This window comes from Canis lupus, chromosome 30, assembly GCF_048164855.1.
Source record: "Canis lupus baileyi chromosome 30, mCanLup2.hap1, whole genome shotgun sequence".
NCBI lineage: Eukaryota > Metazoa > Chordata > Mammalia > Carnivora > Canidae > Canis > Canis lupus.
The window spans coordinates 35539227-35683405 of NC_132867.1; the positions used below are offsets into that span (position 1 = coordinate 35539227).

General features: G+C 43.2%; 1 protein-coding gene, 2 long non-coding RNA genes and 2 other non-coding genes across 7 annotated transcripts; 1 reads left to right on the top strand and 4 right to left on the bottom strand.

Moving 5' to 3' along the window:
• The first annotated feature begins 567 nt into the window (after window positions 1-567).
• On the top strand, window positions 568-14151 carry LOC140621657 (uncharacterized). The gene is made up of 3 exons (XR_012021415.1): window positions 568-1071; window positions 3071-3265; window positions 11659-14151. It is a non-coding gene; the product is annotated as an uncharacterized lncRNA (long non-coding RNA).
• LOC140621655 (uncharacterized) lies at window positions 5857-17678 on the bottom strand. Its single transcript, XR_012021413.1, has 2 exons — window positions 15567-17678; window positions 5857-6720 (listed from the first exon to the last, which is right to left on the bottom strand). It is a non-coding gene; the product is annotated as an uncharacterized lncRNA (long non-coding RNA).
• A 334-nt stretch (window positions 17679-18012) lies between these two features.
• VPS26C (VPS26 endosomal protein sorting factor C) lies at window positions 18013-62905 on the bottom strand. 3 transcript variants are annotated; one of them, XM_072806943.1, is made up of 8 exons: window positions 62747-62905; window positions 37706-37849; window positions 36140-36289; window positions 28803-28883; window positions 25722-25796; window positions 21322-21472; window positions 20906-21058; window positions 18013-19224 (listed from the first exon to the last, which is right to left on the bottom strand). In XM_072806943.1, exons 1-8 carry the CDS (start codon window positions 62801-62803, stop codon window positions 19142-19144), a joined length of 894 nt encoding a protein of 297 aa, XP_072663044.1. In that variant the 5' UTR covers window positions 62804-62905; the 3' UTR covers window positions 18013-19141. The 3 variants fall into 3 exon arrangements, with proteins under 3 accessions (XP_072663044.1, XP_072663045.1, XP_072663046.1); XM_072806944.1 differs by lacking the exon at window positions 62747-62905 and adding an exon at window positions 58022-58045; XM_072806945.1 differs by lacking the exons at window positions 18013-19224; window positions 20906-21058 and adding exons at window positions 21626-21790; window positions 24735-24853 and having other exon boundaries at window positions 21338-21472.
• A 23578-nt stretch (window positions 62906-86483) lies between these two features.
• On the bottom strand, window positions 86484-86673 carry LOC140621849 (U2 spliceosomal RNA). The gene has a single exon (XR_012021575.1). It is a non-coding gene; the product is annotated as a U2 spliceosomal RNA (small nuclear RNA).
• A 3178-nt stretch (window positions 86674-89851) lies between these two features.
• Window positions 89852-89959, bottom strand: LOC140621876 (U6 spliceosomal RNA). Its single transcript, XR_012021595.1, has one exon. It is a non-coding gene; the product is annotated as a U6 spliceosomal RNA (small nuclear RNA).
• Window positions 89960-144179: the final 54220 nt, after the last annotated feature.

Below are 144179 nucleotides of genomic sequence, written 5' to 3' on the forward strand. Positions count from 1 at the left end.
CCTAAAAATAGTCCCCTTAACCCTGAGGAAGCAAATAGAGGAGAAATGGACTATGTTTGTTTCTAAGGCTTTCACATATGTTAGATTGGCTGTGGGGTGCCCCATGGTCCTTGCTGACAAATCTTTATCTGTCCATGCAGTGGAAGTAGCAAGAGGTGGCTAGACCATCTGCCACTAAATGGCTCTGGTTAGCACACCCCCCAAAATGACAGCATACAAACACAGGAACTTTAAAGTGAAAAAAAAAAATCCACTAGCACCTAAACACTGGGGCTTCTGACTACATAATATGAGAATATTATTGCTCCCCCCCTCTCTTTTACTGCTAGGCTTCCTCACATCATGGAAATCACTAGGGTAGAGTGGGAAAAATCTGGATCTTCGAGTGGAGCAAATGTGAAATTTAATGCCTGGCCAATGACTTCTATTTAGTGAGCCTCATTCTGTGCCTGACATTGGGCTGAGTATGTTATACAGCTGATCCCAGGACCACACGAGGTGGGGGACGTGTCTGAAATAGAACTCTTTCCCAGCAGACTTATTCACAGGGTATCTGTGCAGGTGTCTAGTTGATGTCCTCAATCAGAGTTCACATGGCCCAAGAGAGCCTCCGTGACTTCCGCCCCTTTGTGGGGTGAGACCCTAGTCCTCACTTAGTGGTTATCAGCTGTGACGACTCATGTAAGCATCCTATAACCAGGATCCCCAGTACAACTGAATCAGACTCTTTATGGGCGAGATCCATGTTATAGACTGAATTGTGTGTCTCCCCCAAATTCACATGTTGAAGCCTTAACCCCTAACATGACTTTATTTGGAAATAGAACCTTTCAGCCGACCAAGCCACAGATGTAACTAAGGTTAAAGGAGGTCATAAGGGTGGAGCCCTTATCCAAAACTGTTGTGTCCTTATGAGAAAAGGAGAGACCCCTGGGATACACATGGAGAGAAAAGACCATGTGAGGACAGAGTGAGAAGGTGGCTGTTTGCAAGCTGAGCAGAGAGGCCTCAGGAGAAATGAAGCCTGCCGACACCGTCATCAAGGACCTGGGACCTCCAGATTCCAGAACGGTGAGAAAATAAATCTCTGTTGTTTAAGCCAGCCAGCCTGTGGTATTTTGTTATGGCAGCCTGAGCAAGTGAGTATAGTCCAGCATCAGCATTTTCCTTTTTCAAAATAACTTTGGCTATTCTAGCTCTTTTGCATTTCCAAGTACAATTTAGACGCAGGTTATCATTTTATACATAAGGCCCTCCTGGGGGTTTTGCGATTGCCCTGAATCTACAGATCAATTTTTGAAGAACAAATACGTTAACAGCATTGATGATTCCAACTTGTAAACATGATATATCTCTCCATTTATTTAGATCTTTTACATTTTCTCTCATTAATGTTTTATAGTTTTCACTCTGGTCTTTCGTATTTTTCATTAAATACATTCCTAACTATGCTGCACATTTTGATACCCCTGGAAATGCAATTTAAAAAAAAGATTTTATTTATTTATTTGACAGAGAGAGAAAACACAAGCAGGGGGAGTGGCAGGCAGAGGGAGAGGGAGAAGCAGGCTCCCTGCTGAGCAGAGATTCCTACGCCTAGGCTGGGTTCAATCCCAGGATCCTGAGATCATGACCTGAGCTGAAGGCAGATGCTTCACCGACCGAGCCACAGATGTGCCTCTGGAAATGCCATTTCTAAACTTCATTTTCCAGGAGATTTTTGCTGGCGCACAGAAACATAATTTCTGTATATTGACCTTGTGTTCTGTCCCCTTGATTAATGATCTTATTAATTCTCATAGTATTTTTTTTTACTCCTTAGATCTTTCGTGTAGACAATTATGGCTGCAAATAGAGGCATTTTCACTCTTTCTCTTCCAATCTTATGCTTTGTATTGTTTTTTACTTAAACTGCATTGGCCAGGACCTCCAGTATAAAACATTATTTGTTCCAAGTTTCAGGAGGAAAAAATTTAGTTTTTCATCATTAAGTATGATGTTAGCTATGGATTTTCCATAGATGCCCTTTATCCAGTTAAGGAAATTTCCTCCATATTCTTAGTTTGTTGAGAGTTTTGTTGGTGGTGGTGGTGGTGGTGTTGAGAGTTTTAAAAATCGTTAATAGATGTAGAATTTTTGTCCATTTTTTTAGTGATCACATGATTTCTCTTCTACTGTTAATGTGGTGAATCACATCTGATAAACCCTGTTAATTCATGCTGTATTTCTATATTGCTGCATTATACTGGATAATACCCTGAAGATTTTTACCTCTATGTTTATGAGGTCGTATCAGTTTGCAAATCTGTACTTGGAATGTCTCCTTCAGGATGTGGTGTCAAGGCTGACCTCATGAAATGAACAGCAGAGTGTTCTGGTTTCTGCAAGAGTTTGTGTAATTTGGGTACTATTTCTCTGTTAGATGTTGAATAATTTGGAATTTTCTCTGTGGAAAAGGTTTTTTTTTTTTTTCTTAGATTTTATTTATTCATGAGAGACACACAGAGAGAGGCAGAAACATAGGCAGTGGGAGAAGCAGGCTCCTTGCGGGGAACCTGATGTGGGACTCGATCCCAGGACCCCGGGGTCACGACTTGAGCCGTGCTCAACCACTGAGCCATCCAGGTGCCCAGATTATTGGTTTTAAATGTACCATCTTTTCTATTATATGCATATAGAATTATGAATTTCCCTCCAAAGAGTGCTTTACCTGCATCTTATAAATTGTGATGTGTTGTTTCCCTTTTCATTCAGCTCAAAGTATCTTCTAAATTCCCCAATGATGCTTTGATCCATGAACTATGCCGTAGTGTGTTTAGATTCCACTACTTGGTGCTCGCTTCGGCAGCACATATACTAAAATTAGATTCCACTACTTGAAGTTTTTCTAAATATCTTACTTCAACATAATCTAATTATATTGAATTATTGTGATCTAACACAACTCTGTTGTGATCTGAAAACATAACTGTATATTATTTGAATCCTTTAAAATAGTTTGAGATTTGTTTCATTGGCACAGTTTATGAATTACCTCGGTGAACATACTAAGTATACTTAAATGTACTAGGTGCCTTGAGTCTGTGTGACCAGCAAGCGATTTGAAATATTATCCAGATGGAATTTAGAAGCAAACTTGGGGTGTCCATGGAGTTCGGGGCTGCTGAGGCATAGAGTATGCGGCCAAAGCTGTGTGAGGAGCCTGGAGAGAGTAGCTGGGAACTTCATCCTGTAGGGAGAGTGGTCCACGCCCTGTGGCCCCAAGGTAAGTATTTTGGAGATATGTGCGGTTGTCACCACGACTAGAAGTCAGGTAGGGAGGGCCTGGAATGCGAGATATTGTGCTGTGAGCCAGATAATCCCACAGAGTGAGGATTGGCCCCTCTCCCAGTAAGATTTTTCAAAGATCCACCAAACCCAGTCTACACAAAACTGCTGCTGTCCAATATTACAAGTCACATATTATATTTTAAATGTTCTAATAGCTATGTTTAAAAAAGTAAAAAGAAACAAGTAAAATTAATGTTGGCACTAATCTTATTGTATATTTTTTAAAATTTTACATTTATCCAAAATATTATTTTAACATATAGTCAATATAAACATTAACATGGAGATATATTACATTATTATTTATTATTTTATTTTTAAAAAGATTTTATTTATTTATTTATTTATGAGAGACACAGAGACATAGGCAAAGGGAGAAGCAGGCTCCCTGCAGGGAGCCAGATGTGGGACTCGATCCCACAACCCTAGGATCACACCCTGAGCCAAAGGCAGATGCTCGGGCAGCCCGGGTGGCTCAGCGGGATAGCGCCACTTCGGCGCAGGATGCAATCCTGGAGTCCTGGGATCGAGTCCCACATCAGGCTCCCTGCATGGAGCCTGCTTCTCCCTCTGCCTGTGTCTCTGCCTCTCTCTCTCTCTCTGTGTCTCTCATGAATAAATAAATGAAATCTTAAAAAAAAAAAAACCCAAAAAAACAAAACAAGGGCAGAGCTCAACCACTGAGCCACCCAGGCGTCCCTGAAGAAAGAGAATCTTAAGTAGGCTCCATGCCCAGTGCAGAGTCTGATGTGGGGTTTGATCACATGACGCTGAGCTTATGACCTGAGCTTAAATCAAGAGTTAGATGCTTAATTGAGCCACCCAAGTACCCCCCTTTTTTTAAAAAAAATTATTCCAAGTCTACTAGTCTACAATATCCAGAGTAATCACATTTCAAATGCCCCGTAGTCACATAGCGAGTGGCTTGTGGTCACTGAGTTGGACAGTACAGATTGAGACCCTAACTTTGTGTACGACACCAAGCATTGGTGTTTTAGTTCTTATTTTTAAATTTTTTTTTCAGAAAGTATTGGTGTTTTAATGTACTTTTGAATTTTAATGTACTTGAATTTGCTAGGAATGCAATTACTGTGCAAATAGAGGTTTGAGGTTTGACTGTATTTTTCTTTTCTCAGAATTTTTTCAAGAGTTGTTTACCATTTTGGAAAGTGATATCCTCCAACGGCACCGTTCTGTGGTTAAGTCCCCAGAACAGCACATTTGTAGCTGTCACGTTCATGGTGATTCTGGGCGTACGGGCACTGAGTACTTCAGTATTATCTAGGTGTCTTTTTTTTTTTTTTTTAATAAATCTTTTTTTTTAATTTTTATTTATTTATGATAGTCACACAGAGAGAGAGAGAGAGAGGGAGAGGCAGAGACATAGGCAGAGGGAGAAGCAGGCTCCATGAACCGGGAGCCCGATGTGGGACTCGATCCCGGGTCTCCAGGATCGCACCCTGGGCCACAGGCAGGCGCTAAGCCACTGCCCCACCCAGGGATCCCTCTAGGTGTCTTCTTTATCTGCACCTAAGCAACTACTTGTTGAAATATGTATTATTTTTGGGGGATCCCTGGGTGGCGCAGCGGTTTAGCGCCTGCCTTTGGCCCAGGGCGCGATCCTGGAGACCCGGGATCGAATCCCACGTCGGGCTCCCGGTGCATGGAGCCTGCTTCTCCCTCTGCCTATGTCTCTGCCTCTCTCTCTTTCTCTGTGACTATCATTAAAAAAAAAAAGAAATATGTATTATTTTACAATATATCACTTTTATTTCTTCTTTATATTAGATCTGAGCATTATATTGGTTTTTAAAAAAATTATGTGTATAGTAGCATATATGTATATATTTCTTATCAGGTTACCATAGGAGCTATTTAAACATATTTGACTAATATTAAACTACTGCTAATCATGAAAATATTGGCTGTAAATACGAATATAAAAAAATGCTAGTTATAAAAAGGAATGTTAGGTCCCTGTAGCAGAGAAGGGGTCCCGATGTAGGCTTTAAATCTCTCTCCATCTAGAAGCAGAACACAAACTAAAACTGGTATGAATTATAGGGATAGATAAAAAAGCACTGATAATTTGCTTTATTCATTTTTTTATATGAAACATGCACCAAAGTTCTCTGATTATAGAAAACTCGATGATGCCTTCAGATTATTTTATAAAGTAAAGCTCTCCCCCAAAATATTATCTCCTGTGATGTAAAATGACCTTTTAAAAGCCAGTTTTTCATATTATATGTTTACTTTAAAATATCAGGACCTCCTTTCATCCTCTCATCTTGGAATCTATTTCCTGGTCTTAATTTAATTACATCCACCACATCTGATGAGTTTCCTCTGTTGAGAACTTCCCTCTAGAGCTCTTAACATTGGGCAGAGCTGTCAGCGGTTCCTCTGAAGACCCAGGAAATTCTACGACAAAACAGTCTCTCGTTAGGCGCTGCATAGGAAAGTACATTTTACGCTTTCACTTTTTTCTCAATGGCAGTAAACATAAAATACACCGCATGTGCGTATGTGTGTAGTAACTAGCAAGACAAAATGATTTATTTTTAGGATTACAACAAATTAGAAAATTCTCAGGCCCTGAACCTGATTTCTAGTCTAACTCCAGAGCTGATTTCATGGGCCGTGAAGACAGGCGCCGGCTGCTTGGCCAGGGAGCCCCCAGCACAGGGCGTGCCCACAGCCAGTGAATGCAAAACTGCTGATGAAGTTGCTCTATTCATACCTGCCTCCTCATTGCACATTTTGAGGGAACAATAATGGCCACATTTACCCAGCTCTTTTTATGGGCCGGGCCCTGTGCCAAGTGTTTGAATCCTTCACAGTAGGAGTTACTGTCCATATTTTACAGATGAAAGATTTATCTTTCTATTTGCTTCGGAGGCAGGCCTGGGGATTTACATGCAATTACTAACTAAATATGGGTTGAGCTAATTTAGGTTTTAACCTCATCTGTTTTTCAAAACAATGGCCGATTCAACTGTCCTAACCGCAGGTTGGTGATCTCATCAGCTTTTCTCCAGGCCCCGCTTTGCATTCTCCTTCCTTAGTCAACCAACATTTGTTGCATACCTGCTCCAAGCAAGACCCCCGGAAGCTTACAGAAGCCGTTCATATTCTGCAGTGTGAGGTGGGCCCAGGGGCAGGGTAGGAAAATCTTGTTTCCCTCAGGAAGGGTGAAGTTACAGAGCTCTCGGAAAGCACCGCTCTCAGTGAGTGAAGCTGTGGCCCTCCATCTGCTGCACATGGGAGTCACAGCTTGGGCTTTCTTCTCAGTAACTGGGATAAGTAGTCAAATTGTGGCCTCTGGGGCTCTTAAAAGCCCCATCCGGGTACTTCCAAAGATGCAGTCAAGGCGGACTACCAGGGTACCTGGAGGTAACGAATTAACAGATGTCAGCCAGTTGGACAACTGAGTCAATCATATGCCAATTGGGCCTGGGAAGAGCTTCCCTTTGGAAAGGGATCTCGTTGCCTCCCACCCTGCTGTCAGGGCCCTAATGGGGATAGCAGTGGCTGAGGGTATCGGCTCCAACACTCCTCACTGGGTAACCTTGGGCAAATTACACTGATCTCTCCATGCTTGTTTCCTCATCTGTAAGATGGAGACAGAGTAATCTCTTCACAGGTTTGTGAGAATTAAGAACTAATGTGAGGCACCTAGAATGGTGCCTGGCACGTGGTAAGGCCAAGATAAGTGTCAGCTGTTTTGTTACAGGCAATGAGTAAGACAAGAGAGTCTAGCTCTCTTACCTTCAGATGCTTTCAAGCAAAGCAGAAGATACACCCTCCTTACCTGTCCTCCCTGCTACCCTGAGAGGCTTCATGTGGACATAGGCCCTCCTGCCTGGTGTGGACTGGACCAGTGGTTGCAGATTTAGGTGTAATGGCAGGGGCCTAGCCACTGGACGGCTATCCTGGAGTCCCCACCAAGGGCTCTCAGGGGTGAATAATTTCTTCTTGGGTCTCACTCATTTCTCCAGCTCTTTGCTCTATTTTCTTATTTTTTAAGATTATTTTTCAACAAAGAAAGTGCAAGTCAGGGGAGGAGCAGAGGGAGAGGCACAAGCAGACGCCATGCTGACCAATAAGCCTGACACGGGGCTTGATCCCACAACCCTGAGATCATGACCTGAGCCAAAACCATGAGTCAGACACTTTAACAGCGCTACCCAGGCGCCTCTACTCCATTTTCTTGTGTTTCAGGTTTATATACATCCCCGGATAAACTATGTATGTTGACAAGGATTTTATGTCCTCTGTAATATGAAAATTATCGTAGCATACTCTCTTTACCTTAAAATTTTCTTTGTAGATTCTTTGTATTTTTTCTTAATCTGTGTCACATATGTATTTGTATTTGTGTATATACATGTGTACATATATGTACCAATTTACAGGCCCACCAGCAGTATATAAGAACGCATGATAGATTTTATATTTTTAAATTGTGTTTGTTTTAAAAATTAAAAAAATATATATGGATAGGAGAAACATTCAAATACTACAGAAAATAAGCAAACTAAAAATAAATACGAATCTGTTCTGTGCCTCTACCCTGATCCCCTGTTCCAAAGGAATCGACTTCCACAAGTTTAGTGTGGATACTCCTACATTCATTTCATATACGATAGTCCTTTTCAAAGTTACACAAATGGGACGATTCTGTACCTATGATTGCATACCTTGCTTTTCTTTAAAATATATGATTTTTCCATATATAAATACATACAAATCTACCTTATCCAATTTAGCAACTTTCTAAGTATTATATTAGATCAATGTTGATGTAACAAAATCTATTTGACTATTTCAATTTTCACCAAGTTTGGAAATTTTTCAGTCATTATTCACATAAATATATTTCTGCTTCCACTCAACACTTTTTTCTAGAACTCCCGGGATAAGTGATAGACCGCTTGACATCATCCCACAGGTCATGAGGATCTTTCTTCATTTCCTTTCCCTCTGTTTCTTCCTTTTTCTTTTTTTCCTGAAGATCCAATTGGCCTTATTCAATGATCCACAAATCAGTAGCATCCCTTCTAGTAAATAGGTGCTCAGCATCTGATTCTTTTTTATGTCTTCAGCTTCTTTTCTCATCATGCCCTGGTTTTTCATAAATCCTTCAGCGTATTTTAAATAAATATTTTAAATTCCTTGTTTGCTAATTTGCTTTCTCTGCCAATTCTGGATCTCTGGATTTTGACTGAATTTTCTCCTGTTTATGGATTACGTTCTTCACTTCTTGGAGTGTCTACAGTAATTTTGATTGGATACTAGATATTGTGTGTCATACCACTGAGGGTCTGGAGTCTGTGGCTTCCTTTGGAGAGTGCTGAGTTTGTTTTGCCTGATAGTTAAACTGCTTGAAGATTAGCTTGAGCCCATTAAGGCTTGTTTTTAAGCTTTTTTGGGATGGATTTAGAGTAACCTTGCTAATTATGTGTGATCATTCTGGAATCTTCTCTCTGGCTAGTTGGAATCCAAATGCTCTCAGCACTGTGTCAGCTCTGGAAACCTTCTGACTTATAGATACCTCGTATTTCCTTGCCTTTTGGAGTTTCACTGTACATGTATATGACTAAATTTTAAGCAACAGGTTCAAGAGGATTCCTTTCGGATTTCTAAAGTTTTTTCTCTATGTATCTTTCTCCTCTCCAGTATTCTGAATCTCAAATTCCAGCCACTTCAGTCTGCCTAAACTCCGATCTCCAACTCCTCAAATCTGCAGGTCCCCCCTCCATGTGCCAAGCCTCGGTATTCCTAGGACTCACTTTGTGTGTTTCTCATTTCTCAGGGATCTCAGTCCTGCACTGACTATTCTAATGTCTAAACACTGGTGTTTTCTATATTTTGTCCAACTTTTGTTTATGAAATGAAGGTAAGTCTGGTACCAGTTGCCCCTTCATGGTGTAGAAGCAGAAGTTCCTAAACACTATTTTAGAAATTCACATCTTTCATTATCTGTAATTATAAACTCCATGAGGACATACATGTTGATCTCTAAACAAAGATCTGGTAGATATTTAGGCTTAGTGTGTAAAACACTTTAATTTTTTTAAAGATTATTTGAGAGAGAGAGAGAGCATGATTGGGGGAGGGGCAGAGGCACCCCTAAAACACTTTAATTTCTTTATAACAGGTCTATTATACTTTTGAAAAAGGGAGATAATAAATCATGGAAACTATCACAGAAAAATGGAAGCTTAATGGAGAACAAAGAAAGCAAGAAAGAAGATGTGATTTCATTTATAATTTAGGTGAAAATGACAGACATACAGGGGCACCTGGGTGCTCAGTTAAGCCTCTGCCTTCCCCTCAGGTCATGATCCCAGAGTCCTGGGATCGAGTCCTATATTGGGCTCCCTGCTCCGTGGGGAGTCTGCTTCTCCCTCTCCCCCTCCCCCTCCCCCCTGCTTGGTCTCTCTCCCGCTCTCCCTCTCAATAAATAAAATCTTAAAAAAATGGGAAATAACAAACATATAATTCATGAATGAGCACTACCTTACTTACATTTTTTAAAATTTAAAATTTGAAAAAAAACCCGATACTATATATCAAGCAATTGATTTAAGCTAAGAGGTTAAAGAATACATGGCGGGTGTTTAAAGATCACTTATTATTTTGCAATACTGCTTAGCAAAAAGGCACAGCACAGAAAATGTAGTTATGATGGAGCCAAGCCAGGTTTTAGGCTTATTTAGTGTTCCTTGCTTGTTTCAACCTGATTCATCACAACAAGGTCTTTGTTTATCTCCCTGAGTCATAAATATTTTGTACTTAGTTTCTATTGTGAGGAAAGAACAGAAATTTGTTACACAGAGCCTGAACCAGCCAAGGATTATTAGGCCATGTGATTGGCATTACCACTTTTCTTTAAATGAAGATTCTCACATATCTGATTTCATACATTTCTGAATCAAAGAAAGGGCTAATATAATTTTGTTCCCACATTTCTCTTAATACAGAGAACTTATGAACCTTTAGCTCTCACAGACACCATGCTTTTTATCCCTTCCGCTAGGTATCTTAGAACAACGGCTGACAAATAGTATTGCTTAATAAATATGTTGCATAAATGAGGAAATTCATGAGGTTGACCCTTTGTTTTCATGAGTTTATTGGCTACACGCTTTTTTCCCTTTGATGAATTGTCTTTTCCTTTCTTGACCTGTTTTCTTTTGGGGTGCTCCTATTTTTCTTACTGCTCTGTAAGAGTATTCCTATATATTAACGACATTAATCCCTTTCAAGTCATTATGATAAATGTTTTTCCTAATCTGTCTTTTCTTTCTTGACTCACAGAACTCTTTTATGTACTGAAGGTCTTTACCATCAATACTTTTCCTGATGACTTTTGTCTTTGCTGTCATATTGTAAAAGTTTCACCCTATAAATTATATATTATCTATATCTTCTTCTTTTAAAGGTTTTTATTTAAATTCCAGTTAGGGAATCCCTGGGTGGCACAGCGGTTTAGCGCCTGCCTTTGGCCCAGGGCGTGATCCTGGAGACCTGGGATCGAATCCCACGTCGGGCTCCCAGTGCATGGAGCCTGCTTCTCCCTCTGCCTATGTCTCTGCCTCTTTCTCTCTCTCTCTGTGACTATCATAAATAAATTTTAAAAAAAATTAAAAAAAATTCCAGTTAGTTAACATACAGGGTGATATTAGTTTCATGTGTGGAATTTGGTGATTATTCACTTACAGTATCCTCTTCTGGTATTATTATTTCATTATTTACTTTCACATTTTTTATACCTTTGGAATTTACTTCCTTTTTTTTAAAGATTTTATTTATTTATTCATGAGATACACAGAGAGAGGGAGAGAGAGACAGAGACACAGGCAGAGGGAGAAGCAGGCTCCACTCAGGGAGCCCGACATGGGACTCGATCCCAGGACTCCAGGATCACGCCCTGGGCCGAAGGCAGATGCTTCAGCATGCTGAGCCACCCACGGATACCCTGGAATTTACTTCCTTTTGAGGTGATTATTGGCAATATAATTTTTATAATTTTTATAGTTTTTAATTATAATTCAGCGTAATTCTTATCAAAACCCTAGGTAACTTTCTTGCAGAAATTGACAAGCTGATCCTCAGATTCATTTGGAAATGCAAAACACCCCAATTTTAAAAATGAAAATAAACGTTACAGAACTAACACCTCACAATTTCAAGACTTACTACAAAGCTATAGTAACCAAGACAGTATGGTACTGACATAAAAAATAGAGATATAGATTAATGGAAAAGAATCCAGGGTCCAGAAACCCATACATTTATGGTCAACTGATTTTTTACCAGGGTGCCAAAGACAATTCTTGAGGAAAAAATTGCATTTTGACAAATGGTGCTGGGACAACTATATATCCAGATGCAGAAGAATGAGGTTAGATCTCTACTTCACATGATATAAAGAATTAACTCAAAATTGTTCAGAGACATAAATCTAACAGCTAAAACTATAAGACTCTTGGAAAAAAAGCCATTAGAGTAAATCTTCATGGATTTTGGATTAGGCAGTAGGTTCTTAGATATGACACCAGAAGCTCAAGAAAGAAAAGAAGAAAAACCGGACTACATCAAATTTTAAAACTTATGCTGCAAATTATGTATAAAGATGGTGAAAAGGCAACCCACAGAATAGGGGAAAATACTTGGAAATCATAGATCCAAAAAGAGATTTGCAAACAGAATGTACAAAGAACTCTCATAACTCAATAATAAAAAGGAAAATAATCCAATTAAGTAATGGGCAAAGGATCTGAATAGACATTGCTCCAAAGATGACATACAGATGGCCAATAAGCAGATGAAAAGATGCTCAGTGTCATTAGTCTTCAGAGAGACGAAAACCCAAATCACAATGAGATACAACTTCACACCCACGGGGGCGGCTACAGTAACAAAAGATGGACCACGGTAGGTGGCGCGGAGGATGTGGAGAAACCGTGCCCTGCTGGATTCCTGGCGGGAACGTAAGGTGGTGCAGCTGCTCTGGCACACAGTCTGGCAGTTCCTCAAAAGATTAAACGGCCTCCTATGATCCTGAACTTCAATCCCTAGACGATCCAAGAAGAGTGAAAACACATGTCCACGTAAAAGCGTGTGTGTTTATGAGTGTTGGTGGCAGCGTTTCTCTCGATTGCCAGAAAGCGGGGTTCGAATGGCTGTCAACTGATGACAACGCCATACGGTATGGCTATGCGATGGAATGCTACTTGGCCGTAAGAAGTAACGAGCTCCCGATCCACGCTGCCATGCGGGTGAACCTCGGACACGGGACGCCAAGGCAGAGAAAGGTCACACAAGGCCACATAACCCAGGCTTCTGCGTAGACGAAACGTCCAGGACAGGCAAAGCGTATGGAGACAGAAAGGAAATGACTGGTTTCTCGGGGTGGAAGACAGGAAGTGACTGACTACTGATAGGTTCGCGGTTTCTATTTGGGGTGGAGAAATGTTCTAATTTTTTTTTTTTTTTGAAATGTTCTAAATTTAAATCATGATGGTTCCACTACTCTGGGAGTAAGTATACTGTGAGACCGTACACTGAACGGGCCGAGTCCTAGCTCAGTAAGGACATTAACAAAAAGAATACATATTTTTGGGGTATGACATAATCTATAGGATTCTCTCCTTTTGCAGATGTTGGAAACTTCCAAAATAAAAAGTTAAAAGGATATACACCCTGTGGGATCCATCAAGATGGTTTCTTTCAACACACTAACGTGATACATTATGCTGGTAGATTTCCTAGGGTTGAACTGCCTCTTCATACCGGAACCCCCCCCTCCACACACACACCCCTGCTTTCTGGTCCTGATATACTGGTTTTTCAATACATGGAAAAATCAACTTGTATTTTATTTAGGATCTTTGGATCTGTATTGATAAGTGCAATAGGTTCGTGGGGTTTTTCCTGCTTTGTCAACGTTCAGTTGTCCCTTGTGAGACCTGATACTTTTCAGTTCGGCACATGACCACACAGAATACTGTTTATTTCTTGCTTCTCTGCAGCCATCTGCGGCCATGTGAGTTTCTGATTATAAGATCTAGGCAGAAGTGTCCTATATGGTTTTAGAAGCCATCCTCAATGGAGCTGGCACCTGGCCTTTGCCTTTGCCCACCGTCCTGCTTGCTGGCATACAGGCGTAAGGCCTGGAGCTAGCTGTTACTGTCTTCCACCGTGAAGACGAGGTGGCACGTGTGAACCAGAAGTAGCCTGGATCGTGAGGCCATCGTGGCTCTGTGCTGACGTGCGGGCTCTGGACTCCCTACCCTGGACGTGTACGTGAGTCTTGTTTAAGTCACCCCAACCGTGGGACCGCCTCACTCACCTGATAGGTCAGATTTTGATATTAGGGCTACACTCACTTCATACAATAAACTGGGAGGTTTTCAACTTTCTCTACAGCCTGCAGTTGTTTAAATAGCGGAACTATTTGACCCTTGAAGCTGTTATAGAAGCCGTCCAATTGGGCCGCCTGGGTGGCTCAGCGGTTTGGAGCCTCCTTCAGCCCAGGACGTGGGATCGAGTCCCACGTGGGGCTCCCTGCATGGAGCCTGCTTCTCCCTCTGCCTGTGTCTCTGCCTCTCTCTCTCTCTCTGTCTCTGTCATGAATAAATAAAACTTTATTTTTGAAAGATTTTGTTTATGAGATACACATCGAGAGACAGGTCTCTATGGGGGGTGTTTCGTTTGTTCTATTAAAGACGTGCCAGTTGAATCAGTCTTTTCAAAGTACCAACTCATGGACTTATTAATAAATTTCCCAATCGTTTGGCTTTCATATCAGTTAATTCCTGCTTTTGTTGTTATTCTCAGGTTGTTCTTGCTTTTCTAGTTTTGGGTACCTAACTCATTAGTTTTCATTCTCTCCAGTATAATAATGAAAACACGCAAGGCTATGAATTATCCTCTGGCTGCAGCACTGGCCAGAGCGCAGAGCTCTTTGCCATATGGTATATTTATTTTCATTAAATTTTAAAAGTTCTGCAAATGAAGCTTTGGGTTCCTTTTTGAAGAATATTACACATTTACAAGTAGTTATACTGAATTGGATTTTCCCTTTGGTATGAACTTCTCATTTGATTTTAATATGATAGACTATAAGCCTTGGGCAATTTCTACTTTTTAAATTTTATTGAGATTATCTTTCTTTTTTGGAAGAATATATAACTGATTTTTGCAAATTTTCCACGGATTCAAAAAATACATGTGTTTTCTGTAAGATATAAAGAAAGATGGTGGTAAACACTTTAGGAAGTAAATGCTCATCTCTTAAACACATATTTTTGTGTATTGGGTTTTAAATTTTGGTTTTAATACATACTACTTCAAAACCAAAATCTGAAACAGGAAAGCTGTTCCATTCTGTCACTTAAGACTCAAAGGTGATGGTTTTGAAGCTCTTGCCTTTGTCCCCTAGATGGGCAACCCCCAAGAAAGGAGGTAACCATATCACACTTCCCAGAGCCCTCACCGAACAAACTCATCACTGGGGGAAATGACAGTTGATATTGATTATAGGCAAACCAAACATTTTGGTGTTTTTTACCCCCTGGTCTTGATCAAGCAGGTGCTCCCCTAAATCTGACAAGGGTCTTGCAGACACAGGCACAAATTATACCTTTGTACTTCTCTAACTTCTTAAAACCTAGAGTATGTGTCTTATATGTGACACACAAGGTTTCAGAGGGACTAGCTCGGTTTGGATATGAAAAACCTCACAGCACTTAGAATCCTGCCTACCCCGACGGGGGTGCAAGGTGTCCCCATTTTACCGGTGATATTCACAGGAAAGCATAGTAGGGCATCAGGGGTCCTCACCGAGTTTTCATTCTGTTTTGCCTTTACTCCATCACTTGACTGCATTTTGTGTTAAGTGTAGTTGGATCAGCTTGGGTCTCCAAATTGGGTGGCCTTAGGTTTCTTAGTGAAGTCACATTCTCTGAATATCCCAGCCCCTCTGACAGTCTCGAATATAAACAAGCTTTTGGTGGTCAGAGTGGAGAAGACACTGACCCAGGAGACTTATTCTCACCTCCACCCCTTAAACCTCCGTGCATAAGTTTTTTCCCACCCGCGGGTCCAGTTTTGACTTCCTTGGGGTTACAGAATTGTTTATACACAGAGCAATTTCCCGAGCAGCTGATCTGCTTTGCGACTTTCCACCTCCACTCCTATCCATTACCTTGGAGAAGCCTTACCGTGGAAAGGGATTTCTTCACAGAAAATGGCTCTCCGACCTCTGACACTCAGCGGGAAGGACGAAGTGGCTCTGACGGCAACGGTCCATGAAGAATGCATGGCTGCCCCCGCGAACAAGAGCACCTGCACCTTCGGCAATGGCTCTCCACTCTAATGCTCTCTTAGTGTGGGAAGTTGGGGCTGTTTGGGGGGTGTGGGCCAGGAGATGGGCAGAGCGAGGAAGCTTGGGCAGGTCCCAGCCCCTCTGTGCCTCAGCTTGCTTAGCTGTGAAAGGGGGATACCCGCCCCCCCGGAAGGCTGTTGTGAGGTCATTACTAAAGGACATCATAGTGGTCGGGAGTGGTCTAGAACTCTCTGATATTTTCACTTCCCATAAAGGAAATCAGGATTAGAATGTGATTTACCTTGGACTTTTGGGCCTTTCATCACTCATCTCATCCCTAAGCTGCATCCAGCTGCAAACGATTTCCTGTCTCCTGATCTCATCTTCCTTTAATTCACTTCGCCAAAACCGAGGCAATCACTGTGAACAAAGGTCAGCAGAGCCCTCGGCTCCTCCAGCAGATACGGTGGCCTGGCCCACGCGTGATGGGGAACAGGAGGAAACAGGAGGAAAAGCATGTCGTTGACGCGGTAAGAGAAGCCCAAATGAAGCGAGGCGACGGTGGCCTGGGCTTGGGGGCCAGTGAAACCTGGGCCAGGTGAGGCAAGCCCCCCCGGAGGTGGGCAGGTGTGCGGAAACCCGGACAGATGCCTTCCATTGGCGACAGCCGGTTCAGGAGAAGGGGGGCAGCGGCTCCCTCCTCGTGGGACTCCGGGTTACGGGGTGCAGCACCGGAGCAGAGTAAGGAGCCCCCGCTCTCCCTGCGCCCGGAGCCGGGCTGGTGTCTCCTAACAGGCGGCACCTCGGAGCGCCAGGGCTGCGGCCCCCGGGCAGGGCAGCGTGCGGCCCGTCCCTCCCCGAGCACGGCCCGCGAGCCCGGCGCAGCTGTCCCCGGCCAACGGGACCGAGGGGGAGGCACCGCAGTCTTCTCGGAATTTAGGACGGGTACCTGCCTCTGGGGACACCGGGAACTTGCGTCTGCGTAACTGCCTGACTAGGAAGAGTGAAAACCCGCCCATCTTCCGGCCTCTCAGGTCAGGAATTCCGGGTAGGGCTGGGTCCAGCGGGGTCCTGCGGCCGCTGCACAGGTGGCAGCGGTGGCTGCAGGGAGCGCCAGGCCACACTGCCCTGGGGCGGGCCCAGCGGGCCCCAGCCAGGTCCTGGACCTGAGTGTCTCCAGGTCGCCTCTCGGCTCAGAGGAGGTCATGGAGGTGGGCGCAGTACTTCCGTCCTTCGGGCACGTGTCAGGCTCTGGAAGCCACTAGGCCCTGGCCGGGGCTCCTGCCCTCCTGCTCATGAGCTCTGGGGGGCCGGGCTGCCAAGGGCCCAGCAGTCGGTGCCCTGGAGACGCGTCCCTCCCTGTCTCTCTCCTGCGGTGACACGGGGTGGGGAGGTGAGCCTTCCGCCGACACATTTGGGGGCGGGTGTCCCCCTTCTCTGCCCTCCCCGACGGCGTCGAGCTCTGGCACGGGCTGGGCCGGGTCGCAGGCCTGTTCCTGCCCGGCTGTGGGAAGGGGCCCGGGTCCTGGTCACACGACCGCACCCAGCAGCAAAGGAGTCGGAAGGAAGACCCCAGCCAGCGGCCACGCTTCACGGCAGCCTTGGTCCGGACAAGTAAGGGGGGACCCGAAAGGGGCCGTGGGACCCCAGATTGCAGCCATCTGCCGCAGCCCAAACCTCTGCCCGCGCGTGGAGGTGATCCTATCCCCCAAAGTCTTAGGAGAGTTCGGGCCCGGGGATCCGGAATCAGAGGCTCCAGTGATGGAGGCAGAAGCGTGGCCAGGGCTCCACCTCCCACCAGCCGCCAGGCAGGCCGGCTCCGACGCCGACTGGAGAATTCAGGCACTAACGCGTTGGCGCTCTCAGTCTTATTTCTGATTTACCTCTTAGGTGGCTGAGAACGGAACCAGGCCCCATTTCTGGGGAGCTCTGCCGGCCAAAAGGTGTTCCTGCCTAAGTGGGCATTTCCCAAACAATACACTGTTAGGGACTCACGGTCCAGACTCCCCCCTCCCCTCCTCTCCCTCCCCCACCCATCCCCTCCCCGCCCCCCTCCTCCCCCTGCTCTAATGGGTGGATCTGACACCCCCACCTCCGGCCAGGCAGGGCAGCCGTGCTCTCCTTCCTAACGGGCGGGAGGTGTTCCTTCCCTGGAAGGAAATGGCCAGCCTGGGCCCTTGTCGGCGCCGCTCAGGATCGAATGAAATGAAAATGAAGGCAGCCGGGGGGCCCGGCAGGTCCTCGGTTATTCCCGCAGAGGAGCACTCGTCGTATTTATATCCACAAAAGCAGTTTACTGAAGAAATTATATAGCAATAGACATCCCAAACCTTTTCTCAAAATTCTCATTTAGGTGTTGTTTTTTATTTCATTAAAAATGATTCCTACCTTTGAAATCTCCCAGAAAAGTACGGCCTCTTTGTTTCCCGACGTCTAAACACGTTATCAAAGGCAGATCATGATTAATGTCAGGTGAACCTAAGAGGAGGTTCCTAAGCCACAAATGCAGTCTCCGGGAACCAAACTGGAAACGACTCGGTGAATAAGCTGTATCGGTCCCAGGGGCGAGGCCGCGGGATAGAGCCGTGCCCGAGTCCAGTCGGTCTGATGGCTGTTGACGTCACCGGGCGCTGTCCCAGGACGGTGGCGGCCCAGTGGGGCCAGGGGCCGCCTGGCTCGGGCCGCCCAGGGGCAGGGGCTGTCAGGGAAGGCGGGGCCGCCAGGGCCGACGCCTCATTAGCTGTGGCCCCGCAGAAACGCGCTGCCGCAGGCTCCGCATCCACCGAACCCAGGGCTTCACCTGACACACGGCGCAGGCCCAGTGCATCAGGATCAGGTCCGGGCGTCTTCCCGGCACCACCCGGCGCGGGCGGGCCTCCACCTCCCGCCCGGGCCCCGCCGCCCGCCATGCAGGCCATCCGACGGCGACGGGTGCGGACGGCCGCTGGGCCCTCCTGTGACAGCAGGGACGCCTTGGTCCCGTTTCTCCGAGTTCTGAAGTCATCATGAAGCGTGTTATAAAAGGACAGACCAGAGCGGAAAAAACGCCCCAGGGCTCCAGCGGCTGCGCTCTGCGGCCGTCGGTGGGACCTGCCAACCCCATACGCGGCCCGGAGGCCGCTGTGCTGCCGCGGGCTCGGCCACCTCGGGCGGCGAGGGTTCCGTCGCCCCCAGGACCCCGCTGCCCGGCCAAGCTCCCGCGGCCGTTCCAGTCCCACTGCTCCCCGGAGCGGCCCGGGAGGTCGGGAGCCGGGGACTTCTGCTGGCCGCGGCACGATCTGGCCAAAAACGGTTGACAAGTCCTGCGGAACTTTCCAGGAGAGGTCTGATGAGAGGAGCCCCCTGGACGCAGACGCCTCAAGGAAACGAGGGACAGCAGTGGCCGTAATCTGAGGGGTCGGGTTCGTTTCTGATACAGAATCCTCAGGAACACGAGCCGCGCCTGCGGCTCCCGAGGCCTCCCCGCCCGCGCTACGTCCTGCAGAGCTTCAGCGGGAAGTTCTCCGTGATGAGGTGATCCGCGTGGAGCAGCACGACGATGTTCACCTCAAATTCTGGGGAGAGAAAGAAGGGGCTTGGTGCTCACCGGCCCCGCGGCAGGAACCACAGGCCAACCGCGCCGCAGGCTCGCAGGCTGGGGGGGGGGGGGCAGGCGGGTGCCCTGGGGGCTCTGTACCCGCGTCCCACGGACGGACGTCGCCCCGAGCCTCCAGGAGAAGCGGCCACGGCGGCTGCACAGCCTCTGCCCGCCTCTGGCGCGCTTGCCCCACGTCAGTGTCCCCTCGCCCGGGGACGGTGTCTGCTTCCCAAGCACACTGCCCTCGTCCTCGGTCTTTACCAGGGGGAACCTGCCGTAGTCCTTGCTGTTCACTCATACTCGTGCTCATTTGTACACTCCTGACAGCCCTTAATGGGAGAGAGCACGCGCAGACCGGCCCAGCTGCCGGCGCAGGTCTCCCAGCCAACAGAGACCGCGTCCAGCGACAGCGCGCAGCCTAACTGCTGTTCTTGGGGGGGGGGGTGCGAATCCACCCGAGGCACCCGTTTAAAGAGCCACCTCTTGCTGCCAAGGGAGCAGGGAGCTTCGTGCCAAAGGCAGGAGGCCGAGCACCGAGCAGCTCGGCCCCATGGAAGGGGCTCTGCGGTCGCCTCGTCTGAGGCCCCAGGGCGGAGTCCCGAGGATGACGTCCCCGTCGTGGGGCTGGTGGCCTTCGCCACGCATCAGCCACGACAGGAGCTGGGCGCAAGCAGCACGTCCCACTTCTGTGCTCACGTTCCGCCCAGGCGCCCTGCACGCAGAGCGGGTTCCCGCTGAAGGCCGTGTGGTCAGCCCAGCAAGGGTGAAGGCCAACACTGGGCGTCGGGCACAAAGGGCCTCGCGGCCACCCCTGCTGAGGGCAGGCGGTGAGATTCTGGGGAAGGATCCCAGGGCATGCGTGAACGTTACAGGGACGCCTCCTAAATCTGGCAGACAGAGCAGGCAAAAATTTAGGTGCTTCGAGTACAGCAGGGAGGAGAAAGAAGTTTAGGCCTCTTCAAGTTTACGGGAGGAACTAAGTGAGGACTGAACAGATGAGCTCGACCCTCTAGCTTGGACTCTGAGTACTCTGACCTAGACACCTTGGCAGCGCGCCTCCGGGAGGGTACGAGGCAGGATGGGCGGGGGCGCTGGGCTGGGGGTCTGGGGGTGCCGAGGGCACTCACCCTGCGCCCCGCTCCCGGTGCCACAGGCCTATACCACCTGTTCCACAATAACCACACTCACAGGTCCCAAAGGAAGTCCTGGCAGCCTAGCCGGGGCCACACTTGAGCCCGGGCTGTCTTGCGGCAGGTGGCCGGCCTGGCCCGTATTCGACAAACAGCTGAGTCTGTGACCCTCTCCACTCCGGACGCGGTGTCCTGACCCCTTCTGCGCTCACTAGGCCACCACGCTGCCGACAAAAGCCCTCAAGGGGCTCCCCAGATATTAATCCTGGGCAGAGACCATGACATCCCAAGCTGGGGGCGCGGAGGCCTCTGCAATGATGAAGGCTAACGCTGGGCTGTCACAGGCAGGTCCCCGCTCAGACGCCACCTGTCAGAGGAGCCTCCCTGGCCTCTGCATGCTCCCTGCTGGCGTCCCTCCTGCGCCTGCCATCCCGCCCGGGGCCCACACCCATGGGTGCACCGTGGGGGCCAACCAGCCTGCGCAGGGGACTCGGGCAGGCCCCCGGGGCGGGGAGCTGGTGCACTTACCCACTTTGAAGTTGGTGGTCTCCAGCGTGGGGCAGGTGAACAGCCGCGGGAAGACCATGTGGATGGGGACCGAGAGGCCCCGACAAACATCGCCGTCGGCGATCTGGATGTTCTGGATCTCCGTGGCGTCTCGGGCGTATCCTTCGGCGCACCCTGCAGGGAGGGCACCGCGCGGTCAGAAACAAGCGATCCACCGACCCTTGGGGACTCCACGAGCCTGGGTCCACACACTCAGCACCCCTGCCATTGGCTCTGTAGGACCTGGAGTCGCTCCCCCCCAACCCCCCCGCCCCAGGTCTCACTTTCTCAAACACACAGTTCTCGTAAGGGCGGGGGGGGCGGGGGCGCTCTCACTTCTGCTTCCACCCACGGGCCAGCTGCTGGGCAGAGGGCAACCGGGGCGGCGAGGCCCTTACCGCAGGTCTCCACGCGGACCAGCTGCAGCTCTATGCTCTTGATGGCGGCCTCCGAGCTCTCGACCACCAGCTCCCCTGTCAGCGGCTGCGTGATGACGCAGTTGGTAGAGTTGAGATGTCCCCGGATGAGGAATTTGGGGAGCAAGGCTCTCTGGAACACAACAGAAGACAGAGGGATGGAGGGGCCAAGGGAAATCGCTCCACAGTCAGTCACTTGGTGCAAGTAAAAACTGAAAACGGAATTGGACCATTTCTATAAAACCTGCTGGGACCCTGTTTTACAAAATGGGAGGCCCTGTTTTACTTCCTTCTTCTGTCAAGGTCATTAACAGGCTGAATTATTCAACAACGGCCTGCAGCCACCGGGCGGCCGACACCGCCTGGACAGAACGGCCAGCAACCAGGGTCGGCCGATCCTCGGTCAGGTCTGGAACGCTCCTTCTCGCCAAGCAACACGACGTAACAACGCCTGAGGAAGTTGCCAGGACTGTTTACGGGGAACCAGTCACGCTCCCCTAAAAGGTTTTAAAAGGAGAACCTGAAAATGCTCCCAATTACGCAACTTTGAAAAGCCAAGGTACTTGTTTCATTTCAAGGACACACGAAGAGAACAGTTTTCATCAATGTTTGACTAAATAAAATCTCCTGGACCTTTGCCCTGTAGTCGTAGGAACCTGGTCACGGGTGGATGACGCTGTGTTTGTGGGAAGAGGATCTGAAGAGTCAGAGGCAACGGTTCTAGCAGCTTCGCCTCACTGGTCCCGGGTTCTAGAGCTAAGTCGGAGTTTAGAACACCACGTCTCACAGAAACAGAAATGCAGCCGCAAACGTGAGCCACGTATGTAACTTACAATTTTCTAGTAGCTCTATGTTAAAAAGTAAAAGGAAACAGCTAAAATCAACCAATATGCCCTAAGTATCACTTCCACATATGATCAATATTAAAAAATAACGTTCATGGTGTCTTTCTGTTTGAAATCCAGCCAGCACCTCACCCCTGCAGCCCAGCGCCGACCAGCCCCCTGCAGGGCTGGTGGTCACTGGCTGGAGCTCACGGGGCACGCGGCGCAGCGCAGGAAGCCGACAGCCCCGGAGGTGCAGAGCTCGAGGAGAGTCTTGATTCCAAAGCTCTAGCAACAACTACAAGTAAAGAAGCTATTTGTTTAGAAAAATAAAAAAGCAGCAACAATCTACATTAAAATTCTTTCAGGCAATTGATGGAAAAGATCTCGACATCCAGCATAAGATCCTGACTGACCATTCGTTTTACCCTCTCTTCCGAGGGGCATGGTGTTAACATACACAGACGACCCCAAGAAAGGCTATGCGGAGCGCCACTCGGACACAACCCCAGTGACATGTTTCTGTGCCTAGAAGTGCCCAGTGAGGCTCCCGAGAGCTCAGGGGGCCGTGTCCTGAGGTTGGCGGCAAGAGCTCTGCACGTGGGCGTCCCCTGGGCAGCCCTGATATCAGAGGCGGTGCCCAACCAGGGAAGGCGTAGTTGGTGATGCCCATGAGTGGTCTCTGGAGTCAGCACGTGCCCAGGCTGGCACCACAGCTTCCCTCGAGGGGGACTTCCCACCCAGCATGCTCCCAGTGCAGGCCGGGCGAGGCAGGGCAATGCTCCTAGTCATTTACAGCCACCACGCAGGACAATGCTCTTGCCCCAGACGACAAGCTACCTGTGCACCCTAACAGAGAGCCCACAGGGCCGGAGGCCTTTTCCTCAGCAGCTCCTCTGTTGGAGTGCACGTTTACAACCAGAAGGACAGATTGTCATTAGGGTTGAGGACAGTCTCGTTAACAAGGCCGCATGTATTTAATCTCATCTATCAAGATAAGCTGACATCCAAGAATCAACAAACCTTTGAGGAAAATAAAAGCAAAAAAAAAAAAAAAAGAGTCACACATTCAGCAAACAGAATGACCAGCCACTAGGAAACAGAGGGAAAGGGCCGTGTACCTGCAGTAGAAGAAGGGGCTATCTTGGAAAAGAAATGGGCTTGGAGATGAATCACACTGCTGTGGAGGCAAACATGTCAGCAGTTGGGCTACAAACCAACCGAAGAGCAAATGAGTGAGCTGAAAGACTGTGCCCAGACTCTCCCATGACACATCCAAGAGAAGTTCACAGAGCTGAAGGAAAGGCAGCTGGCAGACTGACTAATTAACACCAAAATCCAACAAAGGCTTCGAAATTCCAGAATACTAAGGATGGGGAGAAGCTGGACGTTCTCGGGGCTGGGGGGAAGGGAGAGGGAGGAGAAACAGATGGGCTCACACGAATTTGGGGACCAGATCATCAGTATCATCAGGCACGAGAAAACCAGGGAGCTACTCTCCAAGTTTAAGGGCAAATGAAATTGAAGCCAGAAGCTTCCATCTACCAAGACAATAGAGGTCAGTGTGAGAGCAAAGTCAGGTGTCTGACCTCCATTCAAGGATGTAAGTCTACTCCTACCCTTTCTGAAAGAACAGCACTAGGATGTACTCCAGCAGCACAAAAAATACACTACAAATACAAGAAAGAAAAGGCTGAGAGGAAGTAGTGGTGAGCAAGGACATGGTGAAACTTCCAGTAATTAGTGACGGATAAGTCATCACTGGGATACTTCGGGCAACTATTAGAAATGGTTATTAGTCGACAGAGGCTCAATACTGGGAAAAATAAAACAGATAAACTGGAGCATGGATTTCTGACCATTCCAACAAATAAAGGGTATATGTGGGAGGAAAATGCAAAAATGTTACAAACCCTCTGGCAGAAGGTTCTTGTTCTCAGTGCTGTTCCTTAAACTCATGATTGTCTCTGTATGTCTGAACATTTGGGGGTGGACTATTAGGAAAACAGAGATAGGATGTTAGAGGAAAAAGGAGCAAGCAATGGTATAAAAACAGAAAAAAAAACCAAAAACAACCCTTATGACCTTAACCAAGGAGAGTAAGGACAAGTAAAAAGAAAAAGAAAAGCAATAAAGCAAAGAGGAGAGTACAGGACACGATGTAAGGAACACCACAAACTGTATTTCCCAAGATCCGGCCAGGAACTCCTTATGAGATGCACTGGTTTCCGCTCCTCTTCCTCACTCCAGTCCTATCACTAAGTTTTATATTATTTAGGTTCTTGGCAGGAAGAAACACAAACCCACCTAAGAGCATGGGCGCTACCTGGGGCACTCCTGGGTAGCTGTTAGGTTAACGGCCAAAGCTGGGGACAAGCGGGGCAGTGAGATCCCAGCCGGCAAGCCGAGACCTGTGGCGACCACCCATGCTCCCTGCATGCTCCCAATCACGTTCAAATCCTTTTGAAGGAACATGCTGACGGGCCCATGGGGGACTCATCCTCTCCAGAAACTGGAGAGGGGGGAGATGGTAAATGGATTTTCAGAGAGGCCCCCAGGATGCACACCTACCTCAGTGGGGCCTCCCCAGGGAGGCCGATAATGACTCCTGGGCCTCGGACCTCCCACACTTGCTGATTAGCAGGATCCAGAGCAGAAAGCGGCAGTAGAGCAGGGGGGAAAGCCATGCCCTTGGATGACAGAGAGCAGGTGGCCAAATAAGAAGTAAAGGGGTGTGGCTCCCAGGCTGGGTGGCAGGGGGTGGCCGGGGCTCAAGGAAGTGGGGCTCTGGGCCCTACGAGGTAGACAGGAGGTGGGGGGGAGCACAGTGGGCAGTCAGCCCCCCCGAGCAGCTTTTATGAAGCATTCTTCTTCTAAGTACTTACTGAGTTTAAAAAGAAGAAAGAAAGAAAGAAAGAAAGAAAGAAAGAAAGAAAGAAAGAAAGAAAGAAAGAAAGAAAGAAAGAAAGAAAAGGAAAGAAAAGAAAGAAAGGAAAGAAAGGAAGAAAGGAAAAAAGAAGAAAGAAAGAAAGAAAGAAAGAAAGAAAGAAAGAAAGAAAGAAAGAAGGAAAGAAAGGAAAGAAAGGAAAGAAAGGAAAGAAAGGAAAGAAAGGAAAGAAAGGAAAGAAAGGAAGAAAGGAAGAAAGGAAGAAAGAAAGAAAGAAAGAAAGAAAGAAGATATCAAAATTGAAAATCCAGTCTGGGGATCCCTGGGTGGCTCAGTGGTCGAGCATCTGCCTTTGGCTCAGGGTGTGACCCCGGGGTCCTGGGATCAAATCCTGCACTGGGCTCCCCGCAGGGAGCCTGCTTCTCCCCCTGCCTGTGTCTGTGTCTCTGCCTCTCTCTCTCTGTGCCTCTCATGAATAAAATCTTTTTTTTTTTTTTTTTTAATAAAATCTTTAAAAAAACAAAGAAACAAAGAAAATCCAGACTGTTCTGGGTACGGACAATAATCAGAAATTTCATCTTGCTGCGACTTGATGCACAGACACAGAGCGTGTCCGTGGGATGCGGTCCCTAAGCAAACACCCCAGGTGGCAAGCGTGAGGAGCGCCGTACCTCTTTGACGTTCTGCAAGGTTTCAGGCGTGATGGTGAAGTCCACGGGACTCGGGGTCAGCTTCCCCTTCTGAGGCTAAAACGGGAGGTAAAACCAGAATCAGCTGCTGGAAGCCAAGAGTTCCGCAGGCCACGGTCCCCGTCCCCCTTTCAAGGAAACGAAGGGCAGCCTAATGAACCGGGGAGGACTCGGTACTCCGAGGCAGGCAGGGGGTCTAAAAACACTCTGCCAAAACACTGTGCTCCGTTCTTTGTCACATTTCTCCACCTCCCATGACTCGGTTTCCTCATCTGTAAAACGAGGGAACTGCTTTCTCAATCTCTCAGGTCCAGAAATTACAAAATTAGACCTACGAGCTGAGAGTAGTGTCATTAGAAGGTGTTTATTTTAAACTTCTCTCTCGGAACGAGGGGACACTGCGTATCCACCGACGTGCTCCTGAGTCAGCACGGTGACCCGAGGCGGTGCTGTTACTGTCACTGTCCCACGTCACAGAAGCGGACACTGAGGCACAGCGCGCGCACATGGCTTTCTCAAGTGGCAGAGCCGAGATTCAAGCCCAGGTGGTCTGGCTCCGACGCCAGCGCCGTGACCACTCGGCTGCCACCTGGAAGACTCCCTCCGACCTCTTGCACGTTACCGCAATCACTAACGGCGGTCATCTCCCCGTCACACAACCACAGGACGCGCCCGGATGGCCCAGCTGCGTCAGGGCCGGCCTGGCCTGCTTCTCCCCGTGCTGCAGAGGGGACACCGGCCACCCTGCCAAGGTTACTCATCTGCCAAAGCAGTACAACGGACTTCCGGTCAGTTCCAGAACTGGAATTCTAAGGAATATTCTAAGGAATATTAATTACTCTTATTAATACGTTTGTGAACATCCTCTTTGGCGAATAAATTCTTCTTCCTCACAGCCTTTAAAGGACTATCGGACTTGTCAACCAGAGATCACACGTGGTTTGGCCTCGTGAAATCAGTCCCAAAGAGCAGGCTTCTTGGAGGCTGTGAGCTGGTAAACTGCTGGGAGCAGGGAGGAGGCCCGGAGAGCTCAGCCCCCGCTGCCCGCCCCGAGCTGGCCTCCGTGGGGGCTCTGCAGCCATGAGCGGGCCGTGGGCCCTGGGTCGGGGGCCGAGGGGGTCCTGGCCTGGAGCCCAGCTCTGGGCAGGGAACTGAATTTGGGTTCATTCTCCTTCACAAAGGTGGAGGCTCTTTTTGCAGAAAACATAAAAGGGTATATGTCTCTTTTAGGGAATAAACCACATTAAAGAAAAAATTTCTTTTTGTTGTTTCAGTTTGATAGAAAAAAGGAAAACATCTCAATCACATCATTTCCAAAAAAGATAACTATCTGGGGGATCCCTGGGTGGCTCAGTGGTTTAGCGCCTGCCTTTGGTCTGCGGTGTGGTCCTGGGGTCCCAGGATCGAGTCCTGCATCATCGGGCTCCCTGCATGGAGCCTGTTTCTCCCTCTGCCTCTCTCTCTCTCTCTCTCTCTCATGAATAAATAAAATCTTAAAAAAATAATAACTATTTTAAATATTTTCTATAACATACTTCTCAACTGAAAGAGTCAAACACAGTAACCACTAAAATTAAGAGGGAAACTATAAATGTCAGAAGTCCTAAAAAGTTGTAAGAACGATGCAAATAAAGGACATCAGTGACTACCAATTTTATACACAGGAGATTTTACAATATTACACTTTTGCTTAACCATGACTAAAAGACACCTGTGGATATTTCCAAACAGTGTAAAAGAGATGGAATTGCAAATTTTCCACAAACACCAACTGCCTCACCTCAGAGCTCCATCGAAGCCCCATTTACTAAGGCACGTGGCAAAGATCGTGGGATACGTGTGGGGTCCCCAGAATGCTGAGTCCCGCTCATGCCAACGAAGCTATAGGCCACGCTGGGTGAATGAGCCAAGGAAGGCTCGTGGCTCTAGTGTCTGTCCAGGTGGGGTGGCCCCTCGACGTGGCCTGCAGCCCCAAGAGTCCGTGCCCTCAGGAGCATGGGTCTCTTCTAGCCTGGCGAGCTCAGAAGCGGTGTTTCCGAGGTGGCCCAGAGAGACGTGCTCCCGCACAGCCGGACTCTGTTCACCTGGGCGCCTCTAGGAACCCCGGTCTGGCTCTCTCCTCTCCCTAAACTGCTCAGAATAAAAGCAAAGGCAGATGGACCATACCTAGGGCAGGCGCTGTCAGTCACTGCTAAGTGTTGCATGATGACCAAGGACTAGCAGGGATGGGCTGCAGAGGACTCTGCTTTGAAGTCACCCAGAGTCACCTACAGCCAAAGGGAGGGCGCTCCAGTTCCCTAACTTGGCACGTGAGAGGGAAAGTTTTGTTTTTTTTAAAAAAGATTTTTTTTTTTAAAGATTTTATTTATTTATTCATGATAGACATAGAGAGAGAGAGAGAGAGAGAGAGAGAGGCAGAGACACAAGCAGAGGGAGAAGCAGGCTCCATGCTGGGAGCCCGACGCAGGACTTGATCCCGGGACTCCAGGATCACACCCTAGGCCAATGGCAGGCACCAAACCGCTGAGCCACCCAGGGATCCCCTTGAGAGGAAAGTTTTAAGAACATGTCGTCACTGCAAAATATTAGCAGAAGGTGTTGGGAGAGGCAACCTGCTCTGGCCCAGAGTGTCCCCACATGTCCTTGCTGGGCAGACCAAGAATGTAAGGCCCTGACCGTCCCTTATCTGGGTCGGGCCATTTCTCTGGGTTGTGTTCGCCACAGCCACCTCGGGGAAGGATGTCTCTCTCCGAAACGGCCTTGCTCACTGCTTGCTCTAACACAGGTGGGCTCCCAGCCTGGTGCTCCTCAGGGACACCTCAGTGGCATCTGGGCCATGGCATTGCCCTGTGGGATTCTGGGCCCCAGTGAAGAGGGCACAAGCCACTGTTGGTGCTCTGACCCTGCCAGGAGAAACCGGGTCCCTCGTCTCCGACCCAGGAGTCTTTCCCCAGCAGCCAGGACACGGCACCAGGCTGACTTACCAGCCTGCAAATGGGATAAAACACCAGACCCTACAGAGGGTCCCCATTATTAAGCCCGGGGCCCCCAAATATAGCTTACAGCAGAGTGAACGATGAATTCGCAGGTCTTTGTCAAGTCCTTGGCCAACAGAGACCGCCTCATGTCACAGCGCAGGGTATACTGGAGGGAGAAGTCGGAGAAGACAAGGTTATGTTCGTGTGACTCACTTTCATCGCGGAATTACATTCAAAGAGACAAGTCAACATTCTTAGGGAAACTGGGTCCAATTACCGTGTTATCTGAAATTAATATACCTAACGGGGAGCCAACGCTCAAAACGGGGAGCCAACTGCTCAAAACAAAATTCCTCGGCCTATGCCCACAGCCATCCCAAGGCACAGGGGCTCAGCTGCAAGACAGGGGAAGACCAGGGTGACAGAAGAGAGCGTGCACTCCGAAGCAAGAGCTAGCTCAAATCCAGCTGTCCGCGTTGCTGGGTGAGCGCTGCCAGTCAGACAACTGCTCTGAGCTTCGGCTTCCTGCTCCATGAAATACGGGCATGAGGATCTGCTTGCAGCAAGAGCCAGCGGGACCGTGGGTGTGGGTGTGTGTGTGTGTGTGCAGGGTACTGGCACACGGTCAGGCACAGGGCAGCTCTCTGTGCAACGGCCGCTATTTTGTAGTAAGGATTGGGAAGCACACAGAAGGGCCTGGAAGCCCCAGACAGCATCTCGCATGGCACAGAGCACCTGGGGACACAGGGCTGAGCGCACCTGCGCGGCGGTCACTGCACCGGGGGCCGGACTGAGACCCCGCGCAGGACCTGCAGTTACGGAAGAGCAGCGGTGCTCAAGGAGCCAGGACCCCAGGGCAGCTCAACACCGGCTCTCTGTACTTTAACCTTATGGAGGAATAAAGAAAGGAAACCCCTTTTAGAAGTTTATTTTGGAAAATTCCAACATATGCAAAAGTAAAGAGAAGAGAGACGTCCCCCACGTCCACGAGGCAGCTTCCAGAGTGGTCGATGCATGGCTCGCCTCACTTGACCATTCTCCCCGGCTGTCCGCACACGGATCCCGTGTGCAAACCGAAGTGGACAGGCGAGGCAGCGGGCATCGCTCTAGCTCTCAGCTGCGTTCAGTTCCTCTGCTGTCCCTCTGCTACTTTTCAGCACCAGCCACTCCCAGTTACCTCCTGCAGGACAGGCCCTGTTGTCCCCGAGGGAGAGCCAGCCCCTCTGCACAGCTGGTGCCCCAGCCACGAGCTCTGACCCCAGACCGCTTCCTCACACCCGTCTGTGGGCTGACAGGCTGACTGGTAACAACATTCTACAGCATTCTACAGCATTCTACAGCATGATCGCTGTCTTCAGGCTCATTAAAAAAAAAAAAAAAAATAGGGGCACCTGGGTGGCTCAGCGGTTGAGCATCTGCCTTTGGCTCAGAGCAGGATCCGGAGTCCAGGGATCGAGTCTTGTATTGGGTTCCCTGCATGGAGCCTGCTTCTCCCTCTGCCTGTGTCTCTCATAAATAAATAAATTTTGGGCGGCCCCTGTGGCACAGTGGTTTAGCGCTGCCTGCAGCCTGGGGTGTGATCCTAGAGACCTGGGATCGAGTCCCACGTGGGGCTCCCTGCGTGGAGCCTGCTTCTCCCTCTGCCTGTGTCTCTGCCTCTCTCTCTGTCTCTATGAATAAATAAAATCTTTAAAAAATAAAAATAAAAATAATTTTTAAAAATCTTTAAAAAATAAAAATAAATAAAAACAAAATCACAGAATCCATACGGAAGAAAGTTAGCAGTTGTCTTAAGGATCATGTTAAAAATGATTTGTATAACTGGGACTATGTGCTGGGTGAATCAAGAAGCTGCATCATTATGAACGCTCTATCCGCATTACACAGGAAGTCACTACATTTAAGGTAACACTGGGAGATTAAAACACTTAAAAAAAAACAAAACACCCCTTGTCTGCAAGGAAGGACCTTTTCAGGTACATATATGTATGAGATTCTTTTGAGATATCAATCTAGTCTCCCCGACCCGATAAGCTCCAAGAGGCCTGGTGCTGTCAGATTCATATAGGTGTGTGTGCACACGTACATCTATGCACGCGTGTATGCCTGTATGTGTTTTCATCTTTCTCCTGTACAGCCCACACCCTGTCTAGCATGGGCAACATTTTGTTCAGGCTTGCCTGCTGGCTCGGATTCTTTTCCCATCTTTAGTCTCAGGGGTTTGGCGGGGCGGACCTCCCCACAGCCCTCCTGGGCGCAGAAGGGACCGGTAAGCCAGGGCTGCTACTGGGAACGCTGGAAAGAATTCTTTTGGCCGGGGATGCCAACCCAGTAGATGGGAGGCTGCAGGCGCTTGCCAACAACCAGCCTGGCCACGGCCAGGGAAGAACCTGAGAGGGAGGTGTGTGCGGAAGGCCAAGCCAGTCACAGCTGGCTTCCCTGGAACGGCCGGCTCGACGATCTATATCTCTTTCTAGGCTAAGTCACTTCGAGCTGGATTTCTATAACTTGCAAAGGAATCAGAACAACAGGCATCAACTTCTGGTCACGAAATGTTTTTAAGCATGAAAGCAATAATTAGTAACATGGGGCAGCTGCTAAGTGCATGCGGGGAGAAAGGTGGAGAAAAGAGGAACACGGTGATGTTCTGTTCTGGGAATCACGTTGATTCCTTCACATGTACCATCTCGGTGGATTATAAGGACAGTCACCAAATAACTCCTTCATTCAGCCACTCAGCAAATACATGCTTGGAGCATTCTCTGTGCCCGGCCCCGTGCTAACTAAGCACTTCGTGCCAAGGCCTCATTAATCTCCTAGGAGGAGAGGTCGTGGAGGCTGCCCAGGGTCACAGAGGTGGGATTTGAATTTACACCTGCCGCTTGCCAAAACCCATGCTCTGAACCCTTACGCAATGCTGTGACTCAAGCCCAGATCTGTCTGCTGCGAAGCCCTAGATCTTTTTACTTTATCCTGATCTTGCCCAACTGCTAAGGAGTGGTCCAGGTGGTAGGAGCCACTGCGGGTCAGAGGGGGTCAGGCGGGTCAGACCACGAGCAGGGTGCCAGGAGGTCTAAGACTGGATCTTCTTCTTTCTTCTTTCTTCTTTCTTCTTCTTCTTCTTTCTTCTTCTTCTTTCTTCTTCTTCTTCTTCTTCTTCTTCTTCTTCTTCTTCTTCTTCTTCTTTCTTCTTCTTTTCTTCTTCTTCTTCTTTTCTTTTCTTCTTCTTCTTCTTCTTCTTCTTCTTCTTCTTCTTCTTCTTCTTCTTCTTCTTTCTTTTTTTAAGGTTTTATTTATTTATTCATGAGAGACACAGAGAGAGGCAGAGACACAGGCAGAGGGAGAAGCAGGCTCCCTGCGGGTAGCCTGGTGCAGAACTCGAACCTAGGACCCCGGGATCACGACCTGAACCGAAGGATGATGCTCAACCGCTGAGCCACCCGGGTGCCCCCAAGATTGGATCTTCTATGACCGTTAGTTAACATGAGGCCAAAGGAAAGAAGAAAGAAGACATGGGTCAAATGACTTGAGGCCGACTCCTGGAAAGGATATTCTTAACTGTGAGAAAGGATGACCAGCATCTGGATAAATTAATTCTGTGACAGTTTTGCAGACATGCTGGTACTGCCGTGATGCTGGGCTACAGCATAAAGCTTTGCTAGTACGGCCACGAGAGTAGAACAAACATAATAAAATTTGCCTGTGATTTACATGACTTTCCAAAGAAAAGGCAGCTGCACAAAGGACAACTGGGGAAAGCGGACAGGTTCTCATACGCACGATCTGATCACAAAGGGGAGGAACAAACCCAGCCTGCCTGAGGAGAGGAACAAGGGCAAACGCCACCCAGCAGCCTCTGTCGACCGAGTAAAGAGGAAACCTGGACCCTGCAAGCTGGAAATGTAATACTTGCTACACCTTAAACCCTTTGTTCTGTCTTATGGTTCTTACTATTTTTACATTACGTTACCATAACACAATTCAAATTCTAAATGTGAAATGCCTTTGTGCCCACATCATTTGAGAGAGAGGATGTTACTAGGTTCAACAACACTTTCTTTGCAGAGGAATGCACCTATAAATCTTCAGGGTAAGCACGGCAAGCGAGGGCCCCCATGGGACCCACGCTGAGGCCAACCCTGTGCCCACGAGTGGTTGCCATCTGCCCTGGGTGGCACTTGCTCTGCTATAAAACACAGAGGCTAACAAAAGACCCCTCTAGAAACTGAATGAATGATCAATGAATGAAAAACTGATTTTAAAAACCCAACATCCCAGTTTCTCTCAAGAAGTGTACTCTCATGGGGCACCTGGGCTGGCTGAGTCGGGGGAGCACACGACTCTTGGTCTCAGGGTTGTGAGTTCGAGTTCCATGCTGGGTGTAGAGATGACTTAAAAATAAAATCTTTAAAAAAGCAGCAGCATATTTTCTCAAAAGGAGCAATAACAAATTTGGATATGAATTGAGGGGGCGCCTTGATGGCTCAGTCAGTTAAGTGTCTGTCTCAAGTCATGATCCCAGGACCTTGGGATTGAGTCTTCCATCAGGCTTCCTACTCAGCGAGAGTCTGCTTCTCCCTCTCCCTCTACTGTTTTTCCTGTTTGTTCTCTTTGTCAAATAAATAAATAAAATCTTTAAAATAAAATGAGTATGAATTGGGAATGAGATGATATTTGAGAATTTTTGTTAATTTTGATAGGTGTGAAGATGCCGGCTGTGATTATGTAGGAGAGCATCCCTATTTTCTGGAGATGGATATTGAAGTAGCTCAAGATGAAGTGTCGTGATTCTGTAACTAACTTTGAAATGACTCAGGAAAGATAAACACAGATGAAACAAAAATGGCAAAATTCTAATAAATGTTGAATCTAGGTGATAAGCTCTTCTACATTGGAGGTTAGGATGAGAAGAAATCTCTTCATTTTTAGAAACCTGTGAGATATTTGGGGAGGTAGGGAATTCTAAGTTGTAGCATTCTGAAGTTAACCCTCACGGGGTAAAATCTGATGAAAAAAGGTTGGGTCAGGGTGACCATACACCTTACTGAAGAATTCACCACACACTAATCCTCCAATTGCATTTTTTAAAAGATTTCATTTATTCATGAGAGAGACACACAAAGAGAGGCAGAGACACAGGCAGAGGGAGAAGCAGGTTCCCTGTGGAGAGCCTGATGCAGAACTCGATCCCAGGACCCTGGGATCATGACCTGAACCAAAGGCAGACACTCAACTTTTGAGTCACTCAGGCATCCTCCTCCAATTGCATTTTATTTTATTTTATATATATATTTTAAAGATTTTATTTATTTATTCATGAGAGACACAGAGAGAGAGGCAGAGACACAGGCAGAGGGAGAAGCAGGCTCCATGTAGGGAGCCCGACGTGGGACTCGACCCTGGGTCTCCAGGATCAGGCCCTGGACTGGAGGCAGCACTAAACCGCTGAGCTACCTGGGCTGCCCCTCCGATTGTATTTTAAAGAGTTTCCAACTTACACACAGCCATGCAGGACACAAATACTCAAGATTTTTATATGCAGTTGACTTTTGAACAACACGGGGTTGAGGCGTACCAATCCCCGCACAGTCAAAACTCCATGGATAACTTGTGACTTCCCAAAAACAGAACTACTGAGAGCCTACTGTTGACCAGAAGCCTCACTAATAACATCAACAGTTGGTTAACAGTTATTTTGTAAGTTATATGTACCGTATACCGTATTCTTACAATAAACTAAGCTAGAGAAAGAAAACTATAAAGAAGAGAAAATACACTTGCACTCTACTGTATTTACGGAAAAAAAAAAAAATCCATGTAAAGGGGACCCACAAGGTTCAAACCCATGTTGTTCAAAGGTCAACTATATACATCTGCATGCCCTTCTTGGCAATATTTGGAAAAGGATGAGATTTCCAATTTGATTTTTTTTATAAGACTTTATTTTTTACAGTAATTTCTACACCCATCGTGAGGCTTGAACCCACAACCCCGAGAGATCAAGAGTCATATGCTCCGCTGACTGAGTCACCAGGCACCGCTCCGATTTGATTTTAAACAAACTAATCTAACAAGAACAATGAACACAGGAGGAAGTGACAAGAAGCATGATCAGTGAAACCTGAATGTTATTCTCTTTGGTTTCTCATGAACGAGCGCTTATGTTATTAAATCAACAGTGTTAAAGAGCTACTGTGTCGAGCAAGCAAGGCAACGCTGATTCTGGAAAGAGAATAACTGTGATGTTCAAATGACACGTTTGGGATTTTGTCAGTCTTGCTAAGAAGGCATTGTGCATGGACTGCCTTTGGCGGTGAAAGGACTCCCGACCTAGGAAGCTGGTCAGAGCGCTTGCACTGCTGTGCTCGGGCAATTCGCACGTCTACACAGCCAACTTCCTGTGAATCTGGACACTTCCCTGTCATTACGGTCACTTCCCATGGGCTGGCCAGAGCCTCTAGAATACAGATTGCACACTGAAACAGGTGCACCAATAATGAAGGACGAGACGCAGCTTTTCTGGACGGAAAGGTAGTGACTGCAGGGCAGGATGTCACTTGGCACCTGCTTCTCAACCCATCTTTCGAGCACTTCATCGAACTCGCACGCAGACAAACCTTGAGGTGACACTCTCACGAGTGTTTTGAGGATCTGTATTTTTAAAGTGGTATGTTTTAGGCAGGGGAATGGTCTCTGACTGAGACCAAATTATCAGCTACAACTTAATAAATCAAGAAACTTCCTAACTTTCCGCCCTGTTGCACGTATGCAAGACAAAATGGTTTTGTCTCATGTAGCAAGGGGAACCCTGCAAGGCTGATATCACAAAAGTACCTTTCTTTCCGCTGAATAAAGGAAAGGCTCTCTCTCACCCGCTCGCTCTGAGTCATGACTCCGAACTGTGCCGGAGACAATAGTGGCTGTGAAAGGCGTCCTGGGCCAGCGGAGGTAGACAGGAAGTCATAAATTCACTTCCCCTCATTTACAAGGTTTGTTCAATAAAGAATACAAGCCTATGTTAGAGTAGTAGCCTTTGGATATCTAACAAAGAGATATTTATGCGTATAGAACAGACAATTAGTGCGGGTGCCAGAGAGGAGGGCATATCTGTCACCAAACACTACCAGCACCCCTCACGGTGTCAATGTGGCCTGAATAGGGCCCAACAGAAACAACAGAATTTTTTAAAAAGAAGCTAGAGCAGGGGTCTCTCCGGGATTCCTATCAAAAATCATGGCCACACATAAAATGTGTTCTGCACAGCAAAATGAGAAATCAAAATAGAACATAGATGGGTGGTCTTGGCATGATTACAGTATTAAACTCTTGGGTCCATCTGGTAACTTTCAGTGAAAGAAAGACGGAGCCATTTTGCAGAAGAAAAGCCAGGAAGCCACCTGCACGGGATTAGGAAACTCTCACCTGAATGTTGACGAACACGCCGTGGTAAGTCTCATACAGAACTTTGTTGCCCTTCACGTGCAGAGGAAATTCAAAAGGAATTTCTGTCTTGCCACTGGGAAACTTGCCTGGCTTCACCATTTCGATGGTACTGTTGATAATCTGGATAGGCTGTAAAGGAAAAGCAACCGAATCTCTCAACGCGCACTTTTGGATGCACTTTTAAATTACCGTGTCTGTTAATGATCTCTCGAAAGCCTCAGGCCCTGAGCCCTCGGGGGCTACCCTCCCTGCGTCCTGGGCAGCACCGTGCTGTGTCTGCAGGGGAGTGGCCAGGTGGTTCAAGTCTCTGGCACAATTACGGTTCATCCACAGTTCTGGATGCTTCCATGTCTGGGGCACATCTGAAGCCATATTTCCTCTCCTATCCCCCAAAAGCTCAGTTAACTGTCCTAACAACCGTCCTGACAGGCATTCCTACCTTCAGTCAAGGTAGGAGGGCCAGGTGGGCTGCCACTTGAACCCAGGGCTCCTCACCACCCTGTGCCCGCCTTGGACGCCAGCCTCCTGGGAGCCTTCCCACCACCCACCGCGCGGGGAGGAGCAGGCCCGTCCTCAGCCCTGCGCACCTCAGCGTTACACTGGGACTTGCCCAAAGGCAGCCATCACACCTTCCTTAGTTCACATATTCTAAGCTTTGGTTTTGCATCACTCGGAAAATCTACAACTTTTGAAGTGAGTTTCTAAGTGCTTCCGGAGGAAAATAAGGAGATTGTGGAAGATGACAGGGAGGCCCTGGATCTGAATGTGGCCAACTAGAACCCGTCCGTCCTTCCTCTCACCTCCTGCCCCCTCAAAACTCAGCCTTATTATGTCCTTCAGGAAAAGGAAACTATAAGTATAGAAAAGGAGTTTATATTCTGGAACATACACCTCTACCCAAAATGACAAAAAGGGAAGAATGGCCACTGTTCTATCTGCATCTTACCCGAGTATCAAATCCAAGAGCTGCCGTGTACACAGTCAAAATAACAGTTTTGTTTGAGGAAGGTAAGTGCCAGAAGCCACAGGCACTTCTCAGAAGAGCTCTGGTCTCTTTAAAAGCTGAATTTAGCGCACTTCTACTTCTCCTAATCCTACCTTATTGGAATAAAAACAGGCAGACTTACAAGAGCAGGATATATTCAGAATCAGAACATGTGAATGCTTTTTCAGTTTGATTAGTAAGTATTAAAAGTAGGACCACTGCTATACCTTGCAAAATACCGACAGGTTAACAACAGTAAAGCCAGAGAGCAAATTAAAAACCACCACATGGGACACCTGGGTGGCTCAGTCGGTTAAGTCTCAGTCTGCCTGCCTTTGGCTCGGGTCACAATCTCAGGGGTCTGGGATCCAGTCTCGCATCCCATTGGGCTTCCTGCTCAGCGAGGGGTCTGCTTCTCCCTCTCCCTCTGCCCATCCCCACTGCCGTGTGCGCACACACTCTCTCTCTCAAATAAATAAATAAAATCTTAAAAAAAAAAAAAACCACCACCATACACATTGGGATAATGAACTAAAAATGTGCAACCTAAGCGTTCTTACCTTAACGGAATTGTAGAAAGCCTCAAACACACCCACACTCTTGGCACTGAGCTGGAGGTTCACGCTTCCTTCCACCGTCAAAGACACTCCCTGGTGCTGGATTGAATCCTTACCAGATATGACCACCACGCCTGAGAGCACTTCCTAGGAGAAGAGACAGCCACCGGTCACATTAACATGTCTTTGCATCCACCTTGTTTATTAGCAGAGGTAGATCTCCTTAGCAATCAATTTGTTCTAAGATATTCAGTGAGCACTTATTGCAGACCAGAGACCTGGATGCTGGGATGGAGAAGGCAAAGCCTTGGGTAGGGGCTGGAGAGCCAGGAAGGATGACGGGGCAGGGCCGATGCACAGTGCTTGGGAGCACTGCTGGGAGCACTGAAGTGGGCAACAGATCTCAGGCCATCACAGCCTTCCAGATGCTTCCGCACTCCCCGCTGGGAGAATCCCAACAAATGTCTGACTCCAAAGGGCAAAGAGAAGGGTCAGAGGCAAGGGGCAGGTTCATGGCCACATTACCCACAACCATGTATAAACAACCTTTTCAGGAAAAAGACGGTAAGATAAAACCCTTTTCTTTGGGTTCTTTCTCAGTTATGCTAAAATGACTACACGTTTTCAAATGCACAATTTAACACAACCATTGGCCCGGTGCTCTTTCTGCCCAGGCAGCCTCACGGAGGAGGGGTCTCGAGCTCATCCACAGAACACAGGGGGCACCTCACTGTTTTTGCGAAGTCTTCCCCAATCTTTCCCCTGCCCGGGTCACTCGGTAGACATTCGAGCCTAGATTTCCTTGGATCATAAATCATTTAAGAAAGATTTCACAACAGATCATCTATTCATCCATCTGAAGATAATTGCAGAGTAACAAAATATGGACATTATACTCTCTCCTGGATGGCAGTTCCTTCCCGTCACCAAAGAACCCGACAGTCTCAATTTGCTATGGGGGTTTTGTGTGGAAAAGGAAGTTCAGGAGATTACACAGCATCCACTGGAGCGGAAAGAGAATCCACAATAAATTCAAACAACATGTTGGTGAAACGACCATCAGAAATGGAGCACGACTGCTGTCAAATGGTAATATGACTGCAGAAAATGTGGCACGACTGCTGTCAAATGCTAATACGATGGTCATACAATGGCAAAAAATTACAAAGAGAGGAAAACCAGCAAAATTAAAATGGGCCTGCAGATCAAAGCATTAAAAACCATCTGTCCTACTGGTGTTTAAATCTTATTTCCTCTGGTCATCTGGTGAAAAAAACTTTTACCAAGTTCTCAGAGCATGAGAAATTTGGGGAGCAGGGAATATTTGATGTCCCTTAAATGTGCTAATATTTTGTGTTTGTGTCCTCCTTTCCCATAAAAAGTGCATAAGCAAATTTAAATGAAAATTCCTCTGAAATAATTTAAATTCAATTAAAATTAATTCTATTACTTCTTGTACAACTGAAATTAAGTAGAAATCTAATTTTTAAAAGTTTAAATCCACAAGTACATTTTTAAAAATTTACTTGACAAGTGAGTCTCAGAAATAAAGTAAGCCAAAATAATTGCATGACCTTTATCACTTAATATAATACAGGAGCACTTGGGACATTCTGCTCCTATCTAATCACATTTTCTGTTAATCTCATGGGAACAGGATCTGGACTGACCACTGATTGGCATATTATAGTCGTGACATCAATAGAACCTTTCCTTCCCTGATCCCTATAGCTCAAGAAGGAAAAGGAAGTAAAGTTCTTGGAAGGAAACAGAGTAAATATTTGATGACCCAAGGGACTCTTTTGTCACTTTGATTTAATTAAGAAAGAATATAGTAGAGGGGCACCTGGGTGGCTCTGGTCATGATCTCAGGGTCCTGGGATCCAGCCCCAGCTTCTCCCTATCCCTCTGTCTGCCCCTTCCCCTGCCTGTGCTCTCCGTCTGTCCAATAAACAAATAAAATCTTACAAAAAAAAGAAGAAAAAAAGAAAGAAAGAAAGAAAGAAAGAAAGAAAGAAAGAAAGAAAGAAAGATAGATAGATAGATAGATGCTTGGGTGGCTCAGTGTTGAGCATCTCTGCCTTTGGCTCAGGTCGTGATGCCAAGATCCTGGGATCAAGTCCCACATCGGGCTCCCCACAGGGAGCCTGCTTCTCTTTCTGCCTGTGTCTCTGCCTCTCTCTCTCTGTGTCTCTCATGAAAAAATAAAATTAAAAAAAAAAAAAGGAAAAAAAGAACATAGTAGAGAGAAATACAAAATTAATAAAATATTTGTAGGTAAGTTTGGCAGGTCTATTCAATCAACACCAATGAAAGAGGGATAGAGAATTTGTCCAAGTGTTTCCCAAGGAGCCAAGAAACAGAATTGTATGTTTTATTATGACTTGTTTATTTTTAAGAAACAGAACTTTAGAAACAGAAGACAGTTCAACAAATGGGTAAGGCCCATGGTAATGAGGAACCAATCCTTTGTTGCTTTTTCATTGGAAGATTTTTTTTTTTTTTCCATTCCAAGACAACTGACATGTAAGACCTCACTAGTTTTAGTCACTCCGGATGATGCTTGAGTAATTCTGGTCCAGGAGCACAGATGAACCTGAATAACTAAAACCAAGGGAAAACTCAAGGCCTCACCAACTTTCGTCCAGAATTCTCAGCAGGGAGGAGGTAAGATGTGGCTCTGGATGGTGCTGGGAGGCCAGCCAACCTCATAAGCAAAGGTCACTCAGGGACTCAAGGAGGGGAGCAAACCCCAGAAATGATGCACAGAAGCCACGGCTCCGGCGGTGATCCTCGGGGGAAGGGCGGCGGCCGGCACAGCATCACAGGGGCCCCGGGCTGCGCAAGGCCGAGAAGTGCAGCCGAGAGCCACGCGGGCCCCACACCTGCCCGCTGGAGACTCGGGGGCGGGGGTACCCGCTGCGGCGCCACCATCCCTGGCGGGGACTCCAGGCTGGGCCACCGGAGCTGACACCCCCCGCCGCCGGCCGTGCAGCCAAGCTCAGGCAGGAAGAAGCACCGAGAAGGTACCAGTCGCACGGGGTCTCAGGCGGAAGCCTCACCCGGTCCGCTCCGAGGCCTCGGTCTTCTCGAACCACCACCACCTTTGCCTCTTTTGATCCCCAGAATTAAATACTGAACTCTCAATTTGGACTCTGGGGGTCCGGTGAGCATCCCCACTCCTGCCTTCTGGAAATCACCCACAAGAACAAGAGAAATAAGGCACAGACCCTGCTGGTGGTGCAGCGAGCACACAGGTGGGAGCCAGGAAGGCGCGACGGAGCCGCTAAGAGCAAGGGCCGGGGGTCACACCATGCAAAGGGGCAGGAGCCAGGCCCTGTGCCGGGGGGGCAGTGACTCCAGCAGGGGGCACCCATGGGAGCAGGCCCCGGGGTCTGGGGACAGTGATTCCAGCAGGGGCACCCATGGGAGCAGGCCCCGGGGCTGGGGGACAGGGATTCCAGCGGGGGGCACCCATGGGAGCCAAGCCCCGGGGTTGGGGGGCAGTACTTCCAGCGGGGGGCACCCATGGGAGCCAAGCCCTGGAGTTGGGGGACAGTGCTTCCAGCAGGGGGCACCCATGGGAGCCAAGCCCTGGAGTTGGGGGACAGTGATTCCAGCAGGGGGCACCCTGGGAGCCAGGCCCTGGGGCCGGGGGACATCCTGGGAGCCCCGCCGTGAAAACCTCCCCTGCTGCTCCCCAGGTGGAAGAGGAAAGGATAAAGGAGCTCACATATCCACCCTCGGCCAGCCTGGCCTAGCGACACTCACCTCCCGCAAAGAGACGGAATCGATGTAAACATGAGGGAAAGAGGGACAAGAGGGAAATCCAAGTGGCAGGTGATGAATACTAGATGGATCACACCACTCTTCTGCTTAAAAGAACTTTGTGGCAGCTCCCCATCTCACTTGGGGTAAAGGCTAAAGTCATTTCGATGGCCTATAAAGGGGGGGTCTCTCATACCCCCTCCCAGTCACCCCCCCCTTCACTCTTCCCTCCCCGCCTCCTTGCTAGTCTTAGGTGCCTGCAAATTCTAGCCTCAGGGCATTTGCACATGTTCTTTGCACCACCCAGATGCTCCTCATATGGCTTGTGACTAAAATCCTCTCCTTGACCAAACTCTACTCAGCCTTCCTAGAGCTCTTCTCAACCAGGCCTCGACGTCCAGACTTCCACGTTCATCTGGGCATTGTCACAGCGGCAAGAATTCTCCTAATGGCTCTAGCCATCATCCCCCATAACTGATGACCTTTGCTTGGGTTTTACCCTCCCCAAGCGCCCCAGACAAGCTCAGTAACCCTGGCCTGCCTTCAGCAAGAATCCTGTCAGGTTGGTTTAGCCAGAGTCCACTCTTAGACTCTGTCCCCAGTGTCTACTGGAATTTCCCATCCACTGATGTCCCAGACCCCTGCTCCTTGCCGGCACTGTACTCGGAGTGGAGTCTGTTCTCTCTCCTACCACAATGCTCCACTGCAGTGGTCCCCGCACCCACCAAGACAGTTCCCCTTGAAAAAGCCTGCCTGATTGTCTTTAACAAGCATCACAGATCATTTTTAACTCACACTCCCTCATTTCCATCAAGTCATTGTGCAAATAACACCATTTTAGTGAGGATTTCCCTGACCATCCTATTTAAAACTGCCCCCTCCCCACCACTCCCTCAACTCTGCTCTGGAGCACTTGTCACCTTCTAAAATATACATAAGTGGAACCCCTAGGTAGTTCAGTGGTTGAGCATCTGCCTTCAGCTCAGGGCATGATGCCAGAGTCCTGGGATTCAGTCCCACATTGGGCTCCCCCCAGGGAGCCCACTTCTCCCTTTGCCTATGTCTCCCTCTGTGTGTCTCATGAATAAATAAATAAAATCTTAAAAAATATATATAGATACATATACATAAGTTATAATCCCTTAGTTATTATCTGTACTCCTGGAGTGTAAACTCCACAAGGGGCAAGTGAAAACAGGCCCTTGAGGAATGCTTACTGAATATTCATTATACAATATTCAATATTCATAAATGACCATTCACCAGAAAAAAAAAAAGTATCATGAAGCAGATGAAAATCATCAACATGCGTTTTGCCATGAATTTCCTAAGTTGTTTCTATAAAAGATGGACACAAAACAGCTGTGAAAGCTCAGGAATGATGAAGTGATGAGGTCACAGAAAGAAAAATAGAAGAAAAACTCAGGAAAGAAGTGGAAGAAAAAAATAAAAACACTACAGAAAGGGAGGTGAAACTCAAAGAGGCAAAAAGTACATATAGGCAGAAGTGAGAAAATTCAAATTAAATAAAAATTTAAGTATTAAAAAGAATCGCCAAGAAAGTGACAAAATGAGGGGTAGTGAGGAACATCCAACCCAACACGTGCATAATGAAATCCCCAAATGAGAAAACTGAAAGAATGGAAGAGAATACATATTTACTGATAAAATTTTAAAATACTGAAGGAATGGTACTGATATCATTTAAAAATACTGAAGAGTCTGGGTACGTAAGTTGGTGAAGCATATGCCTTCAGCTCAGGTCATGATCTTGGGGTCCTGGGATCCAGCCTCCTGTGTGGGGCTCCCTGCTCAGTGGGGAGTCTGCTTCTCCTTCTCCCTCGGCCCCTCCCTCCAACTCATGCTCTCTCTTCTCTCAAATAAGATTTTTTTTAATTTTTTTTTTTTTTTTATGATAGGCACACAGTGAGAGAAAGAGAGGCAGAGACATAGGCAGAGGGAGAAGCAGGCTCCATGCACTGGGAGCCCGACATGGGATTCGATCCCGGGTCCCCAGGATCACGCCCTGGGCCAAAGGCAGGCGCCAAACCACTGCGCCACCCAGGGATCCCTCAAATAAGATCTTAATAAATATACTGAAAGGGCAAATGAATCAGAAATAGTCAAGAAAAGGACAGATTTTAGTAAAATTATTCTACTTAAAAAAACAAAGAATCCTTCAGGAGTCAGGCAGAAAGATCAAGTCACTCATAAGAGGGGAGAAAAACCAGACTTCTCCATAGCAAGATGCAATTCAAAACGAAGGTACGGCCATGTCTATTACAGCACTCGAAGAACAAAGCGTGATCACAGAATTTTATACCCACCTAAATAGTCACTCCAGTATAAAGGAGTTTTAAATGTGCAGAAACAAACAAAACCCAAGGAGTGCTGTGTGAAAATCCTCCTTGAGGAATTTACTACATATACAAGCATCCACAGCATGGCTAGAAAAACTGAGTCAAAAAAACGGTTTGTGAAGACTGAATCCATTTAACTCTAGTAAGACAAGATAATGATGATGATGGTAGACGGAAAGAATGCAAAATACAAGACCTGACAGTGTAGAGGTGACTTAAGTAACACCAGCTGGGACAGGAAGGGAGCGAAAATCTGAGAGGTAAGCATACTGTCTGTGCTTCTCCCGCCCCTGACTCTCACAGCTGGGGCTTACAAATACTTCATGAAAACCATGCTCTCTGGGGCTCCTGGCTGGCTCAGTTGGAAAAGTAGGTGGCTCTCAATCTTGGGGTTTTGAGTCTGAGCCCCACACTGGGTCTAGAGATTGCTTAAATAAATAAATACACTTAAAAAAAATGCTCCTCCAAGATAGCAGCCCCAAGCCATATGTGGCTACTAAAACTCAAATTTATACTGATTAATATTAAATAAAATTTCAGTTCAGCCTCTCAGTCATACTAGACACATATTCAAGTGCTTATAAGCCAATTTATGGCCAGAGGCTGTCATAACGGATGGGACAGACAGGACAGGCACATCACCACGATTTCTCGTAGACAGTGCTGATCTCAAGTTAACAAACCAAATCACAGAGTACAAATAAGCTTCCCAAAGGTAAACGCCAACCAGTAAAGGTGAGATCTGTAAATAACTGAGACCAATTGGTAGAAGAAAGGAGGAAGGAAAGGAGAGGAGATACAGTATTTTCATCATTGCTCACAAGACGGAATGATTAAATAACGGCTAAAACATAGCAGATGTAGAGCACAGTAAAAAATTGCAAGGGTAACAATTATAACAAAACTCCCAAGTATTAGAAAAATCACGCAAACAACATAAAGCAAAGAGGCTGCAGAGAGGAAGAAGTTTTAAAAGCCCCTTAGAAAAACCATCCCCTCAAGTGACACCAAAGCAGCAGTGACAGAACTAATGCCAAACACATGTCATGTTAATAAATGGGTTAAATTAACGTCTATTAAAAACAGACGCTCAGATTATATCTCAAAGCAAAACCCAATTTTCTGTTGTATGACAGGGACGCACCTACAAGAGGAGGAAAGGCTAAGCAAAGGGCTGTGAAGCAAGAGCGAAGAGATCAATCAGGGCCTGTAATCTTCACATCAGACAAGGCTGAGCTCAGAGCGGCAAGGACCGAATGGGACAAAGGAGGACCCTATGCAGGTGGGCGCCACGCAGGTTGCAGGGAGGACCCGGGGCAGGACGCTCTGCGATCAGGTAACACGGCATCTGCTCCTAATGCAGAAACTACGGTGGCCACAGGGAAAATTGAGGACACATCAGGTGTTGGACCTGTTAATTCACCCCCTTCACTCACGACAGAAAAAAGGCCAGAAGAAAAAAAGACATAAAGGAGCTACGTGATACATCAATAAGGTATGACTAATCGGCACATGTGGAATGCTGCACCCTGGACATGGAGCCAATGCTCTTTGTTGTGTTCATGGTTCATTCACAAAAACTGGCAAAACTGGCCTGTAAATAAGTTCAACGGTTCTTTTTTTAGGGAAAAAAATATCTATATCAAATTATTCAACTAATCAAGAAAAAAAAGAGGAAAGCAAACACAATTTCTAAAATAAAAGGAAAATATGAGAGATATAGAGGTAATATAAAGAATACTAAGAGAACACACTGTTCAACTGCATATGAGTCAATTTGAAAAGCTGATAAAATGAGTTATTCTTTTCGGAAAATATTATTAACCCAAACTATAAAGGAGACATGAAGCCTAAGCAAAATGGTCACCGCAGGAAAAGTAGAGAAAGTTATAAATAAGCCCCCACTCAAAGCACCAGGCCCGGAGAGTTTCAGAGATCATTCCCAAATGTATAAAGAACAGAAAATTCCAATATTAAACTACTCCAAAACAGAAGTTAGGAACTTCTTTTAAGTAAAATAAAGCTAATAATGACACCAAAATAAGACAAAATCTATACACATGCATATACCCATTCCCACAGAAAACTAGATTTTTCTCACTTGTGAGTATCAATGCAAAAGTCCTACATATATTAGCAAATACAATCCAGGAGCAACTTAAAGGAATATTACACCATAATCCCATTAATCCCATGGTATTTAGTCTGGGAATGAATGGATAGCTCAATTATTGAGAAAAAATACTAATTCAACTCACTATATTGATAGCTCTCCAGAGAAAAATCATATTTATCTCTAGAGATGCTGAAAGGTCACTTCTTAAAATGTAATATCCATTCATGGTAAAATTCTTAGTAACATAAGAAGGTTACTTCCTTGGGACGCCTGCATGGCTCAGTGGTTGAGCATCTGCCTTGGCTCAGGTCGTGATCTTCGAGTCCCGGGATTGAGTCCCGCATAGGGTTCCCTGCGAGGAGCCTGCCCCTCTGTCTTTGTCTCTGCCTCTCTCTGTGTCTCTCATGAATAAATAATTAAAATCTTAAAAAAAAAAAAAAAAAAAAGGATACTTCCTCAACTTGACAAAATAGATCTATCTTTCCCAAAAGCCAGCATCATACTTGATGGGAAATGAGATACACTGCATTTAAATCACGAATAAAGCAAGGATGAAACAGCCACCACTATTAATGGGCTGAAAGTATTAGTTAATGTAATGAAACTAGAGAAATAATATGAAAATTGAAAAGGAGAAAGTAAAACGGTCATTACTCGCAGATAATATGACCGTATGCCTGAAAGAATCCATGACAATTCACTGAAAACTATCAGCATGAAGAGAATTTCAGGAAGACAGTTGGATACAAAATTAATGTGCAGAAATTAGTAAGGCATCATGTACAAAACAAAAACCAATGAGAAAATATGCTAGAAGAAAAGTCTTTTCTTTCTTTCTTTTTTAAAAAATATTTATTGATTTATTTATTCATGAGACACAGAAAGAGAGGCAGAGGGAGAGGGAGAAGCAGGCTCCCTGCAGGGATTCCAATGCAGGAATCGATCCCAGGACCCTGGGATCACGCCCTGAGCCGAAGGCAGATGCTCAACCACTGAGCCACCCGGGCGTCCCAAGAAAAGTCTTTCTTTTCAAAAGCAACTATAAGTTAAAATGTTATAAATCAATTTAACAGGAAATGATCAAAACACTGATAAGACAAAAACTTAAAACACAGCTGAGGAGCACAGAACAAATGGAAAGCCACACCATGTTTTTGGATACAAAGTGGGTTTTTTCTGTTTTAGATTTTGAGAGAGAGAGAGAGAGAGAGAGAGAGAAAGAGATAGTATGAGAAAGCACAGTGCGGGGGAGTGAAACACAGGCTCCCCACTGAGCAGGGAACCTGATGTGGGGCTTGATTCCTGGACCCAGGGATCATGACCTGAGCCAAAGGCAGACATTTAACTGACTGAGCCACCCACATGACCCGAAGTTTTAACACCCTCGATGTGTCTACTTTCCCAAAGTCAAGTCTATAGAGATAACAGAATCCTAAAGAAAATAATTCCTTTTGGGGGTGTGTGATGAGGTGATATAAACCAGATAGGCAGATTTGAAAATTCTAATAGCATAGTCAACAGATGTTGAAGAAAAGAAAAAGGAGACTAGTTCTATGAGATGTTACATCACCATGATAATTTACAACCTGTGATGCATGGTATGTGCCGCCTGAGAGATCAGTAGAACATAATGGAGGAGTCCAGAAATAGACCCAGATAGTAGGGAAATTTAATAGATGATAAAGGTAGCATTTTAAATCCAGAGGAAAAGGAATAGTCACTATGTGACACTAGAAAACTGGCCACAGAACTGGAAAGAAAATTTTAACTTGGAGCCATACTGTAAATCTTCATACATGGAAAGTCCACAATGCATCTTGAATGTAAAAATGCAAACCACCAAAATGTTAGAAGAAACTATACGGGATGATTTTTATCAAATTAAAGTGACTCAAAACTCTGAATAAATACCACTACGAATGCAACCCAAAATATAAAGTTTGTTTTGTAAGTAATTAGGAGCAGTATCACTTACATAAATCATAAACTAGGGAAATAATGCAACTCAGGGTAACAGGCAAAGGGTTGATTTCTCTAATTAAGAACTTCTAAAAAATAAGGTGCCTGGGTGGCTCAGTCGGTGAAGCGTCTGCCTTTGGCTCAGGTCATGATCCCAGGGTCCTGGGACAGAACCCAGCATTGGGCTCCCCGCTCAACTGGGAGCTGCTTCTCCCTCTGCTCATCCTTTCACTTGTGTTCACCACCTCCCTCAAATAAATAAAATCTAAAACAAAAACCAAAAAGCGAAAAAACTCCTAAATAATAGATGGAAAAGATAAACAACTTAGAAGAAAAATTAAGATGTGGGCAAACGATACAAACAAAAAGTTTGCAGAAAAAGAATGCAAATTGCTCTGAAGCCCAAGAAAATATGCCCAATCTCAACAATAATATGAGAAACAACAATTAAAACTATCCTAAGTGCAATTTTCCACCTATCAAATTACCAAAGGCCAAAATATTTGAGCACACTGTGTTAGGGGAGGCAGTAACGGGTACTCTTAGATGTTTCTGGTGGGAGTCTGGAATAGTGTGATCTCGTAAAGAGCATCTGACAATACCAAAGATATCTTCAAACACCTGGGCCTGGCAATTCCATTTTAGGGATTTTCCTCAGATACACGGGTATGAGTGAAATGACTTATGAACATAGTTCCTCAAGGCAACACTGTTTATATTAAAAAAAGACTGTAAACAATCTAAATTCCAACAATAGGAAAATGGTGGTCTTTTCCTTGAACAATATCCTGAAGATCATTCACATTAATAGATACATGTGTTTTGTTTTTTTTTTTAAGGCCGCATACCTCACCAGTGTGAGAAAAAAAATATTGCCATTTGTACATATCTAGTTATATATGCATAAAATATCTTTGGCAGGATCACAAGAAATTGAGAGCCCTGATGGATGATGAGGAGTAGATGCGTCCATCTTGAAACTCATGAATTTTAAACCATGTGAATTGATTAACTATTAACATAAAAAACAAATCAATTTTAAAGGAAGATCAATCCCAGAATGGGTGGCCTCTGGACCTAAATGTACAAAGATTTAAGCTCTTTAATAAATTCTCATAACCCAAGGGCACACTGCTTGCCCGGAGAGAAGATCTAAAGGCTGTGTGCCAGAAAGTCACAGTTCTGGGGATTATCTCTTGCTTTGGACTTGAACACAACTGCCAGAGAAGCCAAAGCCTCTTACTTAATGCCTCAGCCCTCCTCTCTCCAATGTCTTCCCTTTCTGATGGTCCCAGCAGCATGAGGAGCCATCATTGTTCCCAAGAGTCCTCCGCGTACCCAAACACATCCTTCCTTCCTAACAGTGCTCAGAACCACCGGGGATCCTCCCACCACATGTGGCCTGGAGATGGTGTACGCCAAGAGTGGGCTGCTCCTTCACTTACTGACAAAGAGAATCAAACGCTCAACAAAATCACAAGGTAAACCAGTGAGCTGGGTGGGCAAACACAAGTTAGACAATTAAGTGCTAGGATAACCACTGACTGTCTTTCTTCGTAGCACTCAGAGACCCCTTTCGGTTGGAAAACAGAAATCAGAAACATTAGGGACATTTCAACTTGTTAGGTACCCCCTTCTCCACGATTCTGTATCACAACTGTTTTCCTTCTTGTTTGGAAAAGAGAACAAATGACCACCAGATATTTCTCCACATAGTCAGTAATGGCCAATGTTATGTGGTGTTTAGTGAAGTTCTAGAAAGGAGACTGTCATCTCTAATCTGTCATTAAAACCCATAATGCTCCTTAACAATCCCATTCCTAGACTGTACTCAAGTGAATGAAAGCTTATGTCCACACGAAAATCTGTGCACAAATGTTTCTAGTGCCTTTATTCCAAGTCACCCGAAAGTCCTTCAGTGGGCACATGGCTGAACACACAGTGGTACATCCACACCAGGGAAGGCAACGCAGCGACAGAATGGAACCAACCACTGATACGCACAACTGAAAGGGTCTCAAAGGCATTATGCCACGTGATAAGGCCAGATTCAAAAAGCTATGTATCATGTCATCACACTTATGCCACTTACAGGATATTCTGGAAAAAGGCAACCAGAGGGACTGAAAGTGGATCAGAACTTGCCTGGAGGGCAGCGCGGGTGGCTCAGCAGTTTGGCGCCGCCTTCAGCCCAGGATGTGATCCTGGAGTCCCACGCCAGGCTCCCTGCATGGAGCCTGCTTCTCTCTCTGCCTGTGTCTCTCTCTGCCTTTCTCTCTGAGTCTCTCATGAATAAATACAATCTTTAAAAAAAAAGGAACTTGCCTGGGGCTGTGCGGGCCTGGGGGGGGGGGGCAGTGAGGGCAAAAGGAGAAGAGGGGACTACAGAGGACACAGGGAATTTTGGAAAGTGACAGAACTGTCCCACAGCTTGACTGTGGTGGTGGTTATGGTTTCGAAAGAACTCTATGCTGGAGAGTAATCTACTGTATGTGAGAGCCTCAACTGACAAACCCACAGAGAGGGATGCCTGGGTGGCTCAGTGGTTGAGCATCTGCCTTCGGCCCAGGGCGTGATCCCGGGGTCCCGGAATCAAGTCCCATGTCGGGCTCCCTGCAGGGAGCCTGCTTCTCCCTCTGCCTGTGTCTCTGCCTCTCTCTCTGTGTCTCATGAATAAATAAAGTCTTAAAAAAAAAAAAAAAGAAACCCACAAAGATAATAAAGTATAGAAGGAAATAGTCATCTTACTTTCTTTTTTTTTTCTTTTTTTTTTTCTACGCCCCCCCTCATCTTACTTTCTTGACAACAGAGTCATAGTCTGAAAGTGGTTAATAACTAAGTAAAAATCTATGAAAAACAACAAAAAAATCTATGAAAAACAATCAGTTCACTAGCAATGGAACTGCAACAAAATACTGAGGTACTAATTAGTTTGGCTTACACATACACACAAAACAACAGAAATAATGGAAATAATATCATCATGTATTCAACAAATATTTTTGGCACACTTCCCATAAGTCAGACACTGTCCCAGGCACTCAGGACAGGGCAAGGGACAGAAGGGACAAAGTCCCTGCTCTCAGAGCCTTACATTTTATTTTATTTATTTTTAATTAATTTTTTTTTTTGAGAGAGAGAGCGTGAGTGATGGAGGGCAGGCAGAGGGAGGGAGAGAGGGAGAGAGAATCCCAAGTAGGATCCAGGCTCAGCGTGGAGCTCGATCTCACAACCCTGAGATCACGACCTGAACTGAAACCAAGAATCAGATGCTTGAGGCCCCCGGGTGCTCAGATTTCAGTACTGCATTCTGCTGCTGTACGACTACGGTGAAAGACCCCAGGTTTCTTCTCAGGACAGTGCAGTAGAAGTACGGGTGTAAATACTAAGTAAAAGGAGCTGACAAAACTCACGGCACTTGTCCAGTGGAGATCTCTCTGACATTTCCAGTTCTGAAACTTTCTTGAGAGTCTGGAAAAGAAATCTGAGCCCCTGAGTAAAAGTTCAGAAGGGGTAAAATAAGATTGCCGATAGTAGTCACAAAAAGGTAAAAATTTAAAAAGTGAGTAAATAGGGAGTCTCCAGTGCAGGAGTGTTACATTAGAATCCTGGTGTGCGGTGTGGTTTCAGGGGTTGAATACTACATATTAGCAAAATTATGAGTTAATTGAGATTACTGGATTTCAGATTTCAGTAACAGTAAAACTCTCGTGGGAAGTTTGGAAGGCTGACATTTGTTTGAGCTACTGACATAAGTGAATGTAAAGACTGCAGCCTGTAAGCCAGGAGTTTCGGAGAGCTCCGATTTCAGGAGGCTGGGGGCTGGCCTAATTATGTGCCAAAGTAATGACCGTGGAACACAGGGAGCTGGCCAAAGAAAATGCCTAGAGTTACACAATGAACAACTCCAACAGCCACCAAACTGAACCCCAGTCAGAGCGAACTCACATGTGAATGGGAACAGTGTAGCATCAAATCCACGGCAGGGCCTGGGCCCAGGAGCAGAGGGCCAGAGCTGAGCGGAGCACGGCCCACGGGGCTGCCGACAGGTCGCTGCGGGACCACAGAGCACGGGGCCGACCTGCTCCCTGGCACAGCAGCAGCCTCTGCTCCAGGTGGCCCAGGGGCTCCCGGACACCCTGCCCACGGCGACTGCAGGACCACGCTGCAGAGGCTGGCAACGTCAAGTGCTAATTCTCCAGCGTGCTTACGGGAGCAGTGAAGGAGCACGGGGAATGTTACTTCTCATTTGATTCTCCTTCCTATCACTTGAATTTTCTTAGCGAGTGAAAACATGGAAAATTTTTAAGTTTACAGAACAAATCTGAAAAGTATGATTGACTTTATTTTTTGATTCTTATTTATTTTTTAACTTTTTTTTTAAGATTTTATTTATTTATTCATGAGATACTGAGAGAGGCAGAGACACATGCAGAGGGAGAAGCAGGCTCCATACAGGGAGCCTGACGTGGGACTCGATCCTGGGTCTCCAGGATCATGCCCTGGGCTGAAGGCGGCGCTAAACCGCTGAGCCACCTGGGCTGCCCTAACTTTATTTTTTTTTTAAAGATTTTATTTATTTATTCATGAGACACACAGAAAGGCAGAGACATAGGCAGAGGGAGAAGCAGGGTCCCTGCGGGGCACCTGATGCAGGACACGATCCTAAGACCCCCGGATCATGCTCTGAGCCAAAGGCGGATGCTCCACCAAGGAGCCACTCAGGCCCTTAAACGATCTTTTCTAATAAAACAAAGAGCAGGCCAATTTTTGGCTGTCATCATGCCAGGCGTATGACAGAAAACCAGGAGCATAAAGAAGAATGTGGCACAGAAGACAGGGTGGTGAGGATGAGTGGAACCCAGCCATCATCAGAAAGCACACGTGCCAACGTCATACACCAGGAGATCTTGCCCAATAGCCAGGAGGACAGCTGGTGTAAGCCCTTGGTTTCTCAGAGGCATGCTCTTGTTGAACATCAGCATCCAGGGTCAGAAGAGAATGGACAGGTATGGGTTCCCAGCAAGAACCAAAGGCCGCTGACAATTTCAATTTTCTGCAAATCCTATAAATGACAAGAGTGGCTGGGCTTTCATTTCCCATGAGCTGAGGCCCAGATGAAACTCCTGTGAGCAGGAGCCTGGTGACTTGGTTGCTAGTTGCATTCGACCCAGACCAGAGACAAGGAATTGCACTGCCCTTCCCAGGGCAAATTTAAACACGAGGAAGAACAACAGTGAAGGTGGCCTCACCCCACCAGCTGCTGCTGGGACTCCTGGCCAGAGAACCCCAGGCGAGCAGGTTGTCAAGGAGGAAACCGAGAAGACGAACCGACACTGGTGGGTCTGTCATCTGCGTGGAGTAGAGGGCTATGTTTTTTTTATTTAAATCCTCAAGTGGGGAGAAAAAAAAAAAAAGCAAAATGTTTGCAGCCTGGTGGCATGCACTGCATGATATCTGAAAGTTAACAGAGCTCTTAAGTTTTGGCATAAGACAAAATAAAATGGGATGGTATGAAAAACTTCAACCTTGTTGGCTCTGGCTGGTGACTACATCATACAACCAGTATTTTTCAGCTGTGAGCCTCTAGGCCCCAGGCCTGTGCAGATGCCTCAGCAGGCACTTTGGGATTTGAAGATGAGTTGGGAAGGGGGGTGGGGAATCATTTCACATGGAAAAGCTCTGATTTTATAGGCTTATAAAGCAAACTATTTTAAATAGGTATTACAAGAACTGCTATCTTAGAAATCTGTATAAGATTTCATTTAATAGGGATGCCTGGGTGGCTCAGCACTTGGGTGTCTGCCTTTGGCTCAGGGCGTGATCCCGGAGTCCCTGGATCGAGTCCCACACCAGGCTCCCTGCATGGAGGCTGCTTCTCTCTCTGCCTATGTCTCTGCCTCTCTCTCTCTCTCTCTCTTTCTCATGAATAAATAAAAATTTAAAAAAAAAAGATTTCATTTAATAAAAGAGTTTCACTGCTTAAATTTCTTTGGAAGATCTTTATCCTGAACAATGCTGTTCATCTTCTTGAGTTGTTTATAAGGAAAAACTCACTTGAGTGTTTGAGATGAAAGGTAATATATATTTTCCATCACCTTGAGAAAGGCACCATTGCTCTGAGCCTGAATTTTCCTCTACCTGTGAGTGAGAAAGTAGACTTTCTCTTCAATATAGACAATAAAAGACCAAAACAGTTTTTTTCAGAGTTGCTCACCATATAAATGTGTCCAGAAAGTCTTGTGCGCAAGTAGAGGTCAGCAACTGAAATTGATAGGAATTCTGTAATTTACAATAGTTGGACCTTTAGCTGTTTGTGTCTGTACAGAAAGCATCCGAAAGGACCCGGAACCCCACGGCCAGAGTGCAGCTGTGCCCAACACACCACAGAGCCCATCACCCTGGATCTGCAAGCACATGTGGGAATCACGGCAGCTCTGAAGCAAGCCGCTGCATTAACTGACCTCTCCTTAAACCAGCCATCCAGATGGGGCAAAGTTTATTTCTGAGCTTCAGAACACTGTGCTCTCCTTGTGGGCATGATACTCTCAGTTTTGCTGATTTGTTAATAATGCTCTTCAGAAACGTCCACGTCTTCGTCTGCTCATGGGGAGGGGACACAGGTCAGCCCACCTGCCCAATGGCCAACAAGGGACTGTTTTCTGAACAAAAGGGGAAGCCTAGAAAACGAACCGGGGGTGGGGGGTGAGGTTATAGATTTGTCTACTAAAAGAATTCCATTTATACATCACAACTACTAGATTAAAAGGAAAACGGAAAGAGATGAAGAGATACTCAGCTGGGTGTTAAAAACTGCCAAAGTGTAGCTGAAATGAAATGGAGAACTGACTCCAACTCCCAACTTCTCCAGGAGGTGCCTGTGCTAAGGGGGCAGAGAACGAGCAGGGTGGGCAGAGGTGCAGGAAGAGCGCTGGAAGGAGGAGGGGGCCCAGGACAGGGGAAAGGGACAGCCAGGGAGTCAGGTGGGCTGTGCCCACAGCTGAGGGAGTTAGGGGCGCATGGGTCCCAGAAGCAGGAGGACCAGGAGGCGGAGTAAGGGAGACACGCAGGGGGAGTCTAGATGGAGGGTCAGCACGGCTGGGAGTCTGCAGAACAGACCAGTGGGGCACTGTCCAGCTCCGGGTGGGGCAGTAGTGGGGAAGGGGTCAAGAGGGGGAACAAGAGGAGGAGAGAGGGGCCATCCCCCCGAAACCTGCCCCTGCCACTGGCTCTCCAGACTGGGAGCTTCACCGCTGGGGGAGGTCAGCGCTGGGAGGCAATCGCCCACCGGCAGTAGCTGAGCCCTCGGGGAGGGCATGACGGCTCCACCAGCAAACTCCACCAGCAAACCCAGGACGATGCGAGGTCAGGAGGCCCTAGCTGCGCACTGGCATCAAGAGGAAGGCAGAGGAAACCCAACCACCCGCTGGAGTCAGAGCAGGCTGCCGGAAGTCAGGGGTGTCCCTGCGGTGCTGAGCCCGGTCCCCCTGCTGCAGGGTCTAGAAACCAGCACACCCGCAGTGGTCAGGCGGCCTTTACTAATGCTCAGGCCAGTACAAGACCTGCTGTGACAAACACCAAACGGAGAGCGACATGAATCATCTTACTGTACCCGGGCTTCAAATAGGTTTGGATAATCGTGAAAATGCCTCTCTTGTGTTGCATAAGGGTTAGGTTATGATTTAGGAGACAGGGCTTTGCAGGGGCATCTGATTATTCAAGGGAGAACAGATCCACTCAAAGTTTAGATGACAGCGATTCCTGAGAGGTTCATTGCTCCCCCAAGTTATCTTGGGATCCCCCCTGGCTCAACGATTTACATTTCTGTACCCTAAGTACTTGCAACCGTATCCAACAGGATTGACCATTCATGTATCAAGAATCCGGTAATACAAAGTACAACAGTTACGCTTTTTATTCCATACCTTTCTAGTCTGACAACTTTTCTTCATAATAATGAACTGTTACATATAGGATTTTACCTCTTTAAATTTGTTTTAAAGATCTTATTTATTTGAGAGAGAGAGAGAGAGAGCGCGAGTGAGCAGGGGGAGGCACAGAGGGGAGGAGAAGCAGACTCCCTGCTGAGCGGGGAGCCCGGTGTGGGGCTTGACCCTGGGATCATGACCTGAGCTGAAGGCAGCCGTTTAACCGACTGAGCCACGCAGGCGCCCCTCCTCTTTAATTTTTTTAACAGGAAATTACATGCAAGCCAAATAAAACAAAATGGAAATCTAGAGGTTCTTGTGGTCACAGTAACCAGCCCGCTGTGCACAGATCCCTTATCACTGCAACCTGGTTATGCTGAACAGCAAAGCTCTTACTTAGGCTTTTCACAACCACAACCCTTAACAGTGTCACTTTCATGAGTACATGTGCCAGGATTTTAGAATGTAAAACGTTCCGAATTTGTACAAACAAATGAATCATGTTTATATTACAAAAAGATTTACTGCAGAGTTCTCTCAACCAATAAGCGCTTCCGATACACTGTAAACATAGCCTAACTTACAATGCAGTTGAGTAAAACTTTTTTTTTTTTTAACGATTTTTATTTATTCATGAGAGACACAGAGAGAGGCAGAGACACAGGCAGAGGGAGAAGCAGGGTCCATGCGGGGAGCCCGATGTGGGACTTGATCCCAGGACTCTAGGATCACGCCCTGGGCCGAAGGCAGGTGCTAAACCACTGAGCCACCTAGGGTTCCCCTGAGTCAATTTTTTGGATCGGGGGCACCTCTACTGCAGCACACAAGCGGCATACAGGAACCCAAACCACACTCAACTTTCAGTGCCAAAACCCGCTGAGCTCCCTCTCAGGCAGGGCTCCTAGGGCACTGGCTCTCCCTCCTCCAAGCCCACTGTGGAGAGACCTCCGACAATCTGAGAAGCATCTGATATGCACTTACCTGGACGCCACTTGGATGGTATACTAACCCTATGATCAGCATCGTGGCAGACACAGCAATTGTGTGAACAGACATTACACCAGCAAGCCTACCGATACCTACCCTCACCACGTGAGCCTCTGCTAAGGGTCAAAACCCATAATAAAATGTCTTAAAACATTATCTTATTTAATCTCACAACAAAACCTTCGAGCAAGTACCAGCTCCATCCTACGGATGACAAAAAATTAAGACCTGGAGAAGGCACACAGAGGCATGATTTTAAATATTTACTCTTACCAGTGCCCTTGGCAGGTCACTGAGTTCCCTGATCCTCAAGCTTCTGAACCATAAAATGAGATGACCCTTCAGTGTTAGTGGGAATTACAGCAGTCTGTGAGTTGGAAAGGGCCATACTAGTTAGTATATGTTATTATAAAACAGGATTAGCTAGGTGCTGTCATGGGATATTAGACCATTCACTAGAAATAAGGAATTAGGGATTTTTTATTAATCATATATTCCTGATGATCTTGTACCATATATGGGGCTTTGGAAACACAAGTCAAGTTTCTAGACTCAGTGAGGACTATCGAAGTGGAATGGCAAGGATGCTGCAAGCTGAGGAAGATCTATTCACTCTGAGCTGTGTAAATTATGATGAAGATACCAGGAAATCAAATTTTGGACAGTTTTCTATTATTTTCTATATCTGAATTTGAAGGGAATCACACTGACAGTCCCCATTAGAAGTCCCCATTCTCATATGCATTTGGATCATTCTCTTAAAAATGATGTTCTAGAGCAAACACAAGTAATGGGAGGTTCATGTGTTCATGTGTAGTTCTGGGGCTATGCCAAAATAAGAATCTCACCAACATCTCTCTGGAATTTATGCCTAGAATATTATTTGTATTTACAAAGGAAAATCTACAGTATACCTATAAGACCATAGCTTTCCCTCCTGATCAATGTATTTATAAAACTACTAGCTTTATGAATTTTGTGTAAATGTTTTAACTCTTCACCTATCATTTAATAAAGCTTTTGAGTGCCTACCAAGCGGGCAGGTACTGACAGGCCTAGGTACATAAATATAAACAAAATAGTATTTTAGTTAGGCTGACTCAAAGAACCAATTAATTACAAGTTTAATCAATGCAATGACAGAGGTATATAAACGTATTACAGGTTACTACTAACGTGTAACAGGTTACTACTAAATTACCGAAAACATTCCGTGATACTAAGTCTATTCCTAACCACTGGACCCGCTGCTTCTCTGTTCCACCATGATCTCACATTCCAGTCCAAGGTACTCTTCTCATAAGGAATTTTCTAAAATTTAAATTTACAGATTATTGTAAGTCTATGAGTAACAGTTGTTAATTTTTTTAAAGATTTATTTACTTATTTGGGAGAGAGAAAGCATGTGTGAGAGAGCAAGTGCACAAGCTGGGGGAGAGGGAGAGAAAGAATCTCAGGCAGACTCCCTGCTGGGCTTGTGGGGGAAGGGGGCCCGATCTCACCACCCTGAGATCATGACCTAGCTGAAATCAAGTCAGTCGCTTTACTGACTGGGCCACCCAGAAGCCAAGAGTTGTTTTTGTAACAGAAATGAAAACACACACTTCTAAAGAACTCATGTGTCAAAAAAAAACAAACAAAACACGGACCTGGAAGATATTTTAGTACAATTCTAAAAATGCCACAAATCACATCTCGTGGGACACAGCAGTAGAGTGGTATTTGGGTGTCTTCCTGTGTCCACAGAATGGAAGGTTGCTGCGCCAGGCAGCCACAGCAGTGTCCTTCGGAGCAGCATCCTCGGCAGCAGGTAGGCAGAGCGGTTCTACTTCTTCCCATCTCTCTCCCATGCCTGGCCATGCCCCTCTCTGGCAGGAGCTGGGTGGGGTTATGTGGGTGCTGCTTTACAGTAATAAACAAAAGACCAGTGGGATGCAACTAAAGCAGTCCTTAGAGGGAAATGCCTGCCTTTTTAAGTGGAGGCTACAATTGAATAACCCAAACGGCCAACTTAGGAAGGTAGAACACAACAACAGGAAAAGAGCCAAATAAATTCAAGGAAAAGAGAAGAAATCTCTGGAAAGATGATAAAGTGAAACCCCTTTTAAAAACTGCTGCCAAATCAGACTGTAGAAGCGACTGGAAAAGCTTGGAGAATAGAGGAAACGAAACTTTTCACTGGACTCGGACTCCTTGGCATAGATCCGTGAGTTCTCGTTCACTCTGCTGCACTGTCTGCTCCCCTGGATGGGAACGAACAGGGGCATCTCTGGTATCTGGTGTCAAGGGAGGGAGACCCCAGCCTGATACTCACATTTCAAAACTAGGCTCAAGCATGGCCAACTCACTGAGGCTCCAGTGACCCCTATCTCTATCCCCCTCCCTCAAAAGGTCAATGCCCTACTTTGTGCTCATCAGGTATCACAGGTGCTCCTATTGGAGTGCTTGATCACCTTTGGTTTATGTATTTACCTGTCTCTCTCTACGACCTGCAAGCCTCATGAGATCGACAGACACTGGCTGCATAAATCTGTTTGGATTTAATAAAAACCTAAAAAAGATTGACAGATGTCCAAGCTAAGGACACTGTTAAGAAGAACAAAAAATAAAATAAAATAAAATAAAATAAAAATAAAAAAAAAAGAAGAAAGAACAAGTTGTGTGCATGTGTGTATGCGTGCATGCATGTGTGTGTGTACACACATGCACATGGACACCATTCCTCACAGGAAATGCCTAGAAAGTGCATGAACTGTCAGCAGCCACCTCCAGGGACAGAAAAGGGGGAAAAAGAATTACTTTTTACTTTCCAGCCTTCTGTAAAATGTTAAGTCGTTCATACAGCATATACTACATTTCTATTTTTTTAAATGACTCAACAGTGATTTTTTTTTTAAGTCCATAATTTTGTCAATAAACCTTTTTTTCCCCTAGGGAAAAAACCCAAATGCCAATTTTAAGCCCAACTATAACTCAGGTTCTCTGGTATGCACAGAATCAAAACCACTTTGAAATGCTTTCATGACAAACCAAGCACTGAACAGCACAGAAACAGAGTCAGGACATTTTCCAAGTCGAAGTCATAGTTTTTTAAATGGAACTATTACCGTACCATTGACAGGACTCCCAGGAAATTGGTAACTATTTCTACATTATAAATTCCTCCATTTTGCACAAAAATGGCTATTCTTAGGGACACAGTATAACAGACTGTTGGAAGGGCAAAACTGACCGGCTGGAGCCGGAGTCCAGGCAGTCGTGAGTTGGGAAGCCTTGAGCAAATTCCACAACCTGCTCAAGCCTCAGTTTCTCTTTAGTACAATGGAGTGATATAGCCTGGCTGATGAAACTCTACCCCAGTGCTTCCCAAGTACTTCTGAGCACAAGAAAGGATGCTTTATGGAGCTACAGAGGCAAACATGTTTGCGTGAACGACACTAACTTGTGACCAAGGATCAGGCTAACGTGGGTGGCAGCCCCACATCGAACGAACTATGACAATTACAGGTCCTGCGCTCTGGCAACCCACTGAGAAGTCAGGTCCCTAGTAACGGAATCTTTACCAATGCTGCTGAGATGTACAGAGAAAACTGCTAACTTGTATGTTATTAGTTCCACTTGCAGCCAGTAAGAGTGGGGAGACTGGGAAAAACAGGCCACCCCTCGCACAACCATGGTGCAAACTATGCTTGAAACACACTCCGTCCACGGGCACTGAGCCATCAAGCAACTGGACGGCAAGGGTCCTGTCACTGTGCCAGCGCTGGCCACCTACTCCCTCTATCCTGAATCACAGATCAGAGACTAACACCTGAGTCACAGGCATATATGTCCAAATATATAATTTTGTTGATTACTTATTGGTTTTGTGACTTTTTTTTTTTTTTGGCTTCTAAAGAAAATACATAGCAACCATCTGTTTAGAAGTTACCCTGATTTTTCTTTTATAATCATCACCTAAGGTCTCCCAACACGAGATTAAGAAACACTGCCATAAGCCAGCAACTGCAGATTCTGTTCCCGTTAATGGCACCAAGGGATGTGTACTGCTTGGGCAAAGTTGACAGCACCTTCAACTCTGCCGACCACGAGGACTGGTCCTCTATGTGTAAGTCTTCCAGCTGGGCCAATGTTACCATTTCCATTTACGTTCTTGCAGCTTTTCTAAATGTACTTTTCATTCCTTGTACCAATTATTTAAAACCACAGAAAACATCTCAGCTGGAACAACATCTCTGAATGGAACGTGTTGATCTTTTGATGAAATAGTAATTATTGGGACGCCTGGGTGGCTCAGCAGTTTTAGGCATGATCCTGGAGTCCCTGGGATCAAGTCCCACATCAGGTTCCAGCATGGAGCCTGCTTCTCCCTCTGCCTGTGTCTCTGCTTCTCTCCATGTCTCTCATGAATAAATAAAATCTTTATTTAAAAAAAAAAAAAAAAAGAGGGATCCCTGGGTGGCTCAGCGGTTTAGGACCTGCCTTCGGCCCAGGGCGTGATCCTGGAGTCCTGGGATCTAATCCCACATCAGGCTCCCTGCATGGACCCTGCTTCTCCCTCTGCCTGGGTCTCTGCCTCTCTGTCTCTCATGAATAAAATCTTAAAAAAAAAAAAAAAAAAAGTAATTACTAAAGCAAAATGTATATAGTCTCCTATCACTGCCTCCCCCAATTCTTATTTTCAATGTCCAAGCTATAGAAAAGTTAGGAGAATACAAAGTAGAAAGGAAGCTAGAATCCTTGTACACTGCTGGTGGAATGTAGAGCAGGGCAGGTGCTTTGGAAAACGGTTTGGTGGGTCTTCAAAAAGTTAAACATAGTGGGGTGCCTAGGTGACTCAGTTGGTTAAGTGTCTGACTCCTGATTTCACCTCAGTTCATGATCTCAGGGTGGTGAGAAAGAGCCCCAAGTCAGGCTGTCTGCACTGGGCAAGAAGCTTGCTTAAGATTCTCTCTCTCCCTTTGCCCTTCCCATCTCCCACCCCAGCTCCTATACCTGCGTTGTCTCTCAAAAAAAAAAAAAAAAAAAAAAAAAGTTAAACATAAAAGTATATCACCCAGCGATTCCATTCCTCTGTATATATCCAAGAGAAATGAAAACCTATGTTCACACAAAAACTTGCACTAGAAGGTTCACAGTAGCCTTATCCATTTAAGCCAAAAAGTGAAAACAATTCATTTGTCCATCAACAGACAAATGGGTAAATGAAACATGGGTCAAGGCAGCTGCTAAACCACTGAGCCACCCGGTCTGCCCTCCCTATTCAATCCCTTTTGACACTGCTCTGCATTTATGGGACCAACCACCACCCTCAACTTTATCCCCCAGTGTGCAATCATACTTTAAAATTCCCAGGGGGCTTGATTCTGATACACAGTAGGGCTGAGCTACAGGAACCTCAAATCATCCTCGTTTTGCAAACAAGGAAACTGAGGCCGGAGGAGGGTAACTGACTGGCGAGGGGCCCAAAACTTGCTGATGCCGTTAAGAGTTTTATTTTTTTTTTTTTTTGTACTTGCATTTTTTAATACGATCACTTCTGCCGATCGCTCAAGAGAATGAAACCGGAGGAAGGAGTTGAGTTTCGCGTGGTGTCAGAGCTGACCGGGGCCCAGGCGGGTTCCTGGAGGCCTCGGCAGTCAGGCCGGAGGTGGGCTTGTGGGCGCCGCGCTCCTCCGCCCTCAGCGGACAGTCAGGCCGGGGGCCCGGGGCCGGGGCCGGGCGGGGGCTCGAGGGGCCGGACGGTGGACGGTGCGGCTCAGGCGCCCGCCCCTCGGCCCTCGGCCCTCGGCCCTCGGCCCTCCCTCGTCTGCGCGGCGGGGCGCACCTGGCGCGGCCGCACCTGGCGGAGCGCTCTGCCCCGCCCCCCGACCCCCCCCCCCGAGTGTCCCCAAGACGCACCTGCAGGCCCGCCCTCCCTACTTACCCCGGCGTGATACACCTTGTTCGCTCTCTTAATCTTAATGTCCAGGGACGTGCCCATTTCGATCACTCCGCGGCGGGCGCCACTTCCGGCCGCGCGTGACCCGCGGGGACGGCGACTCGCCCCGCCCCTCCGAGCCGGGCCCCGCCTCCTTCTCCCCGCCCCCCACCCTCCGCCTTCCTTCTTCCGGTGCCGGGGCGGGCCTCCGCGCGGAGCGAGACGCTGTCACTCTTCGCCCCGCCCCTGCCGGGCGTGAGGGGCGGGGCCACGCCGGCCCCACCCTTTCCGCGAAGACTGTCTTAACACCGGAAATACCCTCCCCTTTCTTGTTTACTGAGGGGGGGGGGGCGGAAAACGGCTCTCTCCCGGCGTGCCCCGCGGCGGGGGGCGGGGCCGAGGCCGCGTCGCGCGGGCCCTGCCTGTGCCGGGAAGGGGAGGCTCCCGTCAGGCAGCGCGCGAAGGAGTTGGCGAAGAGGCGGCGGTAACTGGGGGGCCGCGTTCCCGCCCCAGCACTCCTTCCTCTCGCCATCTCCCCAGTCTCTTCCGGGGCTTCTGAGGGCCGGCGTCCCCTCCCCGGGCCCCGCGCTGCCGCCGCCGGGCCGAGGGCCCAGGACTCGGGGAGTGCCGGGTGACCTCGCCCGGCTCGGAGCGGCGGGGCCGCGGAGGCTTGTGGGTACTCCCCCGGCGCGCGCCCTGGAGCGGGTGCTGAATATTCATGAGGGAGCGCAGGCTGCGGGCTGGCGCGGCGCGCAGGCGCAGAAGGCCGGCGGCGCGCGGAGCTGCCCGGTGTCCTTGTGCTTCCCCGCCGGCGCCGACGGTCGGGGCTTGGCCTCGGGGGGCAGGTGCCTGCAGGCAGGGCAGCCGCGCAGTTAGGGAACGCACTGCCTCGAGCGTCATCAGGCTCCTTGTAGGGGTTTTAAACCAGGGCTTTGCCACCACGCAGAAGGCTGACGTTTCGTAATTTTGGTAACCGGTAGTGCAGCGAAGAAGTGCTTTTGTTTTTAAATTCCTTAGTTCTTGAGCGCCAATTAAAAAAAATAAAAATAAATTCCTTAGTTCTGAGGTCTGTTTTTTAAAATGCATCACTTTTAGGGTTATATTGGAAATTTGCTGTAAGGGGCTCCCCAGGTGGCTCAGTGGTTGAGCATCTGCCTTCGGCTCCGGGCGTGACCCGGGGTCCTGGGGATGGAGTCTCCCACCTGCCTCCCCGCAGGGAGCCTTGCTTCTCCCTCTCTCTGTGTCTCTCGTGAATAAATAAATGAAGTCTTTAAAAAAAATTTTTTTTCCCATATAAAACAGTTTCATGAATCAGTTGTCACTGGTGCCTCCCTCTTGAGAATTGAAGGCATCTGATAGGAGGACAGTGATGGTGCTATAGCTACAATTGCTCTCGAAGGGTGTCACAAGGTGGTGTTTCCCAATATTCAGGTCTCGGGTTTCAGCTCCTCTCTGCCCTCAGGGCTTCAGTCTCCCCAGGATGTCTTCCTGCAACTCAAACTCTGGCAATTCTAAAACAATCCATCAGGGATTTAATAATCACAGTCTAGTCTATTTGCAATTCCAGGAAATGAATCCCTCTCCACCAGACTTCCCCCATCATTTCCAACTGGTAAAATACCAATCACGGTAGACCACGAAGGGAAGCAGGAAGAGAAACATCTCACACAAGAATCCCCATTCTAGACTCGTTTGCTCAGCCAACCTGCTTTATATTTATTTTACAGCCGAGCATTTCTTGTTCCTTGAGGTCAGGTAGGGCCTGCGGTTCTCATCTTTGTGGGTTGTACACCATCTTTATGGAATATTGGTGTAGAGCAGAGAGCTTTAGCTGCAGCAATGATCACTAATCTGCCCTCTCTGTGTGATGGCTTCCAAACATGAAGCAGTCCATTTTTCTCCAATCGTTCTCTCTCTCTCTCTCTCTCTCTCTCTTTTTTTAAAGATTCTATTTATTTATTCATGAGAGAGGCAGAGACACAGGCAGTGGGAAAAGCAGGTTCCATGCAGGGAGACGGATGTGGGATTCAATCCTGAGACTCCAGGACTGCGCCGTGGGCCAAAGGCAGGCACTAAACCGCTGAGCCACGCTGAGCCGTCCAGGGATCCCCACCAATTGTTCTCTTTTGAATCTTTCCCATCCCTAAGTAGCACCTGAGGCCATACCCCTATCTGGTCAATTTCAGTTACTAAAAATCAGACCATGTCAAAGTGTCAGTCTCATGACCTGAGTGGGACACCAGATCCTTAGTGGGGGTGGGAAGGTGGGAGTCACTTTTCTGGCTCTCCGACACTTCTTCAACATCCTCTCCAGGCCTTGCTTCTGTGTTGAGACAAGCATCGCTTATCTGGCCACTGCCAAATTCTCTCTTGATTCCTTTTTGTCTGGGTAACTGGTCTATGCTTGAAACTCCTTTCAAGGGGGTACATAGGAGAAGACATTGTGGGCCTTCTCCCTTCCATACATTTCCATGGGAGATCTATTTCCAGCTTAATCTTTTCCATCACCCCCCTGCCAGCACCCACTAGGGCACTCAGCCTCTTGGTGAGGGTTCATCAAGGCAGCTCAAGACCATTTGTCTTCACGGAGTTCACGTGACTCATGAGAAACACACATCCATATCACACAAAAGGGCTGAACTAGAAGCTGCCCCAAGGCCTCTCCTCTCCACCCAACTGTCTCTCTTCAGTCTTCTTGCTCCTTCCGGAAATAGAGACGGAAATAGAGACGGGAATAAATCAGCAAGAATGCTGACCAGACAGATTTGCAAGGAGTGAATGGAAAAACAGCCTCACCCTCCAGTAGACCCAACCAATACCAAGGACAGGTTACCCTGCAGCCTCCCCCTTTATATCACTTCCCTCCAGAAACATTGCACTCTCCACAAGGCCAACTACCTCCTTTCATTCTTTCTTCTCCCTCCATATATAGAATGAGATAGAGAAGACTGGGGAAGTATTTGGTGGAAGCAGAACTTGATCTGCAGCTTTTTATCAAGCCCTGGGGAAAGTGTCTGGCTCCAATTGTAGGCATCTTTCACTAGAAGATAGGGCACTATGGTTCAGCTGTGAGCCTAATGCCCATTCTGGGACAGGAGGCGAGGTCCCACTAAACATCTTTCAGTGGAGGCTGTGATGCTCAGCCCAGACTTTTTAGGACTGAGGGACATGTTCTTGAGCTGCTGAGAGTATTGCTTTCAAGAGCTGTCAGTTCAGTCTTCAAAACCTTCACTTAGCTGAAGAATACTGCTTTGCCCAAAGTTATGGTCCTCTGAGAGGGGCAGGGGAGATTTGGGGGACAGCCCGTATCAATGATGAGTCCATTTAGGATATGAATACCTCTTCCCCTCACCTCAGCTTGGAACAACTCTGAAGGACAAGGCATCTCCCTATATTAGCTGCATAACAAATTACCTTCAACAATTAGTAGTTAACACAACAAATATTTTTGATCTCAAAGCGTATGTGAGTGAGGAACTCAGGAGGAGCTTCACTGGGTCATTTTGGCTCAAGGTCTCAGGTGGTCGCAGCCAAGATGTTAGGCAAAGCCACAGTCATCTGAAGACTGGCTGGGGCTGCAGGATCTACTTCCAAGATGACGCCCTAATGTGGCTGTGGGCTGGAGCCCTCGATTCCTTACCACATGCACTGTCCACAGGCTGCTTGAGACTCTTCACAGGCTGCTTGAGAGCTAACTTCTCCCAGGCCAGGCAGTCCCACAGGGAGCGCAAACAGAGCTGTAGAGCCTTCTATGACCTAGGCTCTGAACTCTCACATTTACTTTTCTTCTGTTGGTTAGAAGAGAGTCACTAACTTCAGCCCACACTCAAGGGAAGGGGAATTTGGACCAACCTTTGGAACTGAGCATCAAAAATTTGTGGACATATTTTAAAGCACTTTATTCCCATTGGCTGGAGCCTTTGCTGTGATAGCATCACAAGTAAACTTCTCCTACTGCCCAACCCAATCCTCCTTGCTTCACCTCCATCCCCACACCTGTTGATCTGGAGAGTACCCCTTTATATACTTCCTGCACATTAATCTCCATCTCAGGACCTGCGCCCTGGCAACCCAGCCTTCAACAATCCTGTCACACCAGCTTCCTGACTTAACTTCTCTAAGCCTCTGTAAAATGATCCCAGTACCTTCATTATAAAGTTGACAGGACTCATGATGACTCACATATATGTCACATACTTGCCGTGGACCAGGCACTGTGCTAAGCACTTTAAATATTTTAATTTGTTCGATCCTTATAAGGAGAATTACAATTCCCTCACCTTACAAAAGGGAAAAACTGAGGCACAGAAGGATTAGTGGACCCACCCAAAGCTATGTAGCAACTAAATGGCAGCCACCCATTTTCATCCAGAGCTCACGTGTCCAGTCACCAATCACATGCTACATATGTGCACACAACAAATGTCTGGGCTTAGTGCAAAGGAACACAGGGTCTCCATGAAAAGACTGGGCAAAGCACTGCCAATCAAATGTAAAAATCGAGCAGGGGTACAACTTGTAATCAAAGGCGATTTTATAGAAACTGATAGCAAAGACACACCATGAAAGCCATAGGAGAGTTGTATGGTATATTAGCTTACTGGAGCTGCCATCACAAAGAACTGCAAATAGAGTAGCTGAGAACAAACATGGTTCTCTCGTATCTGGTTCTGGAGACTTTGAGGTCTGAAAACAAGATGTCAGTAGGGTTAGTTCCTCTCAAGGGCTGCGAGGGAAGGTTCTGCTCCTATCCTCTCTCCTTGGCTTGCAGGTGGCTGTCTTCTTCTGCAACTCTTCTCTTTGCCTTCATGTGTCTTCATTATCACATCACGTTCTCCCTGCATGGACATCTCTCTCCAAGAGCTCCCTTTTTCTAAGGACATGTCATATTGGAGTAGGGCTCATATTGACTTGATTACCTCTGTAAAGACCCTATTTCCTTAATTTATGATAGTCACAGAGAGAGAGAGAGAGAGGCAGACACACAGGTAGAGGGAGAAGCAGGCTCCATACACCGGAAGCCCGACATGGGATTCGATCCCGGGACTCCAGGATCGCGCCCTGGGCCAAAGGCAGGCGCCAAACCGCTGCACCACCCGGGGATCCCCCTATTTCCAATTACAGTCACATTCTGAGGTAGTGGGGGTTAGGATTTCATCATATGAATTTGGTGGGGACACAATTTAACCCATCACCTATATATACGACAAAAATATTTAGATAAATAGACAGTAGATGCAGTTAGTAGAAGATTTTAACTCAAAACAGTCTGTCAGAGATTGAATGCATAAGCAATAAAGGCATAAGGGATTTTAACAAAGTAATTAAGAGGTACAATTACATACAATGGAATCACAAGGGATTCACCTTTTCAAGTGTCTATATGCATCTATAAGCATTGATTGCATTCTATGCCACAAAGAAAATCTCATATTCAATTAGTTAAGTACAGTCCAGATCCTTTAACCACCCAAATTTTTCTATTTATAAATTTAGACAAACTCTCCCAAATACATTAGATCAAGGAGCAAATAAAAATACAGTAACCGGGACGCCTGGGTAGCTCAGCGGCTGAGCGTCTGCCTTTGGCTCAGGTCATGATCCCAGAGTACTGGGATCGAGTCCCACATTGGACTCCCTGCAGGGAGCCTGCGTCTCCCTCTGCCTGTCTCTGTGTGTCTCTCATGAATAAATAAATAAGATCTTTTTAAAAAGATACAGTAACCAACTAAAAATAAGGAAATGTGAATGCTTCATACAAAGCCTGTGGGATACACCGAAGAAAGAATCCTCTGTAAAATTATTAGCAAAGACTAAATATTCGGCCACAGTAAAATGTCATGATGTGTGGAATTTGCTTTAAATTAACTCCAGGAGGAAGGGAAGAAAAAAAAAAGAGAGAAGGTGTGGTTGGGACAGGGCCATAGGTGAGAGATGTTGATAATTCCTGAAGTTGAGTGATGAGGACACAGAACTTTACTATACTACTCTCTGTGCTTTTCTGTATGTTTCAATTCCGTAATAGGAGACAATACTGTTGAAATATTAGCCAAGGTATTTTTTTTATCCTTTGTAATTCCTAGCAGGTATCTCCCCAACTCTCCCTCCATCAAATTTATGCCCTAGATCGCAAAATGTGTGATAAAGAGCGCTTTGCCCAAGACACAAAATGTGTCTGATCTTGAGAAAAAGGCACAAAAAGAGAACAGAGTGAAGTACATCTTGGGGTAGGGTCTGGCTGCCTGTCCTCTGGAGTCACCATCCCAGTTGAGGATGGGGATGAGCCAGGATATAGAAAAGGACAGGAAAAAAACAAAACAAACAAACAAACAAAAAACAGAGAGCCGGAGGGAAAAAGCAGAGGATTAGAAGACCCTGCAAGAGTGAGTTGAGGGCTGAGTCAGCAATGGGGAGAGCTCAGGCTTAATCTAGTGACCCCTCACCCCCAGCATGATGTTGCTGAGCTGGGACAGGACTGTAAACTGCTCGGGCTGAGATACTGGCCAAGACATGTGGCATTTTTAAACCATATACCTCTCCCCAACCCAGATAGAATATTTCAGGGAGAAGGCAAGAAAGAGAATGGGCGTGTGAAAAGAGAATATAATACACTATCAACTGAGTTCCCACTAAATAGTAACATTGATTCCCCCACCCCCACCCCAGCAGAAATGGTTGCTGGAGAGCTAAATTGGATTAATCTACAGAGAAACGAAGACTGTTATTTTTTTGACCATTTATGTGTTGTGCCTGTAGATTTTAAAACAGCTACATATACTAAAATCAATAGGCATTTCTATTTAACAGTAGTAACTGTTTTGAAAATAAGGATTGTATGTTCAATGGCAATAAAAATATGAAATACTCAGAGCAGTTTGAATGTAACATATGTTCGAGTTACATGAATAAAACTATAAGGCTGACTTGAGAAATATAAAATATGAAAAATGGAGAGATGTACAGTATTTCCAATCAGGAAATCTAAAATTTTTTAAATGTCCAGTCTTTCAAAATTAATTTTAGGCTTAACTATATGTAATTTTTAACGAGGGAATGTAGGGAAAATTTTTCTTAAGAAAATAATGGAATTGATATATCTTTTTAAAAAGTTAATTGTAGGGAAAAGAGCTCTAGTAGGCATAAGACATAGTAAAGCTAAATAGTTAAAATAGCATCATTTTGGCATAAGATCAATTGGACAGAGTAGCTCAGAACAGATTCCAATTTGTTGGTATATGAGATTTTAGTAAATGGTAAAATATATCATAAATATGTAAAGAATAGAGGATTATTCAGTAAGTGATGTTAGATTTAATGGCTTGATTGATACTTAGAAGAAAAATTAATTTAGATTTTGCTGTCACACCATAAACCCCCATGCCCCACCGCCCAGAAAACCCACTGAGATTAAAAAGTTTAGGACGTAATGGAACAAGGTAGACATAGATTGGATGGGAAATGCGAAAAAGTTGAGAAACACTATGAAGTCTTGTGGAAGACAGGACAGCAACTTTGAAAGGAAGGAAAAGCATACCATGTTCTTGGATAAGAAGGTTCAACATCACCAAAATGTTCATTCTCCCCTACTTAATTGATCAATTTAAAGCAATGCCAATAGGAATATCATCTTCTCTTTATTCCCAGAGCCAGGCAGGTTAATTATAAAGTTTATTTGGAAAAACAGATATGCGAGAATAACCAGGAAAAGAATCCCAACGAGAAATGAGCAACTGGGGAAGTGAGGGGCCTGGGCCATGTTATACAGATATTAGCACATGTGACTCACTTTAACAAATAGCATATGGGGAGCGTTCAAAAGGCCTGGCAACTTATGCTTTTGTATTTTTTGTATCTCTGAGAATCATGTAAGGAACCCTAAGACCCTGGTGGAGAGACTGCGTTGAGGGGCTGCAAGGCAGAGGCCTTGATGATACAGATGGAAAGAGTGTCAGCTTCCCTCCCACTAAGACCAGCCTTCTTGCTGACCACTCCAAGGACCCGTCACATGAATGCAGCCATTCTGGACATTCCACCTCTCCTGCCATCTAACCACAGTCAGATGAATGACACAAGGCAAGTACCACAAAGTACCACTTAGCTGAGCTTCGATCAACCAACAGAACTGTGAGAAATAATAAAATGGCTATTGTTTCAAGCCACTAAGTTTTGTGATGGTTTGTGATGCAGCAATAGATGATCTACCTAAAAAGAAAAGATAGAATGGGGTAGGGGTGGGATGGGATGCAACGATGGAAGATAGACTTCTTGAATGTTCTATGCCACATGATTTTGACTTTGGAATTATGTGTTTTATTAAATAAAAAGCCATTTCAATTTAAAAAATTAAACCACCTAAAAGAGCGAGAAAATGTAATCTAACTTTAAAAACTTCTGTGGGTTTTTTTCTGGTAGATTTGGAAAGACATTCTAACTGGAGATTGACTGATGGGATAATATCACAAAGGAAAACAAATAATAAATTCAATATACATACATTTTTACTATACACGAAGGGAGAAAACTCATAATAAAAAAGAAAGAACCGGGGTACCCGGGTGGCTCAGTGGTTGAGCATGTGCCTTTGGTTCAGGTTGTGAGCATCCAGCTCCCCACAGGGAGCCTGCTTCTCCCTCTGCCTCTGTCTCTGCCTCTTTCTCTGTGTCTCTCATGAATAAATAAATAAACTCTTTAAAAAATAAGTAAATAAATAAAAGGCTATGAGACTAGACTAGGACAACCTGGAAAATCTCCCTATTTTAAAGTTAGCCATGCCATTTAAAGTAACATAATCTCGGGAGTGATATTTCATCATATACACAGCTTCCACCCGCCCTCAAAATGGAGGGGATCATACAAGGATGAAGGTCATTGGGGGTAATTCTCAGAATTCTGACTACCAGCAGGGATAACATTCAAATCTATAAGAAGAACTCTAAGACACAGGACATGAATAACATTTGCAAAAGACAGAATTGAAAAGTGAGCAGATGTATGGAAAAATGTTTCACTTCAATAAAAAGCAAAGAAATTCTAGTAAGAATCTTCTATTTCACAGGTTAAATTAGCAAGATACTTAGTACTGGCTGGGTATTCATTCAGTGATGTTAGCAATGTGAATGGTACACTATAGACAGGAAAAAAATTGGTAATACATACCAAAGCCTTTAAAATATTTATATTCTTTGACCCACTAATTTAACCGCTATAAATCTATCTCAAGAAAATAACCCTAGGGATGCCTAGGTGACTCAGTGGCTGAGCATCTGCCTTTGGCTCAGGGTGTGGTCCCAGGGTCCCGGATGCAGTCCCACAACAGGCTCCCTACAGAAAGCCTTCTTCTCTCTCTGCCTATGTCTCTACCTCTCTCTGTGTGTCTTTCAGGAATAAATAAATAAAATCTTAAAAAAACAAAATCCAAAAGAAACCCCAAAATTTGAAAAACAAAACAAGAAAACCCCAACTTTAAAGGCCAGGATATTCACAGCAAATTATTAATAATGAAAAAGTAGAAATGAGCTAATTGACAAAATGAGCATGGTTTGGTAAACTATGACTCCAATTTAGTGAGATATTATGTGTCAGTAAAAACATGGCTATGCTGAAAGAAATAAAAGAATTTGTGGATTGATGGAATATAACACTAGTATTATTAAGATGTCCATTCTTCCACCCAATGCAACATTCCCACCCTAATTCAACAATTCCAGTAGCCTTTTGTTAAAGATGGACAAACTAATTAAAAAATCCATATGATAATACAAAGGACCTAGAATACTAAATATAATTTTGAAAAAGAAGAACAAAATTGGAGGAATTACACTGCTTGGCTTTAAGACCTCATGTAAAACAATGATCAAGTCTTAAAGATAAAGAAATACATCAATGGAATAGAGTAGGGAGTCCAGAAATAAACTCATACATATGTAGTCAACAAATCATATGAATTTCAACAAACGTGCCATGGTAATTTTGATGGGGAAAGGAAAACCTCTTCAACATATGGTTTTGGAACAACTAGATATTTGCAAAATGATGAAGAATTGGTCTGAAAAAAATATTAACCTCAACCCTTACCTCACACCCTATACAAAAATTAACTTGGAATAGATCATAGGCCTAAGAGGATAAAGTTTCTGAAAGAACACATAGGGGATGATCTTCCCGACAGTGGGGTAGACAAAAAAGTCTTAGACTAGACATAAAACTCCTAAATTATGAAAAAAAGAATGGTAAATTATACTTCTGCTGTCAAAACCACACCACTAAGAAAACAAAAAGGTATTAACAACACAATAGTGGAAAATATTAGCAGAACCCATATCTGACTAAGTACACATATAATAATATATAAAAAACTCTTAAAACCCAATAATAAGACAAATAGCCCAATTAATAAATGGCTCAGCATTTTCACTCCTAGTGTTTACCCAAGAAAATAAAAACATATGTCCACACAAAGACTTCTACTTGCATGTTGGAAGTAGCATTATTCACACTAGAGAAAAAGTGAAAACAACACAAATTCATTTATTCCAAGCGGTGAATTAATAAACAAACTGTAGTATATCCAAACAATAAAGCACTACTTATCAAAATGAAGGAACAAGCTACTGATACAATAGCATGGACGACTCCTGAAGACACACTGAGCAAAAGAAACCAACCATAAAAATACCATATACTTGTGTGTAGGTTCCAAGTAGGCAAAACTAATCAATTTTTAAAAGATTTTATTTATTTATTCATGAAAGACACAGAGAGAGAGAGAGGCAGAGACACAGGCAGAGGAAGAAGCAGGCTCCATGCAGGGAGCCCGACTTGGGACTCGATCCCAGGTCTCCAGGATCACACCCTGGACTGAAGGCGGCACTAAACCTCTGAGCCACCCGGGCTGCCCAAAACTAATCAACCATAATGTACAACAGATGAGTGGATGTCTGAGAGGTGGCTGGGGGGGCCTGGGGGGAGTGGGCTATGGTAGTGCTGACTGCCAAGGGTCTGGAGAGTACATTTAAGGTGATAGAAAAATCCATGTCTTGATTAGGGAGGTACAGATACAGGTTATCCATGCATTAAAATGCAAAACTATATTTATATATACAGTGGATGTGTTTTATTTTTCTTATTTATTTTTTAAAATATTTTATTTATTTATTTATTTTAGAGAGAGAGTCAGAGAAAGAGCAGAGTGGAGGGGCAAGGGGAGATGGAGTCTTAAGCCAACTCTGAGCTGAGCGCAGAGCCCAATGTGGGGCTCGATCTCACAACCCTGAGATCATAACCTGAATTGGACACTTAAACGACTGTGCCACCCAGGCACCCTGGAAGTGTTTTATTTTATATAAATTATACTTTTACTATAAAAATTATAAATTATATTGTTATATAAATTATACTTCCATAAGTTGACTTCAAAACTAAATTGTATAGTTATGAAGATCATATTCTAACATTAGAAAATGATTGCGTTGGGGCATCTGAATGGGTCAGTTGGTTAAGCATCTGTAGACCTTTGGCTCCAGTCGTGATCTCAGGGTCCTGGGATTGAGCCCCCCATCAGGCTCCCTGCTCAGGAGGGAATTTGCCTCTCCCTCTCGCTCTGTGATCTCTCTCAAATGAATAAATAAAATTTAAAAAAACAAAGAAAATGATTGTGTTAAAATCAAACTTCAAAAAGAATACAGAATTTTATATATATGATCACTGTTGCGAAAAACAGGCAAACAAATAAACAAAATACATGCGACATAAGTCTCTAAATTAAACAGACAAAAAGCACAAAAAACCTAACAGAGAAACAAATGCCCCTGAACTATCAACAGTGCTTGTACTGGGATATTTAGGACATGGGTACCTTTTGTTCTTTGCTCTTCTCACAGGTATGCATGATTTCAAAATTATTTGCCATCAGATTTAAAGTATTTACTACTATTGGGCAGCCTGGGTGGCTCAGCGGTTTAGCACTGCCTTCAGCCCAGGGCCTGATCCTGGAGACCTGGGATCGAGTCCTGCGTCGGGCTCCCTGCATGGAGCCTGCTTCTCCCTCTGCTTGTGTCTCTGCCTCTCTCTCTCTGTCTCTCATGATAAATAAATAAAATCTTAAAAAAATAAAAATAAAGTATTTACTATTAAAATTAAGGGGCACCTGGCTGGCTCAGTTAGTGGAGTGTGAGACTCTAGATCTCAGGGTTATGAGGTCAAACCCCATGTTGGGTGTAGAGATTACTGAAAAAAAAAAACAACTTTAAAGTATTTCTTTTTTTTTTTTTAATATGTGGAAGTCAAACAACACACTTTTTAAAAAAGATTTTATTTATTTATTCATGATAGTCACACAGAGAGAGAGAGAGAGAGAGAGAGGCAGAGACATAGGCAGAGGGAGAAGCAGGCTCCATGCAGGGAGCCTGACGTGGGATTCGATCCCGGGTCTCCAGGATCGCGCCCTGGGCCAAAGGCAGGTGCTAAACCGCTGCGCCACCCAGGGATCCCAAAGTATTTCTTATTAAAGTTAAAAAATATATTTGCCATTCAATTTTAAAAGAGGGAAGAGCAATTAATTGACAAGGGCCCAGTCAGGATTCTTCCAAGTGCAAGAGCCAGAAACCAATTCAAATGACCTGAAACAAACCACGGATATATTGGTGTTCCTAACTGAAGTCGAAGGCAGAGCTGTTTTAAGTTCTATACAATTAATTGACTCATTTCTGGATGTTCTTCCTTCCAGGAGATCCTTACTGTTTGTAGGGGAGACATTTTAAATCTCTTTCAAATAGGCAAATCCATAAATACTACATTATAAGCACTTTCGGCATTAAAAGGCAGTGCCGGAAAGGAACTTTGTTAAAACCACATATTTTATCCCTTACGTTAATTTCATTTTCACAGCCTTCCCATAATTCAACTTGTGTAAAATGAAGATGTGGTGCCACATGGGTCTTTTCCTGGGTTGTGTTGTTTGCTTTCTATTTATCTGCCATGATGTGAGGTGTCATTTACCATGGAGACTCTGCCCATGTGCAACCTGTAAACTTCCTACAGCATAGCCATGATGGGCCATCGTGCCCTGAGACTTTGTGGGCTGTAGTCATTCAAAATTCTAAGGCGTAAATCCACTAAAAAAAAAAGAAACTTTTTAGGGGCATCTGGGTGGCTCAGGCAGTTGAGCATCTGCCTTTGGCCTAAGTCATGATCCCAGGGTACTGGGATCGAGCCCCACATAGGATTCCCTGCTCCACGGGGAGCCTGCTTCTCCCTCTCCCTCTGCCCCTCCCCCTGCTCCTGCTCTCTCTCTTTTACTCCCTCCCTTTCTCTCTCTCAGATAAATAAAATCTTTAAAAAAATTATATAGTGAACAGACATCTATCAAACACGTAGAACAATTCTAGAAGAATTAACGCTTGGCTATGTTTGTTTTATCACATACTTATCCATCCACCAATCTCTCTTATTTGATTGTGAGTTTCAAATCATAGATGCCCCTCACGTCCCTGGCAAAATGCCTGTTCAGTTTACTAGCTATCCCTAGGACAGCAGACGACAAATATTGCTGAAAGCTAGACCCTTAGTCCTTTGCGTGGATGCTATGATCATGTGGATTTATAACTGGAATTTTAAAAGTGGACCTCTGTACCATTATCCAGCAATTCCTTTGCTCTAGAATCCTTTTTTTAATTTTTTTTATTATTATTTATTTATGATAGTCATACAGAGAGAGAGAGAGAGGCAGAGACATAGGCAGAGGGAGAAGCAGGCTCCATGCACCGGGAGCCTGACGTGGGATTCGATCCCGGGTCTCCAGGATCGCGCCCTGGGCCAAAGGCGGGCGCCAAACCGCTGCGCCACCCAGGGATCCCCTATTCTAGAATCCTTACCTATTTTCAGATTAAGTGTATATTGAGGATTAATATAGAAACTGTTCTGGATTAATATAGAAACTGCCCAGGGAAACCAAGAAGAGCTCTGATGACAGAGAAGCCAAACCAATGGATGCAAAAGTGACGCCTTCATCATGGGGGTGCTGCCATTGTCCTGCTCAGTCAGGGTCAGTGGGGTGAACCAAGAATGTGGAACTTCCCTACGGGGTTGTGGTAGCATCTGATATCTCCTTGCCACCGGGGCCTCCTGGAATTCCAGGAAAATCCAGGGGTACACTCTTACAACTGGTAATGGAGACAGAGTGGGGAGCAGGCCACCATCATGTTTAAACCTCCACGAGCCCCATCCCTGACGTGTTCCTGGGCATTCCTGAGCAATGGCAGGAAACCAAGTCAATTTCCGTAATTTCCTCCCTGACATCATCTTGTTCTAGTCTTTTCAGAGCTATTAGCTTTATTCTAGAGTATACATTCTGGCGGGGGGGGGGTTGTTTTGCATACATTCTGGCTACATTTAAGCAAATGTAGCCAGAAAAAAGTTATTATTATAGGGCCTCTAATCACCTTGTCTTACTTTGGTCACCTCTGTAAAGACCCTATCTGTGAATAAGGCCGCATTCTGAGATCCTGGGGTCGCATTCTGAGATCCTCCATATCTTTTTTTTTTGCAGGGACACAATTCAACCTAAACATGAGATGATCAGCTTTGCATTCTAGAAAGAATCCTTCCAGCTGCAATATGCAAAATGTATTGGAGAGGGAGCATCTCACTGAACATCTCGGGTACGAGATGTTTGTAGAAATCTCAGCAAGAGACAATAGTGACAGGACGATAACCATGGCAATAATCTAGGAAGAGAGAAGTAGGCCAAGAGCAGACATCACAGGGCCTAGCCCCGATCTGATTTGATTATTGAAGGGGTATGAGTTAGGAGAGTGAGAGGGCTTCTACCTGTAGATGAGGGGACAGGGTCCCCAATGAGGTCTCACCCAAACCCCATTCCCAACAGGTGTGCCCATATGGCCTCTATGAAACTTATGGTTAGAGCAGGGAAACGTCCCCCCTTCCTGCTTCTACATGCCCTGGTGCCTCGTTTCTACTCTGAGATGCATCTCCTCCAGCACCACACCCCCATTCCCTAAGAACTCCAATTACCCATTCACTGGTAATCAGTAGATCAATTCAGAACACTCTTAAGTTCTGGAGGAAAAAGTCCTCTGCTTATTTCTGGAATCATTGAATTTTCATTTCATGTTCTTCTTTCCTGGAAGGTATTTGTATGAATTAAATGTTTCTCTTGCTTTCTTCCTCTTTTTTTTTTTTAGGAAACATTGGTCTCAGTACTACACAGAGACCTTGCTACCTAACTCCAAAGATCTACATGAGACTAGTAGTAGTTAGGTAAAAACTATCTACCTTCTGGAATTTAGCACACTTTCCTGTGAATTTCATTGTCCACCAAATTCATTATTCATTGTCTGTTGTCTAAGACTATATGTACATTTTATACATATAATCTTAGAAAGAAGACTAAAGGGACTATTAGATGTCCCCTAAAAGATACCATCCTCTTCTCTTGTAGCAGTAGAAAACCCAATTTTAAAAAATATTTTATTTATTTATTTTAGAGAGATAGAGAGCAAGTGGGAGGAGGGGCAAAGGGAGAGGAAGAGAGAGTCAAGCAGACTCCCCGCTGAGTGTGGAGCCCCATGCAGGGCTCGATCTCACAACCCTGAGGTCATGACCTGAGCTGAAACCAAGAGTCAGATACTTAACCGACTGAGCCACCCAGGTGCCCTGAAGCCCCAGTTTTGTTTTGTTTTGTTTTGTTTTTTTAACTGGGTGTGTGTCTATCCAGAATAATGTCTACATTATTCTCAGTCACGCTTATCACTGGCTGTGGCCCTATGACCAAGCCCCGGCCAAAGGGATGTTCTTGAGAGTGTAATTATCAGAAAGTATCTTTGAAAAGAGGGTGCAAGTCCTTCTTTTTCCCCTTCCTTGTCCTGCTGATTGAATATGGGTGCGCTGGCTACAGTTTAAGGAGTCCTCTTGGACCATGAGATAGAGGCTGCTTGCTGAGGAAGGAGGCAGGACAAAATAGAAGGAGCCTAAGCTCCTTATGATCATCACCTTCCCCGTACTGGTCCTGATTTCCTCCATTCATTTAAGAGAAAAATAAACTTCTTCCTTGTCGTAGTAAACCGAATAATACTCCTTCCCTACTCCCCCCGAGAAAAGGATGTTCATGTCCTAATGCCTGGAAACTGTGAATATGTTACTTGACAAAGGGGACTTTGTAGACGAGTTGAGTGAGAGAGGAGATTATCTGGGCGGACCCCATGTCAACAAAGGGGTGCTTGTAAGAGGGAGGTAGGAATGGCAGAGACAGAAGGAAATATTAGCAGCAAAGGTGGGAGGGATTCACCGTTGGTGAATTCCATTTGGAAAATGGAAGGAAGGGACATAATAAACCAAGGAACGTGAGTGGCTTTGAGGCACTGGAAAAGGCAAGGAAAATGAGTCTCCCCTGGAGGCTTCAGAAGCAACCAGCTTTACAGGTCCTTGACTTCGGTTCCAGAAGTTTCATTTCCCATGTCGGGCCTCTAAAATTTTAAGAGAAGAAATGTGCATTGTTTTAAGCCACTAAATTTGTGGCAATTTGTTACAGTAACAATAGGAAACTAATATACCTACTCCAGTGACTAGAATTTTGTGACTTTTGACACCCGCAGCTGACTCCAATCCTAATAGAAGCTAGGAAGGTGCACTGATCAAGCAGTTGAATGACAAGGACTCAGTAGGCAGGTAGGAAAAATGATGAGGGGTGCCTGGGTGGCTCAGTGGTTGAGCATCTGCCTTTGGCTCAGTTCATGATCCCAGGGTCCTGGGATCTAATCCTGCATCAGGCTTCCCACAGGGACCCTGTTTCTCCTTTTGCCTAGGTCTTTGCCTCTCTCATGAATAAATAAATAAAATCTTTTTCTAAAAAAAGAAAAATGATGAGCTTTAGTATGTGGCCATGAGACATCTGGTGGCATGTTCCCATTGCTGCCTTAGAAGGCATACTGCGCACTGACCAAGGTAGAGCATTAGGAAATAAAAAAGGATTGGAAAATTTCAGAATCTAGGGCACATTCAGCTGCTTCCTGGCCCTTCCTGAAAAGTCCAAAAGAGAGGTGAACTCAGGAAAAGCCAGGTAGCCTGGAAACGGAATGAAAAATTTGTTCTGCTAAAGAAGCCCTCTCTGTCTGGAGTCTACAATGTAATTTGACTCAAAAACTGATAATTTGGAGTCTTGCTGAATTAAAAAAAACCCAAGCTCCTACACCCCAACTGGGTAGGCAGTTTTACTGAGGCCTGATGGTTTCGCAAAGAGCTTCCTATCTCAGTTTTTCTGCCAGATGGTAAGAGCCAGTCCAGAGGCAAACAGCAGTGTATGGGTGTTATCTTCCTCACCAAGTGCACCATTTCTTGTGGTCTGAAGGCAGCGGTCATTAGATTGAAGAGAAGGGGATAGGAGAGCACAGCAAATAATTTTTTAGGGTAAAGGTGTGTCTCAAATATTTAACTTCCAAAGTATCGTTCACTCTTTGTCTGAAATTCAGGCCTAACTGGGAATCCTGCATTCTCTTAGAATTTGCTAAATCTGGCAATCCTGAGGTGGAACAGACCAGAAACAAGCATCTCAGAAATCCTCGAGGTCGATGAGGGTATTAATCATATGATAAAGAAACTGCAAACTAGGGGCACCTGGGTGGCCCAGTGGTTGAGCACCTGCCTTTCGCTCAGGGTGTGATCCTGGGGTCCTGGGATTGAGTCTTACATCAGGCTCCCTGCAGGGAGCCTGTTTCTCCCTCTGACTGTGTCTCTGCCTCTATCTCTGTGTTTCTCATGAATAAATAAAATCTTAAAAGAAAAGAAAAGAAACTGCAAACTAGCCCAACATTGCTGGTGCCTGAGCAATCCCTAAAGCAACGCCTAGGATCCCCTATCTGCTCAGCTCCCAGGCAGCAAATACCCTCTAATGCTCACTTCCTATGGGGCTTTCCAATATGAGGGACAAGGAAGTCCTCCCACAGGGCAGGGCCAGGAAGATACTGGGTGAGAAGTGTTGTTCTAGAGCCAACGGTATTCAGAAGGGTTGACCAAATAATTTACCCTCTTGCCAGAGGAGGGTGTCCTCACTGTTTCCGTTCCCATAGGAGTTGATCACTGCTGTGATCAAGGACTGCTAAGTGTTCTCCATGACTCCTCTTTCCAAATGGGAGTTTTTCTATAACTACTTTTCCTACTGTGCCATTATATATTACTCATTTTGAAGCAGAACTTTGCCTCAGGCTCATGGGTTTCCAGGCCATACGAAGCCCCCTCTGCCCTGATGAAGAGCTCTGGACACTGTCCAAAACATAGGCTTTTGAGCTGAAGGATGTGCCTGAATGGAACTCTGATGTTGTTGCTCTTGAAAAGGATATAAATCTGTACCCCTTGTGGGAAGACAGGTGTGTAGATATTTGGGTGGCCGAAGGGGCAAGTTTGATTCTGTGGTGGCTTGCTTTTCTCTTCCAACATTCTCCCCTTCTTCTAAAACAGGTATCTTTCATTGCAATGTGCTGGGATGTCCTTACTGAGTTATAAGTTTATTCATATATTAGTACCTTCATGTTCAGGCCAGACAGGTAAGGCCTGAAGCGTGGAGAGCCTCCAGCCAGAAGCAGCCCTGCCCTTTGGTTCTATTATGCCATTGCCAGGGAATTGTTGGGATGCTCTGAAGGTAGAGTGAGCATAGTCCACATAAAACCACTCCCACTTCTGAAACCCATTACAAGTTTGTGGGATTCCCAAAACCATCCTCAGTTTCAACAGTTAGTTCACCAGAGAGTCTCACAGAACTTACTAGAAGCTGTTGAGCCCAACCCATAGTTACAGTGAATTAGAACAAAAGGATACAGATTAAAATCAGCCAGGGGAAGAAGTACAGGGGTCAGAGTCCAGGAAAGTACCCAAAATGGAGTTTCCATTGTCCTCTCCCTGTGGAGTCATGGGCAGCGTACTCTCTTGGCATCATTGAGTGACAACACACATGGAGTACTGCCAACTGGGAAAGCCCATCCAAACCCTGAGACTGGAGTTTTGTTGGGGATCCATCATGCAGTCCTACTGGTTTCCCATATATCTGATCTCAGTTCCAAGCCCCTCTTGGAGCTGAAGTAATACTTTGTGACCCAAAGACCCCATTCAAAATAACCTTCAATCACATGGACTTTCTGACATGGCAGGCCCCAATCTACACACTCCAGTAGAGCTTGACAACCAATCGGAAGCAGAAGGCAAGGGCCAGACTGCTCTCTGGGCAAGGTTAAAGTCTGTACTACACAGTGCACTCTTCTGCAACAATAGAACCCCAATTTTTAATTGAGCACAAAGTACTCAGAATCAAGAAACTCAATCTCTGCCAGAATCCCAACCTCCCATGCACCTAGTTGGGACCATATGACTAAATTCTAGGCAATGGGATGTAAGTGGAGTTGGTATTTGCCATTTTGGGGAAGTATCCTTAAAAACAAGAGCTTGGGGGATCCCTGGGTGGCTCAGTGGTTTAGCGCCTGCCATTGGCTTGGGGCGTGATCCTGAAGTCCCAGGATCAAGTTCTGCATCAGGCTCCTTGCATGGAGCCTGCTTCTCCCTCTGCCTGTGTCTCTGCCTCTCTCTCTCTCTCTCTCTCTCTCTCTCTCTGTGTGTGTGTCTCTCATGAATAATAAATAAATAAATAAAATTTTTTAAAAAACCAAAAAACAAAAACAAAAACAAAAACGGGAGCTTGTTCTCCTCCCCCTTCTTTCATTCTGCTGCTAGAGGGGGCCTGAAGAGCTGTCTTGGGCCATGAGGAGAAGCTTCATGTTGAGGATGTGAGCAACCAGGTAGAAGGAACCTGGGCTCCTGTTGTTTGGGGCACCCTCACACAGCTGTGTAGAGAAACATCTCAATCGTGTTCATGCCACTGTTACTTTGGGTTTTCTGTCATTTACTGCAGGACCTAATTTCAGCATTTGCTTGAAAACTTACTTTTTTAAAAAAAAACTTACTTTTATATTGCTTACATCTAGCTTTGGTAACCTCTATGCCCCCTGGTTACTAGATTCATCTTTAATCTAACCCACCCACGTGCTATCAGATCTTTCCTGGCGTTGCCTCCCTGTGTCTGTGCTGGCTCCTGCCTCCCTGCCACGCTGGCCTCTCGTCCCAAGCCTGTATCACAGGCAGGCACTTTATTTCCCATTTTCAGCTAAGGACAGGAAGAAAGCGTTTTCTGATTATATGATCATCACGCTTTTCATGACTAACGAATTGGAGGTTTGACTTAAACCCTAAACTTTGTATCTACACTTCGAGGTCGATTTTCTTGATATACCTTTTTAAAATTGAAGAACAGATTATTTGTTTCTTAAGAATGAAGACTTACAGAGCTTTCTGAGACCTGACATCTGAATTTTATCAGAATGTACCAGGGTTGCCTATGCCCAGTTGCTTCGCATCATGTATACAGAAGGGAGATAAACAGTAAAATGTTGATTTTTATGTTTTTGGTATTCTGACATCCTTTGTTCTTCATAAAGACTTTATCACAGCTTTTGTAGATAGCTGAGAAATAATCATTAAAACTTAAGAGATGAACAATTGCTACTTTTTACATTACAAAGACAGGGATTTTATCCTTTCTTTAAGAACAGCAGGACACTGGGACATGGATGTCATACAACTTTTGTCACCATTTTCATGGTTTATCAGTCTTGGAATTAGAGGTTGGTGGAGGATGAGAGAAATAAGACTAAAACTCCAAAGTCTCACTTTTAATTTGCCTATGTTAATGACTTGATTGTCTCATCTTCATGGTTGAAAGGGTACGTGTGTGTATATATACAGAAACACCAAAGTTAGAGGTGTCTGGGTGGCACCGACAATTAAGCATCCGACTTAGTTTCAGCTCAGGTCGCGATCTCAGGGTTGTGAGATTGAGCCCCTTGTAGGGTTCCACGCTCAGTGCAGACTATGCTTAAGACTCTCCCTCTGCTCCACCCCACCCCTCCCTCAAATCAATCAATCAATCAATCTTTAAAAGGGGTTGGGTCAATAAACCTAAACCAAAGAAGAAGAAGAAGAAGAAGAAGAAGAAGAAGAAGAAGAAGAAGAAGGAGAAGGAGAAGGAGAAGGAGAAGGAGAAGGAGAAGGAGAAGGAGAAGGAGGAGAAGGAGAAGGAGAAGGAGAAGGAGAAGAAGAGAAAAGAAAAGAAAAGAAGAAGAAGAAGAAGAAGAAGAAGAAGAAGAAGAAGAAGAAGAAGAAGAAGAAACATAAAGTTAATTTTCTCATTACTATTCAGGCAAAAATCAAGGTTTCAAACCTCAGTATGTATCAATGCCATGTTTCTTAACTTTGCTCCATTATAAACTCAAGGAAAGAAAAAATGTGTGCCACCTGAAGATGGGAAAGTCACAAAGCCTTAGGAGGGTTACCTAACAGTAATTATTAGACAAGGGCTTGCCAGGGATTTGTTTTCCTCAGTGAAAAAGGCCTCATGGAATTTTCTTGCTGAAAGGAACCTAAAAACTTACCGTGATGAGTGTCCTCATTTTCTAGATGAAACAACTGAGACCCTGGAGAAATCAACATTGATGCCAAAGATCACCCTGTTAATTAGTATCAAAGCCAAAGGAGTCCCCGGGGTGTTCTGGCTCCTGGGTCAGGGCTCCTTCGGAACCTACCGTGTCCCCTCGATGATGGGTACAGAAGTTTCCTATCATCAAGGTTAAGATGAAAGATCTCATAAGCTGCAGACATGTTTAGATGCACCTTCACAAAACCATTGGATCCACTTAATGTATGCTCTTCTAGTAGGAAAGAAACTTGTCTTTGGGTGATGCCCAATTATTCTGATTATCTCCAGAATAATTCAGAAACCATTTTTCTGCCAAAACAAACCAGAGAAAGAACATAGATTTCCAAAGCCCATCAGCAAACACAGATCACCTGAAGAGTAACACCAAAGTCGTATTTCCTCCTGTGATGAGGCACATTGCTTCAAGATGAGAATTACTAAACTTCATATCTCCCACTGCACCCAGCCCATAGTTGTGCTAATATTTCTTTTTAATGAATGAAGTATGTACATCATTACTTTATACCCTGGCACTGTGCCTTTTTCAAAAGAAGCACTTCATAAACATGTGTCTAATTTCCTGTGCTGTCAGAAATATTGTTTAATCATACTGTTAAAAATAAAGACCTCCAGGACCCACTGTACTAAATTCTCCAAACCACTACATACTCTTTCCTCTTTGGGCCACTCAGCTGTGCAGCCGGAAATGGATCGTGGGGGGAGAGCAAATACCCCGGAATGTAGGCTATGTCAGAAAGTGTTTGGAGAATGCCTCCAAAGCTGAGAAAGTATTTCCAAAACAATATACACACAAAGATATTTGAACCAGAGGCTATGCACTCCAAAATAGATGCATGGAGCACATTCACAGAATATCACATTTTTATCTCATTTAGGAGCTGCAGCCCATCCCTGTGAACCCAAGAATTAAGGTGATTAGAAAACAAGTGTGCCCCAGACTGGTATGCTTGCAGTAGATCATGTAGTTATACATGGATCTTCCTATATAGTAAAATACACATAAAATTGTAATTAAGCTCACAGGCATATTATAAATCTTACCTGATCAATATTAGCAAGTTTCAGAAAAAAAACCTGTATTCAACAATTATGTCCTGTAAAAGACATGCAGTGCTTTTTCACTGAAAACTAGGTGTCACCAGTTGAAATCTGAGAACACAAGTTGAGTGTTGAAGCAACTTTCCAAAACTATCCTCTCATGTTCTCTGCCAGCTGACACGGTTGAAATGACCTGGAGGTTTCCTCTCCCCTGACAGCACAGAGACAGCAAAAAATTGTCTAGGTTTGTAGTTTCCAGTCATACAGAAGTTCCAATCATATCACTATGAAAACATTTTAAATTAAACCCTTAAAATGATCTACCCAAGGGAATACTACTTGGCAATGAAAATGAATGAACTACTGACCTACACAACAGCCTGGGATGAACCTCAGAAGCATTTTGCTCTGTGAGAGTAGTCAGACACAAGACTATATATATATAGTTTACGATTCTATTTATAGAAAATTTCTAGAAAAAGCAAAACTGTGGAGACAAAGTAGATCAGTAGTTGCCTGGGGCTGCAGGTGGGAACAGGGAGTGACTGCCAAGAGGCAAGGGGAGCCTTTTGGATGGATGAAAGTGTTGAAAGACTGGATTCATTCATAATGCATATGTAAATACAGAGATTTGCTAAAACACATCTACTGTGTCCTTGCAATGGGAGTTTATAGTATGTAAAGCTTTTTCAAGTAAACTCTATGCCCGATGTGAGACTCAAATTTATGACAACGACCATGAGATCAAGAGTCTCACGCACTACCAACTGAGTCAGCCAGGCACCCCTAAGGTATGTAAATTATTTCTCAGTAAATCTGTTTTTAATGTATCTTTTAAATTTATTATATTATTCTTTTAAAAGATTTATTTATTTTAGACAGAGAGAGCATGAGCAGGAGGGGCAGAGAGAGAGGGAGAGAGAAATTCAAGCAGACTCCACACTGTGCATGGAGCCCGACGGGGAATTCAGTCTCACAACTCCAAGATCATGATCTGAGCCAAAACCAAGAGTCAGATGCTTAACCAACTGAACCACCCTATTATTATTTTTTAAGAAGACTCCATACCCAACATGGGGCTTGAACTCATGACCTCGAAAGAAAGAATCCCATGCCCTACTGACTGGTCCAGCCACCACAAGTTTGAAGCCCCTAAGGGGGCACACAGTTACTGGAGGAACTGTAAGATCAGTTTAATGCACAGGATGGACAGAGAAAGCTCCTATTCCATCTCCCTGCTCCAAAAATCCATTTAATATATTGTCATCGGATAGAGCGCATATCAGATATTAAACTGATAAGAACAGATACTACGCTTGATCTTAGCCACAGGCCAAGTATAAAGCTGTTTCTTAAAAAAGAAAAAGAAGAAGAAATGAAAAGAAATGGTTCTTTCAAGACCAGCCCAACACGACTTTATACAACCAGGTGGCCTCACCTGTAATTTCATGGTAGCTACTACGCTTTCTACAGGGAAGACTCTCTCCCCAGTCAGGGCACTTTGACATATGAATCTAGATACAGTTATATCAAACCAGGATTGGGTGACATTTCAAAAATTAGAATTTACAATTGCAGTACAAACATAATTATGATTTTGTTAGCCAACTCACGGTACCAATGCCATGTTCAAGAGTGTTAATACGTTATTATATCGAGGGAAGCTAACAAACCACTTCCCTATGACTGGGAGCCCAGGAGAGCTGCGTGAGCTTTTCTTGAACCAGGCAGCTGTTAGGGCAGCTCCTGGAGCAGGAGGAGAGGTATTTAGGGTGTAGACTTAAATGCCTCCCCTAACAACTGTGGTATGCTGGCTACACACATCTCCATCACCACAGAAATGTAGGGAAATTATATTAGGAAAACTCATCCTGTTTAAAGGCACAAGAATGAATGGAACATTCTGGGGTCAACTTGACTAATGTTTCCATTCACAGCAAGTGGTGCTCAAACTTGGGTGTGTATAAAAATCTCCTGACTTGTTAAAAAAAGGCTGATTCCCAGGCCAGGCCCCGGGGCTACCAAACTGAACGTCTGGGAACAAGGCCCAGAGCCTGCATCTTTACGGAGCCACCAAGGTGATTTCTGCTGATGCTCCTCAAAACACAAATGGAGGAACATGGAATAAAGGAGAGAGAGGGAAGGAAAGCGAGCAAGAAAGTAGTGGAAAAAAAGGAATGAAAGGAGAGAGGGAGGAAGAAAGCAAGCAAGGAGAGAGCAAAAGAAAGAACAAGGAATAAAGAGAGCCCAGTGAAGAGGATGAAGATGAACACACCTAGTCGGGCCTTGCCTTACACGCTTCAGCTGAAGCTAGTGTTTGATTCTTTCCAAACTTCGTCTCCTGTCCACATCTCATACTGTGCCTTCGTCTTTACCCATCTTTTAGTCTTGCTTTCAGGTCCTGTGGTGCATGGGGGACCTAGTTTTAAGGGTTTTTTTCTGGCAACCTCCCAGCCCCTACCTGCCACGGGACAAGACCCAACTAGAAGCAGCGACTAACCCTAGCTTGCTCACTGGCCTGTAGGGGGGTCCTCACTTTGGGATCACAGGAGAAAAACTTGCAGGGGAGTCTGTTCTAAAACCCTCAGGGAGAGAAGCACAGAGTTGGTTGAACTTGACAACCCGGCCCAGAAGAGAAGCCCTTCCCTAGTGAGGACACCTGTCCACTGTGGCCTGGGGAGAGAGGAACGCCGTCCTGCCCGGGAGACCTACACACAGTGATCCACCCCTGATTCCTCAGTTCCAGGAATGCTTCTGCTCTCAGCCTTCCTTGGCAACAACCCAGTCCGTGAGCAATGGCCCTTGGCTTTCTCTGGAAGATTTTACCTGGCCACCAGACCACGTGGGTAAACTTTTGACAGCTGTGTCTGTGACATGTGACCCAGCCCCTCAGTCCCTGCTGATTGGACCAAGAGAGGACACTTGACCCCAACTGGCTGAATCAGAGCCCCTTTTCCAGGCAACTTGCAATTCTAAGATACTCCCATCCCATGTTGGCTGGTTTCTTATACAGAGAAGTCAAGAAAATTCAGGGGCGTTAGCATAGCTTTTTCCCACACATGGGGAATGAATATAGGTGAGAGAGAGGAGAGCTGTATGATAGAGAGGGTCCCCCTGGGGTGACTCCATCCCATTCCCCAGTTCAGATCCCTTCCGAGCTCCCGCTGACTTTCTGCACTTTGGTCCATCAGATTCTCCAATATCATTGAAATAAAGCGTCCTTTTGTGGTTGTTAATTCCAGTTCTTACCTGAAGTCAGAGCCCTCACTAATCCAGGTGACGCAGGTACGATCACATTTCCCTTTCCTATCTCCATCCCTGCTTCAACTCGAATCCCTTCTTTCTGTAGACAGGAAGGCAGACCACATTGTCTTCCTTATGGTACAAAATGAGAGCTTTCCTCAAAAACTGATTTGGTTTGAATCACTGACTGCAATCTAATCGGCTGACTGTATTTGAAATTATAAAATTATTATTCATTTTTAGGTGCAAAATTGAACTAAGGATTTGTTTTATTTAAAAAAAAAAACAAGCAAACCTTGGGGTGCCTGGCTGGCTTGGTCAGCAGAGCATGCAACTCTTAATCTCAGGATTGTGGGCTTGAGCCCCATGCTAGGTGTAGAGATCACTTTAAAATAAAATCTTTTTTTTAAAAGAATTTATTTATTTATTTGAAAAAGAGAGAGAGCACAGTAGGGGGAGGAGCAGAGGGAGAGGGAGAAGGAGGCTTCCCATTGAGTAGGGAGCCCAACATGGGGCTTGATCCCAGGACCCTGGGATCATGACCTGAGCTGAAGGCAGGCGCTTAACTGTCTAAGCCACCCAGGCACTCCTAAAAATAAAATCTTAAAAAAGTAAAATAAAATAAAATAAAAAATCCTTGTCAGGGCACTTGGCTGGCTCAGTCAGAAGAGCATGCAACTCTTGATCTTGGGGTTGTGAGTTAGAGCCTCACATTCGGTATAGAAATTACAAAATTACATAAAATAGAATCTGAATATTTGTCTTTTAGAGTTACATATTGAAATACTTATGCTTGAAATTATATGATGTCAGGACTTTCTTCTAAATAATACGGGAGGGCAGGGAGTAAGTGAGGGCATAGATAAAACAAGATTGACCTTGAGCTGATAATTGTTGAATCTGGATGACTCGAGTTCATCATACGAGTCTGTCTACTTTTGCATATAATTAAATTTTTCCATAATAAGAAACTCTAAAAATAAGGATGGAAATTTTTTTCAGGGGAATACCTCTGAAATAACATGAAACTATCAACATTTAAAAGTAAGAAGAAGCTTCTTAAATTAGCGATCTAAAAGTAAGACTCCAAAGTCAGTCACCCATAGCAGGAGTGGGTCTCGGGCAGCACGTAGCTGGTATGAGAATAAAGACATGCCAGGTGCGTATGACCCCCTTCCCTTGAATGAAAACAGCATCTTGGAGTTTGTGTTCGACTCATCTCTGATGATGCCATCCAAAATAAAATAGTCTAAGATCTATAGATTTAAGTTTAAACAACCACATTTAACTATATACTCAGTAGTTTTGCATGTTTTCCTTGCACCAAGGCCATGCTCATCTTCTCTGTAGCTTTCCAATTTTAGTCTCTGTGCTGCCAAGGCGAGCACAATATACTTAGTAGTTTTTATTTTATTAAAAATTATTTGGTGAATTTAAGAGTATGAAACTTTGCTCAAAGTAGAACATTTTCCAAATAGGTTGAAAGCATGTGTGTGAGAAAATAAAGCATCTTGAGAATTCTCCAACGTCTCCAAAAAGCCTACTGTATCTGTGCATACCTTCTTATTTAGAGGAGCGAGTAGGAGGGAGGAAGAGGGAGGCTGCTTGTTGAGTATTCAAGAGCGGCTGATGATTCTTTATATATTCATTACGGTTAAGAGTGTCTTTTGGGGGGGTGTGGATGTGAGGAGAAATATTTAGTTTTCCTTTTAAGCATGGTTGTCCATTTCACCCTCAAACCAACCTGTTTTCAAGGAGGCCAAAGTATTTTCTCTGGCAGAGGACCCAAGGGTACCATCTGCTCCTTGCATGACCCATTGCTCTCCTGATTTTATGGTTGCTCTCACGCTGTGGACACATTTGGGGGCCCATGTCTGAAACCAGAAGTCCCCAATTTCCCTTTCAGCATGTGAGTGTTCCCTCCTTTATCGATGGTGGTGTCCCTTTGCTCCATCAGCCCCGCTTTCTTTTTTCCATCCACAGCACAACTTCTCAGATCAAGGGTGGTGCTTGCTTTGATTGGACTTTTGAAACACTCCACTCCCAATGGGTCTTTTCATGGTAGGCTTTTGCTCTTATAACACATGTGTGCTCAAAACAATGCACGCTCCTGTCTAAATTGTGGCTCCGTTGGTTCCAAAGGCTAAAGACCCACTCTCTACCTCATGGAAACAAGAGGTCATTGCAAGGACATCTTTTTCATCAGAATGCATCAAGATTAAAAACAAAACAACTTCTCCATTCGAGAACCTAATGACCCCTTTCATTTCATCTTCAGGTGTTCATGAATTCAACGAAATGAAAGCTTTAGAATTACAAGGATGGGATTTAAAAATCTTTTTGTTAAATGAAATACTTACACCGCAAAAAAAAATAAATAAAGCAAAGAATATAGCTGAGTCAATAAACCAATCAATTTTTGGCATCATTTTTCCATGGAGCAATATTTTCTTACAGACAATGCAATATAAGTAAGAAGTAAAACCTAGATCAGTCCCCCCATTAACTTCTCATCCCCAACCCAAACTAAACCTTAGTTAAATTGCAAATTTCAGATCTTAAAATAATGTTTCAAAGTAATTTAAATATGTAAAATATTTGACTATATTAAATATGTAAACTTTATCTTAATATTTAATAAATAAATTTAAATATTTTGAAGAAAAATAGGAAGGCTTTTCAAACTCAAATTTCTTCAATGGGTGGTATATCTGTAGATGTGACTGGCTATGAAACAAAGTTTATTCTTTTTTTTTTTAATTTTTATTTATTTATGATAAGCACACAGTGAGAGAGAGAGAGAGAGAGGCAGAGACATAGGCAGAGGGAGAAGCAGGCTCCATGCACCGGGAGCCCGATGTGGGATTCGATCCCGGGTCTCCAGGATCGCGCCCTGGGCCAAAGGCAGGCGCCAAGCCGCTGCGCCACCCAGGGATCCCTGAAACAAAGTTTAATAAGTTCTACATAAGTTACGTGTTTAACACAGTAAAATTGCTTAAGGTCAGACATAAGAAAAATTTTGTCACCTATTTAGTATGTTTAGACAATAACTTCAGATACTAAATAAGTGGCTTTTGAATATTTTGGTCTAGGACTCTCACAAGGAAATATATTTTATAAATATACAGTAAACACTGAAGTGAAAATTATACAAGACAATATTTAACTCTTTACCTAAATATTCTGATACTTTTCTATTACTCACTCTCTCTCTCTTTTTAAAGATTTTGTTATAAGCCACACGGCTGACTTCACAAACCACTTATGCAAAGGGATGTACAGTTTGGAAAACATTGCTTTATTAACAAATAATGACATAGAAATTGTAGTGATAACAAACACCCATGTAGTCACTGCATGCTTTGAAAAATTCTAACATTCGGCCACATCTGCTTTAGATTATTATCCTTTTATTTTTTTTTAAATTTTCTTTATTTCTTCCTGAGAGACACAGAGAGAAGCAGAGACATAGACAGAGGGAGAAGCAGGCTCCCCACAGGGAGCATGATGTGGGACTCCATCCCAGGACCCCGGGATCATGCCCTGAGCCAACCACTCAGCCACCCAGGCATCCCTAGATTATTTTTTAAATTAAAATATTGTAGCTAGAATTTAAGGCTCCTACGTACCCCTCCCTGGTTTAATCTATCTGCCTCCACCCCAGAGACAAGGACTATTCTGGATTTGGTGATTATCGTCCCCATACATGTTTTTATATAGTTACCATGAGTGTATGGAACCATATACAACAATACTGCATATAAAAATATATTACGATATATAACATTAAGTTTTTCATGTTCATAAGTTTATTTTTTTTTTTTGTTCATAAGTTTAAAGCAAATGTTATTATCATATCCTACAACTTATCTTCTTCTCTAATACTATGTTTTTAAGATTTATTTGTACTGGTATAATGCTCTGGTTCATTCAACTTAACTGCTATGGTATATGGTATATCCACTGTCTGTATATTCCCTGCTTTATTATCCATTCTCCTGTAATAGGTCTTTTAAGTTGTTTACGATATATTATTATTAAAAATAATGTTGCAAAAATATTTTTGTACATGTCTCATTCTGTACCTAATCTAAAATCTTCCTGGGATGTACACAAATCAGCAGAATGACTGGATTGTATGCTTTACTATTTCTTCCTACAAGTTGCTCTGTAAAGTGACTGACACTCCTTCTAGATACCGTGTAGGAGAGTTGCTACATTTTCAACAGTCTCACAGGAGGTTGCCTCTGAGCTGGTCATCAGTCGTGCCTTCAACAAACCATCGCAATTTCTATCAGACCACTGCTTGTGGATGGTGTGGTTCATGATTATGTCATTGGACTCCATGTTCATGAATCCACACTGTACCTACCTCCTTTGCTGTAAGTGGGTTCCTGGTTGGAGCCACTGTATCCCCAGATAGTGGTGCAGGCTGGGGCCTGTCAGCAGAAAATGTGAACCTATCATGTCCAGGATAAAACCTGTGCTGTAAGGATGAGTCATTCAGGTGGACAGGGCCCAGGTAGACAGCTTGCCCTAAAAGATTGGCTGCTCTCAAGAAAGAATTGGCCTCTATTGCTGGCAGTTGGACATTTAGAGGTGGCAATAGCCAGACTGGCCTCAGAAGTGGCATTATATGCTTTCAAACCCTCATGTAGCCTCCATATGTGCAAGCAGCACTCTTACTCCGTGTCCATTGCTGTGGACTGAATATATCCTCAGAATTCATATGTTGAAGCCTAGTCCCCTATGTAATGGTATTTGGAGCCTTTGACAGGTAATTAGGTAATAAGGGTGAAGGCCTTATGAATGGGATTAGTGCCCTCAAAAGAAAAGACATATGAGGGCTTTCCCTCTCTACATTGTGAGGGCCTGGCAAGAAGATGGTCCACACCAGACACTGGATATGCCAGTGCCTTGATCTTGTACTTTTGGCTTCCAGAACAGAGAGAAGTAAATTTTTTGTTGTTTAAGCACTCAGCCGATGGTAATTTGTTACAGCAGCTGGAACTAAGACATCATCATACCAGTTGGAGTGACCAGTTTCAAAGACTGTAAGATCAACGAGCTGAGTAATTTTGTTGAACTTGGTTGTTTAGGGTCTCCTCTAAACTTTCTTTTCCCTCACTGCATTATTTTTCCCCCTCACAACATTAAAAATATAATGGTAGACATGAAACTGTAAATATTTAAAGTATAAAATTGCATTTGTTTTAGTATGAGAACATATCTATTGAAACCATTACATGATCAATATAATGAACATATGCAACACTCCCAAAAATGTCCTTGTGCTCTTTTTTTTTTTTTAAGATTTTATTTATTCATTCACGAGAGACACACACAGAGAGGCAGAGACATAGGCAGAGAGAGAAGCAGGCTCCTCACAAGGAGCCCGATGCAGGACTCGATCCCAGGACCCCAGGATCACAACCTGAGCCAAAGGCAGACACTCAACCACTAAGCCAATTAGGTGTCCCTCCTTGTGCTCTTTTTCATCCCTTCCTCCCAACTTCCTAAAACATTTTAAGAGACACTTGTCAGAATGTGATTGTTGAAGCACAATCTGACTCATAGAAACAGTTCAGAGAAACCACCTGCTTTTCCATACTCCTGTCCCATACATGTGAGGATCACCATAAGGCACACAGAATTACCAGCAGTATATTTTCTAGCTAAAAATTTTATTTTTAACACATACCATAAAATTCATCCTTTTAAAGTAAAAACACAGAACAAAATAAAATAAAGTTCAGTGTATGTCCACAAAGTTGTGCAACCATTGCAATGATCTAATTCCAGAACATTTTCATCATCCCCAAAGAGAAACTCTGTACCCATTAGCAGTCAGTCCCCAATCTCTTCTCCTTCCAGCTCCTGGCAACCACAAATCTGTTTTCTGTCTCTATGTGTTTGCCTATTCTGACCATTTCATATAAATGGAATCATACGATATTTTTCTCTTTTTTACTTATCATGTTTTCAAGATTCATCCATGCTGTAGCTTGTATCAGTACTTTATTCCTTTTTATAGCTGAGTAATAATTCCACTGTATGGATATACCACTTTTCTATTTTCACCCAACAATTGATGGACATTTAGATTGTTTTCACCTTTCAGCTATTATGAATAATGCTTTTGTGAACATTCGTGTACAAATTTCTGTGTGGACATATTGTTTTCATTTCTGGTGGGTGTAAACCTAGGAAGGAAATTACTAGGTCATATGGTAATTCTATGTTGAACTTTTTGAAGAATTACCAGACTGTTTTCCAAACCAACCGCAGCATTTTACATTCCCTGTGAGTAAATTATGAGGGTTCCAGTTTCTTCACATCCTTGCTAACACTTGTTATTACCTGCCTTTTTTATTATAACCATCTTAATGATGTGTAGTGGTATCTCATTGTGGTTTTGAAATGCATTTCCCTAATGACTAGTGATGTCATGCCTCTTTTTGTGTGCTTACTGGTCATTTGTACATCTTCTTTAGAGAAATGTCTATTTAAGTCCTTTCCCCATTTTTTAAAAAGATTTTATTTATTTATTCATGAAAGACACAAAGAGAGAGAGGCAGAGATAAAGGCAGAGGGAGAAGCAGGCTCCATGCAGGGAGCCCGATGTGGGACTCGATCCGGGGACTCCGAGATCAAGCCCTAGGCCGAAGGCAGGTGCTAAACCGCTGAGCCACCCAGGGATCCCTGTCCTTTTCCCATTCTAAAAATTGGATTATTTATCTTATTATTAAGTTGTAAGAGTTCTTCACATATTCTATGTATATGTCCCTTTTGGATGTATGATTTGCAAGGATGTTTCCCATTCTGGATTGTCTTTTGAATTTCTTAATGATGTTCTTAGAAGCACCAAAGCTTTTTATTTTGATGAAGTCCAATTTCTCTGTTTTTTCTTTTGTTGCTTGTGCTTTTGGTATCATATCTAATAATTCATTACCAAACCCAAGATCTTGAATAGTTACTCCTAAGTTTTCTTCTAGATGTTTTATAATTTAGCTTGTGCATTCAGGTCTTTGATCCATTTTGGGTTAATTTTTATGTATGGTTCAAGTCAGGGCTCTAAAGTCATTTTTTATATGTAGCTGTCTAGAGTCCCTGCACCATTTGTTCAAAACACTATTCTTTCCTCATTAAATTATCTTTGCACTCTTATTACAACTGACCATACGTGTTTGGGTTTATTTTTAAGCCCACTATAAACTGCTCCGTCTAACAATAGCAGAATACACATTCTTCTCAAGCTCACATGGAACTTTCACTAAGACAGACTATGTTCTGGGCCATAAAACAGATCTCAGCCCATTTAAAAGAATAGCAATCATACAAAGCGTTCTCTTAGGCCACAATGAAGTTAAAGCAGAAATCAATAAAAGAAAGGTAACTTGGGATCCCTGGGTGGCTCAGCGGTTTAGTGCCTGCCTTTGACCCAGGACGTGATCCTGGGGTCCCAGGATCGAGCCCCACATCAGGCTCCCTGCATGGAGCCTGCTTCTCCCTCTGCCTGTGTCTCTGCCTCTCTCTCTCAGTCTGTGTCTCTCATGAATAAATAAATAAAATCTTTAAAAAAAAAAAAAAAGAAAGAAAGGTAACTTAAATATTTGGGCATTAAACAACACATTTCTAAATAACACATTAGTTAAAGAGGAAGTCCCAAGAGAAAATTTAAGCTATTTTAAACTAAATAAAAATAAAAATGCAACTTACCAAAATTTGAGGACTGCAAGGAAATTTATAGTATGGATTATATATACTAGAAATAAAGAAAAATCTATGTGCACCTGGGTGGCTCAGTCAGTTAAGCATCTGCCTTTGGCTCAGGTCATGATCATGGGGTCCTGGGATCAAGCTCTAAATCAGTCTCCCTGCTCAGTGGGGAGTCTGTCTGTTTCTCCTTCTCCCTCTGTCCTCTCCCACCCCCCACTCACATACACTCTCTCTCTCTCGAATCAATAATAAAATCTTTTTTAAAAAAGAGAAAAATCTAAAATCAATAATCTAAGCTTCCACCTTAAAGGAAGCAGAAGAGAAACATTAAAAATAGACCGGAATACAATATAATTGAAAAAAGTAAACAATAGAATCAACAGTACCAAAAGCTGATTCTTTGAAAAGATTAATAAAATTGATCAACCTCTTGCCAAGCCAACCAAGAAAAAAAGAGAAAAGATACACATTACCAATATTAGAAATGTAAGAATGGGACCTAACAGTGTCCAGTTCCACTTGTAAGAAGTTTGGAAGTCACCACTCCATCTTAATAAGTAAAAAAGCTGAACAGACTAAAAAAAAAATCAACAGCTCTTCTTGGATCCGTAAGAAATGAGGATAACAGGCCAAACTGCTGCTGTAAGATTGGAGAGACAGACAGGTGAACACACAGTATCATAGCTTACTAGGGCAGAGACTCTCTGAAATGCATCTCTTTTTGAAAAGATTGTGAAAGATAGAAAAACAAATGTGAGGTGGGTCTCTAGGAAAAGGTGAAGGTCAGAGGCAGGAGGAGACCAAGCGGACAATCTACAAAGACGGTGGGTGTTTGGTGGGGAGGGAGCAGACTATTTCAATGGGCACTTGCGCCACCTCTGGCTAATAAACCAGCTTATTGGTAGGAAGAGAAGTGTCAAAAGCAGAGGAAACAAATACAGTGGTGTGAACCACTATTAGTCTCTGCCAAAGTTTTCCTCCATTAGCAAAAAAATGAGAAAAATCAGTGCACCGAAGTGAAATTGTCATAAAGGACAATTAAAAGGATACCCTTTTATTGTACACACATTTTTTTAAAGTTAAAAATGCCTTTTTTCACCACACACAAAAATAAACTCAAAATGGGTTAAAGACCTAAAGGTTTAAAAAAAAAAAAAAAAAGGCCTAGAGGTAAGACCTGAAACCATACAAATCCTAGAGGAGAACACAGGCAGTTATGTCTCTGTCTTTGTCCATAGCAACATTTTTCTAAATGTGTCTCGTGAGACTAGGGAAATAAAAGCAAAACTAAACTATTGAGATTTCATCAAAATAAAGAGCTTCTGCACAGAGAAGGAAACAATCAACAAAACTAAAAGACAACCTGCTGAATGGGAGAACATATTTGCAAATGGCATGACTGGTAAAGGGTTAGTAGCCAAAATATACAAAGAACTTACACAACTCAACACCAAAAACCCCCCCAAAGAATCCAGTTTAAAAGTGGGCAGAAGACATGAAGAGACATTTCTCCAAAGAAGACATCCAGATGGGGATCCCTGGGTGGCGCAGCGGTTTGGCGCCTGCCGTTGGCCCAGGGCGCGATCCTGGAGACCCGGGATCGAATCCCACGTCGGGCTCCCGGTGCATGGAGCCTGCTTCTCCCTCTGCCTATGTCTCTGCCTCTCTCTCTCTCTGTGACTATCATAAATAAATTAAAAAAAAAAATTTTTTTTTAAATTAAAAAAAAAAAAAAAAGAAGACATCCAGATGGACAACAAACAAATGAAAAGACACTCAACATCGGGGAAAGGCAAATCAAAACTACCATGAGATACCACCTCATACCTTTAGAATCACTAAAATCAAAAACACAAGAAACAACAAGGGCTGGTGAGGATGTGGAGAAAAAGGAGCCGTCGTACAGTTTTGGGAAAAATGCAAACTGCTGCAGCTATTATGGAAAACAGTATGGAGTTTCCTCAAAAAAATTGAAAATAGAACTACCCTACAATCCAGCAATTGCACTATTGGGTATTTACCCCAAAAAAGACAAAAATACTAATTCAAAGGGATTCATGTACCGCTATGTTTAGTGCAGTATCATTTACAACGGCCAAATTATGGAAGAGCTCGAATGTCCATCAATAGATGAATGGAGAGGGAAAATCTGGCATATAGATATAAAATAGAATTTTTTTAAAGATTTTATTTATTTATTCATGAGAGACAAAGACAGAGACAGAGAGAGAGAGAGAGGCAGAGACACAGGCAGAGGGAGAAGCAGGCTCCATGCAGGGAGCCCGATGTGGGACTTGATCCTGGGACCCCAGTATCAACGCCTTGGGCTGAAGGCGGGGCTCAACTGCTGAGCTACCCGGACTGCCCTAAAATGGAATTTTATTCAGCTATAAAAAAAAGTATGAAATCTTGCCATTTGCAATGACATAGATGTAGCTAGTGAGTACAACACTAAACAGAGATAAACAAATACCATATGATTTCACTAATAAGTGGAATTTAAGAACACCAACAACAAAAAAATATGAGCAAAGGAAAAAAACAGAGAGAGAGAGAGAGAGAAACCAAGAAACAGACTCTCAATTATAGAGAACAAACTGATGGTCACCAGAGTGGGAGAGGGGTAGGAGTAGGGATGAGCTAGGTGACAGGGATTAAGGAGTGCACTTGTCGTGATAAGCAATGACTAACGGATAGAATTGTTGAATCACTATATTGTACATCTGAAAAAAATATATAACACCGTATGCTAACTATACTGGGTTTAAATTTTATTTTATTTTTAATTTTTTAAAAAGATTTTATTTATTCGTGAGAGACACAGAAAGAGAGAGAGGGAGAGAGAGAGAGCCAGAGACACAGGCAGAGGGAGAAGCAGGCTCCATGCAGGGAGCCTGATGTGGGATTCGATCCTGGCACTCCAGGATGGTGCCCTGGGCCAAGGCAGGCACTAAACCGCTGAGCCACCCAGGGATCCCTGGGTTTAAATCTTAAAGATAACTTTCTAAAAATGAGATTCTGGAGAAGTTCGTGATTCTTATTATTTTTAAAATGTCACACCTAGGGTGCCTGAGTGACTCAATTGGTTAAGCATCTGACTCCTGATCTCAGCTCAGGTCTTGATGTCAGGGTTATGAGTTCAGGCCTCATGCTGGGCTCTGTGCTGGGTGTGGAGCCTACTAAAAAAAAAAAATCATATCTGGTAAGGTAAAAATTAATAACCAAATCCCAATCAATACGATGTTTGGTCAGTGTATTTTACTGGCCTATAAAGTAGAGCAGTGGATCCCTGGGTGGCGCAGCGGTTTGGCACCTGCCTTTGGCCCAGTGCGGGATCCTGGAGACACGGGATCGAATCCCACGTCGGGCTCCCGGTGCATGGAGCCTGCTTCTCCCTCTGCCTGTGTCTCTGCCTCTCTCTCTTTCTCTGTGTGACTATCATAAATAAATAAAGAAAAAAATATTAAAAAAAATAAAGTAGAGCAGTTTGGGAAATACTATTAGAATATTATTTCATGATTATATAGGAGGAGTCCTTATAATAGTGTAAGATATTTCTTATCTGTTGCTTATATGTAATTCCAATGAAGAATAAAAAAACACACACACAAAAAACAACACCCACATGTGGACTTATATTGTGTGTCCATGCAGATGAAAAATTTTAAAGTACCACCAGATATAATTCAGGGCTATTTTTACTTCTATGCCTCATGAATGTACTGTGATAAAATATTTGTGTGTGATAAAATCTAGCAATGATGTATTATCATTATCCTTTCTATGTATTTCTGGATAATGTATACATTCTTTTTTCTTTAAGCAATATATTTTTTTAAGATTTTATTTATTTATTCATGACAGACACAGAGAGAGAGAGAGAGAGAGAGGCAGACACAGACAGAGGGAGAAGCAGGCTCCATACAGGGAGCCTGACGTGGGACTCAATCCCAGGTCTCTAGGATCAGGCCCTGGGCTGAGGGCGGCACTAAACCGCTGAGCCACCCAGGCTGCCCTGTATACATTCTTTTTAGTGGATTATTGAAGGTCATTTTTTTCTTTTCTTTTTTTTTAAGTTTATTTATTTATTTGTAAGTAATTCCTATACCCAATGTGTGGCTCAAACAATCCGAAAATCAAGAGTCACACACTCTACCAACTGAGCCAGTCAGGCACCCCCGAAGGTTGCTACTTTTATCTTGAACTTGTCACAGTCCATCTTCAACTGATACTATGTCACTTCACCTACAATGTAAGAATCTTATAGAAATAAGCTTTCATTTCCTCTTCCCATCCGGTGCTCTTAGTGTTCTTTATTTTACTTCTGCATGCATTTTTTTTTAAAGATGTTATTTATTTATTCATGAGAGACACAGAGAATGAAGCAGAGGCACAGGCAGAGGGAGAAGCAGGCTCCCTGTGGGGAGCCCAATGCAGAACTCGATCCCAGGACTCTGGGATCACAACCTGGGCCGAAGGCAGATGCTCAGCCCCTGAGCCACTCATGTGCCCCCTGCACGTATTGTTAACTCCACAACATGTTATTATTAGTGTCATGGGGGTGATCAGATCAAAATGCCTGAAAAGGTAACATAGGAGGGTGGTGATGCAAAAGTTGGGAATCACTGCTCTAGGCAGTTACCTTGTAATGAAAATTTAAATGTAGAGGAAAATATTTGATTCATACTCACATATTTACCATTTCTGGGGCTTTTTATTCCTTTCCGTAGATCCCAATTTCCATCTGGTATCATTTTCTCTTTAGTCTGAAGTGCTTTCTTTTTTTAGTAGTTTCGTGCAGGTGCACTGGTGACAAGTTTGGTCAGGTTTTAATTGTCTGAAAAAGTTTTACTTCACTTTCTTTTTTGTTGGATATTTTGACCAGATGTAGAATTCTATACTGACGGTTTCTTTTGAGACATTAAAAGTGTCTTCCTGGGTGCCTGGGTGCTCAGTCAGTTAAGCATCCGACTCTTGGTTTGGTCTCAGGTCATGATCTCAGGGTCATGAAATCCAGCCCCGCATATCAGGCTCTGTGCTCGGCAAGGAGTCTGCTTGGAATTCTTTCCCTCTTCCTCTCCCTCCTGCCTTGTCCTTCCCTCACCCTCTTCCTGACTCCATGCTCTCTCTCGTGCCCTCTTTATCTCATAAATAAATAAATACATACATACGTATATAAAATCTTTAAAAGTGTTTTCCAAGGATGCCTAGGTAGTTCAGTGGTTGAGCATCTGCCTTCAGCTCAGGGCTTGACTCCAGGGTCCTGGGATCGAGTCCCGCACTGGGCTCCCTGAGGGTTGCCTGCTTCTCCCTCTACCTGTGTCTCTGCCTCTCTCTCTGTGTCTCTCATGAACAAATAAATAAAATCTTTAAAAAATTATTATTATTATTATCCTTTGAAGTTTGTTGAGATTTGTTTTATGGCTCAGCATATTATCACTTGGTAAAGATATCATGAATACTTCAGAAGGTGGATATTTTATATTTACAGTCATATAAATAGCGATCTCCATAAGTTAATTATATCATTTTAATTGCATTGTTCAAATCGTCTCTACTACTATGGATTTCTTATTTATGTCACGTATTATATTTTCCAAAGATAGCTCCAAAAATATCTTCCTTCTCACAGAATATTCTATAATATGACCTGGCTAATATTGCCATTGAGAGGTAAGGTCTATCCTTTCCTTTGAATCCAGTGGGTCTAGGATGGCTTTGACCAATAGAGCATGGAAGAGTTTTACTGTGTGACTTCAAGGGGTGGTCTTCAATGGTGACTTCATTTCTGCTTTGTTTGCTGGCACACTCACTCTGATTTTTTAACTATCTCATGGTTTTGCCTTTTCCAGAGCGCCATATATTTGGATCATATCATAAATAGTCTTTTTAGATTGGCTTTTTTTTTTTCACTTAGTAATAATATGCATTTGGGGTTCCTTTATGTCTCTTCATGGTTAATAGCTCTTCTTTTAGCATTGAATAATATCCCATTGTTGAAATGTGCCTCAGTTTATTCAGGTGCCCCCTGGAGGACATCTTGGTTGCTTCCAAGTTTTGGCAAATGTACACAAATTTTTTTGTGGACATGTTTTCAATTTGGGTAGATACCATGGAACACAATTGTTCTGGATTGTATGGTAAGAGTATGCTTAGTTTTTCGAGAAACTGCCAAAGTGTCTTCCGAAGTGGCTGTACCATTTTGTATTCCCACCGGCAGTGAATGAGCATTCCTGATGCTCCATGTCCCTACCGGCCTCTGGCGTTGTCAGTGTTCTGGGGTTCCACCATTCCAGTAAACATGTAGCAATATCTCATTGTTGTTTCAATTTCCTTTTTTTTGTGTGTGTGTGTGTGACATAGAATGTTATTGATGGATTTTTAGGTTTCACCAGTCTGAGAATTTTCTCTTTAAAAAATTTTTAAATTGTGGTAAAATACACATAACAAAATTTACCATCTTAACCACTTTTTTTTTTTTTTAAGTAGGCTCTATTCCCAGCATGAAGCCTGATGTGGGGCTTGAACTCACAACCCTCAGGTCAAGACCTGAGTTGAGATCAAGAGTCAGCCACTTTACTGAGTCACCTGGGTGCTCTCCATCTTTTTTTTTTTTTAAGATTTTATTATTTATTTATTCATAGAGATGCAGAGAGAGAAAGAGAGGCAGAGACACAGACAGAGGGAGAAGCAGGCTCCATGCAGGGAGCCCGATGTGGGACTCGATCTAGGGTCTCCAGATCACGCACTGGGCTGCAGGCAGCGCTAAACCACTGTGCCACCGGGGCTGCCCGGGTGCTCCCCATCTTAACCATTTCTAAGTATATAATCTAGAAATGTTAAGTACATTCACGTTGTTGTACAAACTATCTAGAAATTTTTCTTCTTGCAAAACTAAAACTCTATATCCATGAAACAACAACTCTCCATTCCCCCTCCCAACAGTCCCTGCCAACCATTATTTTAGTTTCTATAAATTTGACTACTCTAGATACATGGTATAAGTGGGATAATACAACATTCTTCTTTTTTTGGTTTTTATTTTTAACATTTTTTATTTAAATTCAATTTAATTAACATATACTTTATTATTAGTTTCAGAGGTAGAATTTAGTGATTCATCAGTTGCATATAACACAAAATGCTCATTACTCCAACTGCCCTCCTTCATGCTCATCACCTAATTACACCATCGCTTCACCCCCTCCCCTCCAACAACCCTCAGGTTGTTTCCTATAATTAAGAGTCTTTTATGGTTTGCCTCCCTTTCTGTTTTTATCTTATTTTTCCTTCCCTTCTTCCATGTTCATCTGTTTTGTTTCTTAAATTCTACATATGAATGAAAGCATATGGTATTTGTCTTTCTCTGATTGACTTATTTCACTTAGCTTAATTCCCTCTGTTTTTTTTTTTAAGATTTTATTTATTTATTCATGAGAGTCATAGAGAGAGAACAGAGACATAGGCAGAGGGAGAAGCAGGCCCCCTGTGGGGAGCCCAACATGGAACTCTATCCCAGGACCCTGGGATCACAACCTGAGCCAAAGGCAGACACTCAACCAGTGAGCCACTCAGGTGCTCCAATACCTTCTAGTTCTATCTACATCATGTAAATGGCAAGATTTCATTCTTTTTGATAGCTGAGTAATACTTCATTATATATATTCATATATATATATATATATATAGCATTATATATAGGTATATATAGATATATCTCACACCTTCTTTATCCATTCATCCATCTGTTTATGAACTTATGGGCTTTTTCCATATTTTGGCTATTGTGGTCACTGCTGCTATAAACATTTTCGTGTGCATATACCCCTCAAATCACTGTATTTGTATCCTTTAGGTGGTCTTGTGATTGGCATCTGAAGGAGGAGATGCCAGTCTTGTGAGACTAAACCCTTATCCTGTGGGATCTGATGCTATCACCAGGTATGTACTGTTAGAATCAAGTTAATTGCTTGGTGGTTATATGGAACCCCTCCCCACTTGCCCCACACTGGAACTGGGCACAGAACACTTTATTTGTCAATACTTCTTATTTTCTGGGGTTTTTGATAGTAGCCATTCTAATGAGTGTGGAAACTTACTTTTTAATCATGAGTTTAACTCATTCACATTTAATATAGTTACTGATTCCTTATGTCTTATTTTATGTTTTTTATTTACATTGCTTTCTTTGCCCTTTAACTTTTCTATTTTTTATTGGATACATTGAATTTTCTTTTTTTTAAATCTCCTCCTCCTCCCATAGTATGTGTACTACGTACTATTCCTTTTCTTCTACTGACAGCCCTTAATTTTTAAATCATTATTAACAATTCATATTTATTGAATATTTACTGTATTCTAATCTCTGTGCAGATCATTTTGTTTTGATTATCTCATTTAATCCTTACAACAATTTTATGAAGTAGGTTTTATTTTTTAAATAAAATGTTCATTTTAGAGTAATTTTGGATTTACAGAAAAATGGCAAAGACAATACCGAGAATTCCTAAAAAAAAAAAAAAAAATACCGAGAATTCCTGTATACTCAACATGGCACATCTGTCAAAATTAATGATCCAATATCGAATTTGTTAAATGAAGTTTATACTTTATTCGTATTTCTTCAGCTTTTCTCAAATGTTCTTTATCTGCTCCTCAGTTGTCCTTAGTTTCCTCTTGGCTGTAACTACTTCTCAATCTCTCCTTGTTTTTGATGACCTTGACAATTTTTGGAGATGGCTCTTACTTTTAATAAAACCTTTTAAGCCTGCTTTTCTACAAGCATTTAGAATGAGTCAGTGTAACTTTTGGGGGGAGAACAAGATATGATCTTAAGCAACTTATGTTTTGTAACAATGATCTGAAATTTTAGTTCTAGTTTATTACTAGAGTTCTTTTCATATTACTATTTCATCTTTTTAAAAACTCTTTAAAAAAAAAAAGATTTGGGCAACCCTGGTGGCTTAGCAGTTTAGCACCGATTGCAGTCCAGGTGTGATCCTGGAGACCCGGGATCGAGTCCCACATCGGGCTCCCTGCGTGGAGCCTGCTTCTCCCTCTGCCTGTGTCTCTGCCTCTCTCTCTCTCTCTCTCTCTCTGTGTGTGTGTGTGTGTGTGTCTCTATGAATAAATAAATAAAATCTTTAATTAAAAAAAAAAGATTTCTCTTTATTTACTCATGAGAGACACACAGAGAGGCAGAGACACAGGCAGAGGGAGAAGCAGGCTGGCTGCGGGGACCCTGATGTGGAACTCGATCCCAGGACCTTGGGAACGTCCTGAGCTGAAGGCAGATGCTCAACCACTGAGCCACCCAGATGCCCCTAAAACTCTTTCTTAAACATCTTAACCTGGGTGCCTGAGTGGCTCAGTCAGTTAAGTGTCTGCCTTTGACTTGGGTCACATTGGGGTCCTGAGATTAAGTCCTGCATCAGGCTCCCTCAGGGAGCCTGCTTCTGCCCCTCACTCCTGCCTGTGCTTTTTCTCTCTTTCTCTCTCTCTCTCTCTCTATCTCTCTCTCTCTCTCCTCTCTCTTTCTCTCTCAAATAAATAAAATCTTAAAAAGGGTTTTTTTAAAAACAAAACAAAACATCTTAACCTTAAGATTTAAGTATAAATTTTACTAGTTTATTTTTCTCACCACTTTTACAAGTTTTGAATTTTATTCTCTTTTTTGGATTCCTTGTTTTTTTCCTGAAGGATGAATGGGAAGGATGAACGGGCGATAAACTTTATGAGTCCTGTATGTCCATCCTTTTTTAATCTGTAAAATGGACATAACACTACTTATCCCATAGAGTTGTTTAAAATTAAGTGAAGAAGATATTTAGGCTTTTAGTAGAGTGCCTGGCACCTTGGAAGAAATCAGTAAATGTTAGCTGTTGTTACTCTTGTAATGAGAATGCATTATTTTGTAATTATAATGAGAAATGGATACAGGCATAAGCAAATGAGAAAGAAAAGTGGTGAGGATAGTTGAAATGAAGAGATTTGATAGAACAATAGAACAGGTAATGCAACGCCTGCTATCGACTTGATAACATATGAAAAAGGTCTGAGCGCTTTTGCCAAGCATTTTAACCTGGGTTATGCTGTCATCCATGGTCCAGAAGGCCACGTGGGTGTTGAAAGCCACACGGCCCATCTGTCTCCTCAGAGGTCACTAGAGTTTATCAGCTGTTGTGTACCTTTAGCATGAGTCAGGAGGGTTCAGGAGAAATGTCTTTCTAGTTACAGGGACTGACAATTTAGTTCAAAGATTAATAAACACAAAGTAACACTTGAGAAGCATATGTCACGCCAAATACAGAATGTGTCTCCTAGAGGGAGGGGGAAAAAGCATCAGAGTATTCTTTATACAGACCAAAATTTCAACTGATTCTTTGTTATTCATGAGCAAGGAGAGAGAACAAATTGTTATGCCTGACACCAGATTTCAGGACTGGAATTTTGTAGTGTGATTCATGTAGCTATATTTAATATTTGCAGAGTCATAGAGTGACTCCTGTCGAAGCTCAGAGAAGCCTTCACCCAAGGGATCCCTTCTCTACCAGTGCTGGGCTTACAGACCCTTAAAGGCTGATCTTCATATGGCATATGAATTCATCGCTCCTTAAATGGTGGTCCTGTGACTGCATAAAGACCAATGCTGGCTAGGTCTTTCGTATTAACTGAAGAATGTGTTGCCCTTATAAAGATAAGGCGTTTACTGCTCTTGACCTTGTTGGAGGTCTGTGACCAGTTTGGAATTTTTAATACCAGAGCCTCTGGTAATTTCATGCACTAAGAGAGTGGAATCCTGGAACCCAAGGTATACAAAAAAAGGAAAAAGGAAAGTCGTATTTTTAAAAATGTGTGGGTTTGTCATAATTAGGGTAGGATGCGGTGTTTAAACCTTCTTGTAAAGCACTTGTAAATGTTGATGTGTATCATATTTAAATAACAAAAGACATAGCTCCATCAATTTGTATTTTAAAAGCTTTCTCAGGAAAGAGATAAAGGATAATGTAGCTGATAAAGTATAAAAAAGAACAGAACACTTCTGATGGCTTCACACTTCTGCTGGAAGCATGGGAAATAAGGGAACACAAAATAAAACAGCTGGGTGGACTCAAAGGAAATGAAAAATGGCTTTTTCCCTGTACGTTCCCCCAAATAGGAACTAAAAGGAAAAATAAAAATTCACCAAATCACAATAGGGAAGCATTTAAGAATTCTAATATTGTAAATAGACATTGAGGCTGAGTTTTCCACGCAAAACTCAAACAGGAAATAAATCTTTAAGTATCAACTAAGTAACTAATAAAAGAAAAGGAATATTTTCAGAGGTTTAAAGTAAATCATTAAAAAAAAAAGCCACATAAACACAAAAACAACACAATGATGACATTTTATCGATGTCACATATGACAATAAATACACGTACCAGGCTTTTTCCAAGATCAAATGACATATAAAGTACTTTGGGACTGTAAAACATTATTAAAATGTTTGGCGATATTAGCATCACTGGGGAAGATAAAAGCATCTTCTTCCTTCTTCCATTTCCATTCCTTACATTTACGTTAAAATTCAAGAGTTTATTTCTACCCAAAAAACCCCAAGGGGCTGCCAAGTGTAAAATGGAACATGCAAAATCTGACTTCTCTTTCTTCTTTTATTGTTCAGTTGTGAAAAGATGTGTTTTCCTGGTAGTTATTTAAAAATTGTTATGGAAAACTTCAAACAGATAATGAAGAATCATAGCATGAACTCCCTAGACTCATGCCTCAGCTTCAATGCTCATTAACTTTTGGCTCATCTTTTTCCACCTATAACACCACCCAACCCCCCAACCCAAATTCTTTTGAAGCAAACACCAGACATCATTATCATTTCAGTTATCACTTCAGTTTGAATTATCCTAAAAGATGCATACTTTTCAAAAAGAACATGAACCTCAGTATCATGAGAGCATCTTAAACATCATTTTCGAATTCCACCAAAATCTAGTCAGTGCCCCATTCCCCTGATCATCTTGTAATTTTTAAAACAAGTTGTTTGAATCAGGATCCAAATAAAGGGTCCATTCACTGTGATTGATTAGGTATCTCTTAAGACTTTAAATCCAGGGGCACAGGCTTGATAGGTCTCTCTCTCCTGAATCTTCACCCTCTAGTAGGTTTGACCTAGAACTAGAGACCACTTCGTTGACTCAGTATTTTACCCTCTGCCTGAAAAAGTGCTATATATCTGAGTTCCTTCCTCTTCTATTTTCTTCAGGCTTTCATGGCTCTGAGGATCTAGGAAAAACTTTAAGGCCTAGGAGTAAAGGAGATATCTGTTTTAAAGAGTACTTTCAACATTACTGAGGATATTGACTTTTCCTCGCTCCTTACTAAAGCCTGCACTAATCACTGGTGGAAGGAACAGGAAAGACACACTAGCAAACATTTTTATGTACATTTAAAGTAGTATTGTTGGTGATGTTCTCATTCCAGAGTGTTCCAGACAGAAAGAACTTTGCATGGGAAAGTATAAGCAAAACTGGATGGGGAGCAACCTATGTTATTACCTTCAGGGTATCCAGAAGTTAAACCAGATCATTAATTAGTCACAGGCTCAGAAGACTCTGGGACAAGAAGCCATGGCTGTAAGCCAAGGAAGCAAAAATCAGCTGTTTCCTCAATACCCACTTAAAAGAGGAAAAGCAATTAGAGGGCAGACCATTTAAAGAAAGGGAGATGGGCAAACACCAACTCAGGAGGTATCCAGCCAGCTACTCAGTATGACGTCATAGTACAAATGGCTCAACAGGTCTGTTCTCTTGCTTCCCCCCAAGTTTCAGGAACTGGCTCACTGAGGGTTTTGAGCAGTAAAGCATCTGAAAGAGGACTCAGGTCCTCCCCCAGCCCCACCCCCATCCTTCTCACAGAGGAGCAATGGTAGCCTGGTGGGCTAGGCTAGGAGATTGGCCCAAAGAACCAGTTAACTGCAGAGGCGGTGGTGACACAGAGCACCTGATGCCTAGCCCAGGGTGCCGCCCACTCTTCTGCCTTCCTTCTGGTGGGTATGGAGAGAGAATTTACAAAGAGTCTGCAGCATTTTGAAGGCAATAACGCAGGCGATGAAGGTAACCTGATATCATCACCAGTCATGAAGCTGGAGGGGAGGAGCGACTTTCCTCTACCCTCCAAGGCTCCACAGCTGGTGTAAAAAATAAACAGACAACAGGCACATTAAAAGCAGAGAAGGAGACAAATGTATTCATTTGTAATACTATGCACTCAGGGGCATCCTAGGGAGAAAAGAGAAGACCCCAGAATGGGTGAGATGTGAAAGCTTATATATGTCTTCATAGGGGAAGGGACGGGGTGTAGCCAACTTAGGGGAGAGTAAATGGTTGTAGGAAAGCAGGAAGACTCGATGGGGGGCGGGGTCTGACAGCTGGGGACAGAGTGTGTCTGGGTGGGATCCCGACTTGTGGTCTTGTCTCCTGTGATGCGAGTCCATGTTCCCTGCTGAAGACACTCCTGGGAGGACTTTGATGACCAAGTCCTTTTGGAGGATCTGTCTTCAGGCAGATGATGGGGGTTCAGAGAGAACCTCACCCGCATCTGCTGTTTCTCAGTGCCTTCAGCTCAAAATAATCAATGTATCAAAGTGGTACGCCTTGAGGTGGCATGTCCTAAGGTCCTCTGCCACTTCATCTATTACACGTTTGTTGAGTACTTCTCTGTCTCAAGAATATTTTGAGGTTTCCATTAGACTTGTTTCTCAGACTACTTTTCTGCCTCTCAGTTTATCAGCACATAGGTTGCCCCGGAAGGCGTTTTCCTCCATCCTCCCTAGCACTGGTATTTGTACCACTGCCCCCGATTTGCTCTTCTGTGTGCCATCCCCCACCTACTGGTCTCCCCATCATGGACAACTTGTTGGGTGCAGAGGGTGGCTGAGCTGAGTGGCAGGAGGGAAAAAGGGACCATCCAGGGCACCTGGGTGGCTCAGCGGTTGAGCATCTGCCTTTGGCTCAGTTCATGATCCCAAGGTTCTGGGATCGAGTCCGGCATTGGGGTCCCCATGGGGAGCCTGCTTCTTCCTCTGCCTGTGTCTCTGCCTCTCTCTCTGTGTGTGTCTCTCATGAATAAATAAATAAATAAATAAATAAATAAATAAATAAATAAATAAATAAAATATTAAAAAAAAAAAAAGGGAGGGGACATCCACTGGCCCATCACCAAAGCTACCTGTCCTCGAACTCTCTGCTCAATTCAGGATCACACTTTGAAAGGTACCTTTCATTATCAACATGTTCTGCTCCTCTTCCTCTTATAAATAAGGACTCTGGAGCCTAGGGAGGGCCGAGGGCTTCCTCAAGGTCACCCTAGGTGTCGAGGGAAGTCCCAGCACCAAACGGGTGTCTCTGCAGCCTGGTCTTTGGGTCTTGCTTTATCGCATAGGAGAATCAAGTCTGTTCAGCCACTGAGGGATTTGGGCAGAAACCACTTCCATTTGCAATTGAGATAAACTGATACACAAATTTGCAGTTACAGAATTTCTTGGGGGAGATGAGGGGGAAACATCTCCACTGGGAACAAATCTAAAATGAAAAGCTGTGAAAATAGATGCCCCTCTGAGAAAAGGTGTTTAACCTGCTTCCTGGAATGACTTGTGTTAGGGAACAGAGTAAGCACCCGCTGACCCAGTTAACGCACGGAAGGCACCAACTCCAGCCGAAGGTGACCCAAGAGAGAGAGAGTCATCTCGATAAATGTAAACAAATACCATCTCTGTTTTTTCCATTGGATTTTATTTACCACAGTAATATAGGTGCCTGGGAATAGTTCCATAGGAAGCTGAATCCAGTCATGAGGAAGCATGTAGCATGTGAGCCATTCTACAAGACAACTAGAGTCCCATTCTGTCTTCAAAATAAACTCAATGTCATGAAAAACAAGAAAGATCTGAGGAGGTAGGGACTATTCTAAAATTTAAGAGTTCAAAGAGGGGACCTGGGTGGCTCAGTTAAGCAACTGCCTTCAGCTCAAATCATGATGCCAGGATCCTGGGATGGAGCCCCACGTCTGGCTCTCTGCTCAGCGGGGAGCCTGCTCTCCCTCTCCTACTCTCCCTTGCTTGTGTTCTCTCTCTTTGTCAAATAAATAAATAAAATATTTTAAAAATAAAAAAATAAAAGTTCAAAGAGATTTTTTAAAATGCAAATTGTGAAATTTGATTAAATGCTGATGAAAAAAAAGACATAAACAGCATTCGGGGGACTACTGAGGATATTTGCCTGTGGATTGTATATCAATCCATACAGGTGATCACAGGGGATGGGTGTTCATTTCCTTGGATGTGATGATGATATTCGGAGTGTGGAGGAGAATATCTTTGCTCCCAGGAGACACAAGCTAGAGTATTTATGAAGGAAGCATTGTGATGTTTTCAACTCACTTCAAGTGGTTCAGAAAGAAATAAGGGAAATATAAAGCTAATGTGGAATCCAGGTTGAGAGTATCTGGATATTCCTTGTCCTATTCTTTAACTTTTATATAGATCTGAATTTTTTCTAAATAAAAGAGAAAAAAGGTTAATGTAAAAAGTCTCATTGTGAAAAATGTGGTCTTCTCGTTTTACCCACTTCTTGTTTCCCGGGATACCTGCTTTCAATGCAGTTAGCTGCTAGTTCTAGTGTTTACCTCAAAATTTAAAAATAAATGCAGATATTGCTATTTCTTGAGTCTACAATTTTAGACCTAATAACTCTGGTATAGTAGGTGACAATGTTAGCTCTTTTGGGTTAGGTGCCTTATTCAACATTTTCACTATCATAACTAAATGATGTAAGACCATATGCCAATTAGCAAAAGAGTATTTAATGGTTACAGTTCTTTAGTATTGTAAAAACTACCTTTTTTGTTGGACTTGATTGCTTTATTTTTCATTTGCTTTGCTTTTTAGGAACTATTAAGTAGGGTTTTTTGTTGTTGTTTTTAAAATATTTTATTTATTTATTAGAGAGAGAAAGATCACAAGCAGGGGGAAGGGCAGAGGGAGAAATAGACTTCCCAACAAGCAGGGAGTCCAACTCCGGGCTCAATCCCAGGACTCTGGAATAATGACCTGAGCCAAAAGACAGACACTTAACTGACTGAGCCACCCAGGCACCTCAATTAAGTGTTTTCTCACCTAAATCCCACTCAATGCCATTTTCCCCCAGGTAATCTCTATCAGTAGCATTTTCTTTGTGAGGACACCTGGTGTGGAGTTCTCTGACCACCTGTGTTTGGTGTATACTGCATGCAATTATGAACTGGGACTTTCCTTCATCACCGCACTTGGGAATACCCAGGGCGTCTGTCCTATGTTGGATCCCCAGATTTTTGGATCGTGTGTTTTCTTTTGCCTCTGTATCTTATAGTTGTCTGTGTTTTGTTGAGGAGTTGAATTCCATTCCAATTTATGACTTTTTTGTATATGACCTTCTTTTACTGTTTAAAAATTCTTGGGATATTTTCTTCTATCTGATGTCCTGACATGGCACCATGGTGTTCTTTGATGTTGGTCTTTTTCCATTCATTGTGCTGGACACTCAGTGGAAGTTTTCATTTGGAGACTCATGTTCTTTGGCTCTGGGAAAATTCATTGAACTATATATTCAATAATTTCCTTTTTTCCCCTATTTTCTCTGGTCTTTCTGGGACTCCTGTTAGCCAGATATTTCAGCTTCCACATTGAGCTTCTAATTTTGTTACCTTTTTCTCTTGTGGGACATGTTCTTTTTGTTCTACTTTCAGAGAGATATCTTAGACTTAATCTTTCAGCTCTTTTACTCTTTTTTTTTTTGCTATTATATATTTATATCTATCATATTTTTAGTTTTCAAAGACTCATTTTTATTCTTCAATCTGTTCCATTTTAGCATTCTATTCTTGTTCCATGGACACAAGGTTTCTCTTATTTTTCAGATATATTTTTAATTTATTAAGATTTAATTTACACATAATAAAATACATAAACCATAAGAGCACTGCTCAATGAATTTATTCTATTGATACTATTAAATATCATATCCTATTAAAATATTTATATACAATATATAGTATATATCATATATCATATATATGTTCACGATTATAACGGACTTTAAAATTTATATAATTATATATGCTACAGTAGAATAAAGTATGTATATCATATATAATATCCATACATTTATATTTAATTATAGCCTCATAACTATTGCCCAGATCAAAATATAAAACATTTCTGGCATACCAAGCCTAACTTGTACCCCCTTTACCCACAGAAATAACCACTCATCATCTCCATCATATATTTCATTTTTCTCCTCTATTATCTTTTAAGTTAGATATTGTTATATAATTTTTAGGGAAAGATCACATCATTCATCCTTGACTTATTACGATTGAGTCTCAATTCATACTTTTACTATTTATGAACAGTGTGAGAGCCTCGTGACACCTTAACTCTTGTGTGGGACGCCTAGGTGGCTCAGCGGTTGAGCATCCGCCTTTGGTTCATCTCGTGTTCCCAGGGTCCTGGGGTGGAGTCCCACATCGGGCTCCCTGCAGGGAGCCTGCTTCTCCCTTTATCTGTGTCTCTGCCTCTCCATCTGTGTCTCCCATGAATGAATAAATAAAACCTTAAGAAAAAAGAAACAAAAACTCTTGTGCTACTTTCTCTCTTTGTTGCTATTGTGGTCACGTACAGTCCTCCTGTGTAAGACAGGATTATTACTGGTTTACAGTCATCAACCTGTTATATTTTCTTTTATTTAACCATTTCAGTAATCTTCAGTGCTTCTGGCAATTCTAGTCTCCTTTAAGTGATCATTTTCCTTCAATTTCAAGAAGTTCCTATGGCATTTCATTGAATACAAAATCTCTCCATTTTTGTTTGAAAATGATCTTACCTTGCTTTCATTTCTAAGGGATATTTTCACTAGGTATAGAAGTCTGCTGTCAGGGTTTCTTCTTTTAGCATTCTGAGGATGTGGCTCCATTATTTTTATGGATTCTATAGTTCCATTGAAAAATCACCTGTCCATCTAATTGTAGATTCTGGAAGATATACATATTTCTATATCCATATAATATATATAGATATATATATTTTTTCTTTTTCTTTTTTTAATTCTAACTGGTGTTTTCTCTTTGTCTTTGGTTTGGTTTTCATAGTCTGGGTCTAATGTAACTGAGTTTGAATTTCTTTGTATTTATTGTGCTTGTAGTTTTCCAAGCCTCTTGAACCTGTAGATAAATGTTTTCATGCTCAAGCATGATCTCTTCCACTATGGCTTCTGTCCCATCCTCTCTCTCCTTTCCATCTGAGACTCCAGTTGTATATTTGTGAGACTTTTTTGCTGTGTCCTACAAGTCTCTATGTCAAGTTCCATTGCTTTTTTCTCCCTGAGTTTCAGTTTGGATTTTTTTCTACTGATCTCACTTTAATTTCATTATTTCTGTCTTCTAGGTCCAGTCTTCTGTTAAATTCTTCTCATAAGTTACAAATTTCGGTCATATTTTTCAGTCCAAAAAGGTCCATGTTTCTTTTTATAGATTTCAATCTATCAGTGAATTCTACACTGAAATTTTTATTCATTTTTCACCCATTTCATCCATCTTTTCCTCCATTTACTTTTTTTTTTTTTTTTTAAGATTTTATTTACTTATTCATAGAGACAGAGAGAGAGAGGCAGAGACACAGGCAAAGACGGAAGCAGGCTCCATGCAGAGAGCCCGACGTGGGACTCGATCCAGGGTCTCCAGGATCACACCCTGGGCTGCAGGCGGCACTAAACCGCTGTGCCACCGGGGCTGCCTGTCCATTTACTTTTTTAAAAAAATTTATTTATTTATTCATGAGAAACACAGAGAGAAGCAGAGACACGGGCAGAGGAAGGAGCAGACTCCCTGCAAGGAGCCCGATGTGGGACTCCATCCTAGGACCACAGGATCACACCTTGAGCCAAAGGCAGACGCTCAACCGGTGAGCCACCCAGGCATCCCTCCTCCATTTACTTTTACACAGTATTTATAGCTAAAGCCCTTATCTGCTAATTATAATACAGGGACTGCTTTTTGGTCTGTTGCAATTGTTTATTTATATTTTTATTGGTTATGAATTAGGCCTCTGAAAATTTGTTTTTTTAATTATATATCAGACATTATATATAAAAGGACTGTAGACTCTCCAAGTGTTATCATCTTTTACCATAGAGGGCTTCATTTTCCCTATGTGAAAGGGACAGCATGAGGAGTTAATCACCTCAATCCAGTCAGGAGTTGAGATGGATCAGGGTTGGTTGCAGATTCAGTAAGATTCAGTTCACCTCTGGTTCATCCTCATATCTTGGTAGTCCCCAACCTGACTTATAGTATTTCATTTGTCTCTCTCAAATGAAAATATTAAATTAAAATTTTTGTTTTATATATTGGGGCCTCTTAATTGGCACCCAATGAGTGCCACCCTGCCCTACTCAGCTTATAAATAGTTGGAAGAAAAACCATGAAGACCAAAATGTTATCTTTATTAATAATGTAGGCCACACTAGCAAACAAGGCTTAAGATTTGTTCAACAAGTTAGCTTGGCAATGTTAAATCTCAGATTAGGCAGACTTTTTTTTACCTAGTACTGGGCTGTCCTGGATAGTATCAAGCCTCTCTACAGGGGGTTATTGTCTAGGCACTAGAGCACAGTAGAGTGGTTCTTATAAGCAACTTCCTCCCAAGAAGAAAGAGGGCAGAGCTGAGCCAAGAATGCTAAGGTATTTTAAGTTTGCTAATCAAGGTAATGGCTCTACCTCCCTAGTGTTAGGGGAAAATCTCTCATTTTGGAAAACAGAAGTGGGGAAAAGGTATTCCCCCTTCTAGGAGTATTCCCTGGACTGTGTTCTTGATGGAACCACAGCACTAAGGCATAATCACCGTCCTCACTTGATGCAAAGTTCCCATGCCTTTACTCCCTAGAGTTCTAGACTGCCTAAAATTTGTCATCTGAAGGTTAGCCTATTGATGGCCCTCCACAAGTTATCTTATACCAAGAGTGGGTAAACTACAACCATTAGGCCAAATCTGGCCTGCTGCCTCTTTTTGTAAATAAGACGTTTTGTTTGTTAGTTTGTTTAACACAGTCACATCCTCTCACTTATGCATTTTCTGACTATTTTCATACTCCAAAGGCAGAGCTGAATTCCTGAGACTGAGCCTTGATGTTTCCCAAAGCCAAAAGTATTTACTATCAAGTCTTCCACTGATAAATTTGTTGACCTCTATCTTAGACCCAAATAGGTTTTATACCAACCTTTTCTCTCTCTTTCTTCCTGAGGTTTATTTAAAAAAGGAAAGTATAACTGGGTAAAAGACTAGGTACATTCTGCTCTATTTATAACAAATGCCAACAACTTAGGATCTCTGAATATTTCTCGAAGGTGCTTCTTTATGCCTTCTAGACAATATAGCCTCCAATCGGAAAAGCCAAGACATGGTGTCAACCTAGCAATTAGACAAATACAGGGCATCCATTATCCATATCAGCCTAGGTGTCCTGCAAGACAAAGTCAAGCAAGGTTACCCATCGGTTCTACGTAACAGCTAATGACCAACTAATCTCAAACAATGAGGTGATCTTGAGTTCATTCTCTCCAAAACTTCACTTTGGACAGGTGGGATAAGTATTTATCCACACATTAACATCATAAATATCTCTCCACAACAACAACAAAAACAAAAACAAAAAAAAACAAAACAAAACAACAACAATAACAAAAAATAAATATCTCTCCATTGGGACAGATTTGTATCAATTTGACCAGGAACGTATTCTAGGCTATTTGGCAATCACTTTGACTCATTCAGCTCATTTATTCTTGAATCCATAGCTAGGTAATACATGAGCCCCAGGAGCTCTGCTAGTTCAAATCTATTTCAAGTTCAGTAAAGACCAGTTGTTAATGTTAGTTGTGGATTTGGGTATGAATTGACCTCCTCAATGGCTGCTTACCCAAGATTTGTACACCTGCATGACAAGGCAAATGCTAAGAAAATGAATTAATGTTTTTAGATATTGAGGTATCCACATGTTACTTTTTTTTAAAGATTTTATTTATTTATTCATGAGAGACACACAGAGAGAGGCAGAGACATAGGCAGAGGGAGAAGCAGACTCCCTGCGGGGAGCCTTATGTGGGACTTGATCCCAGGACCCCAGAATCATGACCTGAACCAAGGGTAGACACTCAACCACTGAGCTACCTATGTGTCTCTCCACATGTTATTTGTAAATTATCCATTCTTGTGGGGAGTAGGTGACTGATGTCTTCATTAATGAAACAGTTCCACAGACTTTCAGATGAATACGCACATGAAATCTCACGTGACATAGACCATATGTGGCAGTGGTGATAGTGGTGGTGATGCTATGATACTACCTGAGGTAGACTGAACTCTTAGTCAATGTATTCATCATCTTTCTTATGGGGCTCATCCTACAGGAAGATTTTCCTTTCCCTTTTATAGTACACTTCTTATGCCTTTAGGCCATAAGACTTGCTTCAGCCAAAGGAGTATGTGTCACACAGAAGAAGCATTCAGAACCATCACCTCTATCTGGAGTCTGGCATGTGTCAGTAGAGACTTGCTTTTAGCCTACGTCCTGGAATAAAGAATATATGGTACAGAGCCAAATAAGACAGACATGTATTATGAAGGAGAAATTAGTTGTAGCAAGCTGCTGAGATTTGTCACAACAAAATGATCCTGTAGCAATGTGTAGTTTGTCACTATAGCATAACTTAGTGAAAGCCAACAAATATGATGATACTTTGAATTTTTTGGTGAGTGTTCTGTGATGCTAAGAGCACTAGAAATATTATATTCCCCTAGCCAAACATAAGCAGTGTGGGAAAGATGGTGAATTATATATTTAAACTTGCTTTATGTTACCTAATCAATCAAAAATTAAGATAACACCTATAGACAATCTATCCTCAAAACTCACCATTTCCTAAAATACACATTAAAGACCATATTAGTAATATTCTTAAGTCTCTTCTTAGCTCATTGAGGTAAAAACCATTGATCATGTTGTTCTAAAATATTCCCAGATTTCGCTTTTCATAGCTGTTATCGGCCATCCATTTGATCAGTTGCTGTTACCTGGAGGTAAAATGAGAAATTTAAAACTCATAAATATAGTACATCTAAATATATAAAATTAAGGGGGTGCCTGGGTGGTTTAGTTGGTTAAGCATCTGCCTTTGGCTTGGGTAGTGATCTCAGGGTCCTGGGATCCAGCCCCACATCAGGCTCCCTACTCAGTGGGGAGCCTGCTTCTCCCTCTCCTCCCTGCTCTGGATCTCTCTTACTATCTCTGTCTCTGTCTCAAATAAATAAATAAAATCTTAAAAAAATTTTTTTTAATCTTTAAAAAAATAAACAAATAAATGTATAAAATTTAGATAAATGTTGCAAATACAAAGGAAATATCAACGTATTCGTTAAATAAATATATATTCAATTTATCATTGATTGCAGCAAAAAAGTACACAGTAACAGGAATGCCTGGCTGGCTCAGTGAGTGACTCTTGATCTCCGGGTTGTGAGTTTGAGCCCCACATTGGGTGTAGAGATTACTAAATATATATATATATATATATATATATATATATATATATATATATATACACACACAATCTATATATAATATATATAACTAAATAAACTTTAAAAAATAAGTTTGTCTGGGCAGCCTGGGTGGCTCAGCGGTTTAGCGCCTGCCTTCGGCCCAGGACGTGATCCTGGAGGCCTGGGATTGAGTCCCACGTCGGGCTCCCTGCAGGAACCTGTTTCTCCCTCTGCCTGGGTCTCTGCCTCTCTCTCTGTCTCTCGTGAATAAATAAATAAAATATTTAAAAAAAAAATAAGTTTGTCAATTAAAAAAAGGAGAAAGTAACCAAAGTAATATGACTTACAGCAATGAGAAAACAACAAACTACAGAAATACACAACACTGAGTGAAAAAAGTCAGACACAAAGAGTACAGATAGCATGATTCCATTTGTGTGAAGCTCAAAAACATGACACAAAATGGAGCAGGCTGGTTATCCAGATACTGATTGGAAGAGGACAGAAGAGGGGAGCCTAGGTGGATCAGGGGTTGAGACTAGGTGGATCAAGCAGGGGTCTGCCTTTGGCTCAGGGCATAATCCCGGGGTTCTGGGACCGAGTCCCACATCAGGATCTCCATGGGGAGCCTGCTTCTCTCTCTGCCTGTGTCTCTACCTGTCTCTCATGAATAAATGAATAAAATCTTTTAAAAAATTAGAATAAAATAAAATAAAAGTAAGAGGGTAGAAGGGAGCCTTCTGGGGTGCTGAAAATGCTCTATGTGCTAATCTGAGTGGTGGTCAAGCAGGGTACTCACATGAAAATTCATCAAGCCAGTCACTTAAGACTTGTGCACTGACCATGTATCAGTCATTCCTTCAGTTAAAAAAAAAAAAGGAAAATTAAAATAACCCGCTTTAAGATTCATTAATGAAAATTTGCCAGTTTGAGCATGGAGTATTTTGTGAATGTTGATTATAAAATTCATTACCCCATTATGAAAACCTTCAAAACAAGCATTTAAGTCCAATGGGCTTGGCCACAAGCTGACATCCAATAGTAGAGCCAAATAGTTAGCACTAACTTGGCAGGATAAAAAAAAAGCTCCAATTGACAAATAGGATGTAACCTTTACATTTAAATAATTGAAAGCTCCTTTTCCTCCCAAAAGGGATCTCCTGATAGAAATAGTAAAATTCAGATTGTTTGACCAAGATTATATTGGATTCTTCATATTAGAAACTACAGTTAGAATATGGACTGATTCACTGAGTCTAGGAAGTACTAGAAAATGTTGTTTTATTTTACTTATTTATTTGAGAGAGAGAGGGAGAGAGAGAGAGAGAACATGAGCAGGGGGGAGGGGTAGAGGGAGAGGGAGAAGCAGACTCCCCGCTGAGCAGGGAGCCTGACATGGGGCTTGATCCCAGGATCCCAGGATCATGATCTGAGCCAAAGGCAGATGCTTCACCAACTGAGCCACCCACGTGCCCAAAACTGCTGTTTTATGTTAAATCTTTTATGGGGAAATTGTTTCGCTAGTTAGTGTTGAAGCTTACAATGAATAAGGTGTGATATTGCCTCATGTGAATCCTACAAAGGAGTAAGGAACAGGTGTCCTGTCCTGAATAAGTTACAGTGTGATTAGGAATTACCAAAAAATATGCTTACAGTAGGTGATAGATGATGCAGATGTAAGTCCAGCGAGTGTTAGTGCTAACACAGCACAGAAGAAATAGCAGAGCAGAGATGATTTGGAACATTTTCGCAGATGATTTAGGGTTTGAACTTAACCTTGACAAATGGGTAGAATCTCAAGTGGGCTTGGAGTCTTCAAAGCAAGGAGGAGAGCACTGTGAACAAGAAATAGGGAATGTGGCTGTGGTCCATGGTCTGACCAGCTCTGAAGGCAGCATGGGGTGAGGACAGGGCACATGACTTGAAAGGTGGGTGCTGGCTGTCAATGTCAGGCTCATGTTTGCAGTGTGGAGCCACCAAAGATTTCTGAACTGGCTTAATATGATTAAAAATGTATTTATGTTTACAGAAGATTGCTCAAAGGGTGCTGTTTTGCAGGATTAATTGGGTGCTGTTTGCAGGCTTGGGGTGCAGGGAGGCCAACCTGGAAGCATAAGGTGGTCAGGAGAGGAAAGCTCAGCCTCCTAGTGGCAGTGGTACCAGGGGAGAGGCAGGGCCAAGTCCAGGTGGATACTGTAGAAATGAAGGGCACCACTGGATGACTGATGGGGATGAGAAGAACCGAGTGAGAAGTGACAGGGATAGTTTGGTATGATCTGTTCTCTTGTGTGCCAGTGTGATTAGCTGGTGGTGCCTGCTTGGAGTGGTGTATGGAGCAGGACTGGGAGGCCCACTCCAGGTCCTCCAGAAAGACCATAGTGGACAATCAGTTGTGCTTTTCACCTTGGATGGCACAGGGATGGGCGATGAGTGTAAGAAAACTCAGCTCCAGCAATAGCACGCCTTTGGAAATACCACTCAACTTCTGACTCCTTCTTCGGTGAATCCAGCAATCCAGCTCAACTCAAGTCAACTCAATTCAAGTGGCACATGTTTGAAATATTTAAGAGTTGATTTTTTGTTTAAATAATCTGATCTTGGGGACGCCTGGGTGGCTCACTCGGTTGAGCATCTGACTCTTGATTTTGGCTCAGGTCACGATCTCAGCGTTCTTAGATTGAGCCCTGTGTTGGGCTCCATGGGTGTAGAGTCTGCTTAAGATTCTCTCTCTTGGGGATCCCTGAGTGGCTCAGCGGTTTAGCGCCTGCCTTTCGCCCAGGGCGCGATCCTGGAGTCCCGGGATTGAGTCCCACGTCAGGCTCCTGGCATGAGGCCTGCTTCTCCCTCCTCCTGTGTCTCTGCCTCTCTCTCTCTCTCTATGTCTATGATAAATAAATAATAAATCTTTAAAAAAAAAAAGATTCTCTCTCTTCGCCCTCTGCCCCTCCCTCCACCTGCTTGGGCATTGTGCACACGTGCATGCACTCTCTCTCTCAAATAAAAAATAAATAAATTGATCGGTCTTTAAAAATAAATAAATAATCTGATCTTTGGGCTTCCGTGTCTCCACCTACTTTTGGTCCCCCTCCTCTGTCTAATGCCACCTCTCAGTATTTTTTGTCAAGTCCCTTCCCCACCCTCCCTGGACCTTCAAATGTTGGGATTTCTGAGGACTTGCCTTGGGCTCTCTCTCTTCTCACTTCTCTTATCCATGGTGGTTTCACAAGCCATTTGAACAGAAAAATTCAGACATTTATCTCGACTCTTTCTTCTGCACTCACTTGGGCACATACAACTGTATCTATGCAACATCTCCATTTGGATTAAACTCAGGAGATCCTGAACTGAACTCAAAATAATGCTCTTGCCAACTCTACCTCTTTCAGTATTTCCTGGCTCAGGAAATGGCTCTACCATCTACTAGGAAATCACCCTTGACAATTTTTCCTTCACATCTCCCTCCAATGCCTCCCACTCCCCCTCCATAATGCAATCAATCACCAAGTCCTATAAAACATTGTACTTCTCATTATATATATATTTGTTAAAGGTTTTTTTTATTTACTTATTTGAGAGAAAGAGCAAGTGGGGAGAGGGTGGAGGGAGAAGCAGAGGAAGAGAGAAGAGAGAATCTCAAGCAGACTCTGCACCCATGGAGCCCAACATGGGGCTCAACCTCATGACCCTGAGTTCAAGACCTGAGCTGAAATAAAAAGTTAGATGCTTAACCAACTGAGCCATCCAGGTGCCCCAGTACCTCTTATTATATTATATTATTTCTTGTTTCTTGAATCCATCCAATTCTCTCTCAGTGCCAATATTCCAAGTCAAATTGCCATGGTTTTTTGTTTCTCCCCCAGTTCAACTACTATTATTAATGACATCCACACTTTTCTTTTTAAAAGTACTCTTGGGGGATCCCTGGGTGGTGCAGCGGTTTGGTGCCTGCCTTTGGCCCAGGGCGCGACCCTGGAGACCCGAGATCGAATCCCACATCAGGCTCCCGGTGCGTGGAGCCTGCTTTCCCTCTGCCTGTGTCTCTGCCTCTCTCTCTCTCTCTCTGTGTGTGTGTGACTATCATAAATAAATAAAAATTAAAAATTAAAAAATAAAAAAAATAAAAGTACTCTTGGGGGATTGTATTGACAATACAAACACATGACACAAGACTTGAAATATTATAACTAAGTTAAATCTTCCTTTTATCCCCACACTTCAGCCTCCCACTTCTAGGGGCAGTTACTCTTGCTGGCTTCTTGCACAACCTTCTAGAGATATTCTATGGAAATAAAAGCATACACACATATATATATTCTTTCATTAATGTTTGTGCAAATGTAACATACTATACAGATTAATCTTTGCTGTCTTCTCATTTAATATAGCTTGGAAATCTTTCACTGCCTTGTTATAGTTAATGGGTGGCATTGTCATTTTATGGGTGTACCAAAATTAATGTAATCAGAACACTGTTTAGATGTTTCCAAACTTCTACTGCTATAAACAGTGCTGTAATGAATATAGTTGGACTGAAGACTTTATACACCTGTATGACTATATTTATGGTGTTTTGGGCCTAAAAAACATTATTAAATTTTGCATAATACAATTCATCAATCTTTTCTTTCATGGTTTTAATGATTTATGTCATACTTAGAAAGACCTTCTCTATTGAAAACTTATTTTAAAATATTTGCATATTTTCTTCTAGTACTTATTAGGTTTTATTTTTCATTTACTTTTTTTTCTGTTTAAAGTTTTTTTTTTGGTAAAATCCAACCTCATTTTTATCCAGATGGCTTTTCTGTTGTAGTGACATCGTTATGGAAGAAACTACTTTCTCCCTTACTGTTTGAAATGTCTTCTTGTTGGATATAAGTAAGTCCTAAGTATATAGTTCGGGACTCAGTCTATTCCATCCCGCCCACCTACTCATGCACTAATATCATAGTGTTTCAGTTATTATAGCTTCATAATATTTTTAAATTAATTAATTATTTATTTAAGTAATCTCTACACCTAAAATGGGGCTTGAACTCATTACTTGAAGATCAAGAGTCATATGCTCTTCCAACTGAGTCAGCCAGGTGCTGCAAATTATAACCTTTTAAATGGCATTTAAACAGTTTATTTATATGAATCTTGCACATTTCCTGATAAGTTTTATAATTAGTTGTTGCATTTGAGGAAGGGGTGAAGGGGTTTTTTTCTAACATGTTAGTTTTTTATTTCTTTATATTAATTTTCACCAGTCACCTCACAGCATTCTCTCATTCTTTGTAATATCTTTTTATTTGATTCTCTTGGGCTTTCTTGGTAAACAGTTCTATTATCTGCAAGTAAAAATTGTATAAACAAGTACCCTCAGAAAGCCTGAAAGTAATAGCTATGATAAGAAATGTCTTTACCTTTCTCCTGATTTACATCATAATGCTTTGAGCAGTCTCCATCAGGCCCAATGCTGTTAGGTTGAGATTTAATTTCATCATATATGGAAATATCCATCTACTACTTTTATTTCTTTCTCTTTTTTTAAGACTTTATTTACTTATTCATGAGAGACACAGAGAGAAAGAAAGAGAGGCAGAGACACAGGCAGAGGGAGAAGCAGGCTCCATGCAGACAGCTCCATGTGGGACTCATCCCTGGACTCCAGGATCACACTCTGGGCTGATGGCAGGCACTAAACTGCTGAGCCACCCAGGCGTCCCTACTTCTTTTTTTTTAACCATCTATTATTTTTAGGAAGAATACTTCTATTTATTTTTTATTTATTTAAGTAATCTCTACACCCAACATGGGGTTTGAACTCAAGATCCCAAGACCAGGAGTCACATGCTCTTCTAACTGAGGTGGCCAGGCACCCCTTACTTTTTAGTAAGAATAGTTTTTAAAAACCAAAAGTGGTTGTTGTCAAATGCATTTTTGTAGTCAATAGAAACAATTTTTCTCTTTTAATATATTTTTAAAAGATTTTATTTATTTATTTATTTGACAGAGAAAGAGAGCACAAGCAGGGGGAGCAAGAGACAGAGAAGCAGTCTCCCTCTGAGCAGGGAGCCCCATACAATGCCCTTTGGATTCCAGGATCTTGAGATCATGACCTGAGCCAAATGTAGAAGCTTAACTGACTGAGCCACCCATGGACCCCTCTTTTAATATTTTAATACTATGAATTGTTTTTTTTAACAGATTTTGTGATGTTGATGCACTCTTTCATTTTCTTAAATAGCACTGAAGTTATCTAACTCTTAAAGATTGGGTCCAATTCTATGGTGAAACCACCTGGCTTTTTTTTTTTTTTTTTTTTTTTTTTTTGAGAGGCTTTATAATTTTGGTTTCCTGTTTCTCGTGGGGTCAAATTTGGTCATTTATATTTTCCATGAAAAGTATCTATTTCATTCTGCTTTTCTATGCTTTTGCATAGAGTTAAGCAATGTATTTAAAGTTATGCTTTTCCTGTGATTGATGCTTTACCTGCAGCTCAGAAGTTCTGACTTAGTTTTTTAATTGTAATTCTTTCTCCAGATACACAACTTAGATTGTTGTGTCTCCTATATCCAACTGTTGTTTATGACAGTGTTTCTCAACTTCCAGGAAGTAGAAGCTTTTTGGGTTTTAGTGTATTATTTATATTTAGTGATATCACATTGTGATTAGGAACTGTTTTTGTGTGCGTGTGTGCTATTGCTATTTTGGGGAATTACTGGTAATATGGGGATAATTGAGATGTTATTTGTAATCTAATATGTTGCTACTTTTTGTGAATGTTCTGTGAACACTTAAAAAGCTGTTTATTTTAAGAATATAGTACATGTATCATTTTCATCTCCCTCAATACTTATGCTGTTTAGGTCTTTTACATATTTATTCATTTTTATTAATTTGACCTGTCATGGACAGAGAGTTTTCTGTCTCATTCCTTATGTTTCTAGTAGTTTTGTTTTGTGAGTGCTAATAATTTCTTTAAAATGTTCTTTTTTGTCTCTTCTTGTCCTGAATTGACCAATGTGTGATATAAAAATCATGACACCTGCTATATTTCTTTAGTACTCACCTCATATTCCTTCATTGATCCTTTGATTTGTGATCACTGTGTAAAACCCTCCAGAGTGTTCCGTCTCACCAAGAGAGTGAGCACAGTCTTTCTGATGACCTGCTGAGTCCTATGTGGCCAGGCTTTCCCTGACCACCCTCTTTTTAATAGCCCTTCTCAATCCTCCCACCTGCTGGCTAGCACTTCTTTATCAGCTTTATTTTTCTCTGTAGGACTCCTCGCCACTGACACACCATATATTCTTTCTTTACTATCTGTCTCCTTCACCTACAATGAAGCATTTTTAGGATAGGAGCTTTGTCACTTTGGTTCATGGGTATTTTGCCAGCACCTACTATACACGTGGGACATAGTAGGACAATAAATACTTATTAATGGACAGTTAAATTGTGCTGAGTCACAATGTTTTGGATGTTTCTACTTTGGCTCAGTGATCCAAACTGAGATGATTTTTCTTTCCCTTTGGATATCATATTTTGACTCCCCACCATAAGCAATTTTGGAATTAATATACTTCCACATCACCCCCACTTTCCCTTTCCCTTCTACCATGTAATTCTGCTTAATTGTAAAGTTTTCTTTTGAAGTTAACCTTTATAACTTTATGCTTACATGTCATTTATTGGCTTTCCATGATATCTTTTTATTTGTGATTATAAAAAGGAAAAGAAGTATTTCCCACCCTCTTTCCACATTGCCCTCAGTTTTTCTGGAGTTATTTCAGTTTTACATTCTTAGGGGTTTTAGTGTTATTATTCTGGTTGGTAATCACAGTCTCCCTATTAATCATACAGTTAAATGCATTTAAGGCTCATCAGTGCTTTACATGTGGTTACACTAGCTTAGCTGGCTTAATTGCATTCTGTAGTAATTTATCTAAAAAGATTTCATGAGGGAGTACCTGGGGGGCTTAGTTGGTTAATCGCCTGGCTCTTGACCTCAGCTCAGGGCTCCATCTCAGGGTTGTGAGTGCAATCCCCAAATTGGGCTTTGCACTGGGCACAGGGTCTACATAGAAATAACTAAATAAAAACTTTAAAAACTAAAAAAAAATTTTTTTTTAATTACAAAATAGGAAGAATCCATGAGAACTGTAGTCCAGGTGGGAAATTCTGAAGTTATACACACTTTCCTTAAGGATGCCAGGAATACTCATTAATTACTGTTGTTGGAAAGTCTGGGGTTAGCCTGACTTCTTCCTCCTTACAGGAGAAGGAATGACTATACATTTATTCATCTGGTTGCTGAGGACAATCCCAGTTTATGCCATTATACTAATGTAATGACTAATAATACCCACTCTCACTTTCTCAATTTTTCCAGTTAAAACAACAAATTATATGGGCATCTTGCTTTTTTGGATAACTTGATATTTTTATAGGATGCCTAAAGAAGTATCTTTGAAGAATAGAAACTTTGAGATAATAACTTAATGTTTATCCGTATTTGTGAGTTTTATTTTCTGGAACAAGTTATTTTCTTATAACTTGTAAACTAAAATCCTCTTTAATTTTTGGAAAGTTTTCTTGAATTGTATCTTTAAATATTTTTTCCTATACTCCTCTGGTCTCCACCCTGGGTTTTTTTGTTGTTGTTTTCTTCAAATGGGATGAAGATTATGCATGTTGAATCTCATTGGTCTTCCATACATAAAACCTATTCTCTCTAACTCATTAAAATATTTATTCATTTTTATTTTATTTTTTCTTGCTTTTCTCTTTCCAGCACTCCATTTCCATTGTTCTCCACAATGTTTTTTCTTCTTCATACTGCTTTCAGTTTGACATTCATTTCTAAGACTTTTTTTTTCAGTTTCCATTTGAAGCTTTCATTTTTGGGGGTTGTCTGGGCATTTTTCCTGGCTTCTTGTATCTCTGTGGTTTTGCATTGTTAGGAAAACAAGCCTATCAGGCTTTTGTGATTCCGTGTTATCTGTTCAGTTTTCATCTACTCTGAAGATAATTTTTATCTTCTTTATGGCACTATTTTTCTAGTTAATGTTCACCATTTGTTCATTTGTCATTTTTTTCCCTTTCATTGTGTACTTCTGACAATATAATTATATAAATTCTATTTTAATTCACTTTTAAATTAAGAATTTTGCATAAGTAAACTAAGTATTTTATGGACAAGCAGATTTCAGAAGATTCAGATGAAGGAGGGGCCAGGGTTCTGTTCCTGAATATGGAATAGTGTCCCTGAGTGCACTCTTACTGCCTTCATTTCTTCCAGGTATCAAAGATCGGCTCTGCAGTGCTGTTCCTAATGGTCAGTCTCTCTGCTCCGCCTTTTCTCACCAACAAGATGTTCCTCCTGCAAATATGGCTTTTCCCTGTGATTTTTATTCAATACCATATTCCTTGCCAATTAAGAATCTGTGTCCTTTTAAACTTAAAAAAACATTTTCTCTCTGTGTTTGACAGAGAGAAAGAGCACAAGCAGGGTGGGAGGAGCAGAGGGAGAGAGAGAAGCAGATCCCCATGAGCAGGGAGCCCAATACGGTGCTTAATCCCAGGACCTTGGGACCATGACCTGAGCCAAGCCAGATACTTCACTGACTGAGCTACCCAGGTACCTCCATTTAAACTATTAAAGTTAGAAAAAGATAAGGTTGGAAAAAAAATACTACAGTAAATACAGTGGAATTAGAAATTTATTTGATTTATCCAAAAGAAAGGACTAAAGAAAAACACAAAGGGACAAAAAATAGATGGAATAAGTAACAAATTGCAACATGGAGGCTTAAGTTCAGTCACTTCAGAAATTAAGTGAAAATGAAAGGTACCAAATTATAACTTACAGGCAAAGATTGTCAGGCTCAGTAAGAAAATATCCAATTACATACTATTTCACAGAGTCACACTTTAAGTACAAAGGCAGAGCTATAAAGATGGAAAATTACATATTATATAAACAGCAGCAATATCACATTGGTCTGGCAAATTAATATCACAAAAAAAATAAATGGAGGGACACCTGGGTGGCTCAGCAGTTAAGTGTTTGCCTTCTGCTCAGGGCGTAATCCTGGAGTCCCAGGATCAAGTCCCATATTGGGCTCCCTACATGGAGCCTGCTCCTCCCTCTGCCTGTGTCTCTGCCTCTCTCTCTCTCTGTCTCTCATTAATAAATACAATCTTTAAAAGTTAAAAATAAATAAAAAATAAGTGGAAAGGAAAGAAATACTACCAGTGATAAAGAGGGACATTTTGGGGGGTATATTTATAATACTGGAAGGGTGAATACAACAGGAGGACAGGAGAATCATAAATGTATGTGTATCGAAAAGCAAAAATATGAAAAACAAAATTTGGCAGAAATTAAAGAGAATTAAACAAATTCACAATTACTGATCTAAATAACTGATAAAAACAAATAGGAACAATCAGTAAGGACACCAAAGATTTGAATAGCTTTAATAGCCAAATCGACCCAATTGGCATTCATGAATCATTTCATCCCAAACTGCTTGCTTGCTTGGTTTCTTTCTTTCTTTCTTTCTTTCTTTCTTTCTTTCTTTCTTTCTTTCTTTCTTTCTTTTTTTCTGAGGGAGGGAGAAACAGGGTGTGGGCACATGCAAGCAGGGATGGGGTGGGGTGAGGGTTGGGGGAGAGGGGCAGAGGGAGAGGGAGAGAGAGAATCTTAAGTAGGCTCCACGCTCAGCATGGAGCCCAATGCAGGGCTCAATCTCACCACTCTGAGATCATTACCTGAGCTGAAATCAAGAGTTCGATTTCAGCTTAACTGACTCAGCCACCCAATCACCTCTAATAACACTATTTCCAACACACATAAAATGGTTGCAAAAATAAACCATATACTGAGCCATATAGTGATGTGCAAGTCTTAACAAATCTCAAACGACTGAAGTCACACAGAGAAAATTTTCTAACTATAGTGACATTAAAGTTGAAATCAATAACAAAAACTAACCAGTAATATTTTAATATTTAGCAACACATTCCTAACTAAACCATGAATCAAACAAAAAGCAGAATGAGAATTAGATCTATTTTTAATTCAAATAATAATTACTAATGCAATCTTGCAAAATATGGAGGATATAGCTAGAGCAGTGCTTAGAAGAGAATTTACTGGAATATCTGGATGGCTCAGTTGGTAAAACATATGACTTTTGATGAGTGAGCCCTATGTTGGGCACAGAGTCTACTTAAAAAAAAATAAATAGAAGATAATTTCTTGCTTTAGTGCATAAATTAGAAGAAACACTGAAAATCAATTATTTATACCTCTATCTGAAAAAATTAGAAAAATATGACCAGGGGATCCCTGGGTGGCGCAGCGGTTTGGCGCCTGCCTTTGGCCCAGGGCGCAATCCTGGAGACCCGGGATCGAATCCCACATCGGGCTCCTGGTGCATGGAGCCTGCTTCTCCCTCGGCCTATGTCTCTCCTTCTCTCTCTCTCTGTGACTATCATAAATAAATAAAAATTGAAAAAAAAATTAAAAAAAAAAAGAAAAATATGACCAAATTTAACCCAAAGAAAGTAGAGGGAAAGAAATACTTAGGAACAGAAATCAGTAAGATAGAAAAATAGACTGACAGTAGTCAAAAATTAACAAGACCAGAAGTTGTCCTATTAAAAAGATTTTAAAAATATAACATTTATCAGACTGATGAGTAAAAAAGAAAGAAAACACAAATTATCAATATCTGTCATGAAAATGGAGGTATTAGCACAGATCCTACAGATATGAGAATATAATAGAAGGAAATTCAAAACAAAATTAACTTGACAGGTTGGATTAAATGGAGAAATTTTTGAAAAAATTCATTTATCAAAATTGATACAAGAAGAAATGTAATATCTAAATATTCTCATATCTTTTAAAGAAATGGAATCCATTACTAAAAATAGCCCCTCTATAAAAACTCCAGGCTCAGGTGACTTCATTGGTAGATTCTTTCAAAAATTTAAGGAAGAAATGATACTAATCTCACATGACTTTTTCAAAGAAATGAGGAAAAGGAGATATTGCTAACTCATTTTATGAGGCCAGTATAACTTTGATAGCAGAACCTGACAAAAATATTATAAAGAAAGAAAGTTACAGACCAATATCCCTGATGAATGCTAAAATTCTAAACAAAATATTAGCAAATTAAGTCCAACAATTTGTAAAAGGGTTAACACATCATTACCAAGTATGTTTAACATTTGAAAAGCGATTATTAACCAAAAATCACTAGGAAAATAAGGGAGAAAACACAAAAAATTGTCTCAATAGATGCAGAAAAGTCATTCAGTGAAATTCAATATATATTCATCACAAAAACTCTATAAAGTAGGAAGAGAAGGATATTTCTCAAGTTTGTGAAAGTATCTACGAAGGCCTATGGCTAATATACAAAATTCTGAATTGTGAAGTAGCAAATGCTTTTCCACCCTGGGATTGGAGAAGAAAAAAATGCTTACTGTCACCACTTATATTGAACATAACCCTGGAGGTTCAAGTCAATGCAACAGGGAAAAGAGAAAGAGACAATGAAGCATATAGTTTGAAAATGAAGAAGTAAAAGTGTTATCTACACATGATTATGTACATGGAAGATCCAAAGAAATTTATACACAATGTGTTAGAACTAATCGGTAAATTTAGCAAAACTGTGGGCTATGTGGTCAACATACGAAAATAAATTGTTTCTTTATATTAGTCACACACACAAAAAAAAGAAAATGAAATGTAAAAAGTGAGAAAACTATTTTATTTATTTATTTTTATTTATTTATGATAGTCACACAGAGAGCGAGAGAGAGAGGCAGAGACATAGGCAGAGGGAGAAGCAGGCTCCATGCACCGGGAGCCCGACGTGGGATTCGATCCCGGGTCTCCAGGATCGCGCCCTGGGCTAAAGGCAGGCGCCAAACCGCTGCGCCACCCAGGGATCCCTATTTATTTTTATTTTTTTGAGAAAACTGTTTTAGAGAGTCCTTTCAACATTACTGAGGATATGGATTTTCCTCACTCCTTACTAAAGCCTGCACTGATTACTGATGGAACAGGAAAGACACACTAGCAAACATTTTTATGTACATTTAAGGTAGTATTGTTGGTGATGTTCTCATTCCAGAATGTTCCAGACAGAAAGAACTTTGCATGGGAAAGTATAAGCAAAACTGGATGGGGAGCAACCTATGTTATTACCTTCAGGGTATCCAGAAGTTAAACCAGATCATTAATTAGTCACAGGCTCAGAAGACTCTGGGACAAGAAGCCATGGCTGTAAGCCAAGGAAGCAAAAATCAGCTATTTCCTCAATACCCACTTAAAAAAGGAAAAGCAATTAGAGGGCAGACCATTTAAGGAAAGGGAGATGGGCAAACACCAACTCAGGAGGTATCCAGCCAGCTACTCAGTATGACGTCATAGTACAAATGGCTCAACAGGTCTGTTCTCTTGCTTCCCCCCAAGTTTCAGGAACTGGCTCACTGAGGGTTTTGAGCAGTAAAGCATCTGAAAGAGGACTCAGGTCCTCCCCCAGCCCCACCCCTATCCTTCTCACAGAGGAGCAATGGTGGCCTGGTGGGGTTAGGAGATTGTTAACTGCAGAGGCGGTGGTGACACAGAGCACCTGATGCCTAGCCCAGGGTGCCGCCCACTCTTCTGCCTTCCTTCTGGTGGGTATGGAGAGAGAATTTACAAAGTGTCTGCAGCATTTTGAAGGCAATAACGCAGGCCATGAAGGTAACCTGATATCATCACCAGTCATGAAGCTGGAGGGGAGGAGCGACTTTCCTCTACCCTCCAAGGCTCCACAGCTGGGGCAGCCACGGTGGCTCAGCGGTTTGGCACCGCCTTCAGCCTTGGGCGTGATCCTGGAGACCCGGGATCGAGTCTCACATCCGGCTCCGCCCTGGGAGCCGGCTTCTCCTTCTGCCTCTCTCTCTGTCTCTGTGTCTCTCATGAATAAGTAAAAATAAAATCTTAAAAAAGAATACTATGCACTCAAGGGCATCTTAGGGAGAAAAGAGGGTACACCAAAATGGGTGAGATTTGTTTGTTTGAAGATTTTATTTATTACGAGAGACACAGAAGCAGAGACACAGGTAGAGGGAGGAGCAGGGAGTCTGATGCCGGACTGGATCTCAAGACCCCGGGATCAAGCCCTGAGCCAAAGGCAGACGCTCAACCACTGAGCCACCCATGTGTCTCAGTGGGTGAGATTTGAAAGCTTATATGTGTCTTCATAGGGGAAGGGGAGGGATGTAGCCGACTTAGGGGAGAGCAAATTGTAGAAAAGCACAAGGGGCCCTCAGAAGCCTTAAGGGGAGGGAGGGATGTCTGACAGTTCTGGGCAGAGTATGTTTGGGTGGGGGCCAACTTCTGGCCTCATCTCCTGTGATGAGAGTCCGTGTTCCCTTCTGAAGACACTCCTGGGAGGAGATTGATGAGGCCAAGGTCCTTTTGTTGGATCTGTCTTCAGGCAGATGATGGGGTTCAGAGAGAACCTCACCCTTCATCTGCTTTTTTCAGTGCCTTCAGCTCGAAATAATGTACCCAAAGGGCCCATGTTGGGGTGGCATGTCCTAAAATTCTTCATGAGAAAGTCTTTATATAAACTCTTTCCTCCTCTTCCAGTTGTCATCCTCACTCTGCAAAGCATTCCAGATTGCATCCTTAAAAGCAGGGTGTAGGGGAGTGGGGTGGAGAATCAGTGGGGTGCCCATGGAGGGCAGCCCAGGTGGCTCAGGGGTTTAGCCCCGTCTTCAGCCCAGGGCCTGATCCTGGAGACCCAGGATTGAGTCCAACGTGTCGGGCTCCCTGCATGGAGCCTGCTTCTCCCTCTGCCTGTGTTTCTGCCTCTCATGAATAAATAAATAAAATCTTAAAAAAAAAAAAAAGTACATGGAGATGAAAGCTTCAGATCCTAGACCTGGGATTCCCCAAGACAAGATTCATCTGCTCCTCGACTCCTGCTTCCCCCAGAATTTATCATGCTATGGTTTCTATGTTGCATTGTTGGCCTTCCTCACTGATCTCAGACTCCTTCAGATTTGGGGCCCCAAAATAATTCATCTTTGTATCTCCAGCATGATCAGGCTATCTGTCACAGTGTAGACATTCAACATACAGTGGAGTCAATGAACAGTTACTCACTTCACTGTAGGGAACTGATAACTCAATTTGTAAAAAAAATGGTGACTGTATCTGTGGATGTATCATCTAAGAGGGCAATGTAGGAGAAAGTTAAGTTCTGGCTTGACAAGTTGAGACCTCCTCAGTTTCTTGTTCCATTTACTTATATTTAACCATTCACCATCTGGACTTCCTTCTTGACAAAATTTTAATATACGAAGTTGTGAATGGTGTACATACTTCCTTTGTCATTCCAGTGCAAATGATTCCAGTCCTTTAGGAGATCCAGTGATCAGAAAGTAGATTGTATTCTAATTCGACATTATGGGTATGATGGAATCATTAACTCCTGGCTGGCTTTAATACATCCTGGGTTTTTTTCTGGCTTAAGATTACTACAAAATGCTGGAGCTAACTTTTCTTTTATACTTTTCTCCCTTATAGAGAGATGTGTCTGGTTTTGTTGTTGGAGCCAGTGTCTATAAGGGACCTCCAATCAATAGCTTGGACAAGTTTGGAGGTGCATAGCAAATGTCACATGTAAAATTGAAATCAAGTCATAGAAAGCAGATGAGAGAAATTTTAATAAGAAGGGATGATATGAGAGTGATCCTTAAGAATCTAGGGAAGGAAGCAAGGAAACCAGTAATTGTTGGATGCCCACTAGGCTCCTGGTATTCTGGGCTCACTGTTACATGTTTTGTTTTGTTTTTGTTTTTTTTCCTTTAGAAATGATAAGTGGGAATAAGCCTACTTCATGATATTCCAAAGATTTAAAACCTGGACCAATATGTAAAACCTATAGGGACATAGGACCTATTTTGTCTCCTGATTACCAATAATCAATTGTAAAAATTTTGAAAAAAAGGCACAGAAAAGAAAAATATCACTTGTGATTTTACTACCCAGTGATAAACATGCAAAATTTATTTTAATATATGCACTTTTATTACAAAATTAAATACTACTGTTTTACTACAGTTTTATAGCTTCCTTTATCTTCTATTAGACTGTGATCATTTTTCTCAGGTCATGAAAAATTATTTTATTATGTGTTCTATTTTGACTACAATTTTCAATTGAGGCTCCACTGCTGGACATTTAGGTTGTTTCCAGTGTTTTAACTTGAGGATGTCCTTGAAGGGAGTCACTTGAGGGGTGGGGGCTTGGCCTGGGGAAATCTATCAGATGAGCAAGTGTTGAAAGATAAGGAGATTAGATCCAGGTGGGGAAGTCAGAATTTTCTTCAAATATTTGGAGGTTGGCCTTTTTTCCTCAAATATTTTATTTTTAAAGATTTTATTTACTTATTCATGAGAGACACAGAGAGAGGCAGAGACACAGGCAGAGGGAGAAGCAGGCTCCCTGTGGGAAGCCTGAGGCGGGACTTGATCCCAGGACCCCAGGATCACAACCTGAGCCAAAGGCAGATGCTCAACCACTGAGCCACCCAGGCACCCCCAAGATATTATTTTTAAATAATCTCAACATCCAATGTGGGGTTTCAAACTCACAATGTCGAGATCAATAGTTGCAGACTCCACTGACCCAGCCAGCCAGGTGCCCGGAAGGTTGATGTTTCTAAGAGGAGTATGACTCAGTCTGTGTCATCCCAAAAGGGAAGAGTTAGAGAGGTGGGTAGAAAGTGTGTGATTTATGGTGTGTAAAGATGGATTTTCTGCGGTGAAAGGCAGCCAGAGAAGGTCTGGGCAGTTTCAGGAGGTAGTGAGTTTCCAGCTCAAGAAGATGCTCAAACAGGCTTAGATCACTTGTGTGAATATAATGCTTTAATTACATTCATAGTTGAGAGATCTGAGTGTTTGAGAGTATGGAATAAGCCACTTATTTACCATTTTTTTGGAAAAAGATGACATCTTGGGAAAGACTTCAAAAGTGAAAATCTAAAAAAAAAAATAAAAAAAAATAAAAACAAAAATGAAAATCTGAATCCAATCCTCTTATTATTTACATCAGGGCCCAATATTTGCATCATGATTGACGGTTCATAAAGACGATAAAGAATCCCCTTTTAAAATGAGGAAACAGATTCAGAGAGACTCCGTAAACCACCAAGACCTTAGAGCTTGGATGTGGTTGACACTAGACTAGATCCCCACATTCTCAGTCCCTACAACCACTTTTTCCCGGTTGCTATTGTGACTTTTAAGGTCACCAGTCCCTTCTACATAGTCCAGATTCACAGGACATTGCCTATGCCCAGCTTTACTGAAAGAAAATGAAAATCTCAATGACTAATGTGAATGGAATGTCACCGTACGGTTAACAGATAAGGTCTCCTGTGTGTCATTCCAACCTCATTGAGCGACTTCACGATTAGGGTTTTGACACGTAAGGGCAGGGTCCTTCTGTCTCTAACAGCCTATGAGTTTCTGTCTCAGGTGCCTTCTGCTCAGGACCTTAGCAGTCTGAATTAATGTACCTTGAGTATGTTGGATCCTTTCAACTCAGAATCCTGGAACGGTGGGCTTCCACCCTCCACTTCCTGTCTAGTTGCAAAGCACATAGCCCAGAGATTTATTCCTGTTTTCTGCTTCTACTCTGAATTCTTGCCTTCACCCCAGTCCTTTTTGGGCTAGACAGTTTAGAAAGAAACATCAAGGTCCCATTTTGGCATCATGTGGGATGACCAGCTCCCTGCTGCACTCCAGACCTCATGCCCTCTCGCCTGACCACCAGCGTTTCCAGCCAGAGCAAGTCAGAGGGGCCTGTGACAGTGACATCCCACCCCCTCCCCACCCCCTCCATCCCCATGCCCTGGCTAAGTCACCCTCATTCAGTGCTCCACTAAAGCCACTGCAGCCCTTCCTCTGGCCTTACAACCCCCCCAGCCAGCCTCTCCACCAATCTTCAGGAAGCGTACATCCACTGTGGGAGGGAGAGGAAAGCCCGGAAGCAGATGGCCACCCCCTTTCAAGCTCGGAGTCAACTATATTCCTCTTTTAACCATTTCCTGGCTTTAGCTGCCTGCCAACTGAAACCAGCTCTTGCTGTTTTGCAATTCTATGATGGTTTTTTTCTTTTTTAAAGATTTTATTTATTGATTCATGAAAGACACAGAGAGAAGCAGAGACATAAACAGTGGGAGAAGCAGCCTTCCTTCAGAGAGCCCATGTGGGACTTGATCCCAGGATCCCGGGATCACGACCTGAGCCAAAGGCAGATGCTCAACCACTGAGCCACCCAGGCATCCCTATGGTGCCTTTTTTCTTACCAAAACATTTATTTGGTACCTAGTCTATGCCAAGAATTGGGGGTAAAAAAAAAAAGGCAAGTTGGTTGGGTCTCTGCCCTTGAAGAGCTTCCTTCTTTCCTGGCTAAAGGAAAGGGAGCTTTCAGTGAAAATGCAGGGAGATAAAACCTTTGACCAGGGAATAAGGCCTTCTAGGGGAGAGAGGAGCCATAGGAAAGAACCAGTCATGTTCTGGGGTCCCAGCAGATCCAGAAGGACTGAGGGGTCAGATCATAAAGTTATTGGGTGGCAAACTAACAAGTAGGAATGTTATCCCCAAAGCAATGGGAGTCCTTCAGGTTGTTCAGCCCGCAATGTTGTGATACTGCATTGAGAGAAAGTCCCCAAAGCCCCAAGGAGGACTGTGACAGAGAAAGGAGACAGGACAAAGAAAAGGGGGTTTTTACTCTTTATTTTATCTATTTGGATTTTCAAGCCATATACTTGAATTTTTTTTTTTTTAAGATTTCATTTATTTATTCATGACAGACACACACACACACACACACACAGAGGCAGAGACACAGGCAGAGGGAGAAGCAGGCTGCATGCAGGGAGCCCGACATGGGACTCGATCCCAGGTCTCCAGGATCACACCCTGGGCTGAAGGCAGCACTAAACCACTGAGCCAGCCAGGGTGCCCTTGAATTGTTTTTATTGTAAAAATTAAACATTTATTATCTGGGCAATGGGATTACTGGCTCCTTTTGTCTTAGCCTCTATACTCTTGTTATTCTATGCTTAAGAAGAAGATGCAATAAATAATTTTTACTTTTAAAAGTCTGGAAATGGGTACCGGGGTGGCTCAGTGGTTGAGAATGTGCCTTTGGCTCAGGGCGTGATCCCAGGGTCCTGGGGTCGAGTTATGCATGGGACTCCCCACAGGGAGCCTGCTTCTCCCTCTGCCTATGTCTCTGCCTCTCTCTGCGTGTCTTTCATGAATAAATAGATAAATAAGATATTTAAAAAATAAAAAAATAAAAGTCTGGAGGTAAATTCAGATGTGGGAATGGACATTTTTTTTCATGAATGGACCTTTGACTGGCCCTGCCCTTAAGCAGCTAACAGTGCATGCAGCTATTATTTTTTACTTTGGGGTTATAGAAGTTAACAGACTCATCAAGATCATCAAGGACAACAGACAAATGATTAGTGATCTTTTAGAGATTAGGGGTTGGGGAAGACAGTAAGGGCAAAGGGATAACATAAGACAGTCTATTGTGGTGATGGATCTGTTCTGTATCTTGATCCTGGTGGTGGTTGCATGAATTTACACATGTGTTAAAATTTATGGAATTATACATATAGGAAAAATAAATTTTACTATATGTTGATTAAAAAAATAAAATCAGAAAACACACACACACACTCTCTCTCTCTCTCTCTCTCTCTCACCCCCACGAAGTTAAAAGACTTAGCAACCAGAGGGCCTCCTTAAACCTCTGTCCAGTGAGAATGCCCAAAGCTATAGTTTCGTAATCTGGAGATACCTGGGGTGAACTGCAGATTGTACAAGAACACTGGTTTGAGAAATACTCCAGTGGTAGAATTAACCAGCTACATGGCAATCACTAAACCAATATTGTATCTCTTCCATTGAATTTTCTTCTGGCTTTGCTGACTGCAACAATCTTTCCTCTGGTGGTAGAGAAATGTCATCCATTTTAAGATCAGAAGAGAACATTTCCTGCTTCTATACAAATCATTGGACAGTTTCCCCTAAAGTTTTATGATTGCCTAAAACGTCGTATGGGTTGGAGGAAAACAGAGGAAGCAAATAGCAGGATCTCATCACTCATTTAAGAAATACAAAGCAAAATAGTATTTACGGTGAGCCAGATATGGTGCTAGCATGAAAATACAGGATCCTTGCCCTAAGATTACTGATAGTTAAGAAATAAGCATGCACATACAGTACAATAAAGTAACAGCACTGCTACAACCACCCAGAGGTCTTGAGAATTGAATCGAAGCACAATAGCAAAAATGTTGAAGACAGTAGCAGAAAATGCACATATCAATAAACACTGTGGGAATATTAAATGATGCCCATTACATACCTATATTAAAAAGCCACGAAAATAAGCCAAAACGCAGGAACTGTTGAACTAATGAACCGTCGAAGTAAGTGACCTTTGTAGATTTCTGTGCCTTCTACCTAATATTTAATTCCATGTACTTAATTGTTTTTCACAGTTTAATTGGGATATTTTCTCCCAACCTGCTAATTTCGAGGAAGCTATTATATAGGTATGAATCAATATATTAAAGTGTATTTCTTTTCAAGTCTTGCCAAAATGTTGCAAAATACTGTTTCAAGCTATTCCAAAACAGTGCAAAATATATACCATTACATTTTCTGGTTAACCTTTCACATTTTCTATCTAACCTTTATCTTGATGTCATGGGTAAACAAAATGTTAACTATAATTCATAATATAATATTCGCAAACATTCATACATGGTAGGAATGTAGTGAATGTTGTCCTTCTTTTAAAAAATTAGAACTGTACCTTGGCATAAAACAACCTTGTAAGCAACCTCATGCTGGTAGGAGAAGGAAGACAGAGCACTCGGTCAGGTGCCTGGTGGAGAGGAGGTAAGAGCATGAAGGCAGAGGCTGAAGCAGGGGTAGATCCACTTAGGAGATAGTTAGGAACAGAGACCGCCACAGATAACTCAGGGCGATGCACGGTGTCTGGTGTTGATATTGTACACTAGCCTGACAACTGCATGGAGCAGTTTTCTTTTCTTTGTTTTGTTTTTCTTTTTTTTGCAGTAAAATTTTTATTTTATTTTATTTTTTTACGCAGTAAAAATTTTAAACAATCAAAATTAAAAATAAAAAAAATTAAAGTAAAATAAAATCCAGTTTTCTTTTCTTTGTTCCGTTTTTCTTTTTTTGCAGCAAAATGTTTAAACAATCAAAATTAAAGATAAAAATAAAAATAAAAATTCAAGTAAAAGAAAATCAATAAAAATCCCACTTCTCTCCCAGATAAGCATGGAATATACACAGGTATGGCATACATAGCCAATAAACATATATCGAAACAGGAAACATTAACTCATCAAAGAACTGCAAATTAAAACAAGACAGTGGTAGGGTGTGGGAAAAAGTCATTCTTGCATACTAGTTTTAGGACTGCAAATTGGTGAAATCACTTCTGAGGGCTATTTTGGCAATGAGAATGAATCAAAGCTTCTTAAAGATGCATGCCCTTACCTTACCTAACGAGTAGCTGGACAGATGAGTAAAATATATACATGAGATGTTTATGCAAGTTTGTCTATAATAAAAAAAGGGAGAACTAAGGGACACCTGGGTGGCACAGCCATTGAGCTTTTGCCCTGGGCTCAGGGCGTGATCCCAAGTCTGAGGATCCAGTCACGCATCAGGCTCCGCGAGAGGAGCCTGCTTCTCCCTCTGCCTATGTCTCTGCCTCTCTCTCTCTGTCTCATGAATAAATAAATAAATCTTTAAAAAAAATTACCTAAATTTTACTTGATTAATAGAAAAGTGTGTTCATAATATGATTGTAAGTAAAGGAGGCATAAAATGTACCTCTGTGTTGTACGTGTGTATGCACTCATGTGTCTCTAAGAAAGTCTGGGAGGATATGTGCCAATATGAAGATATCAAAAAGATTTATCTCTGGGTGATATCTATGAATAATCTGTACTTCTTCATTGTTTTCCATATTGTAAAACTGTTTGCAATGACCATATATTACTTTTTTTTTTTTTGACTTCAGGGATAGAGAACTGAGTACAGTTGACCCTTGAACAACATGGGTTTGAACTGCATGAGTCCACTTAGATGTGGATTTTTTTTTTTGATAAATATAGTTTAGTACTGTAAATGCATATTTTCTTCTGATTTTTAAAAAGATTTTCTTTCTCCAGCTTACTTTATTCTAGGAATATAGCATATAATACATATGACATCTAAAATATTTGTTAATCATCTATTTATGTTATTGGTAAGGCTTCTGGTGAACAGTAGACTATTAAAAGTTAAATTTTGGGGGAGTCAAAAGTTAAATGCAATTTTTGATTATACTGGGGAAGAGGGTGTCAGCACCCCTGTCTCTGTGTGGATCAAGGGTCAACTCTATTAACTTCTTGGTTCACAACATAATACCATTGTCAGTTTAAATAATGTCCCTCTCTTGTTTAATTTTTTAAGGATTAAAAATTTTTTTTCAAGGATTTTGTTTATTTGAGAGAGAGGCAGAGAGAACCCGAGGTGGGGGAGGGGCAGAGGGAGGTCAAAAGGGCCCAGTAGACTGCCCATTGAATCCTTCCCGGGGCTCCATCCCAGGATCCCGAGATCATAATGTGCACCCAAAACCAAGAGTCACTTAACTGCTGGAGCCACCCAGGCACCCTATTTTGCTTTTTTAAAATCTGTTTGATATACATGAATTACTGTTAAATTCAGAACAAAAAAAATGAAACTTGTATAAAGGGATCAATGAAGGACCTTTCCCCAGAAGTCCATAAGAAGAGCAAGGGCGTCACCTTCCAGCTACATCACCATCCAGGGATGATTGTCAACTGTTCACCTTCTCACCTGGTGTGAAGGGCAGAGATAGGAACATTTGTTTGTTTGTCCTTGGTATGTTTGGGTTATAATTCCCAGCAGGGCTCCAGGTACTGAACTTTTGGGCTTAGTATAGTCATCAACAGGACTGGTCATTAACACCTGTGAAATCAATAAAAAGACCTGGCATCTTGGCTTGGATCTGTGTATTAGTTTGCTAGGGTTGCCAAAAACCAACTACCACAACCTGGGGCTTCAGCAACAGAAATTTACTGTCTCATAGTTCTGGAGGCTACAAGTCCAGATCAAAGTGTTGGAAGTTTGGTTCCCTCTGAAGGTTGTGAGTGATAATCTGTTCCAAACTTCTCTCCTAGTTTTTGCAGGTGTTCCTTGGCTTGTAGAAGGCACTCTCTCTTGCCTTTGTCTTCCATGTGTGTACTTCTGTCTCTGTTCAAATTTCCCCTTTATATAAGGACATAAGTCATATTTTGTTAGGGTCTAATAAAATATGACCGTGTCTCCAAATACTATTTATTTATTTATTTTCCCAAATACTCTTGAACTGTCTTGGCGTGGTAGAAAGACCATAGGCTTTGCAATTACACCTGGATTTATTTTATTTTATTTTTTTAAAAATTTATTTATGATAGTCACACAAAGAGAGAGAGAGGCAGAGACACAGGCAGAGGGAGCAGCAGACTCCATGCACCAGGAGCCCGATGTGGGATTTGATTCTGGGTCTCTAGGATCGCGCCCTGGACCAAAGGCAGATGCCAAACCGCTGCGCCACCCAGGGATCCCTACACCTGGATTTAAATTTTGACTTTACCACTTACTGATGGTATGACCTCGGGAAAGTTTCTCAGGACTTACTTTCTCATCTGTACAATGGCATGTAATATTGCTATGAGATTAGAGAAACCCTAGAATTACTGAGCAAATGGAAGCTGTTAATATTTGTGAGTTAAGGGAGGGGTGTCTTTGCTTTTAGAGGTTCACTTTTATGAATAGCTACATCTGCCACTGGGTCTGATAGGGAGAATCTCAGGTGGCATTGGTGAACCCAGGGAACACTAAACTGGCTTTTCTACCAGCGTGCTTCCTGCCTACCTGTGTTCACTTGTTGGAGCCTGTACAATTTACAGGTTACTTTTTAATTTAATTTGATTTTTTTTATTTTTAAAAGATTTTATTTATTCATGAGAGACACAGAGAGAGAGGCAGAGGGAGAAGCAGGCTCCATGCAGGAAGTCCAACGCGGGACTCCAGGATCACATCCTGGGCTGAAGGCAGACGCTCAACCTCTGAGCCACCCGGGCGTCCCTACAGGTTACTTTTTTAGGTGAAGCCTATATAAAACTATTTTACAGCATTCCAACCTGGCCATAATAGTATATTGATCAATGCTGTGTGAGGCTGTCAGGCTGGGGAAGGAGGTGTTGGGGAGGAGGGGTACAGCCTTCTAGATATGAAGACCAGCAATGTCTTCTATGATGCATGGTTATTAGCTCATGTTTCTGCCTCAACCTGATCTTCCAGATTGGTTTGACTAAAGACAAGGGCATATTTCCAGAGACATTTTTTTTTTCCAGGTTACCTAAAGTTTAATTATGGAAATCTCATTACCAGCAGCAAAATTTTGACTCAAATCTAGGGTTACAGGCTGCAAATGCTGAAGTGTTCAGATAGACCTGAACCTGGTGAATGGGGTGGGGTGTTGGGGAGCAGGGACAGAGGAGCCAGCCAGGAAGGAGTTGATTGTGTAAGTTGTGCAAATGAAAGTGTGAGCTTGGGAGGAGTCAAGGTAGGATCTCTTGCCTTAATAGGGCCACCCTTGGCCACTTCTTTCAAAAACAAGATGAAAATGGATTTTAATTGCATTACTGGGGCGTTTTGAGGGACCATAATCCAAAGGAACTTTTTTTTTTTTTTTAAGATTTTATTTATTTATTCATGAGAGAGAGAGGGGCAAAGACACAGGCAGAGGGAGAAGCAGGGTCCATGCTGGGAGCCCGATGTGGGACTCGATCTCGATCTCGGGATTCCAGGATCATGCCCTGGGCCAAAGGTAGGCGCCAAACCATTGAGCCACCCGGAGATCCCCCAAAGGAACTTTTGATAACATGGACAGTTTGAAGTAAGCTATTTGCCTGCCTCCCTTTTAGCTAATTTATTTTAGGTCTAGTCTGATTTAGGGCCGTGCTAATTTGAATTGTTCCCTTAATCAGTGGTCTAATAGCTTTAGGAGGGAAACATTTCTTGTAAATCATTTAAAGCAAGCGTCTTTCCTTGAGTCTTACAGCATAGAGA

Coding starts and splice junctions, on each gene's coding strand:
- VPS26C (XM_072806943.1), bottom strand. CDS start 62,803: ATGGGCACGTCCCTGGACATTAAGATTAAGAGAGCGAACAAGGTGTAT. Junction 21,473..25,721: donor CCTTGCAGAACGTCAAAGAG/GTACGGCGCTCC, acceptor GTTGTGTTCCAG/AGAGCCTTGCTCCCCAAATT. Junction 19,225..20,905: donor GACCACCAACTTCAAAGTGG/GTAAGTGCACCA, acceptor TTCTCTCCCCAG/AATTTGAGGTGAACATCGTC.